This window comes from Oryctolagus cuniculus, chromosome 4, assembly GCF_051225735.1.
Source record: "Oryctolagus cuniculus isolate XC-2025 breed Fujian yellow rabbit chromosome 4, ASM5122573v1, whole genome shotgun sequence".
Taxonomy (NCBI): domain Eukaryota; kingdom Metazoa; phylum Chordata; class Mammalia; order Lagomorpha; family Leporidae; genus Oryctolagus; species Oryctolagus cuniculus.
In genome coordinates, this window is record NC_142870.1 from 93,570,492 (window position 1) to 93,683,928 (window position 113,437).

General features: G+C 50.9%; 4 protein-coding genes and 1 pseudogene across 8 annotated transcripts; all 5 read left to right on the forward strand.

Moving 5' to 3' along the window:
* The first annotated feature begins 17,911 nt into the window (after positions 1 to 17,911).
* LOC138849323 (cx9C motif-containing protein 4 pseudogene) lies at positions 17,912 to 18,435 on the forward strand (annotated as a pseudogene). Its single transcript, XR_011388015.2, has one exon. The product of XR_011388015.2 is annotated as a cx9C motif-containing protein 4 pseudogene (transcript).
* Positions 18,436 to 36,288: 17,853 nt separating this feature from the next.
* Positions 36,289 to 46,771, forward strand: EIF2B5 (eukaryotic translation initiation factor 2B subunit epsilon). Of its 2 annotated transcripts, none has more exons than XR_016232053.1 (16): positions 36,289 to 37,293; positions 38,216 to 38,340; positions 39,859 to 40,044; positions 40,135 to 40,312; positions 40,401 to 40,481; positions 41,093 to 41,170; positions 41,429 to 41,741; positions 42,994 to 43,139; positions 43,357 to 43,514; positions 43,620 to 43,721; positions 43,897 to 44,004; positions 44,529 to 44,619; positions 44,888 to 45,011; positions 45,546 to 45,671; positions 46,101 to 46,211; positions 46,353 to 46,771. XR_016232053.1 is itself a non-coding variant. In NM_001082674.1 (16 exon segments), coding segments are annotated over 16 exon segments (2,166 nt in total). In that variant the 5' UTR covers positions 37,027 to 37,098; the 3' UTR covers positions 46,413 to 46,764.
* A 10,335-nt stretch (positions 46,772 to 57,106) lies between these two features.
* Positions 57,107 to 76,234, forward strand: DVL3 (dishevelled segment polarity protein 3). The gene is made up of 16 exons (XM_051818876.3): positions 57,107 to 57,572; positions 64,993 to 65,062; positions 65,517 to 65,638; positions 65,744 to 65,853; positions 66,001 to 66,136; positions 66,274 to 66,367; positions 66,519 to 66,588; positions 67,637 to 67,776; positions 67,958 to 68,034; positions 68,142 to 68,209; positions 68,364 to 68,513; positions 69,067 to 69,198; positions 69,290 to 69,457; positions 73,228 to 73,443; positions 73,539 to 73,949; positions 74,626 to 76,234. The coding sequence occupies exons 1-16, from the start codon at positions 57,412 to 57,414 to the stop codon at positions 74,655 to 74,657; spliced, it is 2,157 nt and encodes a 718-aa protein (XP_051674836.1). The 5' UTR covers positions 57,107 to 57,411; the 3' UTR covers positions 74,658 to 76,234.
* Positions 76,235 to 77,304: 1,070 nt separating this feature from the next.
* AP2M1 (adaptor related protein complex 2 subunit mu 1) lies at positions 77,305 to 86,288 on the forward strand. 2 transcript variants are annotated; one of them, XM_051818877.2, is made up of 12 exons: positions 77,305 to 77,410; positions 78,251 to 78,326; positions 79,313 to 79,429; positions 81,182 to 81,447; positions 82,165 to 82,247; positions 82,796 to 82,931; positions 83,032 to 83,173; positions 83,619 to 83,738; positions 83,825 to 83,960; positions 84,064 to 84,161; positions 84,615 to 84,726; positions 85,677 to 86,288. In XM_051818877.2, the coding sequence occupies exons 3-12, from the start codon at positions 79,356 to 79,358 to the stop codon at positions 85,809 to 85,811; spliced, it is 1,302 nt and encodes a 433-aa protein (XP_051674837.1). In that variant the 5' UTR covers positions 77,305 to 77,410; positions 78,251 to 78,326; positions 79,313 to 79,355; the 3' UTR covers positions 85,812 to 86,288. The 2 variants fall into 2 exon arrangements, with proteins under 2 accessions (XP_051674837.1, XP_008264842.1); XM_008266620.5 differs by lacking the exon at positions 78,251 to 78,326.
* A 1,852-nt stretch (positions 86,289 to 88,140) lies between these two features.
* ABCF3 (ATP binding cassette subfamily F member 3) lies at positions 88,141 to 96,350 on the forward strand. Of its 2 annotated transcripts, XR_016233200.1 has the most exons (22): positions 88,141 to 88,238; positions 88,467 to 88,614; positions 88,708 to 88,787; positions 89,209 to 89,255; positions 89,422 to 89,519; positions 89,600 to 89,722; positions 89,849 to 90,115; positions 90,719 to 90,799; positions 90,886 to 90,945; positions 91,032 to 91,088; positions 91,207 to 91,229; positions 91,342 to 91,397; positions 91,505 to 91,705; positions 91,800 to 91,876; positions 93,190 to 93,234; positions 93,314 to 93,446; positions 93,768 to 93,858; positions 94,026 to 94,114; positions 94,204 to 94,295; positions 94,804 to 94,936; positions 95,086 to 95,173; positions 95,259 to 96,350. XR_016233200.1 is itself a non-coding variant. In XM_002716485.6 (21 exons), exons 1-21 carry the CDS (start codon positions 88,166 to 88,168, stop codon positions 95,415 to 95,417), a joined length of 2,130 nt encoding a protein of 709 aa, XP_002716531.5. In that variant the 5' UTR covers positions 88,141 to 88,165; the 3' UTR covers positions 95,418 to 96,350. The 2 variants fall into 2 exon arrangements, 1 of the variants encoding a protein (XP_002716531.5); XM_002716485.6 differs by lacking the exon at positions 93,768 to 93,858.
* The last annotated feature ends 17,087 nt before the right edge of the window (positions 96,351 to 113,437 follow it).

A 113,437-nucleotide genomic window follows, 5' to 3' on the forward strand; every position in this document is an offset into this window, starting at 1 on the left:
CCTTGAGTCCCTGTACCCACGTGGGAGACCTGAAAGAAGCTCCTGGCTCCTGGCTCCTGGCTTCGGATCGGCCCAGCTCTGGCCATTGCAGCCGTTTGGGGAGTGAAATCAGTGGATGGAAGACCTTTCTCTCTGTCTTTCCCTCTGTCTGTCTATAACCCTACCTCTCAAATAAATAAAAATCTGTTAAAAATAAAAAAGAATGCTGGAATATGCATTAACTTCTTTTTCTGGAGTGATTCACAGAAACTGTTAATGAGGCTGGGATGGGGTAGGGGCTGAGTTGGGGTGAACCAAGGAAGGAGAAGCTTATTTTTCACAGTACACCTTTCTGGAACGGTTGAAGTTTTATCATGTGGTGCAGCTGGTTAAGGCGCTGTGCAACTCCAACATCCCATATCAGAGTGCCAGGGCGAGTTCCGGCGGCTCTGCTTCCAATCCAGTTCCCCGCTAACGTATCCTGAGAAAGCAGCAAAAGATGGCCCTGTGGGGAGCAGCTCGGACTAGACTAAGTTACTGGAATTAAGACTTATTCTATGCATCTGCTCTCCCACAATATGGCGCTGGGAGAGAAGAAAACAGCTTCTACACAGCTGCCTCCAGTTCAGCCAATAAACAGCAGGACCTGCTCCTGATTGGAGGAGAGCAGCGTACTCGGCGTGTGGGCAGCCGAGTTGGGATTGGTGGAAGAGGACTGTAAAGGAGGAGACAGACAACATGCACCAGGAACATCTAAGGGGAACATCTAAGGGGAACACGTGTGCAGCCCCCGAGAGAGCCGGCCGGCGGTGTGCCGCTCCCCTGCGGAAGTGGGGAAAGCGGCCAGGGGGAACCGCCCTTCCACGGAGGTGGAAGGGATAGTAGCCAACCCGGGAAGAACCAGCAGCAAACCCGGGGAGGGCCGAGCAGACGAAAGAACAGTGCAGGGTCTTGTGTCGTTCCCCCACGAAGACGGGGAGCGACATGGCCCCAGTCCTTGGACCCCTTCCACCCATGTGGGAGACCAGGATGGACTTCCTGGATCCTGGCTTTGGTCCCACCCAGCCTCAGCTGTTGCAACCATTTGGAGAGTGAACCAGCAGATGGAAGGTCTCTTTCTTTCTGTGTTCCTCATTCTTTCTGTCACTATGTCTTTCAAATAATATACATATATTTAGAAACAATGCATATGTATGTGTATATTGTAAAGGAAATGGAAAGGCAGGAGATGCTGGCCTAAATGAGCTCCAGATTTCAGCCATAACTGACCCCACTGTGCCCTGTGCTCTAGACCTGGGGTAGCTCATTCATCAGCTGGACCAGAAGAGTGTGCTGACAGCAATAAACTCACCGTGACAACGGAGAACTGGCATTGAAGCTAGGGAAGCTGGAAGCCCTGCCTGCAAGGAAGAGCCCAGGGCAGTGCAGGGCAGACCCATTCAGTGGGGCCATGGAATACGTATTTCAGAGAGAAGCAAGATCACAGTGGTCACCTTTTCCCCTAGAAGCAGGAAAATGGGGGACAGGCAAGATGGTGAGGCAGCCTTAATGGGCCCTGCCCTACGAAGGAAATTGCTAAATGAAACCCGGAGCTCAGGCCTCTCTCCCCTTCTACTGCCTGGCATGCGTGTGGATCAGACCCCAGAGAGGCCTTCTGCACGTGAGGTGGATGACAGTCATGTTGTCTAAGAAGCTGATGCCAGGAGCAGCAACCACAGCCCAGACATCCCCACAGCCCCTCCCACCGGCAGAGCTATGCTCTGGCCTCTCACCACTTCCCCTCCCAGGAAGTCATGGTGCAGGTTCTGCGGTGGGGTCACTGAGGGCCACCAAAGGGACAGCAAAAAAGCATCCACAGGTGAAGTCATTTCAAACTACATAGAGACCCTATGGTAGTCGTTGACTGAGGATGTGTGGATGGTGGGGGTGGGGTAGAGTTAAGTTTGGAAGCGGGTAAGATTTCCAGAAAAAGCCCGGGATGGAACTCCAGTTGAGCAGCAAGGACATCGTGTCATTTTTTTTTAAGTCATCACCCAAGCCCTGTCGGGGGTAGGTACTGAGCAGATGTGAGTTGGTTGAATGTTTGTCTCCCCCACAGTGGAACAGCACATGGAACAGTCACTGGGCAGAGACAAGGAAGGGTGAAAGACGGTGCAGATTCTACACGACGCTGTCTGCACACAGGGGCGTGGGACAGTTCCTGCCTCAACAAGGCCATCTGAAAGATGTCTGTGCCTCTGGGCTCTTTCACCACTTCATAGTCTACATGAGCCCAGGGATCCGGGCATGGCTGTTCTCCCTACCACCACCTCCCTCACCAGACCCCTCTGGCTCACCACGTCAGAGCCTCTCACTGTTCCAGCCTCCCCATGCCTAAACAGTCACTGCCAGCACTCTCAGAAACAAGACAGTATTTCCTGAGTATACTTGAGTTCAGAATATGCATTTTTATGTTAGAGATGTAATTTTACAGGAAAAGGCAGGCACCTAACTACTTGAGACATCCTGCTGTCTCTCAGGGTGCACATTCCGGCAAGGAGCTGGAATTTGGAACAGAGCCGGAACTCGAACCTAGGCACTCGGATATGGGATGTGAGTGTCCCAAGTGGTAGCTGCCATGCCAACACCTGTCCCAAACCTCTTTAAAAAAAAAATGCTACATATTTTCTTTTAACAAATGTTCACTGAGCACCTACATATGTATCAGGCACTGGTCTGCGTGCTGGAGACACAGCAGTGAACTAAGCTGACAGAAATCTATGCCCTCCTGGAGCCCATGTGAGAGGTGGAGAGAAACAGACATATACGAGACATACCGTGTGTGTTAAGGAGAGAGGAGAAAAGGCAAAGCCCACCAGGGACAACAGGAATAGGGGAAAGGGAAAGGGTGGCAAGTGCAGCTTGGGTGGCCAGGGCAGAGCTCAAGATACACCTGTCTGACTAGCTGCAATGCCCTGTTTCACAACATATCTGTTTTACAAGAGGCTTAGAGGTTATACAACAGGCCCGAGGTCACGCATCTGGCACTGTTTCTAGCTTTTCCTTAGGGTGAGGTTCCAGGTATGCCTTTAACGCGATTAGGAAGCACAGGTGATATTGTAATTATAATGTTATTGGCCAAGCCCTTTGAAGACTTTGAGATGATGTCTTATTGTCCAGCTGGAGAAGTAAAATAAACATTGAAAGAATTTCAATTAAATATACAACATGCTTTTAAAGTTTTGTTGAGCACCGTTAAAGAGAAACTACTTACTATAAATTTTATAGGAGAAAGGATAGTTTTAGCTGGAGCACCAGTTCTCAGTCTTGGCTGCACATTAGAATCATCTTTTAAAAAATGTATTATTTGAAGGCAGAATGACAGGGGAGAGAGAGACAGAGAGATTGGTTGATTGATTTTCCATCCTCTGGTTCACTCCCCAAATAGCCATGATGGCTGGGGTTAGGTCAGGCCAAAGCTGGGGGCCTGGAACTCCATCTGGGTCTCCCACTTGGATGAGAGAGGCCCAAGTACTTGGACTATCATCTGCTGCTTTCCAAGGCACATTAGCAGAGAGCTGGATCAGAAACACAGTATCCAAGATTCAAATCAGTTGGATATGGGATGCTGGCATCACAGGCAGCAGCTTAACCTACTGTACCATAACACCACCCCGACCACCACACACAGCCCCAGGAGCTTTTTAAATAGGGGAAGGTGTTAGGTGCATCCCCTATCAGAGTGCCTGGGTTTGAGTCCCAGTTCCAGCTTCCTGTTTGCTAATGCATGCCACTCATGGCCTATCCTTGGCTGTTGCTGCATTTGAGAAGTAAACTAGCAGATGAAAAATTCTCTAACAATTGAGAAAATGTATTTAATAAATCATTGTCAATTCTCATAATGTTTCAAAAAAAGATCTTTCTCTCTCTCTCTCTCTCTCTCTCTTTGCCTTTCAAATAACATTTTAAAATTGTCTTAATAAATAAATAATCCTAACACCCAGGTCTCACCCCAGACCATTTAAGCATAACCATTGTGGGCCTCAGTGTTAGTGAGTTTGAAGGTTCCCCCATGAGATTCTAACATCTGCATACAGGTAAGAGCATCATGACTTTCACAGAGGTTACAGAATCTTAGTAGTGTTAGAACTTGCTAGATCACTGAAACACAAATAGTTAACTTGACATCTAGCCCAATTAAGAATGACACTGAGGATGTCCCAATGAAATTTCATGGCCTAAGAGTCTGTCCTGGCTCTCATAGCTGCTAGCTTGGGACATCCAGAGCTGATAAGACCCCATGTTGTAAATTGTTGACAATAAACACCAGTCAAGGGGGGTCCTGCCCAGTCTCTGCATGTTCTCAAGTGCCCCTCCCAACAAACAACACAAATAGCCTGTTGCCCATTGCCTTGTGGGCTGAATATCTTCTCAGACCCCGATCCACCATTCAGGGGAGCTGCCACCTCACTTTCCACCTACCATGCTCCCTCTACCATGCTGTCCTGTCTTCAGGAAGTCTTTCCTGTTTGTAAATGGCTGCCTTTTCAACTTCTTAGGATCCTACAAAATCCTGAGCCTAACAAGCAGAATCCCCATATTTGGAATCCTGAAGACACCCAAGTTTTAGCTTACAGATGCCTACTTGCAGCAACCCTGAATTCGCAAGTTTTCAGAAATGATCCATGGGACCAGTGCTGTGGCACAGCAGGTAAAGCCGCCATCTGATGTGCCGGCATCCCATATGGGCGCCAGTTCGAGACCCGGCTGCTCCACTTCCCATCCGGCTCTCTGCTATGGCCTGGGAAAGCAGTAGAAGATGGCCCAAGTCCTTGGGCCCCTGCACCCGCGTGGGAGACCCAGAGGAAGCGCCTGGCTCCTGGCTTTGGATCAGCGCAGCTCTGGCCATTGCAGCCATCTGGGGAGTGAACCAGTGGATGGAAGACCTCTCTCTCTCTCTCTCTGCCTCTTTTTCTCTCTCTGTGTAACTCTTTCAAATTAATAAATAAATCTTTAAAAAAGAAAAAAAAAAGAAAAGAAAGAAATGATCTTATGTGATGTGTAAGACTGAAAGGAGGACCTGAAAAAGGACGTGGATTGATTGGTTGGTCCTTTGGGAAACCCTCACCGCCCCATGGGAGAGACCCTACTCACATCTCTCTGGGGCATCCATGCCTACTATACCTGCATTCTCCACATTTCTCTGACTAAAATTTGGACACATTATCAGATTCTTTTTCTGATTTGTAGAATCTACACCAACAGCCTTTTTAAAATCTATTAATAAAATTACATTCATTGACTTAGAGATTTACCATTATTAAAAAAACAAAGTTACATAAAAGAAATATAAAAATTGCAAACAAGGATAATTAGTTACTAATACGCACCTGGACTTTTGTCTTTGACCTGCTGTTGAAGCTGACAGGTTGAAGAGATATTACTCCAGTCATCCATGTTGATCAAGAATTCTACTTGCTTAACTATTACAGGGCTGGAGTGAAGCAGAGGCACAGTGGCTTCTGCAGTGTTCATGAAAAATTTTTGTTTGGGCCTCCCTTGGTTTGCACATAGAAACATTATTTTAATAATAATAACAAGCTTTTTTTTTTTATTTTTATTTTTGATAGGCAGAGTGGACAGTGAGAGAGAGAGACAGAGAGAGAAAGGTTTTTCCTTTGCCGTTGGTTCACCCTCCAATGGCCGCCGCTGCAGCCGGCGCACCGCGCTGATCCGATGGCAGGAGTCAGGATCCAGGTGCTTCTCCTGGTCTCCCATGGGGTGCAGGGCCCAAGCACCTGGGCCATCCTCCACTGCACTCCCTGGCCATAGCAGAGAGCTGGCCTGGAAGAGGGGCAACCGGGACAGAATCCGGCGCCCCAACCGGGACTAGAACCCGGTGTGCCGGCGCCGCAAGGTGGAGGATTAGCCTATTGAGCCACGGCGCCGGCTGCCTGAATAACAAGCTTTGTCTGTGTACTTTCTATATGCCAATCCCAGTAGACTCATTATCACATTTGGTCCTTACAATTATTCTATAAGGTAGACACTAATATTACTTCCACTTTCCAAAGAAGAATACGAAGGTCAGGTGCTGTGACATAGCGGGTAAAAGCTGCCGCCTGTGGTGCCAGCAACCCATATGGGTGCCAGTTTGAGACCCGGCTGCTCCACTTCCAATCCAGCTCTCTGCTATGGCCTGGGAAAGCAGTAGAAGATGCCCCATGTGCTTGGGCCCCTGTACCCATGTGGGAGACCCAGAGGAAGCGCCTGGCTCCTGGCTTCAAATTGGTTCAGCTTCTGCCATTGTGGCCATTGGGGAAGTGAACCAGCGGATGGAAGACACCTTTCTCTCTTTCTCTCTCTCTCTCTCTTTCTCTTTCTCTTCCTCTCTCCCTCTCTCTCTCTCTCTGTAACTCTGCCTTTCAAATAAATAAATAAGCTTAAAAAAAAAAAAAGAATACCAAGGTCAAAGGAGGTCAGCATTCCTTCCCAAGAAGGATAGAAGTGATAGAATCAGGGTTTGGACTTAAGTTTGTCTCTTAGTCTTCTGGGTTTTCTTTTTAAAGATTTATGTATTTATTCACTTTAAAGACAGAGAGGCAGAGACAAGAAACAGTGACAGAGGCAAAAAGACATCCTCCATCCACTGGTTTACCCTCCAAACAGCTCCAACAGTCAGGACTAGGCTAGGCTGAAGCCAGGAACCAAGATCACTATCTGAATCTCCCACATGGGCAGCAGGAACTGGCACTTGGGCCACCATATGCTGCCGTTCAGGCATATTAGCACAGAGCCCAATCAGAAGTGGAGGAGCCAGGACATGAATCAGCGCTCCCATATGACATGCAGGCATCTCAAGCAGGGTCTTAGCCCTCTGTGCCACAGCGCCCGCTCCTGTCCTCTGTTTTAACACAACAGTAGACTTTCAATTCAGAATGATCCCCATCAAAGAAATCCCACCTGAGTCTACTTGATAATTCTTAGCCTCATGCTATCAGTCTCTACTGTGGATGCCATCAGCTTTTGGACTGACCTATCTTTCCCAGCTCTCGTCATTTCCTTGTTTCTCTCACAGGGAGCCTCAGAAACTGGCTTGCTCACACACAAAAATGATTGCAGGGTTGGGTGTTTGGTAGAGCAGTTTAGATACCACTTGGGACCCCACAATCCACACCAGAGTCCCTGGGTTCAAGTCCCTTCCCTGTTCCCAGCCCGGCTTCCAGCTAACGCAGGGAAGCAGCAATGCTGGCGTAAGTAGTTGGATCCCTGCCACCCACGTAGGAGACCTGGATTGAATTCGAGCTCTTGATTTTGGCCTGGCCCAGCCTCCATTGTTGTAGACATTCGAGGAGTGAGCTAACTGGAAGATTCATCTCCCTCTCTCTCTCTTTCTCTCTCTCTCTCTCTCTCTCTCTCTCTCTCTCTCTGTCTCTCTCTCTCTCTCTTTCTCTGCCCCCCCACCTTCCAAATAAATAAAATTATTTTAAATGAATACATTTATAACTGGTGTAATCTATATGGACTCTGGATAGAGCTATTGAGAGTTAATTTTCAGAAAAAAGGCAAAAATCATGACTCTCATATAAATGTAAAAAGGAATATATGCTCAGTAAGTGGTTGAACTCTCAGTCTTACAGCAGATGCTATAAAAAGTTGAAGAGAAAGGTCGAGAAGTGTAAACTTAGATGGTGTAAAGATATCAAATTGTAAATGGAAGTAAAATTCATTTCTTGGGAGGGAGGAGGGAAGTCAGTTGGGACACCACAGGAAGATAAGAGTTGGCATAATGACAACATCAAACCTTAACTGAGTACTTGTGTTTCCAGAAACAGCTATGGATTAAAAAATAGCCTTTCCTTTTGTGCTCCAGGGATCAGTTTACACAAAGAACCACCCTTCCTTGTCCTCTTAAAACAGCCCACTGTTCACCTTTCTCATGGTTCCCATAGAACGCACAGGTGACTCCCTTGTCCCTGTGATAAAATCAAACATAGACTTTCTCCTTTTGCCTGAACCCGCTGACAAGACCACATACAGAACTTCCAACTCCCCATTTCTTATCACAAGATTAGCTGAGATCAGAACTGTTTGTCTCCTAGGCACAGAAGTAAACATTCCCAGTTCAGCTACTGACTAAGCTTCCCCTGATCAAAAAATAATCCCAGCTACTAATCATCCCAGCTATAACTTGTCTACTCTCCCCTGTAAAAGTCTAGGGCAAAACCAGCTCACCGACATACTCTGGTTTTCACATCTGGGTGGTCTTCCTATTGCAATAGCCTGAATAGAATCAATTTTCTTAACCTTTTGATAATATTCATCAATTACCTGCAATTTAAGAATTGAGCTAGGATCAGACAGATGGGAAAAGGTGCTATCTTCAAAGCAGTTTCTCATCAAAGTACAAACTTTTTTCCTGTAATCTCCTCCCTTTTCTATTAATCTTCCCAATCTCAAAGGAAGATTATTATCAAACACAAAATAGATTGGTCTCATAACATCTGGCTTCATTGTTTACATGGGTGCAGTAAGAATAGGCATTCACTGTTTAGGACTTCTTAACTTCACATTTCTAGAAGTTTTCAAAAATCTCAAATGTAACTTTTAAAAGCATCTTGGAAGTTAGATAGCTACACAAAGAACTCACCATGAGACTTCACCCACAAGATCTATAAATTTGGGTGAATTTCTCTCTTCTTCAGATCCCCCAAACATCTTAAGGTACTAGGCTTGCTAAAAGTGACCTATAAAATTTGGGAATTCTTGGGGCCAGTGCTGTGGAGCAGTGGGTTAATGCCCTGGCCTTAAGCACCGGCATCCCATATGGGCGCCAGTTTGAGACCCGGCTGCTCCACTTCCGATCCAGCTCTCTGCTATGGCCTGGGAAAGCAGTAGAAGATGGCCCAAGTCCTTGGGCCCCTCTTCCTGCATGGGAGACCCAGAAGAAGCTCCTGGCTTCAGATCAGCGCAGCTCCAGCCATTGCAGCCAACTGGGGAGTGAACCATAGAATGGAAGACCCCCCTCCCTCTCTCTCTGCCTCTCCTCTCTCTGTGTAACTCTGACTTTCAAATAAATAAGTGAATCTATTTAAAAAAATGGGAATCCTGTAAGCCAGGTACCAGGCCAGTTTTCCTGGCAAGTTTTATAAGCATTGGCTTCATAAAGTCAACTTGAGTTCCTTAGAAGTATCTGACCATGTTTGATTAAATTAACATCATTCTCAAATTCCAGGAGAGGCCTCAATTGTACAACCACTGTTTCCAATATGTCCTGGTTAGAGAGGAGGACAGAGGGTCAACTGTTTGACACAGCAGTTAGGTCACTGCTTGGGACACCTGCATCCCATGTGGGACTGACTGGTTCATGTCCTGTATTCTTTCTGCTAATACACACCCTGGGAGGCAGCAGATGATGCTCATATACTTTAGCCCCTGCCACCTACATGGGACAACCTGATGGAGTTCTGGGCTCTTGGCTTTGACCTAACCCAACCCTAGTTATTGTAGCTTTTCACTCCCTAGTGAAAAGCTGTGGAAGATCTCTCTGGCTCTCTGAGAAAGAAAGAAAGAGAGAGAGAAAGAAAGGAAGGAAGAGAGAAAGAGAGAGAGAAAGAAAGAAAGAGAGAAAGAGAGAGAAAGAAAGGAAGACAGAAAGAAAGACAGAAAGAAAGGAAGAGAGAAAGAAAGAGAGAGAGAAAGGAAGACAGAAAGAGAGAAAGAGAGAGAGAAAGAAAGGAAGAGAGAAAGAGAGAAAGAAAGAGAAAGGAAGAGAGAAAGAAAGGAAGGAAGGAAGAAGAAAGAGAGAAAGAAAGGAAGAGAGAAAGAAAGAAAGACAGAAAGAAAGAGAGAGAAGCAGAAAAAGAGAGAAAGAAGAGAGAGAAAGAAAGGAAGAGAGAAAGGAAGAGAGAGAGAAAGAGAGAAAGAAAAAGAAAGGAAGAGAGAAAGAAAAAGAAAGAGAAACAAAGAAAGGAAGAGAGAGAGAAAGAAAGGAAGAGAGAAAGAGAGAAATAGAGAAAGAAAGAGAAATAGAGAAAGAAAGAGAGAAATAGAGAAAGAAAGAGAGAGAAAGAAAGGAAGAGAGAAAGAGAGACAGAAAGAAAGGAAGAGAGAAAGAGAGAGAAAGGAAGAGAGAAAGAGAGAGAGAGAGAGAGAGAAAGAGCGAGAGAAAGAGAAAGAGAGAGAGAGAGAGAGAGAAAGAAAGAAAGGAAAGGAAAGAAACTTAAAAAAAATTAGTTAGAGGGGCTGGCACTCTGGCATAGTAGGTTAAGCCTCCACCTGCAGAACCAGTATCCCATATAGGCTCCAGTTCAAGTCCCTGTTGCTCCACTTCTTATCCGGCTCTCTGCTATTGCCTGGGAAAGCATTGGAAGATGGCCCAAGTCCTTGGGCCCCTGCACCCACGTGGGAGACCTGGAAGAAGCTCCTGGCTCTTGGCTTCAGATCCGCCCAGCTCCAGCTGCTGCAGCCATTTGAGGAGAGAACCAGCAGATGGAAGACCTCTCTCTCTGTCTCTACCTCTCTCTGTATGTAACTTTGCCTCTCAAATAAATAATTATACCTTTTAAACAATAATAATAGGAGCATAGTGGGTTAAGCCACCACCCGCAGCACCGGCATCCCATGTAGGCACCGGTTTGAGTCCCAGCTGTTCCACCTCCAATCCAGCTCTCTGCCATGGCCTGGGAAAGCAGTAGAAGATGGCCCAAGTGCTTGGGCCTCTGCACCCACATGGGAGACCTAGAAGAAGCTCCTGGCTCCTGGCTTCAGATCGGCCCAGCTCTGGCCGTTGCAACCATTTGGGCAGTGAACCAGCGAATAGAAGGTCTTTCTCTCTGTCTCTCCCTCTCTCTGTCACTCTGCTTCTCAAATAAATAAATAAAATCTTAAAAAAAAAAAAAGAAGAGAGAAAAACAGCTTCCATAACTACCCCAAAAGTAATGGAGTAGAGAAATGGGTATCTGTGTGAAATGATGGATATGTTCACTTGTTTCACTATAGTAACCATTTTACTATGTGTATGTGGGTGATAATATTATGTTGTTAAATACACAAGTAAATTTTTACTACCCATTTCAGTCAGATATGCACAGAGACACTCCCATTATGGGTGCTCAAGGAGAGCCCCAAGCACCGTTCAAATTGGTATTGGTTGGAAATGTTGGTACTAGAAAAGCTACATACATGAAATGTCATTTGACTGGTGAACTTGAGAAAAAGTATGTGGCTACCCTGTGTGATGAGGGCCATCCCCTTGTGTTCCACACCAGTGGAACCTATTAATTTCGTTGTATGAGATACAGATAGCTAGCAATTCGGTAGACTGAGAGATGGCTGCTATCCAAGCCCAGCGTGCCATGTGTGATGTAACATCTAGCAGGCACACAAATCTGGCAGCACTGTGTGAAAGCAACCCAGCTGTATAGTGGATAGTCAGAACAGGAAAGAGAAGGCAAAATCCACTGCCTTTCAAATAGAATCATTTTTTAAAAAACACATTCAATTTTAGACCTACGTATTTAGCTGTTTTGCAACATAATTTTTTTTAAGTGGTAAGCAAGATAGCAAGGTTCAGTGAAGTAGGGCACCCATCAGACTGGACAGGCACCTCTCCAGACAGAATCCAAGGGAGAGTGCCCACTCATTCAGACTGAGGAAAGCAAGGATGTGTGGTTTAATGGAGAGAATACACTAGTGGGCCAGGCAGGCAGCTCAGGAAAAGCTGAGAGCTGCTTAATCTGTATTCAGATGGGGGCTTATAAGGGAGTAGGGTCCAGCTCTTCCCACTGTTTCTCCTTCCTCTCCTCCCTCTTCTCTAGGACAAAGGGTTTGCTGAGTGTGAATTAACTAAAATCCTCCCAAGGCAAATAGGAACAGGAGCAGAGTTTGGGGGCTTAATAATAATTGGGTAGGCTTTAAGGCCTGTCCAGGTATGTGTGAGGCCCAGACCTATCTATATCTTCAAATGGGGTACTAGAAAAGACATTATAAGAGAGGTGTGACCCTCCTTAAGGAAGGCACCCCCACTGACACCTGTTACTTGGCTGGACTGGGAGAACGGCTGGTCTAAATAGGAGGCTAGTACAGACTAGCCAGTGTCTCTAAATGGAAGTTTACGATTTTTCCTGAAATGTCACTGACCCTGGGTCATCCACTCAGTAGTGATGGTTACTTTGGAAGCTGGGCAGAACTAAGGGCTTTTTTAGCTTCGGGCCTTCAGGGTCTGCGGTTCTGACCCCAGCCCAGGGCTGTTTCATTCCAATGCCTGGTTCTTGGCAGAACTGACAGGGCTCTTCAGAAGCTGGCTTCTGTCACTGCTTCTGACAGCTGCTTTCCCAAGGCTCTGGCTTTCCATATGGAAAACAGGTGCCATTGGGGGGTGGATTGATCTTAACAGCAGATCAACACATAAAGCAGTTATTTGTTTAAAAAAAGATTTTATTTATTTGAGATGTAGAGTCACAGACAGAGAGAGGGAGAGACAGAAAGGTCTTCCACCCGCTGGTTCACTCCCCAGATGGCCGCAACAGGCAGAGCTGGGTCAATCCGAAGCCAGGAGTCTGGAGCTTCTTCCAAATCTCCCACACGGGTGTTGGGGTCCAAGCACTTGGGCCATCTTCTACTGTTTCCCCAGGCCATAGCAGACAGCTGGATCCACTTCTTATCCAGTCCCCTGCTAACACACCTGGGACAGCAGAGGAAGACGGCTCAAGTGCTTGGGTCCCTGCACCTGTGTGGAAGATCCGGAAAAAGCTCCAGACCCTTGGCTTCAGATCAGCCCAGCCCTGCCCACTGCAGCCATTTGGGAAGTGAACCAATGGATAAAAGATCTCTCTCTCTCTCTCTCTCTCTCTCTCTCTGTAACTCTGCCTTTCAAATAAATTTAAAAATTAAAAAAAAAAAGCAAGCTGTGGTCATGGGCAAATTCTCACATTTTGTATTTCCCTGTGCAACATAATTTTTTCCTTCTCAAGTTTCAAATATAAGACTGCTACAGCCCATCACAATATTCAGTGGTGAAATCTTATTTGTCCTTGTCATTCTCATTTCCTATTGATTTAAAATCATAATAAGACTATATTTCAAAAAAACTTTTTTAAAAAAATCCAGAAGATAGACCATTACAGCAACATAAACAATATTTCAAACAAAAACCACATTCAACACTCCTTAGTCCATTCAGTCCTATGTAACTAATTCTTCTTCCCCTGAATCTTAGAAGTTAGAGGTCTCATGAGTCCATTGGCTTTTCAACTAGAGTTCTAGAAATCCTGACCAGGTCCATTGTGTGGCCTCAAGGGTTTTAAGTGATGCCATCAGATGCTATATGTAGCATCTGCAAGGAGGTAGCTAGCAAGGAGAGAGCTGAGGTCACCAGCTCCTCCCTAAGACCCTGCTACTCCACCCAAACCCCACTCCCCCTCATGCTATAGCTGAGGTCACCCAAAACTGCCATTTCCACAAAACCACCACCCAGAACCAGCTCTGGCTGAAAATGCCCAACGCGGCTGCTGACCATGTCCCCACAGTGACCTATGGCTAATTATAATAACATGACTCTAAAATTTCCATGGCTGACATTCCTACTCCCACCATGCACCTGAAGCCATGACCCTCTGAGACTTCCTTAAAAAGCAAGAGAAAGGGCAGTACTCAAACTCTACCCCAAACATAACCTCCTATGAATAGTCTATCATAAAAATGGATAATCCCAAACCTCACTGGGTGCAGCTCACTGTTAAGTGTGTGCTCACTACCTTTTTTTTTTTTTAAGATTTATTTATTTATTTGAAAGAGTTACAGAGAGGCAGAGGCACAGAGAGAGACAGAGAAAGTCTTCCATCACTGGTTCACTCCCCAAATGACTGCAACAGCCAGAGCTGGGCCTATCCGAAGCCAGGAGCTAGGGGCTTCTTCTATGCCGGTGCAGGGCCCAAGGACTTGGGCTATCTTCTACTGCTTTCCCAGACCATAGCAGAGAGCGGGATCGGAAGTAGAGCCCAGCGCCCACATCAGATGCTGGCACTGCAGGCAGTGGCTTTACCTGCTAAGCCTGCTAAGTGCCAGCTCCCTCACTACCTTTCAAAGTACATACTTACACTTGGTTCATAATAAATCTTCCTCCTCTGCTAACCTTCACTTACAGCTCACCCTTGAATTCTTTCACGTATCCAAGACAAGAACCTGGACCCAGCCATCCGACAACAATGCTGTGCCCAGAGCATCCGACACAGGCCTTTTTCACAGGATTTGGAGGCAACCTGCTGTGCTTCAATGTCTCCTCCAGACCTCACGCTGAAATTTAACTGCCGTTGGAACAGTCTTAAGAGGTGGGAACTTGATGAGCTAATTAGACCGTGACAGCAGGCACCTGCATGAATGGAGTAAAGCTGTAAAAGCTGTAGAGTGGGAATGGGTTAGTTATCTCAGGAATGGGCTCCTGGGGGAGGGAGTTCTTGATGCCCCTGTCTGTCTCACCTGTGCCCAGTGGCCCTCCTGCCACTGTTTGACACTGCACAGAGCACTGCCAGATGCCAGCACCATGCTCCTGCACTTCCCAGGCTCCAAAACCTGGAGCAAATAGACTTCTCTTTCCTCTCCTCTACCCAGTCTGTGTTGTTTGGTTACTGCGCAGAAAACACACAAAGATACAATCTTTTGTTGAAGACAAAGCCTAAGACAAAGCCTAAGACAAAGCACTGTGGCTTGTGGCTGACTGCTGCAATTTCACGGAGAAGACAAAAAACTCTAGATGACCGAAGACTTCAAATGGTTGAGGTTAGCTTCCTAACTCACTGACAACTGGCAAAAGTGAAAGATCTAATGAGAATTCATTACAAGAATTATGCAGCTGACAAGGAAATGTGGTTGCCTTTGTGGGATGCAAAACAAGATAATAAAGCCTTCCAATAAAGTCAATCCAAAAAACCTTTAGACAAAACAGTTATTAAAATATCATCAATAACTTTTTGCAAGGGAGACAGCGTGCATTACAAATATGTAATGTATGAACATCCTTGCAAAGAAAAAATATTGAGACATCACTTACAATAACGCTGCTGTGATGTATCACATAACATGAATTTACAGCTAGAACATACCAAGACTATCAAGAGATTTGAATAAATCTTAAACATCTGGATATTAATAAAATTCTATAATGATATGAATCTCTAGTTGAAACTTACTGACCTAGAGGACACTAGATCTAAATCTAAGAGAGCAAAGGCAACCAAGTTAACATTAAAAAGAAATAATAACTAAAATAATGACCAAGGCTCCACCTACATGGCCAGAGATCTGCTGCCCTCTCCTGGAAGCCACTCCCCCATTCCCCTCCAGCTGGAAGGAAAGGGAGGAGGTCTGCAGAAGCTTTCGCTTCCTTCCTTTTTCCTCCCCACTCCTCCCCCATCATCTTCTCCTCTCCCTTCTCTCCTCCTCTGCTTTTCTTTAGTTTCTTTCTCTCTTGTTTTTAAAAAAGAATTAGTTATTTGAAGGCCGGTGCTGCGGCTCACTAGGCTAATCCTCCGCCTTGCGGCGCCGGCACACCGGGTTCTAGTCCCAGTCGGGGCGCCGGATTCTGTCCCGGTTGCCCCTCTTCCAGGCCAGCTCTCTGCTGTGGCCCGGGAGTGCAGTGGAGGATGGCCCAAGTCCTTGGGCCCTGCACCCCACGGGAGACCAGGATAAGTACCTGGCTCCTGCCATCAGATCAGTGCAATGCGCCGGCCGCAGCGCACCGGCCGCGGCAGCCATTGGAGGGTGAACCAACGGCAAAGGAAGACCTTTCTCTCTGTCTCTCTCTCTCACTGTCCACTCTGCCTGTCAAAAAAAAAAAAAAAAAAAAAAAAAAAAAGAAGAAGAAGAAGAAGAAGAAGAAGAAGAATTAGTTATTTGAAAGGCAGAGAGACACAGAGAGAGATCTTCCATGTGCTTATACACTCCCCAAATGGCCACAACTGCTAGGCCTGGGCTAGGTTGAAGCCTAGAGCCTGGAACTCCATCTGGGTCTCCCACGTGTGTGACAGGGGCCCAAGTACTTGCGCCATCTTGCATTGCTTTGCCAGGCACGTTAGCAGGGAGCTGAACTGGAAACGGACTCAAATCAGCACTCTGATAAGGGATGCCAATATCTTAACTCGCTGATCCAGAACATCAGACCCTCTCTTTCTTTTTCCCTTCCGTTGGTCTACCTTATTTAAAATTTATATGAAAGTTGCAAAAATAGCACACAGAGCCCCCTCTGTACCTTCACTCAGTTTCCCTAATTGTGAATATTTCTAAATCATTGAGAATAAGTGCGGAGTTGATGTCCTGTTAACCCTGAATAATTCAGTATGTATTTCCCCAAAATTAGGACACCTCTATGTCATAACCAGAGTATAACCAAGGAAATCAGAAACCTAACATCAACCCAATGTACCATGTGTTGTCAGCTGTTTCAGTACAGTCTTCCAAGGCCCAGGAGTCAATGCCGGAGCACACGGTACATTTAGCTGCCTCTGTCTCCAGTCTCCTCCATATGGAACAACTCTTTGGTCTTCCTTGTCTTTCATGACCTGGGCATCTTTGAAGAGAAAAATAAGATAGACAGCATTTGAACATTTACGTGCCATGGACCATTTACATCAGGGCAATAAGAGTGGCAATTTGCCATATAGACCTTCTTGAGTTTGGTCTGTTGCCGGTTTTCATAAAGAATCTCAGATTGCAGTTTTTATATGGTCTTCAGGCTAGGAAATCACACCACACACTTTCCACTAGATTTCCCCTGCAGTACCCATAAATTTGGAAAAAATATCCTAAAATCTCTGGGTTTGCCAGGAAACAATTTTTTTTACTCATCTCTAAGTCTGGGAACGCAGAGACAAGATACCAGGACCAGTTTTTCTGACAGGGTTGTGTAAGGATCTCCTCTTTAAAGTCAACCTTTGGGGGCTGGCACTGTGGCATAGTGGGTAAAGCCGCCGCCTACAGTGCCGGCATCCCATACAGGCACTGGTTCGAGACCTGGCTGCTCCTCTTCCAACCCAGCTCTCTGCTGTGGCCTGGGAAAGCAGTAGAAGATGGCCCAAGTGCTTGGGCCCCTGCACCGGTGTGGGAGACCCGGAAGAAGCTCCTGGCTTCAGAGCGGCGCAGCTCTAGCTGTTTCAGCCAACTGGCGAGTGGGAGATCATCATTCTCCAACACGGCCTGCTAGGCAAGCCTTTGCTGCATAAGCACCCTGTCCTAGTGTGTATTTGCAAAAAGGAGGCCAGATTCTCACTGAACGGATGCCTGAAAACAGAAATATTCACGAACAGTTTCTGAATCCTGGAAGGATCATGCAGAGAGAATGTCGTTTACAAACCTCTGCGTTTCCATTTTTACTAGAACGTTAGGAGCTATATTAGCTTAAAAAGAAAGAGAAGAAGTGTCATATCCATCTGGAAATTAGAACACTACAACAACATCCGCAATATTCCAAACAAAATCTGCAGTCACCAGCACCTGAGAAACGGTGCTCCTGGGGACAGGTGAGGAGGTCGGCGCGCAAGGCCCGGGCGGCTGAGGTGGAGGCGCCAGGCCGAGCGACCGCGGACGCCGGGAGAGGCGCTCGCGGCCGCCGGGAGAGGGCGCCCGCGGCCCACAAGCGGACGCGCCAGCTCGCGAGCGGCGCCCGGGCGCCTGCGTAAGCGCACGCGTGGGCGCCTCTTCCGCGCCGCCTTCCGTTTTGCCGGTCAGCTGAGGGGAGCCCTGCGCGACCTACACGATCAGGGACAGCCCTTTGAGGTGACATCTCCAGGGACGCCAGCCTCTTGAGCCAGGGAGACTTTTTTTTTTTTAACATCGGTCCTAACCAGGTTCATTATCAGTTAAGGTGTTACTCTATTTCGTTTCGCAGTCGCAGCCTGTGGATCTTGTGCAGGTCTCCCTGGACTACCTGCGGTGGCCGGCGGGCGCCTGTGACCTCCGTGCGGGCGCCCTCGCGCCCTGGGTGCCCCGCGCCTGGCGCCTGGCTCTCGGCGCGGTCCCGGGGTGAGCGGCCCGCCTGGCTGTTGTGCAAGGGAAGTACTCGGCGCCGGGAGCCGTGTTGGTGTTCCTGAGCATGTCGCCGAAGGATCCGTGCCAGAAACAAGCGTGCGAGCTGCAGAAGTGCCTGCAGGCCAACAGCTACCTGGAGGCCAGGTGTCAGGCCGTCCTGCAGGAGCTGCGGAAGTGCTGTGCTCGGTTTCCCAAGGGGAGATCTGCGGTGTGTTCGGGATTTGAAAAGGAAGAGGAGGAAAGCCTGAGACTGAAGTCGACGCCGGAGTGAAATTCCTGGAAGTTTAAACCCTGCTCCCAGATTCCGCCAAGCGAGTTTGATTTCTCCTCCTTCTTTGGGCCAGGTACAGCAAAGAGCACAGGAGAGAGTCAGCGATAAGAATATGCTGTCCATGCAGAGCAGAAATAAACCTACTAAAAGATGTGTACAATGTAATAAAACTAACCCCGGATAAACCTGTTTACGTGGAAATTTATTTTGGTATTGAATGCATTTTAAGAAGAAAAAAACTTGTCATCCGTTCGTTCAGTCTGTGTAATTCCTGTTCCACTAGATGCCGGTTAGCAGGTCTTGTACTGAATCTTGGTGGCGCATAAATCCATACACTTCTTGAAACATGGTCTTCAGTAGTCTTTAAATTTGGCTTCAAAGTCATTTCAGCCAGGCCGTGGGAAACCTGTATCCCAAAGTGTCTGGCACAGTCCATTTCCACAGCATTCTGGGAAAACCCTTTGGCCTACAGCTGGTCACTGAGCTTCCCACCAAGTGTCAGAGTGACATGAAAAACTCTGTAGACCACAAAAGATTTAAAAGTACTGTGGTTAGCTTACATCTTACTACTGAAATTTTCCAAAAGTGAAAGTTCATTACAAGAATTACACAGCTGGAGCCAGGGTGTGATGCAGCAGGTTAAGCTGCCGCCTGCAACGCCGGCATCCATGTTGGAGCACTCTTTAATGCCCCAGCTGCTCCTCAGCTGATCCAGCTCCCTGCTGATGTGCCTGGGAAGGCAGCAAAGGATGGCATAAGTACTTGGGCCCCTGCCACCCACCTGGGATACCTGGCTGGAGTTCCAGGCTCTTGACTTCAGTCTGGCCCAGACCTGACTGCTGTGAACATTTGGGGAGTGAACCAATGGTTGGAAGATTTCTCTCTGTCACTCTGCCTTTCAAATAAAATAAATATTGAAAAGAATAATGCAACTGACAAGAAAATTCTATGGCTTCTGTGGCTTGCAAAACTCCAGCGAATTTCTACCAAGCATGTGAAGAATTAATACCAATCCTTCACAAATTTGCCAAATCCTTCACAAATTTGCAAAAAATGACTTGATAGTCATTATATGAGACCAGTATTACCAGTAAAACAAGACAAAGACATCACAAAAAAAGAAAAGAGGCCGGTGCCGTGGCTCAATAGGCTAATCCTCCGCCTTGCAGCGCCGGCACACCGGGTTCTAGTCCTGGTCAGGGCACCGGATTCTGTCCCAGTTGCCCCTCTTCCAGGCCAGCTCTCTGCTGTGGCCCAGGAGTGCAGTGGAGGATGGCCCAAGTGCCTGGGCCCTGCACCCCATGGGAGACCAAGAGAAGCACCTGGCTCCTGCCATCGGATCAGCGCGGTGTGCCGGCCGCGGCAGCCATTGGAGGGTGAACCAACGGCAAAGGAAGACCTTTCTCTCTGTCTCTCTCTCTCTCACTGTCCACTCTGCCTGTCAAAAAGTAAATAAATAAAAATAGAAAAGACTGCAGACTAGTATCTTTTATAAGTGTAAATACAAAAATTCTGGCAAGCCAAATCCACCATGACCAAATGAGATTTATCCCAGGAATAGAAACTTGGTTTAACATCCAAAAATCAGTATAACAAAACATTCAGAGTGAAAGAAAAAAAAAAAACATAAACCACAAACACTCTTTCGGTGATGGGGGTAAGAGGATAAAACAAGAATAAAAGGGGAGGGCAGGTGCTGGCCTATGGGTTAAGCCACTGGTCAGAACACACACATCCCCTATCAGTGCAGAAGTTCAAGTCCTGGCTCCACTCCAGATTCCGGCTTCCTATTAAGGCACATCCCGGGAGGCAGGAGGTGGTGGCTCTCTGCCACCCATGTGTGAGACCTGCATGGAATTCCCAGGTCCCAGCTTCAACCTGTCCTACCCCTGCCATTGCAAGTATTTGGTGAATGAACCAGCATATGGGCGAACTCGCTTGCTCTCTCTTCCTTCTCAAATGAAGAAATAAATTTTTAAAAAGAATTGGGGGCCAGCACCATTGCACAGTGGCTTAAGGTTTGGGTCCCGGCTGCTCTGCTTCAATCCAGCTCCCTGCTAATGGCCTGGGAAAGTAGCAAAAGATGGCCCAAGTCCTTGGGCCCCTGCAACCACGTGGGAGATCCAGAAGAAGCTCCTGGCTCCTGGCTTTGGTCTGGCCCATCTCCAGCACAAAAGGCACACTGATATGGGATGCATTTCAAATAAATAAAATTTTTTTGAGAATTCCTATAAAAAAAGAATGGGGGTGGGTGTTAGGTGCTGTTCTTAAGACACTACTTGAGATGTGTGCATCCCATATCAGCATGCCTGGTTTTGAGTTCTGGCTCTGCTTCCTATTCCAGCTTCTAGCTAGTACGCACCCTGAGAGGCAGGTGATGGCTCAAGTACTGGGTTCCCACCACCTGTGTGGGAGACCTGAACTGAATTCTAAGCTCCTAACTTTGATCTGGCCCAGCCCCAGCTACTGCAGGCGTTTGGAGAGTAAACCAGCAGATGGAAGAGCTCTGTCTTTCTCTAACTCTTTGCTTATCCACCCTTCATATAAAATGAAAATAAACAAAAATTAAGTGAAACTTCTCAACCTGATAAAAGGCTTTTTTTTTTATCATAGCTAACATCATACTTGATGGTGAAGACTGAAAGCTTTCCCCCAAAAAAAATCAGAAAAGAATGTCCAAATTTGGCACTCGTATTCAATGTGTACTGCAGGTTCTAGCCCAGGTAATTAGGTAAAAAAGAGAACTACAACCCATCCAGACAGATAAAGGAGTTAAACGATGGCTATTCACATACTACTTTTTTTAAAAATTTATTTATTTATTTATTTGAAAGAGTTACACAGAGAGAGGAGAGGCAGAGAGAGAGAAGTCTTCATCCGCTGGTTCACTCCCCAATTGGCAGCAATGGCAAGAGCTGTGCTGAACCGAAGCCAGGAGCCAGGAGCTGGATCAGAAGAGGAGCAGCTGGGACTAGAACCGGCACCAATATAGGATGCCGGCACTGCAGGCAGAGACTCAGCCTACTACACCACAGCGCCAGGCCCCCAAGTGGTGTTTTTAACCACTTGTGCCAAACACCTGCCCTCCAAAGGATTTTTCAAAGTGGCTTCATTATTTTACATTCCCAACAAAAACGGATGAGGGCGCCACCTTCTCCACACCCTTGCACACATTAGTTACTACGCGTCTCATTTACTATAGTCCTTTCAGTGAACATAAAGTGGCATCTTTTTACGGGTTTGATTTGCATTTCCCTAATGACTAATGTTATCTAACGTCTTTCATAGTTCTCTTAAAAGCACTGTCCACACTGTTGAACTGTGAGGGACCCAGGCGCACTTACTTCTGGGATATCCCCCCAACACACATTATAGTAAACGGAAGGAAAGGCACTCCTATCTCCTATCCCATACCTTATTCATTCAAAGATACATTATTTTATATGATCTCCTTGGATAGGCATGCTACTGGAATTCAGAGTTTGTCAATTTTTAGAACAGTAATAGGCTGCATATACACATGCCTTGTCATACTTCCACAGGGTCTGAGACAGTTCCTGTAATCAAAAACGTGCATATTTCCAGGGCAGGGGCAGGAAATATGAATATTCACACAAAGGAGAGTAAATGCAGATCATAAATACCTTCATTGTCGGCATGAGATTGTGCTTCCCAGTGAGTTCATCTTAAACTAACAAAATTTTTAAAAGCTTCATTGTTGGGATGTTTCTGGATTTTAGAATTATGGATAAAGCCTTGTGGCCCTACTTATACCAGTGTAAGAGTTGAGTTGGCTAATCGTGTTCAGATTTTTGACATTTCATTCAATATGTATTCATTTTTTATGATCTTGAAGTTTTCTTTTGATTTGTTTACAAAATATTTATTTATTTATTTATTTGAAGGGGAGAGAGAGACTGAGAGACAGAAAGACAGACACAGATCCTTCATCTGCTGTTGCACTCACCAAATAGTGGCTGGTCCAGGCTGAAGCCAGCAGCCTGAAATTCCATCTGGATCTCCCACACGATGGCAGGGGCCCAGAGATTTAGGCCATCTTTTCCTGCTTTCCTGGGCACGTTAGCAGGAAGCTGGATGGAAACTAGTGCCACCAGTACTCAAAATAGCACTCTAATACGGGATGCTGGTATTGCTGGTGGAAGCTTAGCTCACTGCACCATAATGCCAACCCCTCTTTCAATATTTTGAAACCAATGATTTTTTTTTCCCAAATCCCAAACATTTGGTAGGCCAGTAGAAATTTCTTAAGCTCAGTACATTTGCCTCCTGTGTTTTATAGGTTAAAATAACCCTGCAAATTTATGCAAAAGAGAGAAGAAGGGACTCAGAAGCAAAGACAAAAACAAAAGAGTGGCATGAACGTGTACGAGCAGAGCAGGAGGACTCGTGGCCAGCAGAAGCTGACGCTTGAAAAGCGCTGCAATGAAGAAGGGACACTACTTAGCACCTATGAGGGCTCCGTGCTGTGTTCACTGTGTGTCAGGTGTCATCTGATTTAATCACAATCATTGGCTATTCTTATCCCCACTTTGCCATCGGGTACACTGCAGGGTTTAGGTCCCTCCCCCACCCCGCAAATTAAACAGCCGGTATGCAAAGGGAAGCAAGATTTGAATCCATATCTTCTGATCCTAAATTCAGTATTGCTCCCATCACATTGTCTTGAAATATTCAGAACAAAATGTCCACAAAGAGAAAGGTTCGCCCTGGAAGAGATTTTTATCTTTCCCATTAAGCAAAATAATTAAGTAGATTGGAAAGGGGTGAGCCAACATGACCAAGCATATATCAATAAAGGAAAGAGAAACAGGGCGTCCACCTAATTCAAGATTCTACATCACCAAGCCTAAGAGTTTCATCAAAGGTTAATCAGAGGGGCTAGCGCTGTGGTGTAGCAGGTTAAGCCACCACCTGTAACACTGGCATCTTGTATGGGCATCTGTTCGAGTCCTGGCTGCTTCACTTCTAATCCAGCTCCCTGTTAGTGTACCTGGAAAAGCAGTGGAAAATGGTCCAAGTGCTTGGGCCCCTGCACAAATATGGGAGACCCAGAAGAAGCTCCTCTTTCTCTCTGTCTCTCTCTCTCTCTGTGTAACTCTTTCAAATAAATAAAAAGCAAGTTGCATTACTATACACTGATAATGCACAATCAGAAATGTAATTACAAAATCAATTCCATTAACATAAAAAGATGGTAAAATCTGACCTAATCTTGTGCAAAACTCTTTAGTTAAATCTTAAACAAATGACTTACAGAGGACAACATAGTGATCGCTGGCCCACTGCTCCCAAAAACTGCACCGAAGTAAGCCCATCTTCTTTTTTGATATGGCTCCTCAACTGGCTCTTTTTTAAAGCTTTTAAAAATATATTGCTGGCTGGGGCTGGCGCTGTGGCACAGTGAGTTAATGCCCTGGCCTGAAGCGCCGACATCCCATGTAGGCGCTGGTTCGCGACCCGGCTGCTCCACTTCCCGTCCAGCTCTCTGCTATGGCCTGGGAAAGCAGTAGAGGATTGTTGCTGTGAATTCGTTCTGAGAGGAGGAGTGTGGTGGGGGCAAGAGGTGCAGAGTCACCACACAGACCCTGGGAGTCCAGTGAAAGCAGGCCAGAAGCAAGCAGCCCACAGACTCATTTATTTCAGTTGGTACAGCAGTTTAAATAGCCAAGGCAGCCAATCTGGTCAAGGGGCGGTTTATGCCCTAACCAATGCCTGTTCCGAAGCCATCCAATCACAGCCTGTTGCCAGGCAGGCTCTGTTGCCAGGTGGTTTCCCAGGGGGTTTCTGAAGCCACTCCTGAGTAACTGACGCTGGCTTGCCAGCAGCCATCTGGGCATGGCCTTCTCATTCCACCACAGAGGACGGCTCAAGTCCTTGGGTCACTGTACCCGCATGGGAGACCCGGAAGAAGCTCCTGGCTCCTGGCTTCAGATTGGCACAGCTCCGGCTGTTGTGGCCAGTTGGGGAGTGAACCAGCAGATGGACGACCTCTTTCTCTCTCTCTGCCTCTCCTTATATCTCTGTGTAACTCAAATAAATAAATAAATCTTTGAAAATAAAATAATATTGTTGGGTTGACTGGAAAGGCAGAGCATCGGGGGAGAGAGAGAGAGAAGTGAGTCAGTGGGTGTAAGATCTCATTCCCTCTCTCTCTCTCTCTCTCTCTCTCTCTCTGTAACTCTTACAAATAAATAAAATAAATCTTAAAAAAAAAAACATAAACACATGGAAACACATTGCATCTCACACTGGAAGATGTAAATTTGTTAAGATGTCAATACTACCTAAAGGTGATCACCAAATTCAATACAATCCCCATTGCAATCTCAATGACATTTTTTTGCAATAATAGAAAAATGAATCCTAAAATTCACATGGAATTTTAAGGGGCCCTGAATACCCAAAACAATGCTTAAAAAGAAAAGCAAAGCTGCAGGGCTTACATTTCTTTATTTCAAAACTTACTAGAAAGCTATAGTGACCATAACAGTACAGCACAGGCATAAAGACAGACATATAGATCAACAGAATAACATTTGGCACAGCTGTTAAAACACTGCTTGAGAGGCCTGCACTGTGGTGTAGCGGGTAAAGCAGCTGCCTGCAGTGCCGGCATCCCATATGGGCACCGGTTCCAGTTCCAGCTGCTCTACTTCCAACCCAGCTCTCTGCTGTGGCCTGGGAAAGCAATGGAAGATGGCCCAAGTGCTTGGGCCCCTGTACTCACATGGGAGACCCGAAGAAATCTCCAGGTTCCTGGCTTTGGATCGGCGCTGCTCCAGCTGTCACAGCCATTTGGGGAGTGAACTAGCAGATGGAAGACCTCTCTCTCTCTCTCTCTCTCTCTCTCTCAGCCTCTGCCTCTCTGTAACTGCCTTTCAAATAAATAAATAAATCTTTTAAAAAAACACACACACAACACTGTTTGAGATGTCTCCATCCCATATAGAAGCACCTGGTTCAAGTCCTGGTTCCTCTGACTTAGCTTCCTGCTCATGTGCACCTTGGAAGGCAACAGATAATAACTCAAGTACTTATGTTTCTGCCACGCACATGGGAGACCTGGTTAGAGTTCCAGGCTCCTGGCTTTGGCCTGGCCCAGCTCTGGATGTTGACGGTATTTGAAGAATAAACCAGCAGAAACCTACCTTCATTTTAGCAAGTGGCTGCCTATGTTGTCTTAACTTTCCCATCAATCTACTGGCTCCAAATGCTAATATAAATTGTGTGAGATGCCAGAGGCCAATGGGTCAAGGGTGAAGAGAGAGTGTGCTTCTTTTCTGGGCAGTTAACATGGTACCATGGAAAGAAAGTGGGGTTTGGAGACAGGTGGACCTGGGTTTGAATCTTAGCTTTCTACCTGGCTACTTTTGTAATCTTGAATGAGCTGCTTAACTTTCCTGAGCTCCAGTTTCCTCAACCATAAACTATAATATGACCCACATTGTCAGGTTGGGAGGATTCAACAAGACAAAGTGTGTTGCCTAGTGCTGGGTATTTGACAAGGCTGATAAATGCCATCTGTCCCCCAAGGTTGTCACATGACTTCTGGACAAGGGGATACAGCAGAGAACTGACCCCGAAGTGGCTTTTGAGGCCAGTACCGGAAAAACACACAGTGTGTGTGGTCTGGGCAGTGGAAAACATTATAAAATCTCCTCTGGGAAACTGCTGACAGAAGTTGACAAGTGAGTATTCACTACTCATGGAATGATTCAAGGATCTGCCTGCAGAGCCTTGTCACTTTGGGACAGATAAGGCTGGACGTCCTTGGCATAGAGCCCATCAGCCATCTCGCTCACACCAGGCTGTTGCTCCTCCAACAAATGTGCACCAGTAGAAAAAAATGAAATCTTTACTAATCATAGAAGGGGAGCAGACAGCACCTCAAAAGCTCTGAACTAGAAAGCTAGTTACAAAGTTGAGCAGCAAAGCAGGGAGCAGGAAGGTGGGGGCAGTCATAGTAAAACCAGGTGTGCTCTCTCCGGGGCCCCGAGACTATAATCTTAGCTATGGCTGGCCCTGTCCCTGGGCTCAATCTGGGTACAGACTTGGGCGTACCTTGCATGGAGACAGAAATGTTAGAAGCGAGACCAGTACACTAACTCGGTTTATCACATCAGCGTCCATCATTTGCCTTCCTCCCTGGCTTTGGCAGGAAGCATCCCGCATCGAGGCCCCTTGTGCTGGTCCCCTCCCCCGTTCCTCAGCTCATCACTGAGGGCATACAGTGCAGCAGCAGCAGACCAGCCTGGGTTCAGCCCAAGTCCAGTTTCTGCCTGTTGTTATCTGTTTGCCCTGCAGAAGTTATGCCCTCATGTTGCACCCTAGCAAGTCATGTATTCCATGAAGACAAAAATAGCATCTTCCTGATAGATGATTGAAAGGGATAAATGAGAATCCATTTAAAAGCCTTAGAGGGGCAAGGGTTTGGCACAGCAGTTAAAAGCTGCTTGGGACTCCTGCCCCCTGTGTCAGAGTGTCTGGTTTGATTGCCAGCTCCACTTTTAAAAATGTATTTATGTATTTGAAAGAGTGACAGAGAGAGAGGGAGGGACATAGAAAGATCTTCCATCTGCTGGTTCACTCCCCTCCCCGATGGTCACAATGGCTGGGACTGGGCCAGGCCAAAGCCAGTTGCCAAAAACTCCATCCTGGTCTCCCGTAGGGGTGGCAGGGGCCCACGTACTTGAGCCGTCATTTGCTGCCTTCCTAGGCACATTGTCAGAGAGCTGGATCTGCTGGGTCAAAAACAGAGCAACCATGACTCTGGGACTTAAACCGCTGCACCACCCAAGCTGGCCTCCAGAGCTACACTTCTGATTCCAGCTTCCTGCTCATGCACACCCTGGAAGGCAGCTTGTAATAGCTCAAGCACTCAGACTCCTGCCACCCATGTGGGAGAACTGGATTGAGTTCCCAGCTCCTGGCTTCAGCATAGCCCAGCCCCAGCTGTTGCTGACATCTAGGGAGTGAACCAACAGATGAAAGATCCATGTGTGTGTGTGTGTGTGTGTGTCTGCCTTTCATATAAATAGAAATAACTAAAAGGCTTAGAATATATTTGACACATAATCAATACTCATTAAATGGTAGCCATCACTGTTACATGAGCTTCCCTGGGCCCTGCTCTGGAACCCCTCTCATACAGGGAACATACGAGTCTCCCTCCTCTCACACATTTGATGTCCACTGCAGGAAGGGCGACACTTTCACTATCAGTTGCTTGGAAGCTCACTATCAGTGTGAGTGGATCTCACTGTTCTGCATTCATGCTCAACAGAAAGGCCTTCCGTCTAATCCTGACTTCAGCATCCCCAAGTGGACACTGCCTTTGTGATGTGTGCCATCCCAGATGTGGTGAGTGTTGACTGCTTAGCCCTCCTGAGTGTCCTTTAGTTTTTTCCCAGCCCCTGGCAAGGCAACCCCCAAAGCCCTTAACCACATAACAGCTTCCTCCACCATTGCTATAAGGTATTTGCCTTCCATGAGGGCCTCAGAAAAGCTCCTTCCAGTTCAGCAGGGTGAGGTAAAGCAGCACGCTGAAGAGGATTTCCTTCCTTCCCACCCAGTGATTACCTACCCTGAGTGCACCAGTGTCTAGGGCCCTCCCCACTCACCGCCCCAGAGGTTCTGATTGGATAAAAGCCGGGCATCAATATTAACATCAACATCTCAAGTTACTCTAAGATACAGCCAGGGTTGAGAAGCACCACTGTATTCCAGTGCTGCTGTGAACTCGCCCACCCCCTCACCTAAAACGTCTGATCAGGCTTTTCTCCTGGACCTCTAGGACTGGCCGAGGCTATAGCACCATTTTTACATACCTTGGGGATTGCTAGACAAAAATGGGAAGCCAGGTGAGGTAGGGATGAACAGACCACTTACTGGGAGCAGGAAATTCTTCTGGCAGGATGTGGAGCCACAGCTCTTGTCGCTCCTGCGGCTGGATGGGGCAGCCAACAGTTTGCTCTCAGACTTCATGTACAGCCAGAATGGATTTAAAACAAAGATGCAGGGGCCAGCACTGTGGTGTAGCAGGTAAAGCTGCTGCCTACAGTGCCGGCATCCCATATGGGTGCCGGTTTGAGTCCCGGCTACTCCACTTCTGATCCAGCTCTCTGCTATAGCCTGAGAAAGCTGTAGAAAATGGCCCAAGTCCTTGGGCCCACCCACATGGGAGACCCAAAAGAAGCTCCAGGCTCCTGGTTTCAGACTGGCACAGCTCTGGCTGCTGAGGCCATCTGGGGAGTGAACCAGCAGATGGAAAACCTTTCTCTCTCTCTCTGTCTCTCTCTCTCTCTCTGCCTCTGCCTCTCTAGTTCTACCTTTTAAATAAATACATAAATCTTTTTAAAAAAAGATAATAATTATGACCTTTTATGTACCTAACAACATCGCTTTAAAGAGACAGGAATGTGAAATCAGAAGATCCACAATAATGGTGAAAGCTATATTTTGCTTTCAAAAATCAAGTAGAAAAAGAGTAAATACAGAATGATTTTAGCAACACTATTAGCACACATAATCTAATAAATACACCAAAGTTTGTATTAATGAATATGCATAATTCTTTCTGACACACATGGAATACCTCTCCAAACTAACCACATTTTTGGTCACAAAAAAAGTTGAACAAAATTGGGAAAGGACAAATATTATCTTGATCACATTCTCTGACTATAATACCAAAAACAGAAGCTAAGTACAAAAGGATAGCCCCCAGAAAACTGTGTTTCTTGGGAATTTAAAATTAAACTTCTAAATCTTTGGGGCTAAAGAGAAAACAAAACAACTACATAGAAATAATTAATTGGAAATGACAAGCACCACATATGAAAATCTATGGAATATAGCTGAAGTCTACCTCAGTGGACAGTTCATAAATAAAATGCATTGATGAGAAAACAAGGTGTGTTGGGGGGGAGGATAGGAGTGAATGAATTCAGTCTCCCACTTGAACAGCTGGAGAGAAGGAAGGAGCAGGGGAATGACAACAACAGTCACATGCTGTCACAGTGTGATTCCCAGACGGCAGCACCGCTCCTTGCACCACCTTGGTGCATTATTAGAAATGCACTCAAGAGGCTGGCCTTGTGGCGCAGTGAGTTGAGCCACAGCTTGCATCAGTGGCATCCCATACTGGAGCACTGGTTTGAGTCCCAGCTGTCCTACTTACAGTCCAGCATTCCTGCTAATGCACCCGGGAGAGAAGCAGATAATGGCCAAACAACTTGATCCCTTCTGCCACCAATGTGGGAGACCAGGATGGAGTTCCTGACTTCTGGCTTTGGCCTGGCCAGCCCTGGTTTTGTGGCCATTTAGGGAGTCAACCAGTGGATGGAAGATCTCTCAGTCTTATCTCTCCCTCTCTCTCTTTGTTGCTTTGCCTTTCAAAAAGAAAAAGAAAAGAAAAGCACTCGAGTTCAAATCCCACCTAGAATGACCAACCATCCTGGTCAGCCCAATCCTGGAGAGTTCTCAGGACCTAGGGCTTTGAACGCTAAAACCAAGAAAAGCTTCTTGTAAATCAGGTTCAGCCACATGAAGATTTCCTGGGCAGCTACAGCGGTGAAACTATTCTGTCTGTAGAGTGCTCAATGCGACCTGCTGCCACTGTAGTATCCTCAAGTACAATTCCCTTCACAACCAAAAAATCTGTTTTTGTAGCCAAGGGGATCTTTCAAAAGTTTTCCAAACCTCTTCTCTTTAACAAGTGAATATTCAAGAGAACTAAATAAACTTCCCTTTGATACAAGTACCATTATATACAAACTTCTGGGGCTAGAGATGTGATATTGCCACCTATACCAGCATCTCATATGAGCCTGGTTTGAGTTCCAGCTGCTCCACTTCCCATCCAGCTCTCTGCTATGGTCTGGGAAAACAGTGGAAAATGGCCCAAGTGCTTGGGACCCTGAACCCACATGGGAGACCTGGAAGAAGCTCCTGGCTCCTGGCTTCGGATAGGCCTAGCTCAAGCCATTATGGCCATTTGGAGCATGAACCAGCAGGTGGAAGACCTTTCCCTCTGTCTCTCCCTCTCTTTTTAACTAAATCTCTCAAATAAATAAATAAATATTTAATATATATATATATACACACACACACTCAAACTTCTACTTTTGTCAGTCCTTACCACCTCTCTGAATTTTCATAAATTTCTATTATGCATGGGTAATTTTTTTTCACAAGGGTAACTATATACTGGCAAAAGTGTACAATAAATAAAATACTTAATATTCAAAAAAGAAAGAAAGAACAAAGCTCAAAGCATCATAATACCAGATTTCAAGACATAATACAGGGGGCCGGTGCTGTGGTGTAGGGGGTAAAGCCACTGCCTGCAGCACCAGCATCCCATATGGGCGCCGGTTTGAGTCCCAGCTGCTCCACTTCTGAAATGGCTCTCTGCTATGGCCTTGGGAAGCAGTAGAAGATGGCCCAAGTCCTGGGGCCCCTGCACCCATGTGAGAGACCTGGAAGAGGCTCCTGGCTCATGACTTCGGATCAGCACAGCTCCGACTGTTGAAGCCTTCTAGGGAGTGAACCAGTGGATGGAAGACCTCTCTCTCTCTCTACCTCTTTCTCTCTGTAACTCTGCCCTTCAAGTAAATAAATAAATCTTAAAAGAAAAAAAAGACATAGTACAGAGTTATTGTAACAAAAACAGCCTGGTACCAGCATAAAAACATACACACCAATGGAACAGAATAGAACCCCCAGAAATAAATCTGTGCATCTACTGCCAACTTATCTTTGACAAAGGTGCCAACAACACATCCTGGAGAAAGGACAATCTTTTCAATACATGGTGCTGGGAAAACCAGATTTCCATATGCAGAAGACCCCCAAAACACACACTACCTCCACGCCATACAAAAATCAGCTCAAAATGGATCAAAGAGCTCAATGTAAGACCTGAAACTAGGAAACTACTAGAAGAAAACATGGGGGAAATACTTCAAAACATTGGCATAGGCAGTGATTTTTTTGGAAAGACCCCAAAAGTAGAGGCAGCAAAAGCAAAAATAGATAAATGGGATTATACTAAACTACGAAGCATCTGCACAGCAAAGGAAACAATCAGCAGAATGAAGAGGGAACCTCCAGAAGGCAAGAAAATATTTCCAAGCCACGCATCTGACAAAGAATTAATATCAGAATATATAAAGAGCTCAAAGAACTCAACAACAACAACAACAAAATCAAGTGAAGAAATGGACAGAGAATCTAAATAAACATTTTCCAAAAGAAGAAATACAAATGGCCAACAAATGCAGGGGGAAAATTGCTGAATATTCCTAGCTATCTGGGAAATGCAAATCAAAATTACAATGAAGTATCATCTCATTCCAGTTAGAATAGCTGTTACCAAAAAAGACAAAAAATAACAATGCTGGCCAGGACGTGTAGTAAAGGAAACCCTATAACACACTATTGGTGAGAATGGAAATTTCCAAAAACTAAACCTAGAATTACCATATGGCACAGTTACTCCACTTGCTTTGTATTATACTCAAAATAGGTGAGAGCAGGGACTTGGGCAGATATTTGTACATCCATGTTCAAATTAGCATCATCCACAATAGTAAGAGATAGAAGCAGCCCAAGTGTCTACTGACAGATGTTGGAGACACCAAATGTGGCATCTACAGAAACCAGATTCCTATTCATTTTATAACAGCAGTATAAAACAAAGTGAATCCATGGCCGGCGCCGCGGCTCACTTGGCTAATTCTCTGCCTGCAGGGCCAGCACCCCAGGTTCTAGTCCCGGTTGGGGCGCGGATTCTGTCCCAGTTGCCCCTCTTCCAGTCCAAGCTCTCTGCTGTGGCCCGGGAAGGCAGTGGAGGATGGCCCAAGTGCTTAGGCTCTGCACCTGCATGGGAAACCAGGAGGAAGCACCTGGCTTCTGGCTTTGGATTGGCGCAGCGCACTAGCCATAGCAGCCATTTGGAGGGTGAACCAACGGAAGGAAGACCTTTCTGTCTCTCTCGCTCTCTCTCACTAACTCTGCCTGTCAAAAAAAAAAAAAAAAAAAAAAGAAAGAAAGAAAGAAAGAACAAAGCGAATCCTGACATGTGCTACAAAATGAACCTTGAAGCTACTACGCTGAGTGAAATAAACCCATCACAAAGGAAGGGAAGTCGCTGTTAGTGAGTACACCGTTTCAGTTTTGCAAGACCAACACTTCTGTGAACGAGTGCTGGTGATGGCAGCACATCAGTGTTGGGTAATCAACACTGCTGAACTGTACGCCTCAGAATGTAAGATATTACCTTCTATACTATGTGCATTTTGGCTGGAATTCAAGGAGGCAAGGGGAAGAGCCTCAGGTTGGGGACAGCCTAAAATCACTTTTGTTTGTCTAAAGTCTATCCGAGTCTCAGCTACTGACCAGCAACAACGGGTCATTGGCTCAACAAACAGTTATGGAGCACCTGCCACACCTGGCAAGCAGTGAATGACACCAGCAAAAAACGCTGATTTTCGGAGATTACATTTTTTTTTATTTGACAGGTAGAGTTATAGACAGTGAGAGGTCTTCCTTCCATTGGTTCATCCCCCAGATGGCTGCCACAGCTGGCACTGCGCCCATCCGAAGCCAGGAGCCAGGTGCTTCATCCTGATTTCCCATGTGGGTTCAGGAGCCCAAGCTCTTGGGCCATCCTCCACTGCTTTCCCGGGCCACAGCAGAGAGCTAGACTGGAAGAGGAGCAACTGGAACTAGAACCGGCACCCATATGGGATACCGGCACCGCAGGCGGAGGATTAACCAAGCGAGCCACGGCGCTGGCCCCAGAAATACATCTAAACTGACTGATCTTCAAGCCTCGTCTCGAAATCTAAATGCAGATATGTTAATTTACAAAATGAATCAGAATGGACAACTGACCCACAAATACAAATTAAATGATGTCCAACCTCACTCAAAATAAGAGAAATCCAAACTGACACTACACAGCTTTTTCTCTTATAGATTGGTAGAAGACCCAAACTGCTGCCAAAGCACGCTGCTGGTGAGGCTATTGGGAAACAAGCACTCTTGCATTTGGTTGGTGCCAGGACCAAATGGCACCTTGTCTGTGAAAAGCAACTAAGCACTATCTCTGAGTCCCACCAGTGCCCAGCAGCTTGCCTGTGGGTTCAACGTCGTATCTCACTCCACAGGAATTACATCCAGTACAAACCACTCACCCAACTTTGAGAATGAATCCTAAGAATTAACCTAAGCTCATAAAGATATAAACAGAAAGGATGCCTGTTGCTGCATTACTTGTAATTGCAAAAAGATATCCAAAAAAATCTGAACATTTATAATAGAGAACTGGTTGGAAAAAGAATGACATGCTCACACTATGGAATACTATGGAATCACTGAAAATAGTTCTGTTTGTCTCTACTCCATCACACATAAAATAAAAATCAATTTTGGGGGTGGGGGGCAGCATTGTGGTGAAGCAAGTTAAATTTCATCCCATATCACAGTGCCAGTTCCAGTCCCAGCGACCCCACTTCTGATACAGCGCCCTGTTAATGCACACCCTGGAGAGCAGCGGATGAAGGCCCAAGCACTTGGGTTCCCACCAGCCACATGGGAGACCTGGATGGAGCTCCTGGCTCCTGGTGTGAGTCTGGCCCAGCCCTGGGTGTTACAGCCATTTGGAGAGTGAACCAGCAGATGAAAGATCTCTCTCTTTCGTAATCTGTTCTTTTTGTTTCAAAACTTACAGAAAGATAGTGAAAACCACACATACATAATTACAAACATACACACAAGCAACATAAAAAGTTAAAATCTCCCTCTCCAGTGGTGTGGCCCAGCAGGTTAGGCCACTGTCTGTCTGAAGTGCTGGCATCCCATATGGGTGCCAGTTCAAGTCCTGGTCGCTCCACTTCCAAAACAGCTCCTTGCTAACGTGCCTGGGAAAGCAGCAGAGGATGACCCAGGTGCCTGGGCCCCTGCACCCACGTGGGAGACCTGGATGAAGCTCCTAGCTCCTAGCTTTGGCCTTGCCTAACCCTTGTCATCAGGGAACCAGTGAATGGAAGATCTTTCTCTTTCTATCTGTAACTTTGACTTTCAAATAATAAATAAATATTTTTTAAAAAACCCTCCCCCTATTTCTCTCACCTTACCCCATCTCCTGGGGTTATGACCATTACTAATCATTTGGCTGACATTGTTCTCATTTTTCTCCTCAGTTTATGTAGCCGGATCTAGACACATACACACACACACACACTGAAACACACACATAAGCATATTCACACACAAACATGGAGTTGTGTATGTAGACATGGTATGATTACACGGTGGTATTCCAAAGCCAGCCTCCTCTTAGCTCCCATTCCGGCTCCAAGTCATTTTCCAGCTGGCAGGTTACTCAACCTCTCTGCCTGGACTTCATCTTTGAATTGGGATAATAATAGCATTACCCCAAAAAGTTGTAATAATTAAATGAGTAGTATATGAAAAAGCCCTTGGTTGGAACACCATTTAACCCACATGGTCAATGTTGGTATTGTTAGCTGTTATTGTGATGATACACTTTGTCTATGATTTTTTTTAAAAAATTACGTATGTATGTATTCCTTTATTTGAAAGGCAGAGTGACAGCAAGGGAGTCTTCCATCTGCTGGTTCACTCCCCAGATGACTACAATAGTAGGGGTGCTGGGCCAGGCTGAAGCCAGGAACTCCATCTGGGTCTCCCACATGGGTGGCAGGGGCTCAAGTGCTTGGGCTACCTTCTGCTGTTTTCCAGGAAGCAGAACAGCAGGGACTCCAACCAGGACCCAGAAATGGCTTAACTCCCTGTGCCACAAGGCTGCCCCCTGCCTACACAAATTTTTTTTAATTTACTTTATTTATTCGAAAGACAGAGTTATGGAAAGAGAGAGAGAGAGATCTTCCATCTGCTGGCTCATTCCCCAGATGGCTGTAGTCAATCCGAAGCCAGGAGCCAGGAGCTTCCTCCAGGTCTCCCAGGTGTGTGCAAGGAGCCCAAGGACTTGGTCCTTCCTCCATTGCTTTTCCAGGCACATTAGCAGGGAGCTGAAATGGAAGTGGAGCAGCTGGGACTCAGACACCATGCCTATACAGGATGCCAGCACTGCAGGCCACTTAATCCACTTCAATCACTGTGCCACGGAGTTGGCCCCGTCTACAGAATTTTAAGGCCTGAGTCTACTACTCCTACAAATGCCTTCTGCTGGGAATTCACTGTTCTCCGAGGTTCCCAGAATCCTCTAAAACAGGAGAAGTGTTGTGGAACTCAGGTTAAGCCTCTGCTTGGGACTCCTGCTGCCCATATGGGAGTGCATGGTTCAAGTCCCAGCACTTCATACCCAGCTTCCTGCTGATGCACATCCTGGAGGTAGCAGGTGATGGCTCAAGTCCTTGGGCCCCTGCACTCACATGGGAGACCTGGATGAAGCTCCTGGCTCCTGGCTTCAGCCTGGCCCAGCCCTAGCTGTTGCTGGCATTTGGGGGAGTGAACCAGCGGATTGAATCTCTCTCTCACTCTGTCTCTGTCACTCTGCGATTCAAGCAAATGAAAATAAACCAACATTAAATGTTTCCTACAATCGGGTTTACTTTCCCTTCCCTCAAATTCCCCCCTTCTGTGTGTCTGCACAACTCAGTAGTTCTGGCTAAGCCCCCACAGCTTTTTTTCCCCTTTTTCGGTCTATTCATTCACAGGGCAGTTAAATATCTTCCTTTACCGCGTCCACCCATTAATAAAACGCTCACTGAGCTGCCTTTCGCTTCTCCAGCTTAAGCTTTCCTAAAGCAAAGGGTATCCGCCGAGCACCTGCTTTGCCTGGGAGAAGGAAGGAATGACAGAGAGAGCCGCGGGAGCCCAGCCGGGAGCATGGGACCCGCCACGTGGAAACCCGGCCCCGCAAACTCCAACTCCCGACGTGCAACGCGGGCGGCGCCTGGCCTCGCCCCCACGGGTGCCGCCCTTCGCGGGCTCGGTCCGCCTCTCAGCCGTGGCGCCTTGCCCCGAAACGTGCTGCGCCCCTTCAGCCTCGGGCCTTTTCCAAGACAGCCCTGCTCAATTTCCCGCTGCTCTGGGATCCTCCCACCATCTCCTCTCCGCCTAAGATGCTGCATAGGCTGATAGGTTGAGAATGAATCCACGAATACATCCTAGTCATTGTTGTCCCCACATGAGCCTGCAGCAGGCGTACGGAGCCGTGAAGACAGAGCGGGTTGCACTTGCTAGCTGGGTGGACTTCCTTCGAGGTGTTTGTGGAACGAATGAGTGAGAAGTCTTGCAGATAGGTGACGGTCAACCGAGTTCAGGCTTGCTCCGTGCCTGACCCACAAACAGCGCTCAGGATTCCCACTCTCCCAACTGTGAGCCCCCGTAGGGAGGCGCTGTCTGTCTGACTCGGTCCCGGCGTCCCAAGGCGCCGGGTTCCATTAGGTGACCAGACTGACTAGGGAAGCCTACAATTGTTAACATGGGCGGAGAAACCAGTGGGCGACTACGGATCCCGAACAGCCCCAGCCCCTTCGTGGCACCCACAAGTCCCATCATGCCGCAAGCATCTCGGCTTCTCCACGGCCAAACCGGGGCCTGAGCCAGCTGCAACCCCACCTGCGCCTCCGCTGGCTGCGCCACGCCTCGCGCCCTCCCGCCTGGGACCAGCAGCGGGACGGGTAAGCGCTCGGGCAGGACGCATGCGCACTCCTCCTCCCTCGCCGCCTCCCTCCCGTCATTCCTGCGCGTTTCAAGTGTGAGGTCCTTTTTGTCCCCTACTGCTTGCGGTGTCTGTTTCCTCGCGGAAGTGGTGACGGCGAGACACAAAGATGGCGACGACTGTGGTGGCGCCGCCTGGTGCAGTGTCTGATCGGGCCAACAAGCGCGGCGGGGGGCCAGGAGGCGGTGGCGGCGGCGGGGGAGCCCGAGGTGCGGAGGAGGAGCCTCCGCCGCCCCTCCAGGCGGTCCTGGTGGCCGATAGCTTCAACCGCCGTTTCTTCCCCATCTCCAAGGACCAGCCTCGGGTGAGCGTCGCGCACGCGAGCAACGGGGAGGGTGGCGGGGCTGGAGCAGGTGGAATGCCAGCTCCTTTGGGCTGCCTGGTGAAGCATGCCCTGGAAGGACTTGTGTCCCCCTCTGTTTTCCTAAAATCGGGGGTTACCTGCCTCGGAGAAAGACGGAGGCGTTGCCTACAGCCCTGATGACTGCCTGAGTCAGCGAGCGGCTGGCAGACTTGGGCGCTCAGAGTGCTGTCCACCGAGGCGGAGGACGCGTGAGGAGACCTTGCCCCGACAAGGCGGAGACCGCACTGCCCTTTAACCTTGCAGAGGAGGGATGCTTAAGTGGAAGGGACCCGTCTGCCTCTGAAAGGGCAGCAATCTGCCTACAAAAATCGGCCTAGGTCTTGGACCGTGTGCTGTTTTTTTTCCCTCCAGGTGCTAATGACAGCCAGTGCCATCTGTCAGAGGCGTATAGACCAGCTTTAGTGGCCGGTTGCCATCATCCCCTTAATTGTCTAGACAGTGGGGAATTGGGCTGAGCTAGTCCTGGGTGTTGCTAGCCCAGTTCAGAGAGAGAACTCCATTGAGTTTAGGGGAAATTCTCCCTAGCTCCCCCGATACCCCAAAGGCCTGCTGGCTGTTCATTTTGAACACTAGTCCCTGATTCCTACAAAGATATCAAGGAAGGAAATGTTTTGAGAGATGTGACCGATTTCCATTACTATGCGTTGCTAGCAGTGGTCTACTGGGTCTCACGCTAGGCAGCTAGATTCCTTGCAAGCCATGATTCTCACAGACAGAACCTTGTTTTATCTTTGAATTGGAAAGATAAAGCAAACCGTAGTGCCCGGAAACACTGGTAGAGGCATGAAAATTGTTGCAGTGGGGAACCCAGAGGCTGTCCTGGATTCAAGACCTCCATCTTTCATCATATCCCACCCCCTAGGTCCTCCTGCCTCTGGCCAATGTGGCGCTAATTGACTACACTCTGGAATTCCTGACTGCCACAGGTGTACAGGAGACCTTTGTGTTTTGTTGCTGGAAGGCTGCTCAGATCAAAGAACATTTGCAGTAAGACCCTTCAACACCCCTTTCTGTTTTCACTGTTTTTTTTTTCCAGCATTTTCAGAATGGAAAAGGGAAATGTCGGGGGAAGGGGGAATGTGTCTAGTTAGAGCCTATTGTAAGGTCTTGGGGTGTTTTCCTCACTTATCAGGTGAACAGCTGAAGCCTTGTATCTCTCTTAAGGCTCCTACAACAAAGATTTATGTTGTGGCACAGTGTGTTAAGCTGCTACTTGGGAGACCGGCATCCTATATTGGGATCCCAAGTCCCAGTTACTTGACTTCCAGTGCTACCTCTTGCTAATGCACCTTGGAGGCAGTAGATGATGGCTCAAAAGTACTTGTGTCTCTGCCACCCAAGTAGGAGACCAGGTTGAAGTTCTGGCTCCTGGCTTTGTCCTGGCCCAGCTGTGCTGTTGCAGACAGTTGGGAAATGAACCAGCAGATGGAAGATCAGTCGATCTCTCTTTTTCTCTCTCTCTGTGTCCCTCTGCCTTTCAAACAAAGTATTTTTTTCCTTAAATCCTTTTTACATAGTGTGGTCCCGGTGGATTTTATTTTTTATTTAATGATTCCAATGTGGAAGTTACAAGAATAGCGTCTTTGTTTTTCCACTGCATTTCTGAATATTCTGTGTTCTGACCCTCAAGGGCAAGAATGGACTCTGTTTCATCTTTTTATTCCCTCTACCTAGCTTAGTGCCAAGCACAAAGTGAGCATTTAATAAATATTTGTTAAGATCTTAATGAAAAGAGTGAGTCTCAGGGCTTATGGAACTTTAGGAAATAAAGATAGGACATTAGAGAGGCTGGTGCTGTGCTGTGACAGAGCAAGTTAAGCTGCATCTGCAGCACCAGCATCCCGTATGGGTACCGGTTCAAGACCAGGCTGCTTCACTTCCAATCCACTCCCTGCTAACGCACCTGTGAAAGCAAGAGAAGATGGCCCAAGGTCTTGGGCCCCTGCACCTGCATGGGAAACTGAATGAAGCTCCTGGCTCCTGGCTTTGGCCTGGCCCAGCCCTAGCTATTATGGGCATCTGGGGAGCGAACTAGTGGATGGAAGAGCTCTCTCTCTCTCTTTCTTCCCCTTCTCTGTAACTCCGCCTTTCAAATAAATTAATTAATTTTTATAAAAAGGATATTAGCACAGTCTTCAGACACTTTCTAAATTTGGTGTGGACTTTAGAAAGGAAAGGTGACATGAAAAGTATATTTATGGGCTACTTTGTATACAGTAGGTTTCAGCAGGATTTCAAGTTTTAAGTGCATGTCTGGGGACAGGATTCAGGATATAGAGAGGAAATAATGATATTCCTCTAACCCATAAAACAAGACTGGTGACACAGGATGCTAAAAGTGTTAATTATAGTTCATAAGTCCTTTTGAAGTTGAGGACGCTGGCAGGAACCCAGAAAAGCCATATAGAAGGAGTGTGGATGCCACATAAGGTTGAAAAATAGGGGGTGGTGCACATAATCTTTATGTCTGATTGACTCATTGCCCTTACCACCCTCTTGCCATAGAAAATCCAAGTGGTGCCGCCCAACATCCCTCAACGTGGTTCGGATAATTACATCAGAGCTCTACCGATCGCTGGGAGATGTCCTCCGTGATGTTGACGCCAAAGCCCTGGTGCGCTCTGACTTCCTCCTGGTGTACGGAGATGTCGTCTCCAACATCAATGTCACCAGGGCCCTCGAGGAACATAGGTCAGGGTGGGAGTGTGGCGGGGACAGGGTTGGGGAGCCCAGAGCCTGAGGACTGCTGTATTGCGGCTCTCTCTCTCCTGTCCTTTATAGGTTAAGGCGGAAGCTAGAAAAAAATGTGTCTGTGATGACAATGATCTTCAAAGAATCATCCCCCAGCCACCCGACTCGTTGCCATGAGGACAATGTGGTAGTGGCTGTGGATAGTGCCACAAACCGGATTCTCCACTTCCAGAAGACCCAGGGCCTCCGACGTTTCTCTTTTCCTCTGGTGTGTAGCAGCCTAGGGTCTTTGAGGTAGGGAAGGGATGGGCCTCAGTAAAGAACCCAGTTAAAGTGCTTGGAATTTCTCCCCACAGAGCCTGTTCCAAGGCAGTGGCGCTGGCGTGGAGATTCGGTATGACTTATTGGATTGTCATATCAGCATCTGCTCCCCTCAGGTGAGCGCCTCAGCACCACATATTCACAGCGGGACCCTGAGGGTCTACTGTCGCCTGCTTAGAAGACCAAGGGGAGCAGATATTGAGTTAATGGTTAAGACCCTGGCAGGAACATCTCTGTCCCATTTTGGAGTTCCTAGTCCCAGCTCCAGTCCCAGTTCCAGCTACCTGCTAATATGTACCCTGGGAGGCAGCAGTGATGGTTCCGGTAGTTGGATCCCTGTCACCAGTATGGGAGACCTGGATTGAGGTCCCAGCTCCCAGCTTTGACCTGGCCCAGCCCCTGATGTTGGAAGCACTGGGAGACTGAATCACTGGATGGGCGTGTGTGCCTGTGTACATGCTCTGTATGTCTCTCAGATAAATGAATTTCTAAAAGGCCAAGGAATATTTCTTCCCTCTCTTTTCTTAATATTTCTTCCCTCTCTGTTCTAAAGCAAAGATGTGTTGTCATCTTCTCCCTGTTAACCTATTGGGACCTTCTATGGGATGCTGATCTTAGTCCAGCTCTCTTTGGTGTGTTAAGTCTCTGGCTGCTTATCTTTGCTTCCAGGGAATCATTGCACAATAGTCCACCCCTACATCTCCTCTCCCCACCCCACCCTCTCCAGGTGGCTCAGCTCTTCACAGACAACTTTGACTACCAGACTCGAGATGACTTTGTGCGAGGCCTGTTAGTGAACGAGGAGGTGAGAAAAGGCTTCCAAGGCTTCTTAGGAAAGTAGAAGATGTATCTAATTTTATCTTGTGCTGTTACTTGTAGTCCCAGTCTGTTTTACTGAGACTCGGGAGTGGGAGAAAGAGCTAAGGGAGAGGGGAACTCTGGCTGTTTGGCTGTGACAGTGAGAGCTGGCAGAAGGGAACTTAGAGGGTAGAAAGGTGTTGTACTTGGAGGCATTCTTCCTGTCTTGCTGGCTTGGCTAACCACCTTCTCCTTTCCTCATCAGATCCTAGGGAACCAGATCCACATGCATGTAACAACTAGGGAATACGGTGCCCGGGTCTCCAACCTGCACATGTACTCTGCTGTCTGTGCCGATGTCATCCGCCGATGGGTCTACCCTCTCACCCCAGAGGCAAACTTCACTGACAGCACCGCTCAGAGCTGCACTCATTCCCGGCACAACATCTACCGAGGGCCCGAGGTCAGCTTGGGCCATGGCAGCATCCTGGAGGAGAATGTACTCCTGGGCTCTGGCACTGTCATTGGCAGCAACTGCTCTATCACCAACAGTGTCATTGGTCCTGGCTGCTGCATTGGTGAGCACAGGTGGGGAGGCAAGCCCGCCATCCTAGGAGCAGGAACCGGGGACCCTGTGTCTCTGGATACAAAGATGGAGGTGTGAGGGCTAGTCCCTGGGAATAAGGAACCAGAGTGGCTACCCTCAGAAACGAGGGAATAGGGGCTTGAAAGTAGTAATAACCTAATTTGTGGCCTGTGTACTGGGTGACTCTTCACATTCCAGGGTACCCTATATTCAGATTTAGGACCAGGTAGATAATTAGCATGCAGTAATAACATCTGTCTAACTGCATTACAGTTTACAAAGGGCTTTCATATACGTTATTTTGTTTAATCCTTACAAAAACCTTGCAAGGTAGTTATTATTTATCTCTCATTTACAAACAGGCTCAAGGAGGTTATCTTGCTGGTCATAGGTAATGAGAATCAGTGCTGGGACTTGAATCTGGGTCCAGTGTTCTTTATTCTTCCATATCTGACTGGTTAGCCTCTTGGCAACTCACTTTGGTTGTGGGAATGTGCTCCTAATGGTACTGCCCCTTTAAACGATCAACAATAAGATTAAAATTCTAAAATATACAAGAAGAGGCCAGATAATTTGACCTGATTTTTTCAGACATGGATATTATTGTAATAAGGTTTTTTTTTAAAGATTTATTTATTTATTTGAAAGAGTTACACACAGAGGAGAGGCAGAGAGAGAGAGAGAGAGGCGTTCCATCCACTGGTTCACTCTCCAATTGGCTGCAACAGCTAAAGCTGTGCCGATCAGGAGCCAGAAGCTTCTTCCGCGTCTCCCATGTGGGTGCAGGGGCCCAAGGACTTGGGCCATCCTCCACTGCTTTCCCAGACCATAGCACAGAGCTGGATTGGAAGTGGAGCAGCCAGGACTCTAACCGGCGCCCATTGGGATGCCAGCACTGCAGGTGGTGGCTTTGCCTGCTATGCCACAGCGCTGGCCCCTGTAATAAGGTTCTTGAATTGAGAAAGTTTCCAGAAACCTTACAGGTTCTCAGTTCTTAGGTCTCTTTATTGTCTGTAGTTGTTGTCCACTGTGGGGAGGATGGACCATCTGAGCAGTGTTCTACTCTCAGGCCTAGGCCTGGAGGGCAAGGGGGTATTTTTTTTTTTTTGGTGAACAAGGTGGAGAGAGGGGGGTATTGGAGCTAGAGGGGGTTTGCTGGGATCAGGCAGCCCTGTCTTCCCCGAAGGGCTTTGGTCTGGTTTTGGGATCCTGAGTGACCAGAAGTCCTTCCCATCCTGAGCCAGGTGATAACGTGGTGCTGGACCGGGCCTACCTGTGGAAAGGTGTTCAAGTGGCTTCTGGGGCGCAGATCCATCAGTCTCTGCTCTGTGACCATGCTGAGGTCAAGGAACAAGTGACACTGAAGCCACACTGTGTCCTTACTTCCCAGGTGAGATTTGTCCCCTGCTTCTTGTAGGCCCTGAATTGATGGGTAGTCACATTGACCCAGAAGGGGTCTTATTTCCACCCACAGTCCAGCCAGAACTCAGAGTCCAAATCCAGTGGTTTCATTGGCTTAATAAAGAAAAGTTGCTTTCATTGTCAGGATGTATCTTTCCTCCATGCACTGTGGGGTCGGTGCCACCTACTACTTTTTTCTCCCCCAGGTGGTAGTGGGCCCCAACATCACGCTGCCTGAGGGCTCGGTCATCTCTTTGCACCCTCCAGATGCAGAAGAAGATGAGGATGATGGCCAGTTCAGTGATGATTCTGGGGTCAACCAAGCAAAGGAGAAAGCGAAGCTGAAAGGTGTGAGGCTCAACAGGTGTGGGGCGTCTGTGTGTCTCTCTGCCCCATAGGAAAACCAGTGATCCCGCCTTGGGGGTGTTGCTGCTTCATGGCCCTTCTCTAAAGGGCAGCATGCTTCCAGGTTACAATCCAGCGGAAGTAGGAGTTGCAGGCAAAGGCTACCTCTGGAAAGCTGCTGACATGAACACGGAGAAAGAGGAAGAACTGCGGCAGAGTCTGTGGGGTGAGCTCGGCCTTGTGCCTGTCCTCCTCTGCTCAGTCGGAATACTTGAAAGGTTAATGAATACCTCGGATTCGGATTACTTGTTGACTGCTTTCCTCCCGCACAGCAGATAAGTCGCCCCTGTGAAGGTCTCTTTCCTTATTTTTCTGATTTCTCATCCTTTCTGCATTTTCAGGACTCACAATCAATGAGGAAGAGGAGAGTGAGACTGAAAGTGAGCGAAGCATGGATTCTGAGGAGCTGGACAGCCGAGCAGGCTCCCCCCAGTTGGATGACATCAAAGGTAAATGGCCATGGCTGGCACCACAGCTCACTAGGCTAATCCTCCGCCTGTGGCGCCGGCACACCGGGTTCTAGTCCCGGTCAGGGCACCGGATTCTGTCCCGGTCGCTCCTCTTCCTGTCCAGCTCTCTGCTGTGGACCGGGAGTGCAGTGGAGGATGGCCCAAGTGCTTGGGTCCTCCCCACATGGGAGACCAGGAGAAGCACCTGGCTCCTGGCTTCAGATCAGCCAGGCCGCAGCGGCCATTGGGGGGTGAACCAAGGGAAAAGGAAATCCTTTCTCTCTGTCTCTCTCTCTCTCACTGTCCACTCTGCCTGTCCAAAAAAAAAAAAAAAAAAGTAAGTGGCCAAGGCAGTCGTGTCCCGGACAAAGGAAGAAAGCCTCCAGGTTATTGTTTGCCTGGATCCACTAGCCAAACGCATGTGTTCCTCCCTGAAAAGGTTTCGTGTGGAATCAGGGCCAGATAACTTAGAGCGTTTCTGAAGTGATATTGGCTCGTGAACTTACTCTTGCTTTCATTTTCAGTGTTCCAGAATGAAGTCCTGGGAACACTGCAGCGGGGCAAAGAAGAGAGCATTTCTTGTGACAATCTCATCCTGGAGATCAACTCTCTCAAGTAAGAGGAGTGCCTCCGTGTTCTCTCCTCCCTGGGGTAACTCAGGCAGGTAGAGGTTCTTTCCTAAGTGTTCTCTTGCCCAGATAGGAACCTTTTTCTTCAAGAACCCAATAGAGCAGGAAGAGCTTTAGGTTCCAGCCTCCGCAGACTTTCTCCCTCCATGCTGTTCCCTCTGACTTCCTCTCCTTGGTATTCTGTCAAAGTCCTAGTCCTACAGCATGCTGACAGGGCCAGTGAAGGCCCTGGTGTCACCCCAGTCTCCCCACAGGTATGCCTACAACATAAGCCTAAAGGAGGTGATGCAGGTACTGAGCCATGTGGTCCTGGAGTTCCCACTGCAACAAATGGATTCCCCGCTGGAGGCAAACCGCTACTGTGCCCTGCTGCTTCCTGTGAGCAAAGACTGGGGCTGGGGACCGGGATTGGGTGGTGATGGACACATGTATTTGCCATGCTTGACTTCACAGGAAATCAGGTTATTTGCTGCCTTTACCTCCTTTCCCTTTGCCTCTGGAATCTGATTGGGTTCAATACTGAGTAGCCTTTGAGACTACAGGATTCAGTCCATGCTAGGCTCTCAAGGATATACTCAGGAAAGACCTGGACTTTCAGACACTATGAAAATGATTTGACCCTGAATGAGATCAGCCTCGAGGTGGGGACTAGGTATTTTGAGGAAGCCTTCAGTGTCTGACCCCCTTTTACCTTTCCTGGGGAACCATTTTTTCCCCACCCCTGACTGCCAGTAACTTCTAAGTCCTTCCGCCATGATTCCTCAGACCTGTATCATTTCACTCTTGTCCTCCCATAACATGAAAGGCTCATGTTATCAGTGTTGATTTTCCTTGATGTCCCGATACAGGTATACAGGTATACAGGTACATGCCCAGGAATGTATTCCAGCTTCATTCTCCTTTCTTCCATAGTTGCTCAAGGCCTGGAGCCCTGTTTTTAGGAACTACATAAAGCGTGCAGCCGACCATTTGGAAGCATTGGCAGCCATTGAGGAGTTCTTCCTGGAGCATGAAGCTCTTGGTACTTGCATAGCCAAGGTGAATACCACCTCGAGCCCCATGCTCCTACACTGACTTTGAAACAGGCCTTGGAGACCCCCATGGACACACAAAACAGAGACTCACATGAACCCAGTCAGGAGTTTGGTGGATAGCACCATCCACCCCTAGTGTCATGCTTATTACTGGAAGAGTACAGCTTAGAGCTGTAAGGCTTAGGAGGGCAGGCATTGGGGATTGGCCTGGGAATGTGCAAAATGCTCCTCCGCATTCAGAAGTTATGCCTGCTCTACTACCAGAGTAAATAGCTCACTGTTGTCTGTTTTGGAGAAGGCTGCTTGGTATGGAGAAGGAAGCTGAGGGCCTGGTGGTCAGGTGCTAAGGTCCGGCCTCCTCTTCCTCTGTTATCCATTATATGTTGCTTGACTCTGCAAGGCCCCTGAGATCCCCTTCACTGGCCTTCTGCAGGTACTGATGGGTTTCTACCAGCTAGAGATCCTGGCTGAGGAGACGATCCTGAGCTGGTTCGGCCAAAGGGATGTAACGGACAAGGGCCGGCAGCTGCGCAAGAACCAGCAGGTGAGGAAGGCCATCCCGTTCCCTAGTCTTTGACCCTAGTTTCCAGGGTGGCTGGAGTCTAGTCAGAGCCGTTTACGTGCCATGGGGAATAGGAGGGTAACGTGCCCCTCCCCAGTAGCTGAGCCCTGCATCTCCTTACAGCTACAGAGGTTCATCCAGTGGCTAAAAGAGGCAGAAGAGGAGTCATCTGAAGATGACTGAAGTCACATGCTGCCCGCTCCTGGGGCTCTGAGTCATTGTCCTCCTGGTTCCTGGGCCAGGACAAGTGCGGAGCTGGTTGTGGAAGGATGAGTGACCACCGTCCCGTGACCCAAGGAGCAGAGGCTGGAACTACAGTATTCACACTGCCAGCAACCATGTGCCTCCCGTCCCAACTGGGGCACTGGGATGAGGGAAGTCAGACTGGAACAAAGCATCTGCCTAGGGAGGAGCTGGGCAGGCCTGCGGTTGGAGGAAGGCCAGAGGAACCTGTGTGCTCGGGCTCTCCCTCAGGGAACAGCAGAGAGCAGCTGGCCTCTCTGCTGCTTGTATTTGTTAATATTAAAAAAGAGAGAAGTGTATGATTTCTCTGCAGCTCTGACTTACCAGCCATTGGCGTTCGCACCCTGGGACTCCCTAACACCTGAAGGAGAGGGACCAGGAGGTGTTTTTGCCACTAGGGGGTACTGTAGTGCCTTGCCACTTAACCACCTGTCGCCATGACTCACAGATGGTGTAGAACCTCGATTCTTTCCCAGCATTTGTGGGTCCATTTGTGGTCCTGAGCCTATTTCCACAGGGGGCCCTGGTTTAAACTCTTCTGCCAGAGGGTGACAATGCCCAGCAGATGGAAAGGCCATTACCACGTGCTAGTCCTTCTCACACTTTTCCCAGTTGATCCCAGTACTAGTCCTGTCAAGGAGGCCAGGTGGCTCTTCATCTTAAAGATACGAAATCTGCTCAAGGTCCCATACTCAAAATACATATATATATATATATATATATATATATATATATATATTGAAAGGCAGAGATCCAGAGAGAAGGAGAGATCTTCCATCTACTGGTTCACTCCCCAATGGCCACAACGGCCAGGGCTGGGTCAGGCTGAAGCCAGGAGCTAGGATCTTCTCCCAGGTCTCCCATGTGGGTGCACGGACCCAAGCCCTTGGGCCATCCTCTACTGCTTTCCCAGGCACATTAGCAGGGAGCTGGATCAGAAGTGGAGCAGCCAGGGCTCAAGCCAGCACCCATATGGGATGGCTTAGCCTTCTATGCCACAGCGCTGGCCCCTTGCATAACTCTTAAAGAGGAAAGCTAGGGACTTGACCCTCAGAATCCAGAACTTTCTCACAGAGGCAAATACAACCCCAAGTCAGTAATGGAACCCTGAGAACACAGGAGATCCTGTGAAATGTTTTAAATATGGAGAGAGTGGTTACTGTTTGATGGGCATTTTGTTATTTGCTAAATACTTGTCATGTGTTATTCCATTTAACCCTCATATCAGCCCTATGAAATTAAGTGATAAGTTTCATTTCTAGATGAAGTGCCTGCAGCTCAGAGAAGTCTCAAGACTGGTAATGGACAGAAGCGGGAGCTGATGCTAAAGTCAAGCTCTGCCGTCTGTCACTTGCTCTATCACCTCCTTTTACCTCAACCACGAAACAAGCCCTTCCCTCTTATCTTTTGAACTCTCTGTTGCCTTCATGTTGACACTTAAACTGCCAGTTGTCTCTGTGTAACAGGTGGCTGACACAGAGGAACATCATAGATAAAGCGGTTGCCTTCATTTCAGTTGTGTGGGAAGGAGTGAGCTGAAGCGTTGAGCTGAGCACACTGAACTCCACGTGGGCATGTGAAGCATGACTGAGTATTTATTGCTAAAGAAGGGAGAACATGCTGGCCAGGGTTTGGCATCATTTAGTTTCCTTGTTCAGTAAATCTGTTTTGATCTGAGTCAAGTGCCTGGAGAAGACATGAAGGTTATGGCCTGGACCTAATGGGGCAGTTAAATCCAAGTAACTGTAAACATCTCTGGCCTGTACCAGATGGGTGGCAGGGGTCACAGTGGCCTCTGCAGCTTTTCAGGAAAGAGATTGCTTCCGGTGGGGTGATTAGGGAAGACTGCCACGTGGTGATGCTGGAGTGTCCTGAGAGAGGAAAGGTTACAAGGGCATATCCACAGCAAAGCAAAGGGTTTCCAGTTAAGTACATCAGCTTTCTTTGCTTGCTCTAAAAATCCCATTACAATACTAGAAAAGGAAATTTTTTTTTAAAGATTTATTTATTTATTTGAAAGGCAGAATTAGAGGAGAGACAGAGAGAGGTCTTCCATCTATTGGTTCACTCCCCAAATAGCCACGATAGCCAAGGCTGGCCAGGCTGAAGCCAGGAGCCAGGAGCTTCTTCCGGGTCTCCCATGTGGGTGGTAGGGGCCCAAGGATTTGGGCCATCATCCACTGCTTTCCCAGGTGCATCACTAGGAGCTGAATTGAAGTGAAGCAGCTAGGACTTGAATCAATGCCCATATGGGAGTCAGCACTATAGGCAGCAGCTTAACTAACTGTGCCACAGCATTGGCCCCAAGGAACCTACTTTCCTAAAAAAGCACTTGACTGGATAAGGAAAGAGAAGTGACAATGGATGAGAGACATCATTTTGGAAAGTGAAAAATAGTGACCAAGGCACTAAAGCTGTGGAGTAGCAGGTTAAGCCACAGCCTGCAATGCCAACATCCCATGTGGGTGCTGGTTCAAGTCCTAGCTGCTCCACTTTCAATCCAGCTCCCTGCTGATGTGCCTGGGAAAGTAGCGGAGGATGGCCCAAGTGCTTGGGCCCCTGCACCCATGTGGGAGACCCAGAAAAAGCTCCTGGCTCCTGGCTTTGGCCTAGCCTAATCCCAGCTATTGTGGGCATTTGGGGAGTGAACCAAGAAGTGGAAGATTCTCTCTCTCTCTCTCTCTCTCTCTCCCCTGTCTTTCATTCTCTCTCTCTTTTTTTAACTAGGCAGAGTTAGACAGTGAGAGAGAGACAGAGTTATAGACAGTGAGAGAGACAGAAAGCTCTTCCTTTTTCCGTTGGTTCACCCCCCAAGTGGCTGCTATGGCCGGCGTGTTGTGGCTGGCACACTGTGCCGATCCGAAGCCAGGAGCCAGGTGCTTCCTCCTGGTCTCCCATGCGGGTGCAGGGCCCAAGCACCTGGGCCATCCTCCACTGCCTTCCTGGGCCACAGCAGAGAGCTGGACTGGAAGAGGAGCAACCGGGACTAGAACTCGGGGTGCCGGCGCTGGCCTCCTCTCTTTTTATAAGTCTGCCTTTCAAATAAATAAATATTTAAACTAAAAAACAAAACAAAACAAAACAAAAAAAAACTGACTTAGAGTAAGGTGGGCTCTGTCTGCCAGGGTGGTTATTAACAGAAGTTGCAACCCAGAAAAGGCTCTGAAGCTCACAGGAGGGTAAGGAGAGGGAGGGGATGGAGGGGGTTTCAAAGGTTTGTAGAAGAAATTGGCCTCTAAGATCCCCTCCAGATCTGACCCAGCTAAGTGATACTGCTGTTCCTCCCCTGCAAGAGACGGGAGCTTCAGGCTCTTAGGAAATACTTAGGGTTTTCTAAACCCAAATGTCACAAGTTTCCACACTGACAACCCCCCTCCCCAGTCGCTGGCATACTGAATGGAAAAGCCCATGAAATTTCAGAATGTCGGGGAGAATTTAAATACCAGAGCTTCTGGCCTCAGCAGCTGCCGTGGTGGGATTGGGGATGAGGGATTACATAAAAAGTAAGGAATTAAGTGAAAGCACGTGAGTGGTGGGACGCTGAACCTCAGCACACGCTAACTTACACCTTTCAGGCAAAAAACAAGCTGAACCTCTGCAGGAAAAAAAAAGGCCTATGAATGACGACAGTTTGGTTTTCTTGACAAAATTTTCTTCCACTTACTACCCTATGGCAAAGCCTATTAATAAACCTTGTACATAGCTTCCAATCAGCTTTTTAGTGTCTTACTCTTAAATGTGAATAGACAGGTTGGCGCCGCGGCTCACTAGGCTAATCCTCCGCCTGTGGTGCTGGCACCCTGGGTTCTAGTCCCAGTTGGGGTGCCAGATTCTGTCCCGGTTGCCCCTCTTCCAATCCAGCTCTCTGCTATGGCCCAGGAGGGCAGTGGAGGATGGCCCAGGTGCTTGGGCCCTGCACCCGCATGGGAGACTGGGAGGAAGCACCTGGCTCCTGGCTTCGGATCAGTGCAGCACGCCGGCCACAACATGCCGGCCGTAGCGGCCACTTGGGAGGTGAACCAACGGAAAAAGGAAGACCTTTCTCTCTGTCTCTCTCTCTCACTGTCTAACTCTGCCTGTCAAAAAAAAAAAAAAAAAAAATGTGAATAGACAGGGGCCGCTGCTGTGACATAGCAGGTAAAGCAGCCTCCTGCAGTCCAAGCATCCCATAGGGGCACTAGTTCAAGTCCTGGCTGCTCCACTTCAAATCCAGCTCTCTGCTATGCCCTGGAAAAGCAATAGAAGATGGCCCAAGTCCTTGGGTCCCAGCACCCATGTGGGAGACCTGGAAGAAGATCCTGGCTGCTGGTTTCAGATTGGCCCAGCTCCAGCCCCAACTGTTGTGGCCATCTGGGGAATGAACCAGTGGATGGGAGGTTTTCTCTCTAACTCCTCCTTTCAAATAAGTAAATAAGTTACAGAGAGGCAGAGGCAGAAAAAGAGAGAGGTCTTCCATCTGCTGGTTTACTCCCTAATTGGCCGCAACGGCTGGAGATGCGACGATCCAAAGCCAGGAGACAGGTGCTTCTTCCGGGTCTCCCACGTGGATGCAGGGGCCCAAGGACTTGGGCCATCTTCTACTGCTTTCTCGGGCCATAGCAGAGATCTGGATTGGAAGTGGAACAGCTGGGTCTCGAACCAGCGTCCATATGGGATGCTGGAACTGCAGGCGGTGGCTCTATGCGCTACGCCACAGCGCCAGCCCCATTAATAAAAATTTAGAAAGAAAACCCAAAACTCAGGAGGCCAAACGTTGTGCACTGGATCAAGCCACAGCTTGCAACGCCCGCATCCCATATCAGAGGTGCTAGTTGGAGTCCTGGCTCCTCTGCTTCCAGTCCAGCTTCCTGGATTGGAATGATCTGGGAAGCAGTGGATGATAGCTCAACTACTTGAGGACATGTCACCCATGTGGGAGATTGGCATGAATTTTCTGGCTTCAACCTGACCCATCTCCAACTTGAAGCCATTTGGGAAGGAAACCAGCAGATGGAGGATTTCGCACTCTCTCTTATTCTCCCTCTTTCTCTGTAACTCTGCTATTCAAATAAATCTCTTGAAAATTCAAAAGAGAGGCCGGCGCCGCGGCTCACTAGGCTAATCCTCCGCCTAGCGGCGCCGGCACACCGGGTTCTAGTCCCGGTCGGGGCACCGGATTCTGTCCCGGTTGCCCCTCTTCCAGGCCAGCTCTCTGCTGTGGCCAGGGAGTGCAGTGGAGGATGGCCCAGGTGCTCGGGCCCTGCACCCCATGGGAGACCAGGAGAAGCACCTGGCTCCTGGCTCCTGCCATCGGATCAGCGCGGTGTGCCGGCCGCAGCGCGCTGGCCAAGGCGGCCATTGGAGGGTGAACCAACGGCAAAGGAAGACCTTTCTCTCTGTCTCTCTCTCTCACTGTCCACTCTGCCTGTCAAAAAAAAAAAAAAAAAAAAAGAAAAAAAAGAAAATTCAAAAGAGGGAAAATACTGTATATAAAGTGCCATAAAAAAATTGAGGGCCAACAATTTGGAACAGAAGTAAAGCCATCACTTGGAATGCCAGCATCCCACATGGGCACCAGTTCATGTCCCAGCTGTTCCATTTCTGATCCAGCTCCATGCTAATGGCCTGGGGAAAACAATGGAAGATGGTTCAAACGTATGGGCCACCCAGCTGAGGCTCCTGGCTACTGGCTTTTGCCTGACCTAGCCCTGGCCATTACAGCCATCTGAGAAGTGAACCAGCAGAGAGACGATATCTCCTTTCCCCCTCCCCCCCGCTTCCTCTCTGCAACTCTGACTTTCCAATAAATAAATAAATCTCAAAAAGAAAAAAGAGAGAGAGAGAAGAACAGGCTGGCACTGTGGCACAGACTCCTGGCTGCTCCACTTCCGACCCAGATGTGGCCTGGGAAAGCAGTAGAAGATGGCCCAACTCCTTGGGCCCCTACACCCATGTGAGAGACCCAGAAAAAGCTCCTGGCTCCAGGCTTCAGATCAGCTCAGCTCTGACCATTGTGGTCATTTGGGGAGTGAAACTGCAGATGGAAGACCTCTCTCTCTCTAGCTCTACTTTTCTCTGTAAAATAGATAAAATAAATCTTAAAAAAGAAAAAAAAAAAACAACGAAGAACGGGCAGACAAGAAAGTGTTCTCAGAACTTTAAATGAATTGCTTCCTTCTGTTGACGTGTGGCAGGCTAGAGAACCAAATACAGATGATCTTTGCGTTCAATTTTAAGACAAGTATATGGAATGAATAGGTACAACAAAAATATTGGAAAGATAAATGATTGAGAGGTTGGCAATAATGTTAAAATCTTACCCAAAGGGGACAGCGCAGTGGTTAAAGAACTGGCTGAAGCACCAGCATCCCATATGGGTTCTGGTTCTAGTCCCGGCTGCTCTTCTTCCGATCCAGCTCTCTGCTGTGGCCTGGGATAGCAGTAGGAGATGACTCAAGTCCTTGGGCCCCTGCACCCACATGAGAGATCCGGAAGAAGCCCCTAGCTCCTGGCCTCAGATCAGCACAGCTCCGGCCATTGCGGCCATCTGGGGAGTGAACCAGCAGATGGAAGACCTCTCTGTCTCTACCTCTCTCTGTAACTCTGTCTTTCAAATAAATAAAATAAATATTTTTTAAAAGATCTTACCCAAAAAGGTGAAGTCACTTTTCTTAGAAAAGGAAATGAATGATAAATGAGGCAAATGATAACAAAATGATGGAACAATCCAAAAGGCCCAACATCTGAAAGGAGTTGCACAAAGAGAAAAAGAAAAATTTTTTCGTTTTTAAAAATATTTATTTTATCATTTATGTTAGAATTAGGAGGAGAGAGAGTGAGAGGGAAAGAGTGCCCTTCCATCTGCTGGCTCACTTCCCAAATGGCCACAATGGCCATGGCTGGGCCAGACTGAAGCCAGGAGCTTCTTCCAGGTCTCCCATGTGGGTTCAGGAGCCTAAGCACTTGGGCCATCCTCTGCTGCTTTCCCAGGCACATCAGGAGGGAGCTTAGAGCAGCCAGAACTCAAACTGTCACCCACATGGGATGTTGGCACTGCAGATGGCAACTTAACCCAATGTACCATAGCACCAGCCCAAGACATGCTTTTCTAAAACAAGAGAATAAAGTATCCAGGTATCAGGGATCTAACATTCAGGAGAGGTAAAGAGAATTCTGGGGATGCTTAGAAGAACCAGGATGACAGCTGTGTATGGATGGAGATGGCCTGCAGTAAACAAAGTGCAAAAGAATAGAAGATTCCAGGGGAAAATGTGATGATGGGCTCTCTGATAGATTTGATTGAACAGTATGTGAATTGAGAAACAATTAAATTATATAGGAAGGACAAATGATGGGTACCATACATTAAAAAAAAAAAAAAAAGAACATGAAAAAGTAAAGCAATATTTAATGCCGGGAGAGACAAAAAGTTGGAAAGATAATCATGGATCAGGAGGGCTCAGGAGTGAGCATTTACTCATAGTCAAAATAGCACCAGTACTAAGTACTATATTGATTTGCTCCTTTAGGGGACTAGAGAGAGATGAGAAGAGAAATTATCATCAATCAGAATTGGAAATCAGTAAGCCATGTCTGGAAGTTATGATGCAAGAAATAGTATAGGGGCTGGTGTCATGGCATAGTGGGTTAAGCCACCGCCTGCAATGCTGGCATCTCATATACCCATATACGCCAGTTTGAGTTATGACTGCTCCACTTCTAATCCAGCTTCCTGCTAATGTGCCTGGGAAAGCAGCGGAAAATGGCCCGAGTTTTTGGGCCTCTGCCACTTATGTGGAAGATGTGGATGAAGCTCCTGGTTTCTGGCTTTGGCCTGGCTAGCCCTGGCTGTTATGGCCATTTGGGGAGTGACTCAGCACATGGAAGATCTCTCTATTTCTGCCTCTCTCTCTTTGTAACTCTGTCTTTCAAATAAATAAAAAAAAAATCTTAAACAAACAAATCTTAAAACAAAACAAACCCCCCCCCCCAAAAAAAAACAAACAAAAAAAAAAAAACAAAAAAACAAAGAAAGAAAAGAGGGGCCGGCGCTGTGGCGCCTGAAGCGCCAGCATCCTATATGGGTGCCGGTTTGAGACCCAGCTGCTGCACTTCCGATCCAGCTCTCTGGTTTGGCCCGGGAAAGCAGTACACCCACCTACATGGGAGGCTGGAAGGAGGTTCCTGGCTCCTGGCTTTGGATCGGCACTACTTCGGCTGTTGTGGCCAACTGGGGAGTGAACCATCAGATGGAAGACCTCTCTCTCGCTCTCGCTCTCGCTCTCGCTCTCTCTCTCTGCCTCTCCTCTCTCTGTGTAACTCTTTAAAATAAATAAATAAATCTTTGAAAGAAAAGAAAATAAATAGTCTGAGTTCTAAAAGAATGGAGTTGTTCTAGGGGTGGGAGAGAAATGGAAGAGGACTTCTTTTTTTTTTTTTTTAAGATTTTTATTTATTTATTTGACAGGTAGAGCCACAGACAGTGAGAGAGAGACAGAGAGAAAGGTCTTCTCTACGTTGGTTCACTCCCCAAATGGCCGCAACAGCCAGAGCTACGCCGATCTGAAGCCAGGAGCCAGGTGCTTCTTCCTGGTCTCCCTTGCAGGTGCAGGGGCCCAAGCACTTGGGCCATCCTCCACTGCCTTCCCAGGCCACAGCAGAGAGCTGGACCAGAAGAGGAGCAACCAGGAGTAGAACCCAGCACCCATACGGGATGCCAGCACTGCGGGAGGAGGATTAACAGTGTGCCACAGTGCCAGCCCCTTCCATTTTTCCTAAAAGCATTCTCAAGGCTATTTGATTACACATACATATTAATTTTAATTAAAATGTAAAATAAAAGGAAAGGCATGACATTAAAATATATAATGTGTGTGCAGGGAGCTAGCAAGTTGGTTTATTTGCCTGGAGTCAGAAAAAGCATTTTTTAAAAAATATTTATTAATATGTTTGAAAGTCAGAGTTACACAGAGAGGTCTTCCATCCAATGGTTCACTCCCCAGTTGGCCGCAGTGGCCGAAGCTGCGCCAATCCAAAGCCAAAAGCCAGGAGCTTCCTCAGGGTCTTCCCATGTGGGTGCAGGGGCCCAAGGACCTGGGTCATCTTCTACTGCTTTCCCAGGCCATAGCAGAGAGCTGGATCAGAAGTGGAGCAGCCGGGACTTTTATTCTAACCAGCGCCCATATGGGATTCCGGCAGTGCAGGCAGCAGCTTTACCCACTACGCCACAGCACCAGTCCCTGGAGTCAAAAATTTGTCCAATATAGGGGAAGGCATTTGACACAGTAGTTAAATCACTAGCTGGGATGCCCACATCTTGCATCAGAGTGCCTAGTTCAAGTACCGGCTCCTCCACTTCCATGCCAGCTTTTTGCTAATGCACTGGAAGGCAGCAAATGATGGCTCAAATATTTGGAGACATGGATGGGGTTCTGGCCTCTTGTCTTTGACCTGGCCCAATCCTGGTTATTGTAGGCATTTGGGGAATGAACCAGCAGATGGAAGATCTTTCTCTCTCTTTCCTGTTCCCTCCCCTTCTCCTCCCCTGCATTTCAAATAAATATATATCCAGGATCATATGAATGTTAAGGATATTGGGAAAGCATTATGGAATGTGGAGAGGTTTCCCAGTGGAAGAGGTGAGTGAAAGTGCTGCTTGCTAACTTGGCAAAGTGTACAAAGTGTCCGTACTGCCGCCTGTGATCTCCCTGCGTGTGATCTCGCCCTGCCTACCTTTCTAGCTTCACCTAGTCCCTCTAGGCACAGTCGCCTTCTTGCTCCTCACGCGAGTTAAGCTTCTTCCTGCCTTGAGCTTTTCTAAGTGGCCATGGAATACTCTTGCCCCCATCCCATGGCCGCTTCCTGCTTGTTATTTTTAGGTCTTGACTCAAATGCAAAAGGCCTTCTCTGACTACCCAGAGTCCTCCTGTTCCTGTCACTATCACAGTACCCCATTGTATCTTTCCATAGCATTTGTCACTAAGAAATTATTCATTTCCAAGCCTCGGTGCTTCCTGGCAGGTGAGTGAAGGCCCTGGATGCTACTGCTCTATCTCCATGTCTTGCCCTTAGTACGCACTCGAAATGTATTACGTTAATTAAAAGCCAAGGGATGAGGAGGCCTGTTAGGAACCGATTATACCTAGCTCCCACTCGAGGCTGACTGGCCCAGTGATGCACGCATAGGCTCATTCTTCATGCAATCCATTCACCTAAGCCACTACTTTGCTCCCAGACGCTGAGGTTCTGAGGAGACGTCAGAATCCCGGGACCGTCAGGCCCTCAGGGAGCTCAGTCACCGCGGCGGGGCTCCTCAGCGGACCCTGGAGGGCCACGCTGAGATAATGTCCTCCCGCGATCCAGTCAGGTCCACCCCCTCCCCCAGACCATCTCCGGAGCCCAAAGCGCCCCCTGCATTCCAGCCCTCTCGGGCAGGGCAGCGAGGACCGCCGGTCCGCTCCAGCGGGAGCCCGGGACGCGGCAGTCCCGAGAGATCCGCCCCTCCGCCCCGGGGGCCTGGGGCCCGGGAGCCGCCGCGCGGTCGGGGTCACGGAGGCCAGGGAGTCCGCCGGGGCCGGCCATCTGCCGCTCTGGCCGCGCCGCTCGGCGGCTGCGGCGGCGGGGGGCGGGGCCGTGCCGGGGCGGGGCCACGCCGGGGCCGGGGGAGGGGAGGCGGCCGGGCCGCAGCGCCGAGCCCGGCGGGCCGCGGCCACCGGAAGAGTCGCGGTCGCCAGCCCAGCCGGGGGAGCGGGGGGCGGAAGCGGCGGCTGCGGCCGCGGCGGGCGGCGCTGGGACCCGGGAGCGCCGGGAGAACAAGGGAGCTGGCGCCGCGGCCGGCCGCCGAGCTGGGCTGAGCCGCTGGGCCGCGCCGAACGCCGCCGCCGCCGCCGCCGCCGCCCGAGAGGCCCGGCCCGGCCGCCCGAGCAGGCCGCGCGCGGGCCGCCGGGCCCGAGCCGGGGCCATGGGCGAGACTAAGATCATCTACCACCTGGACGGGCAGGAGACGCCGTACCTGGTGAAGCTGCCCCTGCCCGCCGAGCGCGTCACCTTGGCGGACTTTAAGGGCGTCCTGCAGCGACCCAGCTACAAGTTCTTCTTCAAGTCTATGGACGACGATTTCGGGTGAGCGTGGCCCCCGCCTTGCCTCGGGGGCCGGCCTCAACTCCCCCGGCTTTCCCCGCGTCACCCTGGCTTCCAGCGAGCGACCCCCTGGCTTTCTCAAAGGCCGGGGTTCGGGCCGCTCTGGACACTCCCCGTTCACCTCTCGGGGGGGGGGGGAATCTTGGTTTCCTAGTTTGGGGGGACGTCCCCTCTCCCAGAGCCCATTTCTGCCCGTCGAGCCCCCCCCCCACCTCCTCAGAGACCACACGGAGGGACACACCCCCGCACACCCAATTCCAAAGCCTTGGTCCCCCAGCGCCGTCCTGCAAGGGAGCCACCTTTTTAGTGCAGACTTGGGGTGTTGGGTGTTGGGCACTCGGCCTTCGCCTTCCCCATATTTGGAGTATCCTGCATCTGAGGGCCCCGCCGTGGGACTTTGAACTGGGGGAGGGGGCGTTGGGGGATGCTCGGCGCCAGGCTGGGAGCTGGGCCTGTAGACCTGATGTTTATTTAGCTGTCTCCCCTCTGGCCCGCGGGCAGTTCGGGGATTGCCAAGGGAACAGAGTGCCTGACCCCTGAGGAGCAGTCCTCACTAACCCAGGTGCTGATCCCTGGGCACTGGGGCCTTTCCTGTCCCGCCGTGGCCAAGGTGGACTTTGGGAAGGGCCTCAGAACCTGGATGGCAGGGCCAGGAAGAGCTCATGGTGTTTGTCCCCCTCCCTGGTGGCGGCTCCTCCTGCTGCAGGGCTCTGGACCCACAGAGTTTGGAAGCAACCACTTCCCCTTTAAGAGGGGATGGAATGTTGGAGAAAGGTTCTTAGCAGCTGGCCTGGGAGGGGGAGCCTGGCTGATCCCCTCACACACCCCCTCCCAACTCCCTGGGGACTGGGGGAGGGGGAGGCCCCCACACTAGCCTGCCCCACACTTACTGGGCCCTGGGCCTCACAGCGGCGGCCTCTTCAGCCCTAGCCTGGGGCCCCAGAGCTGAGTGAGGGGAGGCATTCTTGTCCCCACTGTTCGTCAGTCTGGCTGCCCTCCCAGGGCCCTGGCCCTGGGAGCCCCAGGAAGCACGCACCCTCTGTGTCTGTCTGGCATGTTTGGCTGTCACCTTCTGCCCTGGAACTCAGGGTGTGAGGAGCCCCTGGAAGTGTGTGCGTGAAAGTGTTGTGTACAGTGGGAAGTGTGGGGCTCACTCTTGTTTGTGTTGTTGGTGCTCCTGCCCTGGGGTGGGGTACTCCTGGTGTGGTAATGATTGTCTGGTGTCAGACACCCCTGATGAGTAGATTCTGAGGGATTAATCTGGAAGGAGTAGGGGCTAAGGGCTGGGTGCCTTAGCCTGGCAAGAAAGGACTGGGGTTGGAAGAGACCTGGATGCCACCTTGGGATACAGGATTGGGGGAAAGCAGCCAGAGTCCAGTGCACAGGGCCAGATGCCTGGAGGAACTAGGCTAGGCCTGTGTTTCCACCCTTCACCGACCCCGCCTCTGAAGCTTAGACTCTGGGGGCTGCCTCTCCCTTTCCCTAACTGCAGCCATAGCCTGGGACTCCCTGCTCACTGTTTCCTTACTGTTTTTCTTTAAGTCCACTGTCAGTCCACTCTGTATTCTTCTTAGCTTGACTCAAAGACATTAAATTACAGAGCCAGTTTTCTTAGGTATATTTCTTTATAAAATACATTAAAGATAAGTATTGAACTGAGCAACATTTATTCATGTGCCACCTGGAGCCATCTTGCATACAGCCTCTCTCTGTGAGGTATCAGAGCTGGCCATGCTAGCAGGGTTGAGAACAATGCTAAAAATGAAGTGGAGGTGATTGATCTTGTTTGTATCCCCTGAAGGAAATGAGCAGGAGACCTGGCAGGGCCGTCTTATCACAGAGGATTGACGGCTGAGGAGCGTATATATGTTTCATCTATTTGACAAACTTTGTGGGCCTTCCAGTGTGCCAGGCAATGATCTAATGCTGTTCAAATTTTCACTCATTGAATCCTCATAGCAGCCCTATGAAATAGGTCATAATATCCTATTTACAAATGAGAACACAGAAAGCTCAAGTAACTTGTCCAAGGTCACACAGCGAGTAAGCAGCAGAGCTTGATTAGACATCAGAAATTTGGCTCCAAAATCTAAAGCCATAGTCATGCAATTCCAGGTAAGATTATTATTTTTTTAAAAAGGGTTTATTTATTTGAAAGACAGAGTTAGAAGAGACAGAGACCAAGAGATCTTCCATCAGCTGGTTCATTCCCCATATGGGCTCAATCACCAAGACTAGGCCTGGCCAGAGCCAGGAGCTTCATCTGGTCTCCCAAGTGTGTGGCAGGGGCCAAGTATTTAGGCCATCGTCTGCTGCTTCCCCAGGCACATTAGCAGGGAGCTGGATCCGAAGTGGAGCAACCAGGACTCAATCGGTGCCCATATGGTGCTGCAACGCCCCCACCCCCTGTGTGAGATTATTGTTTCCTTGTACAGGTGTGTCCTCTAGAACAGAGATGGTAAACCTTGGCAAGCTGTAGGGGCCATAGGGCTGCCACTCATCCAAGCCCCAGGCCAGGGACCCCTGCTGAGAGAAGGGAAAGCTAGTCTGATGAGGAAGGCAACCTTCTCTCCATACCAGGTCAACCCCTGAGGGTCTGGGTGTGAGGCCTGAAGATGCCCCAAGTCCCATCTGATCTCCCGAAGTATTTTCAAACTCAGGGTAGGCTCAGCCCTCCTAAATTATTTGGGAAGTAGGAGAAGGATAAATATTTTTAGCGGGGCTGGTGCTGTGGCGTAGCGGGTTAAGCTGCCGCCTGTAGTGCCAGTATCCCATATGGGCGCTGGTTCATATCCCGGCTGCTGTGCTTCCGATCCAGCTCTCTGCTGTGGCCTGGGAAAGCAGTAGAGGATGGCCCAAGTCCTTGGGCCCCTGCACCCATGTGGGAGACCCAGAAGAAGCTCCTGGCTCCCGGTTTTGGATTGGTGCAGCTCTGGCTGTTGCGGCCAACTAGGGAGTGAACCAGCGGAAGGAAGGCCTCTCTCTCCCTCTGCCTCTCCTTCTCTCTCTGTAACTCTGACTTTCAAATAAACAAATTTTTTTTTTTTTTTTTAATTAGCACTGAAGAGATCGCTGATGGATGGAAGAGCTGGGTACTCACTGCTAGACTGAACTTGAGCTGGGGGAGGGGTCACTGTGGCAGATTAACTCACTAACTTTTGTTGCTCCTCACTCCTTGTCCCATACTGTCCTACCTCTGGGCCTCCTACACAAGTGCTCTCACCCTGCCTCCTCTAGAACCATGTTCTGTCCTCCAGGCTGAGCTAGCTTTTTTTTTTTTTTTTTTTTTTTTTGACGGGCAGAGTGGACAGTGGGAGAGAGAGACAGAGAGAAAGGTCTTCCTTTGCCATTGATTCACCCTCCAATGGCCGCTGCAGCTGGCGCACCGCGCTGATCCGATGGCAGGAGCCAGGTACTTATCCTGGTCTCCCATGGGGTGCAGGGCCCAAGCACTTGGGCCATCCTCCGCTGCACTCCTGGGCCACAGCAGAGAGCTGGCCTGGAAGAGGGGCAACCAGGACATAATCCGGTGCCCAGACCAAGACTAGAACCCGGGGTGCTGGTGCCGCAGGCGGAGGATTAGCCTAGTGAGCCACGGTGCCGGCCCAGGCTGAGCTTTCTTTAAAAACATCACGGTACCTTATCCTCTTTATCCCCGCACCCCAGCCAGCGCCTAGCCAGGGCCTGACACCTGAGTAATGTTCAGCAGATGTCTGTTCATGCACACATCTGCTACTTTTCCAGCTCTGACTGCTTCCCACTTGCAGTGTACTCACACGAACCATCTGCTGGATGGCAGCCTCTCAGAAGGTTTGGAGGCCAGCACTGGACCTAAAGCCCATGGAGCTCTCAACACCCACTTTTTAATTAGATGAACAGTGAATGTTGAGCAGATTTATTTGGTCCCTGCCCTTAGAAACTTAGACCTAATTAGAAAGAAAGTATACATCTCAATAAAAATTGACAACATTAGGGTGGCATATTTTTTTAAAAAAGATTTATTTATTTGAAAGGCAGAGATACAGAGAGAGAAAGAGAGAAAGAGGTCTTCCATCTGCTGGTTCACTCCCTAAATGGCTGCAATGGGTGGAGCTGGGCCACGAGCCAGGAACTTCTTCCAGGTCTCCCATGTGGTTGCAGGGGCACAAGAACTTGGGCCATCTGCCACTGCTTTCCCAGGTGCATTAACAGGGAGCTGGATGGGAAGTGGAGTGACCGGACTCAAACTGGGGCCCACATGGGCCGCCGACACTGTAGGTAGAGGCTCAACTTTCTGCACCACAGTGCCGGCCCCATTAGGGCAGCATTTGCCTAGCAGTTTAGCTGCCTTTTGAAATGCCCATGTTCCATATTAGAGTGCCTGGGTTTAAGTCTCAGCTCCAGCTCCCAATTCCGACTTCCTGCTAATGCACTCTGGGAGGAAGCAGGTGGTGACAAAAGCGGTTGAATCCCTGCCACCCACATGAGAGACCTGGATGGCGTTTCTAGCTCCAAGCTTTAGCCCAGTCTAGTCCTAGCCATTATAGGCATTTGGGGAACGAACTACTGGATGAGAGCTAGCCAGCTCTCTCTCACGTGTGCTCTTGCTCGCTTGCTCTCTCTCTCTCTCTCCCTCCTTCTCCCTCTCCCTCCCCCTCCCCCTCCCTCTCCCTCCCTTCCTCCCCCTCTGCCTTTCCCTCCCCCTCTGCCTTTCCCTCCCCCTCTCTCCCCCCCACTGCCTCTCAAGTAAAAAAATAATAATCATTCACAAACTTAGTAATAAGCTTTTTATTGTATGTCTAGACAGTGCAGACAGTGGCAGGCATATAAGAATCTCATTTGCCATGAAGAAACAAAGGCTTGGAAAAGTTAAGAAAAGTCTCTAAGATGGGAGGGCTAATAAGTGGTAGAATTGGAATTTGAACCCGTATTTGTCTGACTGTACTTGGAGTATAATTGTGTATGTCTCTGTGTGTGTGTGTGCACGTGCACTGTGGAACCCCAAGCCATTCGGCTCGTCAGTGGGGAGGGGAGAGCCTGGCCGAGGTCCCCCAAGGCTGCCGAGATCAGCTGATCATTGTGAGTCAGCAGAGTCTTGGCGACCTGTCAGTGACCCCCCAGAAGAGAGAAAACATCTGTAGTGTGGTGGGCCCTGCTAGGGGAGGGGGTGGGGACTCGGTAGTTTCTCACCACAGGGAGACCCCCTCCAGAGCAGACCCTAGAGCCCATGCCATGTGGCCCACCCCCACCCTCTTTTCCTTTGAGCCCTAGCTGTATTCAGGGCTTCAAGCTTTGGGTACCCTGTGGGCAGCCTGGCTGGTGAGTCTGAGCTACCCCCGTTCCTTCTTTCCAGCCTCATCTGTCTCTAGGCTTTCTGCCATGGTGAACCGGAGCAGGATGATTTGGGCTGCTTTCTTAGGGTTGTCTTGGGGTTAGAAATGGCAGAGGAGCCAGAGCTGAATGGGAGGGAGATAGGCAGGCTCTGCCTGCAAACTTGGCTGTGAGTCCAAGAATGTAAGCATCACAAGAAGACAAACACGTTCCTGGCTCTGGGCAGAAGCTGCTCAAAGAACAAGGAAAGACTAGGCTTCCTAGCTTCTTTACTTGCTGTCGATTGTCTTTGCTGCAAATTCCAGGCGTGTGTCATTCTCTTACCACTGGTTACATCCTCCAAGCTCTGTACTCCTGGGCATTTGACAGTCTTGATATTCCTTAACTTTTCCATTCTATTCCCTGGCCCTAAACCGAGTCCATGTCTGACTTCCTGCCTCACCACATTCCTCAAACCAGACAATATGGCCATAACCACATCCCATACACCTCGGGCCCTACATCACTGCCCCCACCACCCACCCTCCGCAGAGATCCACATCACCTCTGTCCTCGTACAAGAAAAACTGAACTATAGTAGGAAAGTGTGGGTTTTGAAGTCAGACAAGCCTAGGGTTGAATGCCAGCTCTGACATCTACTAGCTCTGTGGCCTTGAAAGGTTACTGAAAGTTGTTCAGTTTCCTTTTTTGGGAAATGAGAATCATATTTTCTACCTAATGAGGCTGATATGAAGATTGTATGTTTTGTTTTTAAAGATTTACTTATTTATTTGAAAGAGTTACACAGAGAGGAGAGGCAGAAAGAGGAGAGAGAGAGGTCTTCCATCCGATGGCTCACTCCCCAATTGGCCGCAGCTATGCCCATCCGAAGCCAGGAGCCAGGAGTTTCTTCCAGGTCTCCCACATGGGTGCTGGAGCCAAGGACTTGGGCCATCTTCTGCTCTCCCAGGCCATAGCATAGACCTGGATCGGAAGTGGAGCAGCCAGGTCTCAAACCGGCACCCATATGGGGATGCCGGCACTTCAGACTAGGGCATTAACCCGCTGAGCCACAGTGCCGGTTCCAATTGTATTAGAATATTTAAGGAGATAAGCTGGTGTAAATAGCTAAGAACATGGGCTTTAAGTCTGATGAGGATTCAAGTTTTAGCTCCTCACTTAGGTGGTATGAGTCTAGGTGAATTACTGAACCTGTTGAGCCTGGTTTCTCCGGGTGTACCTATCTTTTTTTTTTTTTTTTTTTTTTTTTTTTTTTTTTTTTTTTTTCAAAAAATTTCATTTATTTATTTGAGAGGCAGAGTTACAGAGAGAGAGGGAGGGAGAGAAAGATCTTCCATCCCACTGGTTCACTCCCCAAATGGCAGCAGCTGCAGGAGCTGGACTGATCTGAAGCCAGGAGCCAGGAGCTCCCACACATGTGCAGGGGCCCAAGCACTTGGGCCATCTTTCACTGCTTTCTCAGGCCAGGCCATAGCAGAGAGCTGGATCAGAAGAGGAGCAGCTGGGACTTGAGCCGGCGCCCACAGGGAATGTAGGCAGTGGCTTTATCCACCATGCCACAGTGCTAGTCCCTGGGTGTTACTTAAATGTGACATTAAATGAAGTCATACACATGCTAAATGAGATCACTTATTATTGTTTAATTATCTTAATGTCATGTGGTAGATGTTCAGTAAATGTTTTATGCCTTTTTCTTTATTAATTTCCTTAAATTCTGAGTCCATACCTCCCAGAACAATGTCAGGATTCCCATTTGAGAAGGGAAGGACAAGCAGTAATTGTGTGCTTTTTCCCAGTTTAGGGTCAAAAGGGAAGAGAAAGTGCAGCCCAGGAAAGTCACGGTGGAGCTGGGCAAAGCACCCTGGAGGTTCTCAGGGGTGGTATGGGGGCAGCCATCTGCCACCCCTGACTGAGGGGTTGCCCAAGGTGGCGGCTGGCATCTTTCAGGTGGTAACAAAGAGCTGCCCTTGGATTGCCCCCGCCCCTGATCTCACATGAACAGTCTTGTGTTAGTGCTTGATTCCTAGGGTAGAAGTAGAGGAACCTCTATTTCGATGCTAGAAAGTTCTCTGCCATCCGTGTTCCCCTGCAGAGTGGTGAAGGAGGAGATCTCTGACGACAATGCCAAGCTGCCCTGCTTCAATGGCCGCGTGGTGTCCTGGGTAAGGAGCCCTCAACCTTGTGTCCATCTGTTTCCTTGTGCTGGGCTAGAGGAGGGAAGGCATCTCTGTACTGGTAGCTAGCTGGTGGTTTTGTGCTTCAGCATCTGGATCTTCCTTTAGTTTCTAACTGCGCTGTTTCTCACCTCAGAGTCTTAGCCTTAGTGAAAAGTGGGAAAGTGGCGGGAAGGGAGAAGAGGAAGAGATAGAAACGCACAGTGGGAATAAACACAACTCCTGGTCCCGTCGAGACACCTGCTGTCATCTGCCAATCCCTGCCTCAGACCCTGCACCCACTCTGCCTCACCAACCCGTGTCTCGCAGCCGCTCCTCTTCTCAGCCCTGTCCCTTTTCCCTCAGCATTTCCAGCTGCTTCCCCTAGGCCTTCACGCATTGCCAGAAGCGCCTTCTCCCTGGTGCCTCTGGAATGTAGCCCTCCTCGCTTTCTCCCCACCAGCTGGTGTCAGCTGAGGGCTCACACCCAGAACCAGCCCCCTTCTGCGCAGACAACCCAGTGGAGCTGCCACCGCCTATGGAGCGCACAGGTGGCATCGGGGACTCAAGGCCCCCATCCTTCCAGTGAGTGTGACCTTCCGTGGGGGAAGGCCGCCTTAGCCCAGCCCGGGACTAGGGCAGGGAGCCCTCAGCCTGCCCCGCCCCCACCAAGTCCTCTCTTCTCTGCAGCCCTCATGCTGGGGGGGGCAGCCAGGAGAACCTGGACAATGACACCGAGACAGACTCGTTGGTGTCTGCCCAGCGGGAACGGCCTCGCCGCAGGGACGGCCCGGAGCACGGTGTGTGTCCCCCCTGAGCTGAGCAGCAGCGTGATCTCCGCCCTCCCCTCCAGCTCCCACCCCTTCACCCCCACTTTCTGGCTGTCTCTCCTTCCTCCTCTGCTGCACTGGGCTCTGTGTGAACCCAGCTGCCTCCGTCCCCTGTAGCGGCCCGGCTAAACGGAACTGCGAAGGGGGAGCGGCGGCGCGAGCCCGGGGGTTATGATAGCTCCTCCACCCTTATGAGCAGCGAGTTGGAGACCACCAGCTTCTTTGACTCAGATGAGGATGATTCCACCAGCAGGTGGGGCTTTCACTTCCCGGGTATGGTGGGGCAAGTGGCCCTGAGGACTCTGGGCCCTGGGGAGGGACGTGGGCCCTGCAGTGCCTCACCTGGGGCAGGGCTGGGAGCCTGGTGGGGAATGACTGTGGGCCCCCCAGGTTCAGCAGCTCCACAGAGCAGAGCAGCGCCTCGCGCCTAATGAGAAGACACAAGCGGCGGCGGAGGAAGCAGAAGGTCTCCCGGATTGAGCGGGTATGTGGCTGGGGGCCAGCTGGGGGGTGGGAGGGGCAGACGGCGAGCCCGTCCCAGGCAGGCAAGGCTTGTGCTTCCCTTAGGGGCGCTGGGGGCTCACCATGGGGAGGAGGCAGGTGGACCCTGCGCTCAGGGCCTCTGTCTCTTCCAGTCCTCCTCCTTCAGCAGCATCACCGACTCCACCATGTCCCTGAACATCATCACCGTCACTCTCAACATGGGTGAGTGCAGGACCAGCACCCCCCAGCATCTGCCACATGCCACGCCCTGCGCATACGCGAGCATTTAAGGGGCACAGGACATGTTCCCTGCCCTCATGGAGCTTTCTTTCAACAACATGTCCATGATCAGGGCTGTGACAGAGATGAGCACTGAGAGCTGTGGGAGCAGCAAATGGCATCAAGGGAGGCTTCCTGGAGGAAGTGATTTCCTTGAGCCCCACCCCTTCCCATCTTTCAGCCTTTGCCTCCTTGCTCTCTGCTTTCTGCCTAGGTACTCTCTTGGGGAGACAGCTGGATGCAATAAAAACAGTCCAACTTTGGAATTTAGTTCTGAGTTTGAATTCTGGCTCTGTCAACTTACTTAGAAAAGTCACTTAAATTCTCTGACCTTCAGCTACCTGCTCTGTGAACTGGGGCTCCACGTGAGGGAGGAGTAGGTGAGCGCGTAGGGAAGCGTGCTGAATGCAGTGCTTGAGTCAGGCTCAGTGAAGGTCCGCTCTTGTCCCTTTCCACCCTTTTCTTCCTGTCTGTCCTTCTTGCTTTTCTCCCTCCTCTCTCTCCCTCTCTGCCTCTCTCCCTCTCTCCTTCCCTCTTTCCCTCCCTCCCTCCTTCACTCCCTCTCTCCCTCTCTCCCTTCCTTTCTTAGATTTATTTGTTCGTTTATTTGAAAGGCAGAGTTGGAGTGAGGCAGAGAGTGAGAGAGAGAGAGTCTGTCTTCCATCTGCTAGTTCACTCCCCAGATGGCCGCAACAGCTGGAGCTGGGCTGATCCAAAGCCAGGAGCCAGGAGCTTCTTCCAGGTCTCCCACATGGATGCAAGGGCCTTGGGCCATCTTCTGCTGCTTTCCCAGACCACCGCAGAGAGCTGGATCAGAAGTGGAGCAGCCAAGACTCGAACCAGTGCCCAGATGGGATGCTGGCACTGCAGGCAGAGGCTTTACTTGCTATGTCACAGCACCAGCCCCTCCTTTCCACGCTTTTCTAATAAGGGGTTGGGATTTGGGTAGGAACCTTGCTTCTCTCTAAAGATCTTAAATTACTCCCTGTAGAAAAGTATAACTTCTTGGGCATCTCCATTGTGGGCCAAAGCAACGAGCGTGGTGATGGAGGCATCTACATTGGCTCTATCATGAAGGGTGGGGCTGTGGCTGCTGATGGACGCATAGAGCCTGGAGACATGCTGTTACAGGTACCACTGCCCGCCCGGGGAGGTGGTGCGGGTAGGGAGCAGGATGCTGTCCCTCTCCTTAGTACCCTGCTCATTCAGAAGCTCCTGCTTGGTGAAAGGAAGACCCCCTGAACCCACCAAGCTCAGCTCCCTGGCCCTTTCCCAACACAGTTGCTTGTCCCACTCCTGGTCTTTTCCCCAGGTAAACGAGATCAACTTTGAGAACATGAGTAATGATGATGCAGTCCGGGTACTGCGGGAGATTGTGCACAAACCAGGGTATGGCTGGAGGGGGCACTGCTGAGGAGGGGTAGGCATTTCTGGCTATCAAAAGAGGCTTAGTGGCCTTCACATGCCTGCCCTCACTGGGACAATGTTGTTTTCAGGCCCATCACCCTGACTGTAGCCAAGTGCTGGGACCCAAGTCCACGTGGTTGTTTCACATTGCCCAGAAGTAAGTGAATGGGGGACTTGATGCTAAAGGCTTAAGTTGGCATTTATGAGCCCTGTCTCTCCTTTCTTCCATGTTGTCCTAAACCCCTACACCTACCCTGTGGGCCCGGCAGCAAGCAGGGTGGGCAGTCCATGACTCCTCATCCTCCCTGCAGGTGAACCCATCCGGCCCATTGACCCTGCAGCCTGGGTCTCCCACACTGCAGCCATGACCGGCACCTTCCCCGCCTACGGCATGAGCCCCTCCCTGAGCACCATCACTTCCACCAGCTCCTCCATCACCAGCTCCATCCCCGACACAGAGCGTGAGTGCCCAACCCTGTCCCTGCTATGTGGGAGGGACTGTTAAGGGTCACAAGGTGACTCTTGCTTGGGCATCAGAGAGGGCCGGGGAGGGGACTCACCTCACATAGCAGCTTCCCTAGTGAGCACTCCAACCCTCACCACATGTGTTTGCTTCTGAGCCTGGATCGCATATCCTAGAGCCTCAGTTTCCTCTTATAAAAGGGGACTGATGGTACGCACTTGACCGGGTCCTGGGGGTTTAATGAGAGCATGAAAGTGAAGCATCGTCACAGTGCGTGCCACAGAGCGAGCACTCAGTAGATGGCTGCCGTGCTGACAATCATGATGTGTGTTACACACTGTGTTGAGCACCTTGTTTGCATTATTGAGTTCTTTCTTCAAGTGTCCTTATAAATTAAATATTAAAACCCCCATTTTTTTACAGAGGGGGGAACAATGTCCAAGAAGTCAGTAGTTTGCCCAGCGGTGGTCCCATAATTATCAGAAGGTAGAGCTGGAATGCAAAATCCTGTCTGCCTAACACCAACACCGCTTTCTCCCTTCCACCCGCAGGCCTAGATGACTTCCACCTGTCCATCCACAGTGACATGGCTGCCATCGTGAAAGCCATGGCTTCCCCTGAATCAGGGCTGGAGGTCCGAGACCGCATGTGGCTCAAGATTACCATCCCCAATGCCTTCATCGGTGAGAAAGCCCCACCGTGGGATGAAGGGCGGGGGCGGAGAGTGGAGGGGCAGAGAAGGCCAGGGCCCCGAATTGGGTACCTCACCCCCAGGCTCAGATGTGGTGGACTGGCTGTACCACAATGTGGAAGGCTTTACCGACCGGCGGGAGGCCCGCAAATATGCCAGCAACCTGCTGAAAGCCGGCTTCATCCGCCATACCGTCAACAAGATCACCTTCTCGGAGCAGTGCTACTACATCTTCGGCGACCTCTGCGGCAGTACGTGCCTCCCCTCTGCCCTGTTTCCTGGCGGGGAGTAGGGAAGTGCCCAAGAATATGGTTACAGACTCCAAGGATCTGGATGGCAGGAGGGATAGGGGGTGGGGGCGAGGCAGAGCCAGGGGCCCAGCTCAAGGCCTGAGAATTCTGCAGGGGAAACAGAGTCTAGCCAGCCCCTGTCCTGCCTCTCTCTCCTGGGCCCTGCATCTTAAGTGCCTGCTTAGCTTGGCCAGCAACAGAACTGGTTGTTTCTAAATCTGCTTCTCTCGTACTCCAGCCTCACAGGGTCCCTGCCATTGCTATACTATTGCTATTCCTGTTTTCAGATGAGGAACCCAACACTTGCAGCTGGTGGTCTACTCCAGGTCACACAGCTAGAAGCAGAGGAGCTTCTCTGTGGCTCCAGAGCCCTTGTTCACCCAGCCACCTGGGGCTGCCCTGGGTGTGTGGTGCCAGGCCAACTGGAGTTCCTGCCCTGGGCTCCTGCACCAAGCAGGTTCCATCAGGGCAGGCCTGAGGCTCCAAGTCCTCCCCAGAGTCCCAGGATGAAGCTACAGAGGGCTTTGCAGCTGTACCAGGAGGTTAGACTTGATCTTAAGAGAGTACAATGCCAGTGCAGGTTAGCAAGCAGGAGGATCTCTACAAGGAACCACCCTTCTTCCTAGCCTGGAGCACCCCGAGATGGGAAGTCCTTAAACAGGACAGCAGTTTTCAGGGTGGGAGCCTTCTTTCAGCCCAGTGGTGCTGGCTGGCACCCAAAAGCATTCTCTCTATTTCATTTACTTATTTGAAAGATAGAGTTACAGAGAGAGAGAGGGAGGAACAGAGGGAGAGGTCTTCCATCCTCTGGTTCACTTCCCAAATGGCCGCAGGCCAGAGCTGGGCTAATTGAAGCCTGGAGCTTCTTCCAAGTCTTCCACATGGGTGCAGGGGCCCAAGCACTGGGGCCATCCTCCATTGCTTTCCCAGGCCACAGCAGAGAGCTGGATTGGAAGTGGAGCGGCCAGGACTTGAACCAGTGCCCATATGGGATTCTGGCATTGCAGGTGGCAGCTTTACGCACTACACCACAGTGCTGGCCCACAAAAGGCTCTCTTAAAATGCTTCCAATTGGGGCTGGCACTGTGGGGTAGTGGGCTAAGCTGCCGCCTGCAGTGCCGGCATCCCATATGGGCGCTGGTAAATCTTTTTAAAAAAATGCTTCCAGTTAGGTTCTGGGAATTAGAACGTCTGTTCCTACGTGCAGATCCTAGTTCCTGGGTGGAGAGAGCTCCACGGCCCTCAGCACAGCAGCACCGCCTCATGGAGTAGGCAGATCCATCCATGCATTTTGGTGTTGGACATTTCTGACTAACCAATACTCCAGTGCCTTCATCAGTGACAAAGTCCAAATCTTAGCTCCTCTTCCTGATGTGTGCATGTGAGTGAGTGGCATAACCCATGGTGCCTCAGTTTCTTGATCAGTAAGCAGAGATGATAGTGGAACCTATGTCACAGCATTGTTTGGGATACAAGAATTCCCACAATGCTCTTTGCACAGTATCTGGCCCACAGCAAGTGCTCTGTAAAAGTTGTCCATTGATTCTAACATGTGTATTTTCTCACATTGGAATATCTGAGAAGTTGGGGTATGTCTTATCACTAGGTACTTCTTGGACTTGAGGAAGTATAGTTATTGACAACATCATTAGTAGAAGTTGGCCCTGACCCCAAACCTCCAGTGACACATAAAGCTTCTCAAGGCTGCTCTGGGTTTTGCTCAAGAGACAGTGCTCCTTCCCTTGGTCCACCTGGCATCCATGGACCGAGGCCACCAGTGCCACAGTGACAGAACAGATTTTTTTTTTCTAAAGATTTATTTATTTATTTGAAAGAGTTACACAGAGAGAGAAGGAGAGGCAGAGAGAGAGAGAGGGGTCTTCCATCCACTGGTTCACTCCGCAATTGGCTAAAACAGCTGCACTGATCCAAAGCCAGAAGCCAGGAGCTTCTTCCAGGTCTCCCACGTGGATGAGGGGCCCAAGGACTTGGACCATCTTCTACTGCTTTCCCAGGCCACAGCAGAGAGCTGGATTGGAAGTGGAGCAGCTGGGATTAGAACCAGCGCCCATATGGGATGCTGGCACTGCAGGCAGCAGCTTAACCCACTAAGCCACAGCACCGGTCCCTAGAATAGATCTTTTACTTGTCACTGGCTTAGGTGCTCTCAGCTAGAAGTATAACAAGCTCAAAGGGAAGAATGGGGTGCTGGGATGCCCTAGGAATACACAGTTACTCCCCTCAGGACAGTAACCTGGAAGCTAAATTCCTCACTAGTCCTCACCGGATCAAGCCAGATCACTGCTTCCCTCTGCACCACCCCATCCAACTGCTGGCGTTGTGACAGGTTGAAGGCTTAGCTGGCGGGCTCCAGGGGCTCCTGACCTTTCCCTGGAAGCCTGGGCTGGTTCATGTTAGGGCTTGGAGGAAGGTCTTAGCTGCATCCAGGCAGGTGGTCCCTGGCGCTAGTCCAGCTCCCTCAGAGCTCTGGGACCTGATACAGATGGTGGGTAGGCAGAGAGTGGCCCAGCAGGTCCTGGTGGCCCCTTACGCTCCTCCCCTTCAGGTGGTTCCAACATTGTTAGGGGCAGCCTTGTGTTTAAGAGTACAGTTTCCCCAGGGGGAGCCGGAGTCATGAAATAACTCCTGTTGATAGGGTGGGACTGGGCTGTGAAGAGCTCCTCCAGGAATGGGGTCGAGAGGTCAGAGGAGGTGCCCAAGCTGCCCTGTCTTCTGACCGTTCCCATACCCCTCCAGCCCTCCCAGCAGCACCAGAAACGTGAGCTCAGGGCCAGGGCATTCTTTATGGGGAGGTGCTGAAAGGCTGATGCCGCTCCAGGCTTTTCATGGGGTTTTGTAATTCTGGAGCTACAAGAGGGCAAAATTCCCCCAAACTTTGCTTCTTCTTCTTTTATTTTTTTTTTTAATTGATGTATTTATTTGAAAGAGTTACACAGAGAAAGATCTTCCAATCTTCCATCCACTGGTTCACTACCCAAATGGCCGTAATGGCTAGTGCTGGGCCAGGCCAAAGCCAGGAGCTTCATCCGATCTCCCACATGGCTGGCAGAGCCAGTACTCCTATGGAATGCTGGTATTGCAGGTGGTGGCTAACCCGCTGTGCCACACCCTGGCTCCTTCTCTGCTCTTAAATAATGACCTCATCTGGAAAGGTCAGGAAAAGCAAGCAGTTCCTAGCTCCTGCGATAGCTACAGTGTAGGCTGACCTCAGGCTGCTCTCTCAACCTGTCTGGACCTCACTTTCATCATTTGGAAGAACTGTGACAGATGCCTTCTTTATAGGGTAGTGGTACGCTTGCAGGAGACGGAGTGCTTTGCACTGTGCCTTGGGAATCGCAGATGTGCAGTACCTTGTGGCTCTCTGCTATTTCAACCTTCCCCCTTTTCCAGCCTCACTGCTGAGTGAACAAAAGAGAAAATGGCCAATTAAGAGTTTTGCTCCTTCTCCGGGCCCACTGAGGAGGGAGAAGAAAGTACCCAGAGCTTGGCAGGGGCCTCCAAGGGTGTGGCTGTGGAGTTGAAATGGTGGCCCAGAGGTCCTGCAGGGTCTCCCCAGGGTTGTCTAGAGGTAGCAGAGGGGTCTACAGAAAGGGTGAGCTCTTGGCCAGAAACTACCTGCTGACCCACCCCTACCTAGGCTGGGGCCCTCTTATGGTCAAGGGGAATGGGGACGTGGGGCAGGCCTGGCTCACCCAGCCTTCCTTTCCCAGACATGGCCAACCTGTCCCTCCATGACCACGACGGTTCCAGTGGCGCCTCGGATCAGGACACCCTGGCCCCTCTGCCGCACCCTGGGGCCGCCCCTTGGCCCATGGCTTTCCCTTACCAATACCCGCCGCCCCCACACCCCTACAACCCGCACCCAGGCTTCCCGGAACTGGGCTACAGCTACGGCGGAGGCAGCGCCAGCAGTCAGCACAGTGAAGGTGAGGGGCCGAGGCCGGGGAGGGGGGCGGCCGGGAGCCCCCAACTTCCTCCCTGGTGCTGAGCGTCCCTGGCTCTGCCTGCTTGTCCCCTACAGGCAGTAGGAGCAGTGGCTCCAACCGCAGCGGCAGCGATCGAAGGAAGGAGAAGGACCCGAAGGCAGGGGACTCCAAGTCGGGCGGCAGTGGCAGCGAGTCGGACCACACGACTCGTAGCAGCCTGCGTGGGCCACGAGAGCGGGCTCCCAGCGAGCGCTCGGGCCCGGCGGCCAGCGAGCACAGCCACCGCAGCCACCACTCGCTGGCCAGCAGTCTGCGCAGCCACCACACGCACCCGAGCTACGGCCCGCCCGGAGTGCCACCGCTCTACGGGCCCCCCATGCTGATGATGCCCCCGCCGCCTGCAGCCTTGGGGCCCCCTGGAGCCCCTCCGGGCCGTGACCTAGCCTCGGTGCCCCCCGAACTGACCGCCAGCAGACAGTCTTTCCGCATGGCCATGGGAAACCCCAGTGAGTTCTTCGTGGATGTGATGTGAGCAGGGCCCTCCCCAACTTCCATCCTACCCCTCCCTGGCCGGCCAGCCCTTCTCCATTCGTCCGTCTTTTTTACTTTGGTACCTGAAAGGGAAATAAACAAAACTAAACCCAGGCACGCTAACTGCTCGCTGGCCGCAGCGCAGGCCGGGGCCCCTAACCTGCCTCTGGCCCCAGCTTGTCCCTTTGCCCACTAACCGCTGTGCAGGGTCCTTCCTGTCCAGGGCTCTGGACTCAGGTGCTGTCCCACCCATACACACTTGAGGAGCTGACCCCAGGAGTGTCCTTTCAGTTCCCATTTACCATTGATTCAGCCACGTGGGCCCTTTGCCAACCTGTGGGCTGCTCCCCTCCCCAGCATGTGTGCAGATCTCTTGTCTGTGCCCCACCAAACTGACACCAGAAATCACTCCCCAGTCTGCCCTTCCTAACCGCCCCCTGCCTGTGGCCTCCGTCCAGGCCCTGGAGCTGTGTTTCTCTCCAGGAGCCATTCATGCCTTCCCTGCCTGTACCCCGCTGGGACCATGCCTGCCTGTGTGCTACTTCCTCCAGAGCCTAACCCCACTAACCAGCAGGCTCATTTCACTCCCAGGCCTGAAACGTTTCTTTTCTTTCTTTTTTCTTCCCCCAATTTTTCCTGGGCCTGGAGCAGCCAAGAATTTCGGGCTGTTTGACTTTCTGTGAGCCCCCAGCGAGGGGAGGCCCAGCCTCCGAGGAGACCAGGAACCCTGCTTCAACAGCCCCTCAGGGCTTCCCAAGGATGTCCAGTCCCCACACCCACACCTCAGCACACTGAGTCCCGGGGCTCCTGGGAGGGCCCCAGCGTCCTCCATGCCGGAGAGATGATTCTCCTCTCAAGAGACAGTCTCTCTCTCGTTCTCCCACTTTCTCTCTCTCTCTGTCTTGTCTGTCTCTCTCACACACACGTACCTATGCAAGTTTGCTTAAGCCTCAGGGCTGGTCCCTGCCCAAAGGGCTGGACCCTGTGCCCCAGTCCTCCCCAGGCTGGGGCTGGTCCCCTAGCCTCCCACACACATCCCCATATCCTCCTACATGGATAAAGCCTGTGAGCTGGGTCTCAGGCTGAGCTCGGCAGAGGACTCCCCTGTGACTGACTGACAGGCCATTCTTAACACCCACAATGCCCACCACATTCACCCCGACACCCCAGGGCACAGCCACAGGGGCCTACAGGCCAGCTATGGATTCACAGGGGTACTTCTGAGTGCCAGGTTTTCTTTTTACCTTATTCTCCACTTTAAGCAAATCAGGTCTTTTCTCTCTACGCCTCTGCTATAAATCCTGGCTCATCCAAGCTGCCATATTTTCAGGGCTGGGATGTCAAGAGTAAGGTGAAATCATTAGCTTCAAGCTTTGCAGCTAAACAAGGTAGGGACATTTTGGCATTTATTGCTTTACAAATCCTTCCTGGAGTTTGTTGAGCAAAGGGCTGGGTTGGAAGTGTGAGTCAGTCCTGCCTGCTTTCTGGGAGCTCTGGATTTGCTCCTGACTTAGGCCAAGGCTTCTTCGAGCCACCACCACAGGACTGTTTTCTGTACTGTTTGCTTCAACTCTTTTAAGAATTCCTCCACTATTGCTCATGACTTTGTTGATGTTTCTGTTACTCCATCCTTGGTCCACTTCTCTTTCTACCCCCCCCCCAAAATGGTATCATCCATCCTGATATCCTCAATTGCTGCTGGTATGCTGGTGATTCCCAGATGTGTAGCTCCAACCCCAGCTTCCCCCAATCTTGGCAGAGTATTTTTATTACCCCCTGGACATCCTATGGACATGTCTACATGAACTCAACTCATGTCCCCAGTCAAATGTGTTCCTCCTGCGGTCTAGTCCTGATTACCTTCATTGTGACCTACATAGACTCACCAGCTAGGAACATTTATAGGCTTAAATCCCTTCCCATATCTTACTAGTCATCGTACCATATCCATTGCACCCAACAGTCTCTGGAATTTGGCCCTTTCTCTCCCCTCTTCCTCTACTTTAATTCACCGGAGCATGGGGTTTGGACTCTGGTTGTTCTGAGTCTGAATTCCAGCTCTACTACTTTTTGATTGCGTGATAGGAGAGTTATTTAACCTCTCTGAGCCTCAGTTCCCTCATATGTAAAATGATAATAATACCTACCTCACAGGGTTGTTGTGAGGATTTAAATTAGATATTGTACGAAAAGTGCCTAGCACAGTGCATGGCACAGAATAGAGTAGGTGCTCAATAAATGGTAGCTATTATTATTATTATCATTTACCATTATTATTTACTCTTAAGTTGGTAGGAGTTTAGGATGTGTTTGGAAGATAAAGCTTTTACAAAGGCAGGCATGAAGGATTAAATGCCTTCAGGCTGTGAGGGAGGTCAGATCTTCAGCCTACTACATACTGTCGTCTGGCAAGAGACTGCTAGAGACAGTAAGGTTTACAACCAGGTTTGCCCCTCCTTGCCCCTCCTTCCCATGACAAGCTGAGTCCTCCCAAGGAAGTCATCAGAGTATCTGTCTACAGAGAGAGAAGAACTGTTTCTTACAGTCCTTTAAGCACCAGGCAGGCCTTTTCATATTTGAAGGCTGGCTCTGTTTCTTCCTTTCACCTTAGATGTGAAGATGAATTCTGCATCCTTTGGCCAACTAAGTTCAACTTGCCAACATTTTCTAGGAAATGTATGCTTGTCACTAGAAGGTGCACACACAGAACGCTGGCACCCTCATGAAAAGCTTTAGCTAATAGCTTTCAAGTTTGCCTCCCACCTCCTGCCCTTCTGATCCCCAGAGAATGAGGCTCATGTCTGGAACAGATATATAAAAGCTTGGGGGAATCAGAGGTGGTGTTAGAAAACAATAAATTCAGCACAAACAGTTCTGCCATGTTGCATGTTTGTGCACAGAGTAAGAACAGCCAGTCCTCGGACTCTGGAGACAGAGAATGTCCTGCAGCAACCTCTGGCTTAGCAGATGGGACCCGACAAACTAATCCTCTGAGATGCTTCAAAACACTGAAATAGGACCGGGGGACAACAAAGACTACAATCCCCAGAATGCTCAGTGAGGAAATGAAGTGGGTGGAGCCGCACGTGCCGGGATTTGTTGGGAAGGCTAAGGCCACGCTTCCCAACCCCACCCCTCCATCCCCCCACCCCTCGGCCATACACACCCGCCCCAAGACGGGGGGCGGTCTCAAAGGCAATCGGTAGTTGTAGTCTTTCGAAACCTGTCGGCGTTTAAAATCGCCGGTGAGGAGCCTGACGGGATTTGTAGTCTACGCAAGAGGCGGAGGAGAGCGCGCACGCGCAGCCGAGGCCGGGGCGGGGCCGCGGCACTGCGGTGAAAGCCGAGGCAGCGGGCAGGCGAGCAGGGGGCGGGCGGACATCTTGGGATCCGAAGAGTGGCCGGGCCGGCCGAGCCCTCGGGCCGCGGACGCCAGGTGAGCGGGGGACTTGGCATTTCGGGGTGGGGGACGATGCCGTGGGTCGCCCACCCCGCCTCCCAGCGTTGCCCTTCCCTGCGCGGGGTAGAAAGCTGCCCACACCCGGGAGTGGCCTCAGCCTTCAGACCCGGGAGGGAGCTGACGGCGGGGCGGGGGCGCCCGGGACGCGGTTGCAGGAAGGGCGGGGAGCGGCGCCCTCCACCTGAACCGCCGGGCGCCTCTCGTGATGGGGGAGACTCCCTGGAATCCCCCCGCAGCAGGGCCGCCGCGCGGGCCTCCTCGCTGGGATCGTGACAACCCCCCGAAGCTTTCGGCGCCGCCGCCTCGGCGTAGGGACAGCTGCCCCGTCTCCCGGGGCACGGACCCCTGTGTCTTCTCCTTGGACTGTGACAGGTCTCACACTGGGCAGCACCCCGTCCACTCAGCTCAGTGACAACTCGGTGGCACCATGTCTTCCCGCGATGTCGCTTCCTTGGGGCGAAAAGCCCCACCACTCCTTCAGGCCTCTGCACATGAACCCCAAAGCAGGCTCCGTCTCCCCCAGCTTTCCCTCTTCACCGCTGTCACTCTTCCCTCCCGGCTCTCCCTCCCCCACGCCGTCACCCTGACCTTTTCCGTGCTGGAAACGCTCTCTTTTAGATGCCCCCACCGGGGCTGCTGCAGGTTCACCTGAGTAGCCGCTGGCTGCTGCCACCAGTCTTTTCCTTCAGTGAAATGTGCCGTGGAGTCCAGGGCCCCACCTCTGGTTCTGTGGCGCCCTGAGCTACCTACAACTTGATACCTATGGCCTTGGTCTATGCCCAGGGCTCTACCTCCATTTTGCATTTCTTTCCCTAGCCTCAACCGGCCTGAGGGATGGCGTTGTCGGCACCTTTGGAGACAACTCACTGGCCTGGGAGACCTTGATCTCACAGTAAAAGGCTTTATTTTCCCGTTTATTAAATTCTGCTGACCGACTCCCTGTGAAATTAATACCAGGGCTGATCCAGGAAATCTAGAACCAAATTAACCCCTTTTCTCCAACAGTCTCTATTAGTTTGACCTACATAGTTTGGATAATTCGGGCATTCCGACATGCTTGCCTCTTGCTTGTAGGTGCTCTGGCCAGAAGGGAGCTACTTGGTGCATCTGGAATCACAGTTCCAGCTGGAAGGATCTAGGAACCCATTCCACCTGCCCAGTCCTTATTTTTATTGCACTCTGGGGCCTTTTGAAAGAGGGGGTGTCAGAAATAATAGCTTGGGTCATTGGCGGTAGTCTGCCAGCACCTTTCTCCTCTGTTCTTTGCCTGCTTATCTGATTGCCTGGGAGAAGTTGGAGCCACACTCCCAGGTCCTTGTCAGGGCCTGAGGCCTTCTTTCTCTCCTCCCACCCCCACCCTGCACAGCCTTTCCTGGAATGTTTAGGCTTCTGAGGATTCAGCCCCTGCTGCCTTCCCGAAGGCTGGAAGGAGCCTGAGAGAGGGTGCCTCAGGCCGGAACCAGCTGGAGTGATTGCTACCGCCAGCCAGTCATTCCTGCAGCCGCAGGCGGGCCTTCTCAGTGACTCACTGGCATTAGCCCCAGTGAGAGTCTGTACTAGAGGGGGTTGGAAAGGACCCTTGCTGAGCTCAGCGCTGTGGAGGGGGAGGTGGGAGCTACTCTGGCTCAGCCCCAGAAAAGGGAGGGTCAATGGCCTTAGACTCCTGGGCCCTAGTCTCTCCTGGTTTTCCCCCATCTACAGTGGAATAAACAGGAACTGGAGCCTTGCTGAGGGGAGGGGCGTGCCTGGGAGGGCCACAGGGTCACTTGCTAGAGGGTTGAGTCAGGAAAAAAAGCAAGCCAGTGATCTGTGCAGCCCCACAGGGGCTGTTGGCCAGGCTCCTGAGGTCTTCCCTCGCCCCACCCCTGCCTGTCCTAGGTCTGTTCTCAGAGCGATGGGCCGCCGAGACTGAGCTGCCGCCATGATCGGAGGCTTATTCATCTATAATCACAAGGGGGAGGTGCTCATCTCCCGGGTCTACCGAGATGACATCGGGTGAGTGCCCTGGCTGAGCCAGCTGTGCCCCTGCCACCGCAGCCCTCCAGCCCCAGCATGCAGGACCAGGTGTGTGCCATCCAGAGGCTTGACTTGGGCCACTCTGTCCCCTCACTGCATCCTGGAAGCTCAGCTGCTATAGCCCGGGTCCCAGCAGGTCTGACATCCAGCTTGCCGGCCACTAAGTGGGACCTGAGCAGTGGCGTGGCTCCCGTAGCCCTTCCTCCTCCCATTTCCCCTGGTTACGAGCCTGGTTGTAGGAGATGAGTGCCGTCTCCCAGGCAGGCAGATTCCTCCCTTAGGGAAGTGGAGTTAGTGACCAGGCTGCAGGTACTAATCCTTCTGCGTCTTGCTCTCAAAAGCTCTCATGCTGAGCGCCTGCACTGGATTCTCTTGAAAGCCTCTCTAGGCTGCCGACTCCTCTCCCACTCCCTTTCTTAGGAGGTGTCAGGCTGCTGATTCAGCTGCTTTCGGTTCCTCTGGAAGAGAGGTTGTGAGCAAACTTGAGGCACTTCCAGGCCATTGCGGGAAGGGCAGGGAGGCCATGCTGTCCTTTCTGGTCCATAAGGGAAGACTCTGAGCCGCTCCATGTCCTGGGACCCTTAGAACCTCGGTGCCACAGCCTTACTTCTCATTCTGCCCCACCCTGCATGGCACTGTTCCTTCCTGGCTGAGGGGCCCTCTCCCCACCTCAGCAGCTCTGATGAGATTATGCTCCTCTTGTTCCTGCTACCTTGAGAGCAGGGACTTCCTCAAAGAGCTTGAGATAAATAGTCAGGAAAATGGGCCTGTAGCAGTGCCCGGCTTCTTGGCTCCCTGGCTGATGGGCTGGCCTGGCCTTTGTGGCTGTTTGCCCCTTACCTGGTGGCACGGCATGAGCTAGACTTGGGGGCAACACCTGGCCTGTGTGACCTGGCTGGCTGGACCTGGCCAAGCCGGGGCAAGGTCACACACTACCTTGCATGCCTTGCTGTGCTCTTATCCCTTGCCTGTCTTGTCTGCTGCCACCTCATGGTGTGTGCCGTCCTCCCAGTGTGTCGTGTGTCTAACCCTCTCTCTCGTTGCTGTCACTCTCCTCTTCTTGCTGGCGTCATTTCTCTCATCCCATCTCATTGGCTGCCGTAGCAATAGGTAAGGGGCCTGTCAAGCTGCTGCCCAGGTACAGGTGGGTGGGGGACCTTGCCCACCCCACCCCCACCCCTGTAGTCCTTCATTCCTTGAACTTGTCCTGGAGTTGGATCCCAGACAAGAACGGGTGGCACAGCTCCATGGTCCCATGGTACTTCTCCCGCAGAAGGGCAGAGCCTTCTCCAAACTCACGCTTTGTGTAACTTCTAGAGGCGTCAGCTTTGCCCACTGCAGGGGCTGCTAGTGGGAGGACTAGAGAAGAAGCAGGCTCTCATTCTCTCATTCTCTCTTGTCCTGGAACTTACCAGGACGCTAGAGGTGGCAGCTGGTTATAGGTAGGAAATTGGAAGCAGGCCTAGCAGTCAGGGACATGGCTGCCCAATCTGAAGAGCTTTAGTTTATTAAGCTTACGTCTGCCTTCCTGCACTGCCTCTTCACTTCCCTGTTTCTCATGGTCTTTGGCCCAGCTCAGGCCACCTCCTGTGCCCCACTGGTTCCCTGCTGGTGTAGGCATTGGCTATAGACTGTGTGACAGACTTCAGCTGTGAGGAGGGTGGGGCTCTCAGCAGCTGTGGTTGGTCCCTGAGGTTTGCCTGAGCAGTCCTGTGCACCCTTTCCCCTCAGGAGGAATGCAGTGGACGCCTTCCGGGTCAATGTTATCCACGCCCGGCAGCAGGTGCGCAGCCCCGTCACCAACATTGCTCGCACCAGCTTCTTCCATGTTAAGCGTTCCAACATCTGGCTGGCAGCTGTCACCAAGCAGAATGTCAACGCTGCCATGGTCTTCGAATTCCTCTATAAGATGTGTGACGTAATGGCTGCCTACTTTGGCAAGATCAGCGAAGAAAACATCAAGAACAATTTTGTGCTCATATACGAGCTGCTGGATGGTAAGGCCAGTGGGGCTGTGGGCCTAGGGTGGGGATGAACCCGACTGGGCCCAGCCTGGTAGCGGGAGCTGGGTGGAAGCTGCGGTGCATGCTGAACTTTCTGGAGTGTCTGCTCTCTCGGGCTGGGATTAGGCCAGTTCAAATCCAGGCCTAAAGGCTGCCCTGAAGTGGAACACAGAAGTAGGCCAGCAGGTGGGGGCTGGGGAAGTTTCAGCTGGAACGTGACTCTGGCTTCCGTGCCTGGACCTCCCGTATTCTCTTCCTTCCTTGGTGGTTTGCACCTTCGTTCACCTCCTCCCAGCTCTCTCTCCATCTTGGCAGCTGCTTTGGAGCCTGGGAAAGGGCGAGGTGTTACAGGCCCCTTGGGGTGCACTGCTACCTCTGTTTTCTGAAAGGTGTGCTCTGCACATGAGCCCTCCCACTTTCCCATCATCTGTTTTCTAAAGAAAACAAGGTCTCAGCCTTTTGACCTCTGACCCACTGGGCACGTGACACTTCTGCTGATTTCTTTACTTGAAAAAAATCAAACACTGTCCTGTTTTCTTACAAAGCACAGAACCCAGGGTAAATGCTGCAAAGCTGAAGGGAGGATGCTGTGAATGATTCTCCAGGGTCTTTGCCAGCTTTGCTGGCCAGACGTGTCCAGGCCAGGGGAGGGACTAGAATGAAGGCACCTTCAGCTCTGTCCAGGGCCTTATGATTCCCTTCCTTTTGCAGAGATCCTGGACTTTGGCTACCCACAGAACTCTGAGACAGGCGCTCTGAAAACCTTCATTACCCAGCAGGGCATCAAGAGTCAGGTACTCACATTGTACAACCACTGTTGGGGTGGAACCCAACTTCCCTTCATGCCAGCTGGCCCCAGCCTTGTCCGAGCTGACTCATGAGTCCGCCCTTGACAGGAAGTACTGGCTTGAGCCTCCTGCCATGACTGTAGTCCTCTTTTGTCCATGTGGCTCTCCCCACCGCCCAGGCAGGAGCAGCTGACTCAGCATCTCTGTTACCGGGAATGCATCTCAAGCAGTTTCTTCCTGCACTGGGGGCAGGGGTGGGCTGTCTAGAGGAGCATGCTGGGCCTGCTTCTAGGATCCAGGCCTCATGGCCTTCTCCTTCTTTTCTGCCTCTCCTGCGGCTTCGTGTGGGCGCCTTGTTGGTCCTGCGGCCTACAGCATCAGGTAAGCCGTCCTGTATGTCCACCCTTGCAGCTTTGCGCTGTTTCTGCAGGCCTTGCACCATGCAGCAGGTGGAGACTAGAAGGGAGGAGGGATGAGGCTGCAGTGGGGACCCAGACAGGAGGATTAAAAGGAGAGAGGAGTGAAACCTCTGCTGCATCTCTGCCTCCACTTAGACAAAAGAAGAACAGTCCCAGATCACCAGCCAGGTGACTGGGCAGATCGGCTGGCGGCGAGAAGGCATCAAGTATCGCCGGAATGAGCTCTTCTTGGATGTGCTGGAGAGTGTGAACCTACTGATGTCCCCACAGGGTGAGGGCCCTCTTATGGGACAGCCAGAGGAGGGGCCAGGGCAGGATGCAGAGCCTGCCTGTTTGACTCAGCTGCTCCCATTTATCTGTTTGGTCACCAGGGCAGGTGCTGAGTGCCCATGTGTCCGGCCGGGTGGTGATGAAGAGCTACCTGAGTGGCATGCCCGAGTGCAAGTTTGGGATGAATGACAAGATTGTAATTGAAAAGCAAGGCAAAGGCACAGCTGATGAAACAAGCAAGAGGTGTCTGATTCAGGGGAGCAGTGGGAAAGGGCAGGCCTTAGAGGGCTCAGTGGGGTCTGGGGGAGTTCTTTCTCAACTTCATTTCTGTTGTAATCCTACTGTCTTCCCAAGGGTGTGCTTGGCTAGTTGCTCTTGACACCAGTTCTAAGAGCAATGAGAGATGAGGGGTTTGTCTACCCTGCTCTCGTCAGAGGACAAGCCCTTTGGTGGGTCTTCAGGACCGAGCTTGCACCTGCTGATGCCTCTGCCTGGTGTGCCTGAAACACCCGAGTCCTGAGCAGCAGCATCTTGAGGGGAAGGGCATGCAAAGCTCCCACTCATTCCAAACTCAGGCAGGAAGCTGCATTTGGGCTTCCGTAGTCTGTGGTGTCAGCCTTGGGTGGTTCCCCAGCATGACAACTGCCACTCTCCTGGGCCAATGAGATTTCTTTTGCCCCAACTACAGCGGGAAGCAATCAATTGCCATTGATGACTGCACCTTCCACCAGTGTGTGCGACTCAGCAAGTTTGACTCTGAACGCAGCATCAGCTTCATCCCACCAGATGGAGAGTTTGAGCTCATGAGGTGCCACTGGGGTGCTCCTGACAGAGTGGGGACAAGGAGGGAAGGGAACAGCTCTCTGGTGCCAACCTTGATCCCCCTCCCCAAAGGTATCGCACCACCAAGGACATCATCCTTCCTTTTCGGGTGATTCCGCTGGTACGGGAAGTGGGACGCACCAAACTGGAGGTAAAGGTGGTCATCAAGTCCAACTTCAAGCCCTCACTGCTGGCTCAGAAAATTGAGGTGAGGGCAGGGAGCTTGGGGAGGAGGAAGAACTTGGCTCCAGGAATAAAGGCAGCTAATGTCAAGGCCTGATCCAGCTCCCTGACAGATACATCCCTTTCAGGTGCGGATTCCAACCCCACTGAACACAAGTGGTGTGCAGGTGATCTGCATGAAGGGGAAGGCCAAGTATAAGGCCAGTGAGAACGCCATCGTATGGAAGTGAGTCTTCATGAGGTCCCAGCAGGGATCGAGATGCCACAGTGTACTCTCTTGTTAGGTTTTGCCTCTCGTCCTCTCCAGTGTGTGTGGGGGAGGGTGAAAAGTGTGCCTACTTGCGTCCCAGGAGCCTCTGCTTGTGCTGTCGGCCCTTGCATCCGTTGTGTATCCCATGCCTACACTTGGTTGTGCATGCACTTTTCAAGATGCTTTAACGTTTCTCCACTTGCCCCTGTCATCTCTCTGTGAAACAGAGCAAAGGATATCATACACGTGTATTTAAGCAGGAACTGCAGCCATAGTGCTAAAGGAGTAAACAGATGCAAGGTTCCATAGTGGCTCTCAGGGTCCTTCCGCAAGCTCCTAGACTCTCTTCCTGCTTGAAATGAATAACCGCCCTTGAAATTCTTCCAAGCTACCACGGGCACTTGCTGCCCATCATCTCTGTGTTCCCAGGATCAAGCGCATGGCAGGCATGAAGGAATCGCAGATCAGCGCAGAGATTGAGCTTCTGCCCACCAATGACAAGAAAAAATGGGCCCGACCTCCTATTTCCATGAATTTTGAGGTATGGCAGAAGAGGGACCTACAGCCATGGCAAGGTGTGCTGGGAAAGACTTGTTTGTTTATTTGAAAAGTAGTGTGCCAGAGAGAGGTGGGTGGGGAGGTGGGGCTTGGATCCAGAGTGAGATAGCTTCCATCTGCTGGTTCACTTTCCAAATGGTTATGATAGCCAGATCTGGACCAGGTTAAAGCCAGGAACCCAGAACTCTATCCTAGTCTCTCATATGGGTGGCAGGGGACCAAGTAGTTGGCCCGTCATGTGCTGCCTTCGCAGGCACATTAGCAGGAAGCTGGATTAGAAGTGGAACAGCTGGCACTTCAGTCTAGGATGCTCGCATCACGGGTGGCAGCTTTAACCCACCATGCCACAGTGTCAGCTCCAGATCTTGGAAATCATTCTGATCTACCTCTGTGCCTTAGGGCTGAGGAAACTGAGGCCTAGGAAGAGGAAGTGACTAATTCATAAACCTACTTCTTCTGCCTTCAAACCTCTTAATAGAAAATGTTATTGAACTGAGAAAAATCTGACTTCTCTTAGCTTGTAAAACAATTCTTTTGGGAAAATTTTGATCATCTGAATGCCAGGTAAGACACCAGCTTTACCTATAGACAGGCTAGTGAGCTGACTTTGCCTTGAAGTTGTTAACACGGAGCAGCGGAAGTGTGTTCTAAAGCAGTTCTTTGGTCACTGTCTCCTGCTGACTAAAGGAATTGATTCAAGTTATCACAGGCCTGACTTCAAACCCAAAATGCCTGCTAGTTACTCTTGGGATACACTTTCTTCTTCAGTACTTCATGAGGGCTCCTCACCCCTGGTTTCCCCCGGCTTTCAAGATCCACTCATTTCCATACCTATAACAGAGATGAGGGAGGGAAGGCAGGGCTATGGAGCTTCCCAGAGGAGAGCAGCAGTGAGAGGAAGGCCACATTCCTAACTGGAACTTACCTGCGCAGGTGCCATTTGCGCCTTCTGGCCTCAAGGTGCGCTACTTGAAGGTGTTTGAACCGAAGCTGAACTACAGCGACCACGACGTCATCAAATGGGTGCGCTACATTGGCCGCAGCGGCATTTACGAGACCCGCTGCTAGTTGCCTGTGGCAGCTAGCCCACTCCCCTGCCCACCCTCTGCCATGGGTCCGGATGCCCCCGGCCACCACACATCAGTGTCTCCTCCCTCCCTCCTGCTTTGCTGCCTTCCCTTTGCACCAGCCCCCGAGTCTAGGTCTGGACCAACCACATGTGAGCTGGACAGGTGGAGCAGTCCCTGGGCTCCCTGGGCAGGGTGGTTTCTGGGGCTCTTGCTCTTCCATCCGTCCGTCTGTCCTGGCCTGAGTGCCAGGCTCTGAGTTCTGTGACCAAAGCCAGGTGGGCCCTCTCTCCTCCCAACCCCTGTGGCCACACCTCTGGAGTGGGAGGGTTGGCTGCCCCTCACCTCGGAGCTCCCCCAAAGGCCAGTAACGGATTCCCAGCCCTCAGTCCCTACTCTGCTTTGGGATAGTGTGAGCTTCATTTTGTACACGTGTGACTTCGTCCAGTTATAAACCCAATAAACTCTGTAGAGCGGAGTTGGCCAAGTGTTGACATGGGAGGGGAGCTGGTGGGATTTCTCATACTGCATGCTTTGAGTACAATTTTGAATTTTCTATTCTGTAGGCTCTCAAAGCTCTTCCCCCCTTTTGTTCCCAATGGATAGGCCTCTCCTGGGCCTGTGGAAGCCTAGGTCTTCTGGTTTCTCCAACAGAAAATAGTCTCAAGACCATGCTACCCCCAGGTCCCTAACTCTGAGTCAGGTATTATTTAATTAGCATAGATAAGCAAGGTTAACTTTTGACCCTGCAGCCTTCCTGAGAGACCCCACTTAATTCCAGCCTTGCCAGTTTCCCCAGGCTTTGGTGCCTTGGTGGGCGGAGGGTAAGGAAAGATTGGATTCTGGAGGGGGTGGGGGACACCACTGGGGACTCCCCCTGCTTCTCAGGAAACTTCCTGGATACTGTCACCATTCCACAGAGCTATGTGGTGAGCAAGTCTCTGAAGGAACTGCCCATATCCTGCCAGTGTATTAGGGAAGATAAGAGTTGATTTTGCCTTCACAATTTCCCTTCCGGCTTTCTTAAACAAAATTTGAGAACATTTCAAAAGTAGGGTAACACAGTGCACCCTCATATACCATCATCCAATTTCAACAATGATTAACTCACGGCCAATTCCTAGTATCACATCCGATCTGTGCTCATTTAATCCAGATATCCTGTCAAAATTTCCACAACATCCATCTGGATCCAAACAGGGTCCACTGTGGTTGGTTAACCCATCTGAAACGTTTTACACTCCTACCTTTGCCTCCACTCTTGCAGTTTTTAAAGAAACGAGTTCTGTAGTTTCCCCATCAGAATTTGCCTGTTGGGTCTCCTGCCAATATATCCCCCTTTACCTTTATTTCCTATAAAATGGTTATTTGATCTAGAGGCTCAGTTAACACAGGGTTTGGGCAGTGGTTAATCCAAACGGGTAATTATGTAATGTTGGGTCATAGTTTTAAAGCCAGGTCTCAATATTGACATTAAATACAACGCAGTAGCCTCATTTTGGGGGAAAATCCCTCGCTTTTTACCTGAGGGAATCCTTGAAAGTAAACAGCCTTTCCCTGTAATTTAACTGAGGCTTGGGTGCAGAGAACTCAGCCCTGGGATGGGACGCAGCTAGGGACTAAGTACCAGTGAGCTTATCCGGGCTGTGATCTGGTTTTCCGCCCTTCGGCGGTGGGGGAAGTTGCGCCCTGGGGCGGTGAAGAACTGAATGGGCAAGGTTCGCAAGGGTCGGCTGAACCCTGAGGCCGTGGGAAAGGACTGGGGGTGCTGGCCAGCCGGCTGACGCAAACTCCAGGGCCTGAGGCCCCGGACCACACCGGCGGACGCACGGAACGGAGCCGGGGGCTTCTGAGTTCAGAAAGCAGCGTGAGTCAGCAACGCTCACAAAACGGGTCCGTCCAGGCACGCAGTGGCAGATGCGCCCCGCGGGAGCACATAAAACCGAGCAAAGCTACATCCTTATCAGCCGCCCTTCTCGGGAGGCGCCCACCAGCCGGAGCTCCGGCGAAGCCTCGAGCCCTGATAACCCCCGCGCGCGCCTGTCCCGCCCCACCCCTCGCCTCCGGCTCTGCGCCTCCCAGAAGGCAGCGAGAACGGCACATGTGGCTCATCCCTCAGCCGAACAAGCGTCGCGCAGGCGCTGAGGGCAGCTCCGGCGCAGACTCTGAGCTGCGCTTGCGCACGGTTCGTCCGGGCCAGCTCAACCCACCCGTGGGTTCCGCGCACGCCGCTTCTGTCGTACGTCGCTGCTACGCATGCGCTTTGGGAATAGGGGCGAGCTTTCGGGGACGGGTAGGGGGCGGGTCTACGCCGAGGTCTCAAGGCGATTGCGCGTACGGGATTCCTGCTGGAACATGGCGACTTGCGCCGAGATCTTGCGGAGCGAGTTCCCGGAAATTGACGGACAGGTCTTCGACTACGTGACGGGTGAGCTGAACCGAATCAAGGGGCTGGGGAGGCCCGAGTGGAGCTCAGGGGGAAAGACTATGGGAGGGCAGTGCTGGGGACCGCTGCCAGGCCTCTTCTCCGCGTGACCTCTTGTCCCGAAGGCCGGTTGGGTCTGGAGCCCCGACTGGGGGCCGCGATTCGGGGACTGAAACTGCTTGTGTGTCCACCTTGCCCGGTGTCCTGCTCGTCCTGCCACGCCCGGCCCAGGCGTCCTGCACAGCGGCAGCGCGGATTTCGAGTCTGTGGATGACCTGGTGGAAGCTGTGGGGGAACTGTTGCAGGAGGTGTCCGGGGACAGCAAGGATGACGCGGGCATCAGGGCCGTGTGCCAGCGCATGTACAACACTCTGCGCCTGTACGTGTCGGGATCGGGGCGGCGGGGATTGCGGGGGCCGTAGGGCCTTTCCCTCAGTTCCTAACTCCGCACTTTCCATCCCTACCCACCTAGCGCCGAGCCACAGAGTCAAGGAAACAGCCAGGTGCGACTGGATACCCCCATCCAGTTGTCAAAGATAACGGAGAACTACGGTGAGCGTGAGGGGAAGTTGAACTTGTTGCTCCAGCCACCTGCCCCCTGCAGCTCGAGCTGCCAGACTTGTCTCTCACGAACTTGGTTGTACTGAGGCCAGCATGAAGGGAAAGGGCGTGGAGGGGTCTCCGCGCCTGGGTAGGGTAAGGAAGTCTGTGGCCTGGAGCAGCCTAACTTGATTTCACCTCCCAGCTTTGCAACTTACTAACTGCTTGACCTTATCAGAAGAGTTGCTTGTGTGCCTACACCAGTGGGGTTTATTGTCTTGGGGGTGGGGAGGATGGTAGCCCCCATCCCCAGTATGGTAAGGCTTTTGTGTTTGTGTCCCTGGTTCATGTTAATCACTCCGAACCTTAGTCTCCCATCTTTCTGGGAGATGAGTGACTGCTTTTTTTTTTTTTTTTTTTGTATTGGTTACAGACTGTGACCCCAAACTTCCAGGACTGCTGAAGAGGGAGCAGTCCTCGGTGAGGAGGGGGGGAGGAGGGGCGGTGTCTGAGGTGGAGGTGGGGGTCGGCTGTTCTTGCCTTAGTCCTTGAGTCTGTTTGTCGCGGCTGAGCTGAAGTGCTCCTTCTGGGGGTCCCTGTTCTGAGCCTGCACCCTAGGGTGAAGTGGTTTTCTTTGGAACTTTAGACGGTAAACGCGAAGAAGCTGGAGAAGGCGGAGGCACGGCTGAAGGCGAAGCAGGAGAAGCGCTCAGAGAAGGATGCCCTCAAGACCTGCGGCCCTCCGTGAGTGCGGGGAGCAGAGCCAGCGCCACGGGGCGAGCGGTGGCTGGAGGCGCTGAACGTCCTGTTCTCTCCCTTCTAAGAGTCCTGGAAGAGGCGTCGGCCAGCCAGGCGGGCAGCAGGAAGGAGAGCCGGCTGGAGTCCTCCGGCAAGAACAAGTCCTACGACGTGCGGATCGAGAACTTCGACGTGTCTTTTGGTGATAGGTGAGGGGGATGGTAGTGAGGGTGGCATTCGTCTCCTTTTCCAATTACAGGAGACTTTGCAGAGGTGAAACGGAGCTACACACAGCGCCCCGAAACCAGCTGGTCTCCTTTCTACCACCCCTGCAGGGTACTGCTGGCTGGAGCCGACGTGAACCTGGCGTGGGGCCGCCGCTATGGGCTGGTGGGGCGGAATGGTCTGGGGAAGACAACCCTGCTGAAGATGCTGGCCACCCGGAGCCTGCGGGTTCCAGCCCACATTTCCCTGCTGCACGTAGAGCAGGAGGTTGCGGGAGACGACACCCCTGCCCTGCAGAGCGTGCTGGAGAGTGACAGCGTGCGGGAGGACCTGCTGCGGCGCGAGCAGGAGCTCAGCAGCCAGATCGCAGCTGGCAGGTGAGAGCCCCGGCAGTCACCTGGCCACGCAGAGCTCGGGACTTGCCACTTGCCACCACCGGATGGGACGCTGGTGTTTGTTCTTTTTTTTTTTTTTTTTTTTTTCTTTAGAGATTGATTCATTTTTTTGAGAAGCAGAGTTAGAGAGCAAGGAGGGCAGAGACAGATTTTCCAGCTGCTGGTTCATTCCCCGAATAGCCATAACAGGCAGGGCCAGGCCAGGCCAAAGCAGGAGCCTGGAACTCCATCTAGGTCTCCCAAGCACTTGGGCCATCTTCTGCTGCTTTCTCAGGCACATTAGCAGGGAGCTGGATCAGAAGTGGAGCAGCTAGAACTGGAATCGGCACTCATATGGGAGGCTGGTGTCACAGACAACAGCTTAACCCATTGTATCACAGTGCTGCCCTCTCCCCTTCCCTCCCAATGCTCTGTTCTTCCCAAAATGCTCTTGCCCCTGCTACTTTGTGCAGGTTCTTCCTGTCTTCTGTTCCTGTCCCGGCGACAAGGTGGCTAGTTGCCCGCCTTGCAGCTGTGCAGGGTGCAGGGGGACATCCTGCTGGACTGCCTACACTCAGGCCGATTGTTTCTTCCCCTCCCTTGCAGGGCGGAAGGCTCTGAAGCTGCACAGCTGGCAGAAATCTATGCTAAACTGGAAGAGATTGAGGCAGACAAGGCACCTGCCAGGTATTTAAAAGTTTCCCTGCCTTCCAGTTTGACTTTCCCCTTCTGTGAGTTGTTCCAGCGGGGTTCTCCGATGTCTTCACTTCTAGGGCATCGGTCATTCTTGCTGGGCTCGGCTTCACTCCTAAAATGCAGCAGCAGCCCACCCGGTGAGTGGCTCTTGCCATTCCTGACTCTTGAGCGCCGTTGGCCCTGCCCTGATGAACACCCACCCCTGACGTGGCTCTTTCTTTAGGGAGTTCTCGGGTGGCTGGAGGATGAGACTGGCCCTAGCCCGGGCCCTGTTTGCTAGGTGAGTCTCCTGGGCCCTGTGTATGGAGCCCTGTGGACGATGGGCCTTGGCTCTTTGAGAGGTGGCATTTGAGTCCCTGACCTGCATACGACCTTATGCCATGTGTTCTTTTTCCTAGGCCGGATCTTCTGCTGTTAGATGGTGAGCCTGAAATGGATGCTCCTGACTTTGGGATGAGGAAGGGTGGTAGCGTGCAGGTTCCTAGTTCTCTAGCCCCTCAGTCACAAGGGTGTGCTCCCCACTTCTTCTCCAGAACCCACAAACATGTTGGATGTGAGGGCCATCCTATGGCTGGAGAACTACTTGCAGGTGAGGGCCTCCAGACCCTGGTGTGGGTTCCGGGCAGGTGTGCTGGTGTGGGTTATGGGAACTGACTGCCCTCCCAAACTGGGCCTGCCATCCTGTAACCCCCTCAGACGTGGCCCTCCACAATCCTAGTCGTCTCCCACGACCGCAACTTCCTGAACGCCATCGCCACAGACATCATCCACCTGCACAGCCAGAGGTTAGACGGTTACCGCGGGGACTTCGAGACCTTCATCAAGAGCAAGCAGGAGCGGCTGCTCAACCAGCAGCGGGAGTACGAGGCCCAGCAGCAGTACCGCCAGCACATCCAGGTGTGTGGGGCTCCCACAGCGTGCATGTCAGGAGTTGGGGGTAGTGAGAGAGCCTGACCAGTGCCCGCGCTACTCCTACCTCCCTCCCCCACAGGTTTTCATTGATCGCTTTCGCTACAACGCCAACAGGGCCTCTCAAGTGCAGAGTAAACTCAAGATGCTGGAGAAGCTGTGAGTACGGTGTTCCCAGCTGGGCCCTGATCGTCATGTCCTTGTCTCTTCCCTCATTTTGCAAGCCAGCCCTCGCCCTCCCACACTAGGCCTCCGTTTGCCAGAAGCCACCTTTGCCTTCTCCTGCAGGAGAGCGGACGTTCTGTATTGCTCTTGCAGAGTTCATCTTGCCTGGGCAACCACGGATCTGCTTCCTGTCGCTGTTTGCTTACTCTGGACATTTCATTTAAACGGAGTCATAAACATATAGCCCTTTGTACCCGATTTCTTTCACTTAGCATCATGTTCTCAAAGTTCATCCATGTTGTGTTGTAGCATGGATTAGTACTTCATTTACTTTTTATGGCTAAATAATATTCCATGTGTGTGTAGGCACATTTCGTTCAGTAACTTATCAGGGGCTTGCCTCCATTTTGCTTATTATGAATAATGCCATTATGAACCTTTGTGTAAAAGTTTTTATGTGGACATATGCTTTTATTTGCTGGAGTGCATACCCACTAGTGGGTTTTCTGGATTACTTGGTAATTCTACATTTAGCTTTTTGAGGAAGGGTCAGAGTATTTTCTAAAGGAGCCGCAGTGGTTCACATTCCTTCCAGCAACGTAGGAAATCTCCAGTTTCTCCATATCCGTGCCGCTAACTGTTCTAGTGGATGAGAAGTGATAGTTTGTTGTGGCTTTGATTTGCACTTCCTTAATGACTAATGATATTGGGCGTCAGGGATTTAATCTTGAAGTGAATGGAGCTTAAAATCATAAGGCTGAGAGCTTTGTGACGGGGGAGTATACACGTGGTCCACCCTGAATGAGGACACTCATGTTTGGCAGAGTGCAGTGGACTAGAAAAACGTCCTTCTCCATGGGTTATGTGTGGTGGGAGCGTAAGCCTTTTCTGAGTTTTCTCTGTGCAGGTGCTGTTGTGCAAGAAGAACAGATATTTATTTTTAATCTTTTTAAGGATTTACTTATTTGAAAAGCTGAGTGACACGAGGCTAGCACTGTGGCACAGCAGGTTAAGCCGCAGCCTGCAGTACTAGCATCCCACATGGGCACCTGTTCGAGTCTCGGCTGCTCCACTTCCGATCCACCCCTCTGGGAAAGCAGCAGAGCTAAAGCACTTGGGCCACCCTCCGCTGCTTTCCCAGGCTCGTTAGCAGGGAGCTGGCTCAGAAACGGAACAGCTGGGACTCAAACCAGGGCTTTGATATAGAATGCCAGCAGCACAGGCTGCAGCTTAACCACTGTGCTGCAGCACTGGCCCCAGTGGTGGTTTTTAAAGTCGTAAGTTTGTGCACCCATCTCTCCCCTCAGACCGGAGCTGAAACCCGTGGACAAGGAGTCAGAGGTCGTGATGAAGTGAGTGCTGGGCCCGAGGGACCGGTGGGAAGCTCTTGTTCCCGGCCACCTCCACGGCCCTCACCCCCGCCTCCTGCAGGTTTCCTGACGGGTTTGAAAAGTTCTCCCCGCCGATCCTGCAGCTAGATGAGGTGGATTTCTACTACGACCCTAAGCACGTCGTCTTCAGCCGTCTCTCCGTCTCTGCTGATCTCGAGTCCCGCATCTGTGTGGTACGTTTGCTGTGTCCCCGCCCCGTGAGCTGGAGCTCTGCTACCCCAGCCTTCGTCGGTACGGCTTGGCCCAGACCCGCAGGCCACAGAGGGAGGGTCTGTGTAGGGGTGGGAGAAGCCAGGGCCTGGGCTGAGGACTCCGTGTGTCGCTGTTGCCGGTGCCCTTCAGAGACGCTGAGCCTGGTCGTGCAGCACTTGATGGATTCTTAGAGCTGTACCTCCTCTTACTGCTCTCAGGTCTGAGTTCTTTAAACCGTGGGGCTTCAAGGGTGTGGCCTGGCCTTGAGGGTCAGACTGCGCATCCTGACTGCTGTTTCCTAGCTCAGTTACCAGGCAGCTCCCTCATCCTTAAATGGACATGACGTCTGCCTCGCTTGGTTGTTGGGAGCAGTCAGTCCCCAGCACTTAGCAGGTACTCGGGTATTGGTTCCCTTTCTGGCTTTACTTCGTTTCTGCACAGTTCCTTGAAACTGTGATGTTGCTTGTTGAGGCGGTCATTGGGACAGGCCGGGACACCGTCTCGCATCGGTCCCTTCTGTGGTGCGCACACGCGTACTCCAGCAGCTCGCGTTTCCGCAGGTTGGGGAGAATGGAGCTGGGAAGTCCACCATGCTGAAGCTGCTCATGGGGGACCTGGCACCCGTCCGAGGCATCAGACACGCTCACAGGTCAGCCTCCCTGCCTGCCTGCGGATGCTGCCTACAGACCTTCGTGGTCGTTGCTTTCCATGCCCTTTCGCCTTCATTTCTGTCTGTAGGAATCTGAAGATTGGTTATTTCAGCCAGCACCACGTGGAGCAGCTGGACCTGAACGTCAGTGCTGTGGAACTGCTGGCGCGCAAATTTCCAGGTGCGTTACGGACCTGAGTTGAGGCAAGACAGCCAGAGCAGGCCCTGCAGCGTGGCCTGCCTTGGGTGGATACAGAACAGCTACTCCTAGCCCCCCACAGACCCCAAGAGTAGATGTCAGGACGTGGGCACTTGTTTGTGTTTTTAAAGATTTATTTAGTTATATACTTGAAGGAGTGACAGGGAGGAGACAAATCTTCCTTCTGATGGTTCATTCCCCTCCCCAAATGACAGCAATAGCCAAGGCTGCACTAGGCTGAAGCCAGCAGTCAAGAATCCCATCCAGGTCTCCTGTGTGCGTGGCAAGGGCCCAAGTACTTGGGCCGCCGTCTGCTGCCTTCGCAGGTGCATTAGCAGGAAGCCAGAACCAGTGCTCCAGTACTGGATGCAGGTGTCCCAACAACAGCTTAACCCGTTGCCCCACAACACCCACCACCAGACGTGGGCAGGGCTGGAGGGTCAGGGAGGGAGCTGGGCCAAGAACCCACCCGATGGGGCCCCTTTTGCAGGGCGGCCTGAGGAGGAGTATCGCCACCAGCTGGGCCGGTACGGCATCTCTGGAGAACTGGCCATGCGCCCTGTTGCCAGCTTGTCTGGGGGCCAGAAGAGCCGGGTGGCCTTTGCGCAGATGACCATGCCCTGGTGAGGTCTCATTTTCCAGCGCTCTTGCCCTCCTGCTTCCTCTTCTTGTGCAGCAGGAAGCGGCCCTCTCCCCTCTGTACCCGAAGAGTTCATTCTCTCCTACCCCTTCAACCCCCCAACTGCACTCCTTGCCGGCTTCTGTCTTCCAGCCCCAACTTCTACATTCTGGACGAGCCCACCAACCACCTGGACATGGAGACGATCGAGGCTCTGGGCCGCGCGCTCAACAGCTTCAGGGTGAGTGTGCCTTTGCACTGACCGCTGCCCCAGGCCGCGGCGCCCCTTCTGTCCCCTGAGCGCCTCCTGCTCTGCTGTCTTTCAGGGTGGCGTGATTCTGGTGTCCCACAACGAGCGCTTCATCCGGCTGGTGTGCCGGGAATTGTGGGTGTGCGAAGGAGGCGGCGTCACCCGGGTCGAAGGGGGGTTTGACCAGTACCGAGCCCTCCTCCAGGAACAGTTCCGCCGGGAGGGTTTCCTCTAGAGCCGCCAGGCTGAGGACCGTGCCCAGGACATGGACTGGTACCCCAGACCCCTGGGTCACCACCGAGGCAACCAACTCCAGGCCATGGACTTCCCCCAGTGGGGCAGCCTTACCCCCAAATCGCTCTCCTGTTGACTGGAGTGCCCGCTGTATGGCGTGGAGGACTGGTCTCCCTGGGGAAGGGTTGGGGCTGCCCTCTGGGGTTAGAGTTCCCCTGGTCCCTGCTCTGACCGGGCCCAGGTGGCTGCTATGTAAATTAAACCCCCCCTGGCATCTCCCTGGCCGCCTCTCTGCTGCTCCCTGGGCAGGCGCAGTGGTTGCCTGCTGCCGAGGGGTGGGCCCTCCGCTGGCGTTTTCCTGGGACCCTTGTTTTAGTTACACGGAGGAAGCCACAGCAGCACCAGCTGTGTCCCTGGGAGGAGCCATCAAGGCCGCCGGAGCATGGAGGGCGCCTGCCTGAGTCCGTGCAGTGGAGTGGAGTGGAGTGTGTGCCCATCACTGCGGTGCTGTTCCCTTCGCCTGGGCTCAGCCTCAGCCAGAGGGGTCTTGGGTTTGCTGTCCCAGACCCCGCTGCTGGGGAGTTTGAACTGCTTCTGGAACCTGGCCTCAGACCCACTCCGCCAGCTGCTTTCGCTGTGGTCTCTGGCCCTGGGCTCGTCCTGCTTCTCTAATCTGGACCCTCAGGGCTGAAGGGAAACATCTCTGTCCCCGTTTTGCTGGAGTGCTTTCCTGTTCGCCGGTAGGAGGGGCCGGGAAGTGGAGAGTGAGAACAGCCTCTGGTGGAAAGAAGTGGGGCACTCTGTTTTCCAATTCAGCAATCTGCGGGGAGAGGAGCGCTTAGCCGGAGCAGTGTGGTTTATAAATGGTATTTCTTGAGGGCCTAGCTGCTGTATGGAATTGTTGCACATAATTAAAATGGAGACATTGCTGTGCTCTTGGTGACAACAGGGAAAGCAGAATCAGCAAAAGGAACTCGCTGGCTTTGTGGAGATTGTAGTCACAAGGCTTAGCCAAGGCCTCTGAGCCGTGAGCTGCGGGGGGTGCTGGGAGAACAGACAGGAAGGCTCTGTTGACTGATCAGGCAGCCAACGAGGGGATGGCTCCAGGTGGCAGGAGGGCTGCTGGGCTGCCTGCTGCTTTACCTCCCTCCCTCCAGAGTCCAAAGGACATATTCCTCCAGCTGTGTGTAGCCAGGTGCACCCCCGGCATTGCTGAGAAAACTCACAGCCCCTGTAATACCCTTCCAGCTTCAGACCTGCCCCGCTCATGGGCGATTCGGGAGCCCTCTGAGGTGCTGACCGTGCTGTGGCTCCTGAGCTCTCTCACCAGCTGTGCACTCTTGAGTGCTCGTGACTCCTCAGAGTCGCTGGAAGTGCAGCTTCAGCGACACAGAATCTGCTTTCGAGTGTGAACACATGATTGGGTCTACACTCAGCTCTCGGCCTGACTATCAGTAATAAAAAGCCACTGATACTAGCTAAGTAACCATAACGAATGGCTTAACCTTTGAACACCTCCTACTCTGTTTGTTTTAGGATTTATTTATTTGGAAGGCAGACCTTCCATCTGCTGGTTCATTCCCCAAATACCCACAACAGGCAGAGCTGGGTCAGTCCAAAGCCAGGAATTCCATCTATGTCTCCCACTTGTGTGGCATGCATGAGTGGCCCCAGAAGTAGACCACTGTGGACTCCCGGGAGGGACAACTTCCAATAGCTTCAGCTGCTTTCTGAAAGTGAGTTCCCATTCACTGGGACTGCAGCCCTTCAGGCCGTCTTGTGTGCCGGGTGGCGTGAGGCTGGCCTCCAGGTGGCCTTGCAAGTTCGTGAGTGCAGAGAGGAGTGTGAGGGACCTGCATCGGTGGTCGTCCGAACGTACGCTGCAGGACTGGAGAAAGGGAGGACTGAGCTGCAGGAGCTGAGGAACACCTGCCATTTGGGGTGAATGGGGGGGTGGCAGAAAAAACGCTTTGCCATCCGTCTCCTTGTCAGAAAGCACAGGACAAAGACGAGGAATGAATCTGACCTGGGAGGGTGGGAAGTCACCCGTGGGCACTCCAGGCTCGTGGCAGCCACCTCCTTCACTGGCTCATCCTTATCAGCTGCCAGGTCATCTCCACAGCTGCTGAGCCTGGAGCTGCTGTGTAGACTTGACCTTTAAGCCAGACAGGAGCTGGCCGGGTTGACAAACCGCTCACCAGCATTTCCTGGGCAAACCAGCTGGGCTCGGTGGGAGGCTGGCCACCTGTCTACAAGGTACTCAAAGACACCGGTCAGAATTGTTCCTCAAAATGATGTTATTAGCTTGCTGAATTCTCACTGGCTTCTGGGCAAGATTCAGCCAGCACCGTCAGCTCTGCTCTGCACTGGGCCTGGGCACGCCCCCTGGAGACCCAGCGGGCCAGCAGGGGGGGCCCAGGCTGTGGAGGTCCTCTAGGAGTCCCTGCATCTGGGCTGATGGACCCCCTCATTCCTCCCCCCTCCAGCTGGGTGCCCCATAGTGCTGTCTTCCTTGTTAGGGGCTGTGCATCTTCATTAACACTGTAGTTCCCACTTACGTTGTCCTTGGAGGCCACCCCGTGGTTTCTCAAGTCTGCATCTGAAGTACCTGGCACAGGTTCGGTTGTCTAGGAGGGAGGCAGTGTGGACAGGTCAGGATGCAGAGTCAGAGGGTGCAAGGAGAGGCTGAGCAGCAATCCAGGCCCTGGGAGAGCCTCCGGCTGGGATCACACTAGAGTGGGCCTGAGTGGAGGCAGTGGCTCAGGCCACCGCTCCTGGGATTTTCAGCCTTTCGATACCTTTGGCTGAGCCTGTGCACCTGAGGGCGGCAGCATGGCTGGCACGTTGTCCACCACACTGCCCAGCACGTACTGAGTGCTCAGAGACATCTCACAGGAGTCTCGTCCCCATCGTGTAGGAGAGGGCATTCAGGGGGCTGGTGCTGTGGTATAGCAGCCTGTGTGGACGCCAGTTGGAGTCCTGGCTGCTCCACTTCCCACCCAGCTCGCTGCTAATGTGCCTGGGAAAGCAGTGGAAGATGGTGCAAATGTTTGGGCTCCTGCACCCATGTGGGAGACCCAGTTGGAGCTCTTGCTTCCTGGCTTCAGCCTGGCAGTTATGGCTATTTGGGGAGTGAACCAGCGGATGGAAGATCTCTGCCTCCCCGCACCCCTTCCCATCCCAACTCTGCCTTTCAAATAAGCAAATCTTTAAAGAAAAGAAAAATTCTGGGCATTAACAGGTGGGTGGCAGGGCCAGGGTTCAAGTTCAGTCTGGCTACTACACAGCTCTTAATGGCCACATTGTAGCCATGACTTGTTAATGCCTTCACTTAAGGACTGGTGGTTAATTACATGAGCAGGGGATTTGAACAAGCCTCTCGGGAGAGCAAGCTAGGGAGTAGGAGTTCCTGGCACAGCTGCTGGTGCTGCCAGGTGCTCTGTGAGCTGTTCACTGAGTAAAGGATGCCAGACGCATTGGGGAGTGACAAAGTCCCGCACTGCGGTTAGCCCGCCTCTTACTGATGGCCTGGGCAACTCAGCCTCTCCTGAGTGGATGAGCCACATCCATAAACTGTCCACAAGGGTTTGCCTCGCCTGCTTCACCCACGCGCGCGCACACACACACACACACATGGTTGATTGGAACAAAGAGTGGTTGATGAATGAATTGCTCAGCACTAAGAGGCAGCAAGGATTCCAAGCACTCCCTTGACCTGGGGTGTTGTGAAAGACTGGGCGAGAGAGAGAATTGTGTGAACTTAAACATTCTGTGAGCTGTGGAGTCCCATGGACCCAGAAAGTATTAAGTCATGTGAGGAGCGGTGGGGTAGCAGCCTGGAGCCCCTCTGGAAGCGTACAGACCCACCAGTGCACAGACAGCTGCAGCCTCCCCCAGCCCTCCGGCACAGGCTCCGCTCAGGATCTGCATGGGGTGGGCAGGAATCATGCAGCTTATAGGTCACCCCCTGCCAGTAAGTCTTGGCCTCTCTTCTTGATGTAAAATAAAAGGAGGGAGGGGTGCTGTGGCGCAGCTGGTAAAGCTGCTGCATTCGGCACCCGCATCCCATATGGGTGCCGGTTTGAGTCCTGGCTGCTCCACTTCCGATCCAGCTCTCTGCTGTGGCCTGGGAAAGCAGTGGAAGATGGCCCAAGTCCTTGGGCTCCTGCCCCTGAGTGGGAGACCCAGAAGAGGCTCCTGGCTCCTGGCTCCTGGCTCTGGCCTGGGCAAGCCCCAGCCGTTGCAGCCATTTGGGGAGAGAACCAGTGGATGGAAGACCTTTCTCCCTCTTTGTAATTCTACCTTTCAAATAAATCTTTAAAAACAAGGGGCCAGTGCTGTGGTGTAGTGGGTAAAGCCATTGCTTGCAGTGCCAGCATCCCATATGGTCACCAGTTCGAGTCCCGGCTGCTCCACTTCCGGTCCAGCTCTCTGCTATGGCCTGGGAAAGCAGTAGGAGATGGCCAAAGTCTTTGGTCCCCTGCACCTGCTTGGGAGACCCGGAGGAAGCTCCTGGCTCCTGAACGCCACAGGTCTGGCTGTTGCAGTCATCTAGGGAGAGATCCAGGTTGGCTGTTGCCAGCTTCGTCCGGCAGCTGCTTGTATTGTGGGTGACATTCTCATGGCACGTGTGTCCAGGGGCATGCGCCCTCTGCCCTTTCAGAGAAGTGCTTTGTTGTTTTTCCATTCACTTGAAATGCAGAGGGACAGACAGATCTTCCATGCACTGTTTCACTCTCCAAAGGCCCACAACAGCCGGGGCTGGACCATTCTGAAGCCACTGTAGTGGGGGTACTTAAACAGAAATATGTGACAGAGGCTTTAGCAGGAACTGGGATTTATTTTCATGCTGGCGTGAGGCTCCACTGGATTCATAACCAAAAAAGCCTGAGCCCCGAACAAAGAGGGGCACTCCTTATATACCCTTCAGCCCCTTTGTCTCCCTTACATGGCTACATACACTTCCACTGGGTGTTCTAATGCCACGTGGCAGCTCTAGGGATCGCTATAAGGTTGAGCATGCACACAGTTACTGATGATGGTAACTAGTTTCGCTTAATAGGTTTAATATTTTCCCCGGTGCATAGGTGCATAGTGAACGATGCCCTGAGTGGCTAACGCTGGTTAACACTGTAGCACTGTGCTGACAGGCAGATGCTGCAACTCACAGGCAAGTTGATACTGCCACATTCCTTTCCCAAGATAAGCCCTTCTTTCTCTATTTTAGGAAGGCCCCTATCATGCCAGGAGCCTGGGCTCTCCCATGTGGGTGGCAGAGACTCAAGTACTGGAGTCATTATCCCCTGCCTCCCAAGCTGTGCAGTAGCAGGAAGCTGGAGTCGGGAGTGGGGCCAGGACAAAGCCTGGGCACTCCGATACGGTGTCCTAAGCAGGACCTTTCCCACTATGTCAAATGCCTGCCCCTAAACAAGTATCTTTAACCCAGGAGGAGGGAGGGTGACTGTGAGAATGGTTTGTTCACCTACAGATCAGAGAGCCCATCCTGGGGTTGGAGAGAACTGTATTTGAGTCTGGATTCTAGTCTCTAATAGCTGTGTGACCTTGGCACATGAAGCCTCTCTGCACCTGTTTCCTGTTCTGTAAACTGGGAATGAAAAAGGTCCCCGCGCTGGAGAGTCATGGTGGAGCTTAAACGTGCTGGGACGAGCAAGACTCTCCTGATGGCTTCTAGCAGTTTGCCCGTGCTGGCCATTGTGAGGGTTAGCATCTGCTCTGCTGATTTTTATGAGCTATTGTTTGTGGTGCTCCGTGGCTGGGAGCCACTGTCTGCTCATCGTGACTCAGCCAGGTGAGCAGGGATCCGTGCCTCCCACTTTCTGTGCTTTGGCCCAGGAAGGGCCCTGCCTTGGATTCCTCTCCCACTGCAAGATGTTTTCTTCTGACTCTTACCCAAACACACCCCCCTCCAGTGTACATCGCACAATACCTTGCTCCGTTCCGTGACCCTCCATCATTGCAGGAGTGCGGGTTTTTCCTGACTACGAGGGAGCTTTTAGCATAGCTATCCCAAACCTCTCTCCACCAAAGCTTCCTTCCTCTTCCTCGCCCATGAACTCTGCAGTCAGAACAAGAGACACAGAACAGCCAGAGCTCTGGAGGAGAGTGATGTTAAAGGAAAGCTAGGATGAGCCAGCAAACGCTGGGTGAGATGTAGAAGCCGTTCATTGCAAACTGTGGTCTTGGTGATGGATGTGTGTCCAGACTGAGGGGATGATTAAGAACCATGGTGGGGCTGGCATTGCAGCGCCACCTGCAGGGAGAGAGGGAGAGAGAGAGAATGAGAATGGGAAAATACCTAGTGTGATTGTTTCCCCAAACAAGATACTGTAGAAAAATGAAGCTGCTGTATTCAATGAGAAAAAGATTTCAGCAAAGTTTGAAGAAGTGTGAGTGAGGACGCTGGTGTGATAGCTGGAGGACTGCCATGGGAACTGTAGCTTCCCCACGTCTGCTGTGAGAGCTGTGGCGGCTCCATGGGAGCTGTAGCCTCCCCACGTCCCTCCCGACACTGGAAGGCCCGTGTTTCATTTTTTGCTCTCCTGAAAGTCTGGCATGTGAACAAAAGGGAGTCCAATCAAGATCAATTCAAATTAGGTTCTAGTTGTAATAATGCAGCAACCTCCATTTATTTTGCACCTGCTGGATGCAAAGCTCTCTATTGGGGCTCTACATGTATTATCTCACTTCATCATTGTAGTTCTTTGGTATAAATATTTTCATTGAAAACTCATAGAAGATTGCGGAGTTCAGTTTTGAGCCTAGGTTTCCAAAAGCCACGTTTTTTTCTCAACGCTAGCTTACCTCTTATGCAGGGTCCCTCCCAGCTTTTTTTTTTTTTTTTAACTTACTAGTGTTACATTATTTACTATTCCCTCAGAGAGGATCATACATTATGAAACTAATGCCTTTCTGATAGTGTGATTTTAACCACTCTGGTGCCTGGTTGGAGGAAAAACCCCTCCCCACCCCCAGCCCTCCACGCACTGACTTAGCAAACCCTTACTTTGCAACTACTGTATCCCAGGCATTGTGCTAGATGGTGAGAATGCAGTAACATGTTCTTGCCGCCAGACTCACAGCGTAGTGGAGACACGGGTAAGTAGACAGGTGATGTCAAGGAGGGAGCAGCTAGCCCAAAGGTGAAGGTACTTGTGGCCAACACCACAGTCCCTGGCTTCCAGTCCTGGCTGCAGCTCCAGACTGCAGCTTCCCACCAGTGCAGACCCTGCGAGGCAGCAGTGATGGCTCAAGTGTTGGATGCCTGCCTCCCATTACAGGAGAGGTCTCAATGCTGGTGCCTGGCTTCAGCTCTGGCCCAGCTTCCTTCATTGCGGGCGACTGGGAAGTGAACCAGCAGATGGAAGAGCTCTGTCTCTGTCAGTCCCTGTCTCTGTCTCTGTCTCTCTCTCAACTAAATAAAATTTCTTAAAAAAGTGATCCCAGAACTGTATGTTAGGAGCTATGACAGGGAATGTGCCAACCATCGAGGAGCACAGGTGAGGGGTCCCACGGCCTCGGGGGGTGGGGTTCAGGGATGGTTTCCCGTAGCTGTGGGAGTTGGCAGGACGGAGGAAGGTGGGAGAGCTCTGGAGGCTGAGGGGCCGGGCTGTAATCAGCAAGGCTGGAAGAGCAGGACGGGGGTGGCGTGGGGTGGCTGGGCCAGCCCTGCATGTGCACCTCGCTCCTGCAGGCGTGCCTCTCACCCTGCCTTTCTGTCTCCCCCTTGGCAGTGGCAGCGACCCCTGAGGCCAAGAGTAGCGTCTGAGTGAGTTCTATCACCAGGACCCAGGCAGGGCGCCTGCACATGTCGGGGATGAATGAGCCGGTCAGGGTTCAGGCAGATACGATTTTGGAGGGTGTGGCGAGGAGCTGGGGAGGATGTCTCTGCACACCCTCCATGTCATCACGTGATGGGCCTCTCTCCAGCTTCCATCTCTGGGCAGCACTCGGATCTTCACATTGAGGATAGGGGCCTGGCAAACCCATTTCGCAGAAGGGAAAGCTAAGCCTCAAGGGTAAGTGTTAAATCAAATGGAACACTCTTTCCCCAGACAACCAACCATCTTGGACCAACCTTCCTTGTTGCGCCCACATGAGCACTCATCAGTGCATGTGGGGTCCTAACACATATGAGTTCAGACAGTTTTGGCTGGAGCAGCCAGGTGAGGCAGAAGGCAACCATCAGGGAAACCAGGGTTTGGCTGGTCGTTTGAGAAGACGACTGGGCCCAGGGACTTCATCAGCCAAGTTCAATGAAACATAGCCCCTTTTCTTGGGACTCACAGTAGCAAATAACTTGGATTGGCAACTGAGATTGGTACCATAATATGTCTGATGCAATTTTTATGGGAAATTATCTGACAAATTAGATCTTTTGAAATGTGGTGGTGTGCCCCAGGCATGCCACTCAGATGTGGTCCCCAGGGGCCGAACAACTGCCAAGGTCACCACAGCACAGAGCTGCTCCTCACTGCCTGGGGGCCCCGAGGTCCGGGTCAGTGTCAAGGTGCACGCTGTGCTAAAGGGGCGAGGCTGAGCCTGGGCCCTCATGACCTCAGTTTAAGCCTCTGCTCACAACCCCACTAGCTGGATGGACCTAGGCAAGGTTTTCTTTTCTTAACTTTTCTTTTCTTGAAAGCAATATTTTTTTGAAAAATTTATTTTATTTATTTGAAAGGCAGAGTTACAGAGAGAGAAATCGTCCATTTACTGGTTCACTCCCCAAATGGCTGCATTGGCCAGAGCTGGGCCAATTCAAAGCCAGGAGCCAGGAGCTTCCTCCGGGTCTCCCATGTGGGTGCAGGGACCCAAGCACTTGGGCCATCTTCTACTGCTTTCCCAGGCCATAGCAGAGAGCTGGATTGGAAGTGGAGCAGCTGGGACTCGAACCGGCACCCATATGGGATGTGGGCACTGCAGGTGGTGGCTTTAACCCACTGTGCTATTGTACTGGCCCCTCCCCCCATGTTTTTTTTTTTTTTTTTAAGATTTATTTATTTGTAAGGCTCCTCATACCCTCTCCCGTGAACTGCAGGCTTCTGCGCTGTGGGTCTGAATCACGTTTTACATGCTCCGCCACGTGCTCTTCCTCAGCTTACTGTGCCCTGGTCATCCTGGTGGCTCTTTTCCTTCCTTCCCTCCCCCCATCCTTCTTTCCTTTTTTCCTTTCTTCTCTCTCTTTTCAAAAATGTATTATTTATTTATTTGAAAGGCAGAGTTACACAGAGGCAGTCAGAGAGAGAGAGAGAGAGAGACAGAGGCCTTCCACCTGCTGGCTCACTCCCCAAATGGCTACAAAAGACAGAACTGGGCCAATCTGAAGCCAGGAGCTTCTTCCGGCTCTCCCATGCAGTGCAGCGGCCCAAGGACCTGGGCCATCTTCTATTGCTTCCCCAGGCCATAGCAGAGCTGGATTGGAAGTCGAGCAGCCAGGACTTGAACCATATAGCCTGTATAGGATGCCGGCACTGCAATCCTGGGCTTTAGCCCACTGTGCTACAATGGCGGCCCCTCTCTCTTTTAAGATTTTATTTATTTGAAAGGCAGAGAGACAGAAACAGAGACCTTCCATCTATTGGATCACTCTCCAGATGGTTGCAATGGTCAGTGCTGTGTCAGGCTAGGGCCAGGAGCTTCATGGAAGTCTGCCACGAGGGTGGTGAGGGCTCAAATACTTGGGCCATCTTCTGCTGCTTTCCCAGGCTCATTGGCAGGGAGCTGGATTGGAAGTGGAGCAGCTGGGGGCTCCAACTGGTGCCCTGATATTGGATGTGAGGTGGAGGTGGGGGAACTCAAGTGGCAGCTTTACCCCCTAAGGCACAGCACTGGCCTCTCTCTTGGATTTTTTTTTAAAGATTTATTTATTTATTTGAAAGAGTTATGGAGAGAGAGAGAAACAGAGGCGGGGGGGAGGGGTTGTCTTCCATCTGATGGTTCACTCCCCAGATGGCCGAAACTGCTGAAGCTATGCTGATCTGAAGCCAGGAGCCAGGAGCTTCCTCCGGTCTCCCACGTGGATGTAGAGGCCCAAGGACTTGAGCTTTCCCAGGCCAAAGCAGAGAGTTGGATCAGAAGAGGAGCAGCCAGGACTCGAACTGGCGCCAATATGGGATGCCGGAGCTTCAGGCCAGGGCATTAACCCACTGCACCACAGCGCTGGCCCCACTTGGATTTTTTAAAAGCTAAAAAAGTCCTCTTTTTCCTCTGACCTTCCCTTCTGTTTGTGAGCATTTCAGTCGCGAAGTCATCAGGTGAGGTGGAAGAAGACAGGCGCCTAGAGACACGAGTCCTGGGCAAGGTTGGGACCGTGCTGGGAGTCACTCCAGGAAAGGGGGAGCTGGCGGGAACCCCAAACTGCTGGCCTCCCATTGGAAGCGCTGCTGGGAGGATCAGGGTTTTCCATATGGAAAGAAATACAGATGTGCGTGAATGGATGGAGCTCTGTCCTTGCCCCGCCCTCCCCCGCGCTGCCGATGGCAGTGAGCACACCAGGGAGGACTCTCAGATTCTATACCCCATTCTCCACTATAAAGCACCAGGTCTCCCCTGTGAAAGGCTGACTCTGGGACTGAGGGAGAAAAAAGGCGATGATCCAGGAAGTGTAGTGTCAACACTAAACAATAAAAAAGGACTGACAGCAGGCGCTGTGGCGCAGCAAAGCCTAGGTGCTGTCTGTGACTCCCTCTTGTCCTGGCTGCTCCACTTCTGATCCAGCTCCCTGCTGATGAGCCTGGGAAAGCAGCAGAAGATGGCTGAAGTGTTTGGGTCCCTGCATCCACCTGAGAGACCGGGAAGAGTTCCTAGCTTTGACCTGGCCCAGCCCTAGCTGTTGGGATCTCCCTCTCTCTCTGTACCTTTTCCTTTCAAATAAATCAATCTGTTTTTTTTTTTTTAAAGGACTGAAAGAATGATGGAAATATAAAAGGGACATGAATGTCAGCTTGCAATGCTGATACAATGTCTGAATAAAACTGAAGCTAAAAATTATAATGGAATTCTCTTTCAATTCTATTGTCCTACAAACCTTCTTTTTGAAGTACCCTTGTACTAACTACATGAATAAGTGGAAAGTTTGGTGAGCAATGAGGTGCTTACACATTTTATAAGTATTTCCACCCAAGCATGTATCAATCACAGGGGGAGAAAGAGCACCTTTGCACAGGAAGAAAGGGGCAGATGCTACCTTCATCGAGTCATCAGAATGTCCCGTCAACAGTGGGACACCCCAGCATCATGTGCCCTGGCCGGAGACAATCAGAAGGCAGAACCATGTCTGCAATATTCCTGTCCAAGACTCTTACCCTAAATCTAATCGTGGGGCAGCATCAGGCAGGCCAAGACAGACTAAATATAGAAGATAGGCACCTAGAGGTGCACAGTCTACAGACTAAATATCCCCCACCATTTCAAAGTGCCAAGGTTGGGTCCGGCACTGTGGCGTAGCGGGTAAAGCTGCCACCTGCAGTGCCCCCATGCCATATGGGCGCCGGTTCAAGTCCCGGCTGCTCCACTTCCCATCCAGCTCTCTGCTATGGCCTGGGAAAGCAGTAGAGGATGGTTCAAGTCCTTGGACCCCTGCACCCGTGTGGGAGACCCAGAAGAAGCTCCTGGCTCCTGGCTTCGGATCGGTGCAGCTCTGGCCATTGTGGCCATTTGGGGAGTGAACCAGCGATGGAAGACTCTCTCTCTCTCTCTGCCTCTCCTCTCTCTGTGTAACTCTGACTTTCAAAAAAATAATAAATAAATAAATAAGTCTTTTTTAAAAAAATGCCAAGGTTGTGAATATCCAGAAAAGAGTGAGGAACCATTCCAGAGTGAAGAGATGAAAAAACCAAAGGCAGTGTGTAATGGGCACTGTTTTTTTTTTTTTTAATTTAAAGGACATTATTAAGAAACAAGACAAGACTGGATGGATTAAGGATTTGAGGGTGGAGATGGATGGATGTTGAAGCCTAGTTTGGGTGCTTGTGCTGTGGTTGTGTGGGAGACTGTCCTTGTTTGTGGGAAACACAGACTGAAGTATTCAAGGAGACGAGGCAGCTACCTGGTTAAATGGGTCCTGGGACAAACGTTCTTTGTCCTCTACTTCATTTCGCTGTGTGCTTGAGATGGTTTCAATTTTAAAAATATTTCAAAATGTAAAAGTAATGCTTGAGTTTTGTAACAAGTTGGAGAATGCCTCCAAAGAAAATTAATATCCATCTCTGCCTCCCTAAAGAAACCACTGTTACCAGGTCTGTGTGTTTCTTCCCCAACCTTGTCTACAGCCTTGCAAACACAAAGCTGTAGAATCTGTAGGTATGGAAATATCTCCTGTCACTGTGCCAGTTCTTCGTCCACAGTGGCCTTGGCTGAACACGAATCCTAATTTTTGTAACACTTCCTTTTGATATCAGATTTGGAGCAAAATATTGCAAAAGATTACAAAGAATGCTGTTTTCCCTTTAGCCAAAACGTTACCATTTCACCCCATTTGCTTTATCATTCTGTGTGTGTGTATTTCCTAAACCATTGGAGAGTTGTTGATAAAATGTTCCTTTCTTTCTAAATACCCCAGTGTGTTGTTTTCTAACAAGGGCTCCCCTCATTTAATCATGGTACAATCATCAACCTGAGATATAAACATCGGTACAGGGGCAGCTCTTGTGGCACAGCAGGTTACGCCGCAGCTTGGGGCACCTGCATCCCATCTCGGAGTACCTAGGCTCCTGGCTCCTGGCTTTGGATCGGTGCAGCTCCGGCCGTTGTGGCCACCTGGGGAGTTAACCAGCGGATGGAAGACCTTTCTTTCTGTCTCACAGTCTGTAACTCTACCTCTCAAATAAATAAGTAACATCTTTTGAAAAAAATTGATACACATTAGCATCTAGTCTATACAGTTTGTTCAAACTTCACCAACAGAAAAAAACTGTTTTTGGCTTGGGAGCTCCCATTACATTAGTTGTTACGTCTCTTTAGCCTCCTGCTATTTGGAGCGCTTCTGCAGCCTTTATCTATCCCAACCTTGACATCTGGGAGGAGTACAGACGTGCATTCATTTTGGTTGGCCTGATGTGTCCTCATGATCAGACTCAGCTGATGGGTTTTGGCAGGAACACCACAGAAATGGTGCTGTGCCTTCTCGGTGCATCTTATCAGGAGGCTGTGATGTCAATTTGTCCTAGCACAGGTGATGGGAGCTTCGATTGCTTGGTTAAAGTGGTGCCTGCCAGGTTTCTATGCACGTGTTACCTTTTTTCCCCCATGTATAATTAATAAGGATCTTTGTTTTTATTTGAGAGGCGGGCAGAGCGCAAGAAGGACAGATGGGGAGATTAACAATTATCCTGTGGAGAAGAAATACTTCAATTTATGCAACCAAAATCATCAAAGTTGTGCAAAAGTAATTCGTGCTTTTGACCTTGTTTTTCAGTCCTCCCCACCCCGACCCTCACCCTGGTGACGGAGACTTTTTCTCCTATTAATTGTGTGGTTTCATTTTTCCTATTTAGGTCTTTCTTTTATTTTTAAAGATTTAGTTATTTATTTGAGAGGCAGAGTTACAGAGAGGAGAGACAGAGAAAGTGCTGGTTCACTCCCCAAATGGCCCAGCTGGAGCTGGGCCGATCCAAAGCCAGGAGCCAGGAGCTTCTTCCAGGTCTCCTATGTGGATACAGGGGCTCAAGCACTTGGGCCATCCTCTACTGCTTTCCCAGGCCAGAGCAGAGAACTGGATTGGAAATGGAGCAGCCAGGACTCGAACCAGCACCCATATGGGATGCCAGCATTGTAGGCGATGGCTTTACCCATTACACCACAGCACCGGTCCCCAGAATTCATTCTTGTGTTGTTTTATGGGGACATGGTTTTCATAATTTTTTTTAATTTGAAAGAGTTACAGAGAGAGACAGGTCTTCCATCCCCTGGTTCACTCCCCAAACAGCCGCAATGACCAGAGCTGCGCTGATTAGAAGCCAGGAGCCAGGAGCTTCTTCCAGGTCTCCCACGTGGGTGCAGGGGCCCAAGGATTTGGGCTGTCTTCCACTGCTTTTCCAGGCCACAGCAGAGAGCTGGATCAGAAGAGCAGCCAGGACACACACTGGTGCCCATATAGGGTATAGGCACCACAGGTGGAGGCATAGTCTGTCTACTACGCCACAGTGTCAGCCTGCATAAATTTTCTTATCAGCTGGGTAGAAATCTTAAGACTATGACTTGGGAGTAAAAGCAGGTTGCGCTTTGTCTTCTGAAGTGGCTGCGCCGTTTTACATTCACAGCAGCAGCTGGTTTCGTCCAGATGCGCCCAACAGCCAGGGGCCCCAAGGAAGCCAGGAGCCAGGAACTCACATGTGTGGCAGGAACCCATTTACTTAAGCCATCACTGCTGCCTCCCAGGGTCTGCTTTAGCAAGGAACTGGAGTCAGGAGCCAGACCAGCTAACAAACACAGGCATACAGTATCTAGTGTCATGGGGACCAGCACTGTGCCACAGAGGGCTAAGCTGCCTCCTGCAACACTGGCATCCCCTATCAGTACTGGCTGCTGCACGTCCAATCCAGCTTCCTGCTAAAGTGCCTGGGAAGGCAGTGGAGATGACCTGAGGTCTTGGGCCCCTGCACCTTCATGGGAGACCTGATGGAGCTCCCAAATTCAGCCTGATCCAGCACAGACCACCCCCAACCATTGCAGCCATCTGGGGAGTGAACCAGTGGATGGAAGATCTTTTTCTCTTTGACCTCTCTCCCTGTCTTTCAAATAAATAAAAATGGGTTTTTTATAATAGTAACTGCCTCAGCGCTGCTTACAGAGGTGACAGCCTTCTACTTGGCTTCATAGCCACCCTCAGACCCCTTGTGAATCCCAAGACCATCACAAAAGGACCAAGAGGTTCATCCAGCACCTGTCAGACCGATATGTCAAGATTAAGTGTAACTGGTGGTAACCCAAAGGTACTGACAGCAGGTGCAGAGAAGACCCAAGGGCCAGATCCTGATGCCCAGCACTGATTATGGGAGCAACAGGGACATAAAGCACATGCTGCCCAGGGGCTTCCAGAAGTTTCCAGCCCACAATGTCAAGGTCTGGAGGTGCTGCTGATGTGCAAGAAATCTTCCTGTGCTGAGGTTGCTCATGGTGTTGTTCCCTCCAAGAACCTCAAAGCCATGGAACGAGCAGCCCAGCTGGCCATCAGAGTCACAGACTCCAACGCCTGTTTCCACAGTGAAGAAAATGAATAGGGCCAACGTCGTGGTGCAGTGGCTAAAGCCGCTGCCTACAGTGCCATCATCCCATATGGGCACCAGTTTGAGTCCCAGGGCTCCACTTCCAATCCAGCTCCCTGCTAATGTGCCTGAGAAAGCATAGGGAAGATAGCCCAAGTACTTGAGCCCCTGCCACCCACAAGGAAGACCCAGATGAAGCCCCTGGCACCTGGTTTCAGCCTGACCCAGCCCTGGCTGTTGCAGCCATTTGGAGAGTGAGCCAGTGAAAGGAAGACCTCTCTCTCTCTTTTTGTTTCTCTCTCTCTCTCTCTCTGTAACTCTGCCTTTCAAATAAATAAAGTAAATCCTTGAAAAAAATAAACAAAATGAACAGATAACTAATGTGCACATTTAATTTGTGTTTAAATAAAACCATGAAAGTGGAAAAAAAGAAAAATACTCAGCATCTTAACTTGGCAAAATGCCTGCCACTCACCCCCTACTGTAGCTTTTTCTGTCCTTTCATTTTCTTTTTATTATTATTATTATTATTTTATTTGACAGGTAGAGTTATAGACAGTGAGAGAGACAGAGAGAAAGGTCTTCCTTTCATTGGTTCACTCCCAAAATGGCTGCTATGGCCGGTGCTGTGCTGATCCAAAGCCAGGAGCCAGGAGCTTCTTCCTGGTCTCCCATGCGGGTCCAGGGACCCAAGCACTTGGGCCATCCTCCACTGCACTCCCAGGCCACAGCAGAGAATTGGACTGGAAGAGGAGCAACCGGGACTAGAACTGGCGCCCATATGGGATGCCGGTGCTACAGGTAGAGGATTAACCAAGTCAGCCACGGCACCGGCCCCTGCTGTCCTTTCATTTTCAACTTCTTTTTTTGCTTGTCTCTCTCTCTCTTTTAAATCTCTTTTTAAAGATTTATTTTATTTATTTGAAAGAGTTACAGAGATAGAGAGAGAAAGAGATTTTCTATCCACTGGTTCAGTCTCCAGATGGCTGCAACGAAGCTGGGCTGATCCAAAGCCAGAAGCCGAGAGCTCCCACATGGTTCAGGGGCCCAAGGACTTGGGCCATCTTCTACTGCTTTCCCAGGCCATAGCAGAGAGCTGGATCAGAAGAGGAGCAGCTGGGACTAGAACCGGCGCCCATATGTGATGCCGGCCCTGAAAGCTGGACCTCTAACCCACTGTACCACAGCACCAACCCCTTTTGCTTGTCTCTTAAAGACCACATGTTGCTGGATTTTGTTCTTTTTTTCTTAATCAATCAATTAATTTATTTGAAGGCATTGTTAGAGAGAGGTAGAGACAGAGAGAAATCGTCTATCTGCTGGTTCGCTCCCCAGATGACTGCGATAATGCGGCTGGGTCAGGCTAAAGCCACGATCCTGGAACTCCACGTGGATCCCCCAGGCAGATGCCAGGCTGGAGGACTTGGGCCATCTTCTGTTGCTTCCTCACTGCATTAGCAGGGAGCTGGATCAGAAGTGGAGCAGCTGGGACTCTTAACCTGTACCACCTGGGAAGTGCTTAATGCCATAGTGCTGGCCCCTGGATTTTGTTCTTGATTTGAGATTCTCCTTGTTTTTTTTTTTTTTTTTTAATTTTTTTAATTTTTTTTAAATTTTTTTACAGGCAGAGTGGATAGTGAGAGAGAGAGAGAGAAAGGTCTTCCTTTGCCGTTGGTTCACCCTCCAATGGCCGCCGCGGCATGCGTGCTGCGGCCGGTGCACCGCGCTGATCCAAAGGCAGGAGCCAGAGGCTTCTCCTGGTCTCCCATGGGGTGCAGGGCCCAAGCACTTGGGCCATCCTCCACTGCCTTCCCGGGCCACAGCAGAGAGCTGGCCTGGAAGAGGGGCAACCGGGACAGAATCTGGCGCCCCGACCGGGACTAGAACCCAGTGTGCTGGCGCCGCTAGGTGGAGGATTATCCTATAGAGCCGCGGCGCCGGCCTCTCCTTTGTTTTTGAGAGTCTCTCTTTTAGTTTTTAATCCATTATAATTACATATTTTCTAATATTTTGTGAGTTAATTCTCCCTTTTTGTGTTGTATTTTCCATTTACTTCATTTTATTTTTCTGTCTTTTTTCTCCATTTTCTGACATTTACACTTATTTATTTATTTTCATTTTTATTTGAAAGGCAAAAACAAGAAAGAGAGACCGAGAGAAATCTTCCATTTGCTGGTTTACTCCCCAAATGCCCGTACAGCTGGAGCTGGGTAAGGCTGATGCCAGGAGCCCAGATCTCAAGAGTACTGAGTTTGAGTCCTACCTCTGCTCCTGGGAATTTGGGGAGGGAGTCAGCAGATGGAATCTCTCTCTCTCTCTCTCTCTCTCTCTCTCTCTCTGTTGCTCTGCTTTTAAATAAATAAAACCGGATTTTTATCCTGTTATCAATCCCATCCATCAGGGTCTTCATTTTAATTGCAGCTTTCATACCTAGGAGGTTCATTCTCATTGAAAATCCTTAGAGCCAGGTATTTTTTAGAAGTCTGGATATTTCCACTTGTAGAAAGTTAATACAATAATACTCTAGGGGTGGGTGTTGTGGCACGATGGGTTAGGCTGCCGCTTGAGACGCCTCCACGTCACCTTGGAGTACTGGTCTGAGTCACAGCTGCTCTGCTTCTGAGGTGGCTTCCTGCTAATGCATCCTGGCAGGCGACAGATGACGGCCCCAGTGCTTGTGTGGGAGACCAGATGGAGTACTAGACTCTTGGCTTTGGCCTGTCCCAGCCCCAGCTGTTGCAGCCATTTGGGGAGTAAACCAGCAGATGAAATTCTCTCTCTCACTCTCTCTCTCTCTGTG

Coding starts and splice junctions, on each gene's coding strand:
- DVL3 (XM_051818876.3), top strand. CDS start 57,412: ATGGGCGAGACTAAGATCATCTACCACCTGGACGGGCAGGAGACGCCG. Junction 65,639..65,743: donor TCAAGGCCCCCATCCTTCCA/GTGAGTGTGACC, acceptor TCTTCTCTGCAG/CCCTCATGCTGGGGGGGGCA. Junction 69,199..69,289: donor CATCCCCAATGCCTTCATCG/GTGAGAAAGCCC, acceptor CCTCACCCCCAG/GCTCAGATGTGGTGGACTGG.
- AP2M1 (XM_051818877.2), top strand. CDS start 79,356: ATGATCGGAGGCTTATTCATCTATAATCACAAGGGGGAGGTGCTCATC. Junction 83,739..83,824: donor GGAGAGTTTGAGCTCATGAG/GTGCCACTGGGG, acceptor CCCTCCCCAAAG/GTATCGCACCACCAAGGACA. Junction 84,727..85,676: donor CTATTTCCATGAATTTTGAG/GTATGGCAGAAG, acceptor TTACCTGCGCAG/GTGCCATTTGCGCCTTCTGG.
- ABCF3 (XM_002716485.6), top strand. CDS start 88,166: ATGGCGACTTGCGCCGAGATCTTGCGGAGCGAGTTCCCGGAAATTGAC. Junction 88,239..88,466: donor GGTCTTCGACTACGTGACGG/GTGAGCTGAACC, acceptor CGCCCGGCCCAG/GCGTCCTGCACAGCGGCAGC. Junction 90,946..91,031: donor ATGCAGCAGCAGCCCACCCG/GTGAGTGGCTCT, acceptor CTCTTTCTTTAG/GGAGTTCTCGGGTGGCTGGA.